This window comes from Piliocolobus tephrosceles, chromosome 2 (assembly GCF_002776525.5).
Source record: "Piliocolobus tephrosceles isolate RC106 chromosome 2, ASM277652v3, whole genome shotgun sequence".
In the NCBI taxonomy this organism is placed as follows: domain Eukaryota; kingdom Metazoa; phylum Chordata; class Mammalia; order Primates; family Cercopithecidae; genus Piliocolobus; species Piliocolobus tephrosceles.
The window spans coordinates 84,272,019-84,404,468 of NC_045435.1; the positions used below are offsets into that span (position 1 = coordinate 84,272,019).

At 51.2% G+C, this 132,450-nt stretch overlaps 5 protein-coding genes, 2 long non-coding RNA genes and 1 pseudogene across 19 annotated transcripts; 3 read left to right on the plus strand and 5 right to left on the minus strand.

Moving 5' to 3' along the window:
• The first annotated feature begins 11,091 nt into the window (after positions 1–11,091).
• Positions 11,092–18,980, plus strand: LOC116418716. Its single transcript, XR_004228850.1, has 3 exons — positions 11,092–11,272; positions 17,016–17,150; positions 18,184–18,980. It is a non-coding gene; the product is annotated as an uncharacterized LOC116418716 (long non-coding RNA).
• Positions 16,872–22,494, minus strand: GLYCTK (glycerate kinase). 4 transcript variants are annotated; one of them, XM_023195513.2, is made up of 5 exons: positions 22,105–22,494; positions 19,452–19,867; positions 19,060–19,211; positions 18,257–18,432; positions 16,872–17,917 (listed from the first exon to the last, which is right to left on the minus strand). In XM_023195513.2, exons 2-5 carry the CDS (start codon positions 19,826–19,828, stop codon positions 17,051–17,053), a joined length of 1,572 nt encoding a protein of 523 aa, XP_023051281.1. In that variant the 5' UTR covers positions 19,829–19,867; positions 22,105–22,494; the 3' UTR covers positions 16,872–17,050. The 4 variants fall into 4 exon arrangements, with proteins under 4 accessions (XP_023051281.1, XP_023051279.1, XP_023051280.1 ...); XM_023195511.2 differs by having other exon boundaries at positions 22,070–22,494; XM_023195512.1 differs by lacking the exon at positions 22,105–22,494 and adding an exon at positions 20,944–21,768.
• Positions 22,165–56,531, plus strand: WDR82 (WD repeat domain 82). 2 transcript variants are annotated; one of them, XM_023195516.3, is made up of 10 exons: positions 22,165–22,380; positions 23,051–23,194; positions 40,409–40,506; positions 44,222–44,288; positions 49,454–49,553; positions 50,427–50,543; positions 51,089–51,244; positions 51,696–51,765; positions 52,284–52,426; positions 53,447–56,531. In XM_023195516.3, exons 1-10 carry the CDS (start codon positions 22,271–22,273, stop codon positions 53,474–53,476), a joined length of 1,035 nt encoding a protein of 344 aa, XP_023051284.1. In that variant the 5' UTR covers positions 22,165–22,270; the 3' UTR covers positions 53,477–56,531. The 2 variants fall into 2 exon arrangements, with proteins under 2 accessions (XP_023051284.1, XP_023051285.1); XM_023195517.3 differs by lacking the exons at positions 22,165–22,380; positions 23,051–23,194 and adding an exon at positions 32,577–33,057 and having other exon boundaries at positions 53,447–56,506.
• A 4,151-nt stretch (positions 56,532–60,682) lies between these two features.
• PPM1M (protein phosphatase, Mg2+/Mn2+ dependent 1M) lies at positions 60,683–65,552 on the minus strand. 5 transcript variants are annotated; one of them, XM_023195522.2, is made up of 10 exons: positions 65,222–65,552; positions 64,452–64,569; positions 64,035–64,289; positions 63,468–63,580; positions 63,019–63,103; positions 62,803–62,921; positions 62,552–62,615; positions 62,191–62,298; positions 61,931–61,983; positions 60,683–61,587 (listed from the first exon to the last, which is right to left on the minus strand). In XM_023195522.2, exons 1-10 carry the CDS (start codon positions 65,443–65,445, stop codon positions 61,443–61,445), a joined length of 1,284 nt encoding a protein of 427 aa, XP_023051290.1. In that variant the 5' UTR covers positions 65,446–65,552; the 3' UTR covers positions 60,683–61,442. The 5 variants fall into 5 exon arrangements, with proteins under 5 accessions (XP_023051290.1, XP_023051289.1, XP_023051292.1 ...); XM_023195521.2 differs by having other exon boundaries at positions 61,931–62,079; XM_023195524.3 differs by having other exon boundaries at positions 61,931–62,079; positions 64,452–64,609; positions 65,222–65,376.
• Positions 65,553–70,408: 4,856 nt separating this feature from the next.
• LOC111528757 lies at positions 70,409–72,453 on the minus strand. The gene is made up of 2 exons (XR_002727158.2): positions 72,225–72,453; positions 70,409–71,332 (listed from the first exon to the last, which is right to left on the minus strand). It is a non-coding gene; the product is annotated as an uncharacterized LOC111528757 (long non-coding RNA).
• Positions 72,399–90,822, plus strand: LOC111528754 (twinfilin-2). 3 transcript variants are annotated; one of them, XM_023195520.3, is made up of 9 exons: positions 72,399–72,660; positions 76,580–76,657; positions 79,556–79,734; positions 80,127–80,222; positions 80,433–80,537; positions 80,669–80,794; positions 81,591–81,741; positions 81,877–81,998; positions 87,589–90,822. In XM_023195520.3, the coding sequence occupies exons 1-9, from the start codon at positions 72,636–72,638 to the stop codon at positions 90,682–90,684; spliced, it is 3,978 nt and encodes a 1,325-aa protein (XP_023051288.2). In that variant the 5' UTR covers positions 72,399–72,635; the 3' UTR covers positions 90,685–90,822. The 3 variants fall into 3 exon arrangements, with proteins under 3 accessions (XP_023051288.2, XP_023051287.1, XP_023051286.2); XM_023195519.3 differs by lacking the exon at positions 87,589–90,822 and adding an exon at positions 82,440–83,026; XM_023195518.2 differs by lacking the exons at positions 72,399–72,660; positions 76,580–76,657; positions 79,556–79,734; ... (3 more) ...; positions 81,591–81,741; positions 81,877–81,998 and adding an exon at positions 82,626–86,103.
• Positions 90,823–98,069: 7,247 nt separating this feature from the next.
• ALAS1 (5'-aminolevulinate synthase 1) lies at positions 98,070–114,865 on the minus strand. Of its 3 annotated transcripts, none has more exons than XM_023195548.2 (11): positions 114,691–114,865; positions 113,470–113,700; positions 110,227–110,454; positions 108,949–109,098; positions 108,047–108,269; positions 106,579–106,763; positions 105,851–106,030; positions 104,210–104,374; positions 100,780–101,048; positions 99,912–100,074; positions 98,070–98,360 (listed from the first exon to the last, which is right to left on the minus strand). In XM_023195548.2, exons 2-11 carry the CDS (start codon positions 113,666–113,668, stop codon positions 98,200–98,202), a joined length of 1,923 nt encoding a protein of 640 aa, XP_023051316.2. In that variant the 5' UTR covers positions 113,669–113,700; positions 114,691–114,865; the 3' UTR covers positions 98,070–98,199. The 3 variants fall into 3 exon arrangements, with proteins under 3 accessions (XP_023051316.2, XP_023051313.2, XP_023051317.2); XM_023195545.2 differs by having other exon boundaries at positions 113,470–113,689; positions 114,691–114,857; XM_023195549.2 differs by having other exon boundaries at positions 113,470–113,689; positions 114,676–114,807.
• Positions 114,866–118,115: 3,250 nt separating this feature from the next.
• Positions 118,116–121,540, minus strand: LOC111528780 (annotated as a pseudogene).
• Positions 121,541–132,450: the final 10,910 nt, after the last annotated feature.

The window sequence follows — 132,450 nt, forward strand, 5'->3', positions numbered from 1 at the left end:
CCCCATGGACACTCTTCTCTGCAATTAGCTCTGCATCTACACTGGATGTGAGTAGGGTGGTAGCAGGATCAGCTACTTGGGGCCAACAGATGGGTACCACTGTTGTACCAGTGGTACAAGGCTGTACCACCGGGCAGCCCAAGCCAGAAGGAGCACAGTGTCCACCTCTGCAGCTATTCATCTTTATTATGGGCTAGGAACCAGTTACTAAGAAATTAGCATGTGGCCAGGTGTGGTGGCTCACACCTGTAATCCCAGCACTCTGGGAAGCCAAGGTAGGAGGACTGTTGAGCCCAGGAGTTTGAGGCCAGCCTAGGCAACATGGCAAGACTCCCATCTCTACAAAAAAATTTTAAAAATTAGCTGGGCATGGTGGCATGTGTATACCTGTAGTCCCAGCTATTTGGGAGGCTAAGGAGGGAGGATCGCTTGAGCCCAGAAGGTCAAGGCTGCAGGGAACCATGATCACGCTACTGCACTCCAGCCTGGGTGACACAGTTAGATCCTGTCTCTGAAAAATACAATAGAAAAGTGAGCATATGCCATGAAGTTTATGCACATTATGTCATTTAATCCTCACACCAATCCTAGAAGGGGGTGGCTATTACTGTTTCCCTTTTTGCAGGTGGGGACACTGAGACTCTGAGAGGTGAAGCTGGCTAGGGAAAAGAAATTGGCAGACTTGCCTGGATAGTAGGGGAGGGTAAGAGGCAGGGCTGAGTCAACTGTTGGAAGAAGACAGTGCAAGACAGATTTGGGCTCAGGATACAACATTTTTATAATGGTCCCAACCAAAGTACTGGGCTGCCCAGATGGCGGGAGCTCCCCGTCATGAGAGGCATGCCAGGGGAAGCTGAATGGGCACCTTTCCTGTCATTTGGACACCTGAATGGAAAGAGAGTACCTATCCAGAGCAAATGAGGCCCTAAGGTGTCAATCCTGGCCCCAGCCCAGTGCTGGAAGGTACAGAGAAGACAGCACCTCCCAGGTAGGGGTTGAAGGACCCAGGGGGCACACCCTTCTGAGAAGTATGCCCCCATTGTCCCATCTCCAGGAGTGGCTTCCACTTTCCAAAATGTGTCTGTCTTAGCGAGAAATTTCAGGACACCTGAGAGAGGCACAAGCAGGAACACAAGGCTGGTTGCAAATTCCCCCAATTTTTCACCCCAGGTACTTTCCTTGTCTCATCCTAGTTCCAGCCTGGGGGGATGTCTCAGAGCCCAACCCCACTCCCAAGGCCCCTCTCTGCAAGGCTGACAGCCTCCTTCTAAACCATCCCTTACACCCAAGCAGAGCAGCAAGCCCCACTGATTCTTCTCCTAAATATCCCTCAAATCTATCCACTCCTTTCTGGATCCACAGATGCAGCCCTGGCCACCTCCTCCCTGGCCTCCCAGTCACCAGCGCCAGTTCATATTCTACCCAGCAGCCCTGTGTAGACCCCTCCACAGCCCACAGTCCTCCCTGATCTGGCCTCACTCTCCCCACTCAGTGCCCTCATGCTGTCCTCCAGCCAGAGGGAAGCCCTTTCAGTTCCTGACACACACCCCGTCCCCCTGTCACCTGCATCACATTCACTGCAGCTTGGACATCTTGCCTCCCAGGCCTGGGTTAAACACCCCTAGGTGCCCACAGCCATGGCAAAATTGTGTGGCCAGAGTCATTAACATGTCTGTCTCCTTGGAGAGACCAAAGGTGCCATGGGGCAGAGTCCAACCTGTCTTACCCAGCCTACATTCCCATCCCCTGGTCCTGCTGCCTGGCACAGAGGAAATGTTCAGTGAACAACAGTTGAATGCATGCAAGCAGGAATGCATGAATGAGAGTGTGACTGAGGCTGAGAGAGCTGTCCCACACAGGCAGGTCCCCAAAGACAGCTGAGTCTAGAAGCCATGATAAAAAGTGGATTGAGGGAGACGTTTGGGGCAGGAGACTAACTGGGCCAACAGGTCCTCTGCGGAGGCCCGGACTTGTGTAGCCCCAACTCCTGCCCTGAATCACAAAGAGGGGACAACTCTAAGATCCATGCACCTGCCAGAAGGGACAGGAATGGGGGATTCAAGCCAAATAGAGAGAGTGAGGCAGATTCCTAGAGGTCTTGCCCACTCCCTCTGGCCCACAGATTCCCTTTCAGCAAAGTCACCGTAAAGTCTTTCCTGGGGACTGTGATGGGGTGTGAGGGAATTGAGCCCAGGCCAAAAGATCAGTCACAGTGCACCTCCCCTACTCAACCAGAGGGGAAGATGCCTCTTTGTGGCTTTGTATACACACACACACACACACACACACAACCTCCCCCATGCAGAGACTGAGCAGGGTGTCCCTGGGCCTGGGAGACCTTGAACCTCCAGTCACCACTCTGTGTGTGGCCCCTGGCTTCCTTGTACCCCTCCCAGCTCAGCGACAGCCTCCTGAACTTCCTGGCGGGCTTCCAGGCCTCGGAGAAAGCCGCTGTCTCTGCCACACCATTACTGTCACCATCACTGCTGCTGCGAAAATGCAATTACAGCAAACAACAGTCGCTGCCTCACTTGAGCCTCACCATCCACACCTGGAACTAATTAACTTAATTAGGCCTTAATGAGCTACACTGGTCGGAATGCCTATTTTTACTCAATTATCCCCTAATGTGCTTGGCATGGAGGAGCACAGGACCCGGAGGATGGCTTTGGCAGTGGCAGTGGCAACCACCTCCTCTCCCTGAAGAAGAGACACTCAGGAGGTGATGCCTGTCTGCCTGGAGTGGGCCCTAAAGAGCTGAGGAGGGGTGAGGCAGGGGCCATGGGCCATGCTGTAAGAACAGCAGCCCACCCAGCTCCAGCCTCCCATCATTCCCACTGCACAGTCTGAGCTGGGGCTGAAGTCACACTTTGCTCAGTTGGGGGTGTAACAGGCATGACCTGGCTGGCTTTTGCATTCATAGACCTCTGACAGGGACGACATGGGCTCAGAGAGTTACTCTTCCAACTGTCTCTAATGGGAAGGCACAGAGAAATGAAGGGCTTGCCTAAGAACACACAGCTAACTGGTGGCAAGGGACATAAATGGCTCCCAGGCCCTTTGAAGGAGCACTTTAAGCCATGATGGGGTCCTGGCCAGGCTAGGCTAGGATAGGCAGAGGATCATTTAGACAGCTGGCCTCCAGGGTCCCTATGGCAGCACCTTCCACCTCCAGCTGGGCCTTGGCTCCTGAAAGCCAAGTTTGCATCATCAACTTCTCTAGCTTTGGGGTGAGGTGAGGTGGTCTTGGTTCACTAGACAGATATGGGGGAGGCTTCAAGAGCAGGGTCCCTCCCTACTGGCCCCTGCCTTGACCCTGCCAGGGCCTCCAGATCAATGGCTCATTTGAATCTCTGGGTTCCTGGGGCTGGAGGGGTAACCTGTCCCTTGTATAAGCACAATGCACCTCTGTGCTAAAGATGGATCAATCTCCGGGGCAACCCCCTCTCTGGAACTCCAGGCTTAAATCTGACAACTGTTTCCTTGGCACCTCCAGCCCTATCTAGCCCCAGGAGTCCCAGTCCTAACACAGACAACCCAGAACCTTTGATTTCCCTCTCCCTGGTCTGCTTTTCCCAGCATCCCCCTCTTCTGAAAATGGTCATGCCACTGGCTCATGTGCTTAAGCCAGAAACTGAAGAACGGCTCTGGACAACCCTCTCTCACACCCTACAGCCAACCCTTCCTGAAGTCCTGTTGGCTTTGCCTCCAGATAACATCCCCAAATACCAGCTTCCCACCACCTCCCAGCAAGCACCCAATCCTGGCCACCATCCTCTCCCATCTCGACAGCATCTCCCTTGGTCTTCATGGAGCCTCCACAATCTGGTCTCCATGAAGCTGTCATAGTGATTTAAGGGAAAAAAAATCACTCCCTAGTTCAAAATCCAATGACTTCCCATGACACTTATAATAATAAAGTTCATAGGCCTTAACCCAACCTACAGAGCCCCACCTGCCTCGCTGGTCCCATCCACCTCCTTTCCCTTCTCCTTGCCCCACTGACGTGGGCTGTCCTTCAGGACCTCACAGGCCTCAGGGCCTCTACACCGCCTACTCCTTCTGCCTTGAATGTTCTTCCCCCTGACCTCTGGATCACTCAGATCCTGGCTTAAACATCACTGCAGCCTTCTCTGGCCCCACACTCTAAAGTCTCCTCCCAGGCCCTAGCCCTGTTAGATTGCTTCCTAGATCACCCTGTTAGAATCTTATGCATGGCACCTGCCAGCATCTGAAAATGCTGTTTCTAGCTCCCTTGAACTTCATCTGTTTTGATCCCTACTGAATCCCCAGCCTAGAACACCATATGCCTGGCACACTGTAGGAACTTTCTGCTAAGTGGGTGTTAGAGGAATGCCTTGACTTTTCCACAAGTGATTGGAGTCCCCAGCCCCTTCCTTGAGCTGCCCAGAGCCCACCCAAATACCTTAGGCCGGAGCATAGTATCCTTGAATCCTACATCCTGGCCCCCAGCCTCTGCTCACATGGTCCCGCCACCTGGAATGCCCTTTTCCTATCATTTGCTAATGGAAACTCTGGCCTGTCCCCAGGCTTCTGACCAGTGAGGGAGTGGGTGGGGACCACCACCTGTTTGAACTAGTGAGCTTGACTTGCTCCTTGGCCTTGGCTCTTCCTGGGATTTCTCTCTGGCTACTCTTTGGAGAGAACTCCCTGGGCCTGTGTCTGTCTGGACTCTGAGGACATGAGCCTCTGGAGGTGCTGGCCTTCATCTCTGCCTGCTCATTGCTCCCCATTCCTGCCCCAGTAGCCAATCCCAAGGTGGCTGGCCTAGAGTCAGCACTTAGCAAACATTTGATGAAAGGAGGGTGGATAGGTATATGGGGTCCCTCAGCTGTGGGTCCCATCTCAGGGCTCAGGATGTGGCCAGGTCTGAGTATGAGCCTAGGCAGCTAGCCCAAGTGAGGAGAGGCTGCCTCCAGCTCTACCCAGTCCCAGGAGGCCCAGTCCTAACACAGACAATTCAGGATCCTCCCACCAGCCAGTGTTCCCCTGACTATGGCTATGCCATTTGTTCCTTGGCCTCAGGCTCCCCTCCTGTGCTGGTCCTCACCTCCTTGGCTTGAAAGGGCCTCTTTCCTGAGGCTGAAAAGTCCAGGGGCACCAGGCCAGATGGCTGGGTGCTCAGGACCTTCTGGCCACAGCCCCCGCCTCCTCTGAGAGGTGAGAGTGGGCTCCTCTCTCCTCCTGGCAGCCCTGGCCTCTGCCAGTGGATCTTCACTGTGTCATCTCACAGATTATGCTCCAGCCTTCATAGAAATAAGGAGGTTTTAGTCTTGTTGTGACTACTGCCTGTGACCAGAGCTGTCCACCAGCCTTCTGTGTGCCCACCCCACCTGTGCCCTGCCTGAGGGGCTAGGCCCCTGGAGACTGCTCTGACTGGCAATTTCCTTTGTCCAGGCTAGACTTTTTCTGCCCTTCTGAACTGGAGAATCTCTGTCTCCCATCTGGAAGGCCTGGGCTCTGGGCGTCATCCCAGACCTTCCCACTCAGCGGCACCCCATCTTACCAGCAGCATTCCCACCTGGCTAGACCCTGCTCTCATCCGAGCCCCTCCCACCCTGGATCCTAGATCTAGAGCCATGCAGTCAGGGCAGGACAGACTTGAGGACGCTCAGTGTGAGGGGAGTCACTGACCTGCAGGTACCAAAGCCGGGGTTTGGGACTTGGCACTGTCCTTTACCGGGTCTTGCTGCCTTGGTTTATCCACCTAAGAGGCAGAGACATCGTTGTCATTTAGCAGGATGTAGGTGACGCCCATGAGATGGAAGCATGAAGTGCGTTGTAAACCTAGCCTTGGTGACTTCACCTGAATTGCTGTTGAGGTGGGAGCAGGGAGTTGTGGGGTTTTAAACACCAGTCTACCCTCTAAGAAGGCTGTGGTTCCAGCACTGCAGGCTGAGCACAGGGATCAAGTGAGATCACAGGGCCCAGGAAATGGGTTCCCTTCTCTGCAGCCAGGGACCTTCATCTGCTTCATTTGTGCAATGGGGCTAACCCAGAAAGGGGCAGGATACAAAGGGAAGGGACAACTCTGAGGACATAATTTGGAAGGAGGGAAGAGGGATGGCAAGTTCCTTGGGTCCCACCTCCTAGGGGGCTCTGGATAGTCCCAGGATGTCTGATGGAGCGTAAACTCTCTCCTTTGACAAGAGGAAACTGAGACCCAAAGGAGAGGGTCAGCCCAGGTCATCCTGCTGGGCCAGAAGTACAGTTGCTGGGGGCTGATACCGGTTCTTACAGCACCTCCTTGAAGGCCCTGGAGCCTCAATTTCCCTACCCTCACAATGGTGGCACTGACTCCCATCTTCCTTTCTTCCCTTCCTTCCCGCAATGCCCCCCACTCAAGAAAGCTGTGAGGTTCGCTGAGGTTCACCGAGGGGAAGGCTGTGGACAGAGTCAGGGCCCTGCCTCCTAGCCTTGCATAAGGTGGAGGAGAGGCTAAGGGAGCCAGGAGCCTGGGGACCACCTCAGTAACTCCAAAGGCAGCCCCACTCCTTCCAAGGGAAAGAGGCCATGGGGCAGGAGACCTCCTTGGGGACAAGGGGGAACATACCCAGGCTTGGGGAGTCTCCAGACACAACAGGCTCCCTCTTGGGATTGGCACTGCCATGACTCTACCACCTTCCTTGCCCTGAGCCCCACTTTCCCCATGAATCCAATGAGGATAACAGGGATCATCCCGGTCCTGTCAGTCTGTGGCCTCCTGGGGCCACCAAGCAGAGCCAACCGGCCAGTGGGTATGAGACGGTGGCTCTTATGAACAGCAAAACCCTAAAGAGAGACAAAACAGCCTGCTGATGGTGGCATTTCAGGCAGAGAACTTGGGGGGTAGAGAAGCCTGCAGTGCTCAGCCCCCCAATCACAGCCACCCCAGCCAAGCCACCACCCCTGCCTTGCCCTGGGGCTAGGGTCAAGGGTGGCAATGTCTGTCAGTGATGTGAGTAGGCTGTCAGGGACTCCATTAGCCCAGGAAAATGCCTTTCTGTCCCCACTTACTCTTCTGTCCTAGGCTATGGGCTGCCTGCAGTCACCTCACACACACAGCAGCCGCCACCACCCACCCATCTCCCTCCCTCTGAGCAGAGGCAGCTGCTAGGCCTCCATGCTGGAACCAAAATTGAATGAGCACTCTCACAATGTCGCCTCCCGCTGACAGCTCCTAATTGCATGTTGAAGCCATGTGATGGAGCCCAAGTTACACTAATTATGTCATTACCCTAATTAAGTAAATACTGTATGTGCTAATTGGCTGAAATCTCTTCAGGGGGATGGGCGCTGGTGTCCCCTGGGCTTCACTTGGGTGGGCTGGAGGTAACAGAGGAAGGTGGGGGCCCACCCCTCCCTGGGGTCACCCAGTGGGCATCAGCGAGGGCCCCTGACCACAGCCCAAGACAGGTGTGCCTGTGCTGCAGGGGAGTATGCAGAAGGCATTGACCAAGTGGTCAGAGACCCAGGTCGAAGGCCTGACTTGACCCCTACAGGCTGGTGGTCTTGAATAAGCCCTTTCTTCTTTTGATGTGGGCCGCCTTGCCGTCCTTCCCCTCAGCCAGCCCAGGGCCTGTGGCCTTTCAGACATACTGGGCACAGGGGCACCAGAGGAGCCCAGTGTTCAGTCATCTATAGATGCCAGTTATGTGCCTGGCCTGGGGTAGCAGCAGGAAGAATGGCTGATGACTGAGCAAAGCCCCAGTTCCTGGGCTTAGCACCCAAGTAAACTAGCCAAAGGACAAACAGGGCTGGCATTCCCAGGAAGGCATATGAGGTGGGAGGCTCTGAAGAGGTCTGAAGGGCTTTCTGAAGAAGGGGGACTTCACTTACAAGGGAGGGAGAATATCACTGCATTAGAACTCAGATCATCTCCAAGATGTGATTTCTAAATAATACCAAACTTTTTTTTTTGAGACAGTCTTACTCTGTTGCCCAGGCTAGAGCGCAGTGGCACAATTGTGGCTCACTGCAGCCTCACTCTCCTGAGCTCTGGTGAGCCTCCCACCCCAGCCTCCCGAGTAGCTGGAACTACAGGTGTGCACCATCACACCCGCATAATTTTTGTTTGTAGAGACAGGGGTCTCACCATGTTCCCCAGGCTGGTCCCAAACTCCTAACCTCAAGCAATCCACTGGCCTCAGCCTCCCAAATTGCTAGGATTACAGGCATGAGCCACCAAGCCTGGCCTAAGCACCAAAATTCTTTTTTTTTTTTTTTTTTTGAGACAGAGTCTCGCCTTGTCACACAAGCTGGAGTGCAGTGGCATGATCTCGGCTCACTGCAAGCTCTGCCTCCTGGGTTCATGCCATTCTCCTGCCTCAGCCTCCCAAGTAGCTAGGACTACAGGTGCACGCCATCACACCCAGCTAATTTTTTGTTGTTGTTGTATTTTTAGTAGAGACGGGGGTTTCATCATGTTAGCCAGGATGGTCTCGATCTCCTGACCTCATGATCTGCCCGTCTTGGCCTCCCAAAATGCTGGGATTACAGGCGTGAGCCACCACGCCACCACACCTGGCCAATACCAAAATTCTTAACCATGACCTTAGGGTGGGAGTTGGGAGGAATGACAACAGCCATCTAGAAGGAAGATCTCCGGATGGGACTCCAACCTACTTGGGGGTACTAGGGGTGCAGCAGAAAGAATGCAGCCCTGTGTCAGGGACCGGTATGTAAGCCTCAGTAGGGCTGGAGCCCCATCATGCCCCTTCTGAGCAGATCAGCACAGACCAGCTGGTCAGGTGGACTCCATCCCTGCCCTGTCTTTCACGGAGCTGTAGGGAGAGTCCCAAAGGCAGGTGGTGGGGCTGGGGCCTCCAACAGCTGGGTCCTCTCACATCACTTAGGGCCCAACAGCACACTGTCTCCCAAGTGTGCCAGGTGCCGCAGCACAGCCATCCCCCTCTCCCAGCTCCACCCCGCCCGCCTGCCTGCCGCCATCTCTACAAACATATGCTGCGGCTCCACACCCGGCAAACACCACATGCTCACTTTGGTGGGCAATGGCTCCCTCCCCGTTTGCTCACTTGCTTCCCAGGACCCCAGGCCCAGTACAGCCCCCTACCCCGACTCAAGCCCTGGGCTGGCTGAACTCCCAGGGTGGCCTTGGCCAGTCCCCAGGTCTCAAGCTCTCAGTAGGTGACATCTGCTCATTCCTTGCCTGTCCCAGGTCTTCATTCATTCTACATAATGTGGTCTGGGCTCCCGTGGGCTGGCTCCAGAGACAGAGACAGACAGGAAGCAATCCTTTCAAACGTCTGCAACGTACTCAAATGAGTAAGAAAGAAAATATGTACACACACACACACACACACACAGAGAGAGAGAGAGAAAGCAAATGGAGCACAATATTCACAGTAGTTGAACATATCCCCAAAGGAGCGCACGTGTGTCTTCTGTACTATTACTATTCTGGCAACTTTTCTGTAAGTTTGAAATCATTTCTAAATAAAAAATAAATAAAGAAGAATAAGGAAAAAAAGAAGGAAGGAAGGAAGGTTCTTTCCTTTCTCCAAGCTCCAGGCTATAGGAAAAGACAGCTGGACGGGTGGCAGCCAGGTCACTGTACCCCTGCTGGGTGGGGCCAGCAGGGATTCCCTGAGGAGGTGATAGGGCTTGGGGAGGCAGTCTAAGGGGCACACACCTCTGACCCTTGTATGCAGGGTGGCACTGAGGGGCTGACTCTCTGGGAGTCTCCCTGTCACAGCTTTAGGCAAGCCCTCACTCCCTCCCCTCCTCCTACTCTCCAAAGAATGTGCTCTGGGAGTCCGAGATAAGAAGGGGAACTTCCCTTGGTCACAAGGTGTGGGAGGGTGGCCGGAACTTCTGTGCCTTTGAGTGTGAGAGGAGGCTGAACTGGCCCGGGGGCTGCGCCTGGTGGGGTGAGAGGGATGGGATGGCCGTACTCAAGGCCATCCTGTCCTCCCTCCCAGCGAACACTCACACAGACTCACCGAGCTGACTTCCCCAGGCAGTGCCCTTGCCTGTCACAGCAGCACTTGGCAGCAGGAGGGCAGCAGCAGGGAAGTGGCTCATTATTTCATCCTTCATTAGCTCGGCATTAGGCAGCCTGAGAATTGTGGGGTGTGGAGTGGGAGCCTCTGGTTCTGTGGTCCCACAGCTCCGGGCCCACCCCTTGCAGCCTCCTTCCCCCCATCCGCTCTCTCTTCCCTGCTTCCCTACCTCTTTCATCCCCACTCCTCTCCTGCCTCTCTGTGCTCCCCACCCTGCCCTCCTCCCTGGGGTGGAGGCAGGGCACACACTCTCCGTAAGCGGGGCTTCCCCTACCCAGTTCTCAGTCACAGGATAGGCCCCTTCAACTATCCCCTCCCTGAAAAGACAGTGACACCAGCATCCTGATGTGTGGTCAATCATGGTGTGTGTCCTGGGTGTTCTGAACTCTCAAATAATGACTGGGACCCCTGCCTGGCCTCACAGCCCATCTCCTCTCCCCTCTACCTCAGGCTGCCACTTTAGAGCCTGAACCGCCCCAGAGTGGATCTGCCCCCCGCCCCCACTCCAGGAGGCTCTGGCTGGGATGCTCAGGGCTGGGGAACCCAGGGGTCAGCAGAAACCGATTCCTCCATTCAGATGCCGTTGTTTCTTCTCACGTCTTTGTAGCCTTGTCACTGGCCGCAGTCCTCCCAGCCAGCCCACCAGCCCAGCCCCTAACCCAACGACTGGCGGGTTTCCCTCCCTGCCAGTCCCCTTCGTGCATGGCCTTCTGCCATTCAAGTCCTCTTGGTCTCCTCTGAATCCAGAGCCTGGCACGGGACAGGGGTGGGACCCCTCTGCCCAGCTCAGTCATCAGCCATTGGCCCCCTGTAACCTGCCTTTCACCCTGCTCTTCTCCTGCCCACGCCCCTCACTTGCCCACCACCTCCTCACCCTGTCCCTGCTCTCCCGCCCCTCTAACAGTCTCCCGGCTCTCAGTCTGGCCCCTCACCTCCCCTGCCCCCTCCCCATTTCCTCTCCCCTCCTCTACTGGCCCTTTAGTCCCTGGGTGTCAGGCTTTCTCTCTCCGAGGGGGGCGGGTGGGCGGGCGGGCGGCAGGCTCGTTGTTCTCCCCTCCCCTCTCCTCTTCGCTCTCATCCTCTCCTTTCTCTCTTCCCCCTCCAGCCTCCACTCCTTCGCCCGCTCACTCACCCTCTCCCTCTCCCGCTGCCCCCCCTTTCTCCCCCACCTCTTTGTTTCAGCTGAGAACCAGCTCCTCGGGACAGTTCCCACACTGCAGTGCCTCTGGTGAGGAGACAGCGCCACTGAGGTGAGCCTTGGGGATCTGGGGACACAGGCACAGGGTGGCCGGAGCCCTGGAGGGCAGGCAGGTGGAGAGAATGGGAAGAATGCTTCTCTGCCCTGGGCAGTGGGAGCAGCAGTGGAGTGCCAGCTTCAAGTCCCCAAGGGGTCAGCAGGAGTGGGGGGCAGAGGTGCGGCCAGTTAGCCGCAAGGGACAAGGCTGGCCGGGAGCTGGCAGGCTCCGTTCCTGCCTGGATGCCTGGCTTCTGTGGGTGGCCCTCAGCTGAGAGAGACCCTCAGGGGGACCTGAGAGGGTGGGCGGGGGCTGGGCTGCTTGGAACAGCCTGCCCCTGAAGGTTTGAGTATATGCCCAGTCCTGGAGTCCAGGGCTCTGACCCTGCCTCTGACTGGGCTGCAGCTATAGGGTTGCTGGGTGCCAGCAGCGGCACCGTCCAGGGGACTGTGACCCTCACAGGTGCCTGTGCTAGCGGGGGGTTGGCGGCTGGCTGGAATGTGCTGGGGCTGCTCCCATTGCCCAGGTGGAGAGTCTGAACGGAGGGAGAGATCTTCCCCCTGCCACAGGCTCACAGGTTTTACTCCAAGCTACTGATCCCCAGACCCATAGAGCCACATGGCAAAGACATGCACTTCTCCCTCCCCTAGGGATCTCTGACCAGCTCCCTGCAGACAGCATCCCTAGAAGAGCTTTGCCTAGAGTTGCAAACAGCAGGGTTTCAACCCAGAGCCTAGATATTCCTGCAGTCAGCTTCCTGGAACTGGGCAGGACAGGAACGGGGGCTCTGTGGATAGGGGTGGGGAGAGCAGGTGGAGACAGAGGCCTGGCTCCAATGAGCCTACAAGTGTGATTTTTGGAGATAACCCAGGGCCACAAGGAGATCTTGAGACTCTAAAGCTGTGCAGGTGGGTGGGAATGATCTGAAGGGGCAGAAGCCAAGTGCCAGGGGCCCCACCCCCTTCTCAGCTGGTGCTGGGGATGGAGAGGCAGGGCTGGATAAGAGGGAAAAATGTATGGCTCACACCATCCCCGGGAGGTGGGCAGGGTGGCTCTGCTGTCTACTAGTGGAGGAAAAGAAAAGGCCAGCCCAGACGTGAGGGGACACCAGGGAAGACCTTCTCAATGGGATGCATTTTGGGGGTCTAGCCTCTGGCTGCCTGGTTGGGGCAGAGCCAAGTCCTACAGCTCCCTGGCTCCCCAAGGAGGCAGTGGTGGACCAAATCATGGTGAGTAGTGGTCCCATGAGGCAGAGTTGCTAAGGGCAGTGGCCCCATAGGATGGGGCAGATGGGGCACTTGTTTCTAGGGGCCAACTGTCTTGCCCTCTTCCCTTGGGTAGAACTTCCTCATCTGAGCAAGGTGACAGCTGCACCTGCTCCCACCCCTGCCCCCCCAGAAACCCCTGGATGGGAGCAATATGTCTAGAGAGGTGGAATCAGAGCTGTGAGCATGAGCTGGTGCCAGGCTGAGTGTCCAACCCCAGCTCACCCTCCTCCAGCCACTACAAACCAGCCTGAGTCAGGAGAAGTGGATAGCAAAGCCTCAGAACTGGTCCTAGCGGTTACTAGGGAGAGGTCTGGCCCACAGCCGTGGGGAGAAAGCCCATCTTTCCTGGACTAGGCACAGCTCATGACAACCCCACAGTCCTACTGCTCACACGGCAGCCTGCCAAGGTCATTGGCTTGCCCATCACCCAGAGTGTGTGTCCCTCACCCCTGCATACCACCTCCCTGCCCTAGCACATCCCAAATCCTCTTACCTAGCTAGGGATTCTGGCGTAGGGTTAAGCCAGTCCTCCCTCACCACAGTCTGGGCCTCCTCATTTCCCTTACACATGACCCAGACCCAGAGGGAGGCAGGTTGCCCCACCCATTTTCCAGAGACACTGGGGGGACTCTCTTCCAGGTGGCTCAGCTCACTCTGACTTCAGGTGATCATCTGTCAACTCCGTGACCTCCCAGGGCACTATACACCCTACTGGCCGTTAAAGACTCAAATACCATTCCCTGCTGGTGCCTGTCTAGTGCCAGAGGCCAGCAGGTTGCTCACTCAGCCTCAGTCAGTGAGCACCAAGGTCCCGCTGGCTCTAACTCTGGTCCTACCATGGAAGAAGGGGGCCTCCCTCAGCCAAGAGCTCCTTGAGATTCCCCTTGGAAGAGGCCAATACTTCAACCTTCTTTCTCTCCCTCCTGAGCTCCCCACTTGCACAGAGCTTTCCCGCATAGATCCACCTGCCACTGATACCTCCCTAAAGAGGCGATAGGGCAAGGATGTTTTCCCCATTAAATAGACGAGAAAACAGGCCTGGAGAAAGGAAGGTGGGAAGGCCAGGACAAGGACTTACCACCTGACTCCTATTTCAGTGCCCTTTCCAAGCCACTTAACTGCCACCCTCATGAGATCCTACATGAGAGTGGGGTCCCTATGCCCACCAAAGTGTCCACTAGCTGCCCAGCCTCTGCCCCCAAAAATCCTCAAAGCCCTGAGGCATTCCCAGAGACAGAGAGGCTCAGTTACTCCCAATAGTGTTTGAGCCAGGGCTTTCGGCCTTGGTTCCAAAGCAGGCATCTAAAGGGTTCCTTGGGCTGGCTAAAGGCTTTGGAGCTGAGGATGCATAGGGGACGTGGGAGAGGGTTCTCAGAGCCTGTAATGCACCTCTCCTATCTGCAACCCCTTCCATCTCCTTGCATGCCCCCACCCCTCACCCTCTGCAGTAAGGATGTTGGCTCTCAGCATTAAAGTCCCAAAACAGCTCCATGACATTATTCCCTGCCAGAATCTTCATGAGGTTTGCCATTGCTGTCAACATGAAGTCAGCTCCCTTGGCCAGGCACACTAGCCTCTGCCAGTCTTTTGGGCCTCTTTGCCCAACTTGCTCTTTGTATCCCCTACACTCTACACCTGTGTGTCTCCACCCTGGGATGGGGCACAGCACAGCTCAGAGACTGGTTGTGGGCTGCACTACACATTCACATGCTTATACATGTATCCATGCACACACACGCGCACGCACACTCACATACACACAGATGTGCATACAGATGCAGACACACATTTATGTAGAAGCCTACCACTCAACTGAGCATGGTTTTCTGACAAATCACACACACAATGGAGCTGTCCCTCTGAGCCAAGAAGAGTCCAACACATCTGTTGTGTGGATCCCTGGAGAGGCCAAGCATGGTTGTGTTGCCATCCCAAGCCCTTGAGGGGCAGTGGGGAAGCAGTAGATCTCCTGGATCTGGCTGAGCCCTTGCTTGGCCCCAGGGTCTCTGAGCCCCAGAGAGTGGCAGAGGATAGTCAAGCAGGTTCCAACTAGGTTCTCATTCTGGTTCTGTAGCCTTTATGTGAGACTATGCAGTCCCAAATAAGCCACCTTTTCTCTCTGTACCTGCAACTATAAATCAAATGGTTGGGACTAGCTGACACTAATGGGCTGCCCAGGCCCACTGCCCCACTGCTCTTGGCTCATGCCAAGTGCAGAGAAGGGAGACGCCTGTGAGGGTTGCTGTAGCCAGCAGGGCCAGACACCCTCCATGGTGGGTCAGGGAAGCTGGGTCAGGGAAGCTTCAGAAAATGAAGATGAGGTGGGCACAAGGGTGGCAGCAGCCGGAAGAGAAAGAAGCCAAGATCAAGGGAGGGGCACTTTAATGATCCAAAATTGACATTTATGGAGCAAGTAATGAGTCCTATGGAAACATTCACTGTGCAGGGTTTATCTCATCTCATCATCCAGACTGCGGCCAGATACATCCTTTCTTATCTCTGGGGTATCTAGTGAACAAATCTAATGGGTTAGGCTCACAGACTATTTGGCCCTATGGGGTCCAATCCAGGCCCTGGCCTCCCAGACCCTACAAACAGAAGTATAGGGAAGGGGTCAATGTAGAGCAGGGGGAATTTCCTGCAAGATCCTATCCATATCCAAAGCCCTCAGCAGGGATGCAGGGAGCCATGTGCCCTGTACTAAGTATCTGTGTGTATACTCACAGATGCATTCCCACTCTTAGTACGTCAACACCAACGTCTGTATGCTCACACACCCACCACACACACACACACTGGGAACGTGGCTGCCAGGCCCTTGGCCCCTGCCCCAGCTCTCCTATCCTGCTTTTCCCTGGAACTTGGCACCCAGTGCCGATACTCATGCTCCCAAGAGCAAGTACTGAGGCAGGAACCGGTTATGTGCAGAGGCTGCCAGAGGAGCACCAGGGTACAGGATCATGTGAGGATCACCATAACCCCAGAGACTGTGACCTTAGTCAGCAGGAACTCCACACCAGTACAGAAGGAAAGGAAGTAGTACCCGTGCATCCCAGTGGGGTGCAAGCTCCCCTTTACCTAAAGGTTCCCAGAGCCCACTTACCATGTTCACCTCCCTCCCAATCCCCAGCCTGCCATGTGTGAGCCAGGCCCCCAGGTCATGAACCATCTGCACGCTAGGCTGTCCAGAGCCCAGGTGGGGAAGGGAAACCCTTCCCAGGGGAAAGTCCCGCCAGCCCCGGCCCAGGGCCCCTCAACACCCTCAGGGAGGAGGGGAGGGCTGGGGTGGAAGAAGTGCCTGTAAGAGCAGCCCCAGGCCTCGCTGTTCTCTATGGCTTTTTATTCCTATGTGATTCTACTGCTCACTCATATAGGGATTGGAGCCGTGGCGCACGGCGGGGAAGGCCAGCGGAGGGCTCTGACACTGAGCAAGGGGGCCCAAAGGGAGGCAGGACAGTGACACCTCCCTCTCTCAACCCAGGCTGCTGGCCAGGCCAAGGCAGCCGTTCCTCTATTCCCACTTGCCTCTTCTCCTGTCAGCGGTCATGGGAAGGGGTGTGGGCCACTGGACCTCATCACTGGCTGGACCCACCATCCCAGTGCTGAGACTCCCACTGAAGGGCTGACATCAGGGTCTGGACTTGGTCCCCAGAGGAGTGGCTGAAGGAACTGGGGATGTTCAGCCTAGGACAAGGGCTGTCACAAGGAAACAGCACTGGGGAGTGGGACAAACTTCAGCTCAACCAGAAGTGCAGTATGTGGCTAACGGCTGTCCAAAGACAGAAGGGACATCCATCTAATGAGGCCTATAAGCTGAGGCTGGAGAGGCCATGGTGACAGTGCCATGGCGGAGTCATGGTTGGGTGGGTGGCTGGTCACCACAGACTGCAGTCTTTAGGCCTGTCCTCCCTGGGGTCTCTGCTCACACACAGCAAAGCTCTCAGGAGCCAGGCTCAACCCTCACACACTCCAGAGAGACAGGCACAGGCACAGGCACCCATTATGTGAGGCACATCCTACATGTACTCAGTCTAGCAGAGGGGCATTAAGAGTCCTGCCAGGACCTGGCACTGTGGCTGCAGCCATACCACACTCCCGTCCCAGCGGCTCCCCAGTGAGGCCTCACTCTGAGGGAAGGTGCACGGAGAACCCATGTCATGGTCCTATTTATTTTCAGACGTTCTCGCTTCACAGAAAGAAACAGGGTGAGGGGCTCAAGAGAGAGGCTGCCCAAGGGAGAAGCACGGGAACACTGAACTGGCCAAGGGGCTTGTCCTTGTCCTCAGGGGTACCTGTTGCCATGCAGAAAGTAGGGGTAGGGGGGAGGCCCCATCTGCTAGTCTGGCTGGAAGGAAACAGACATAGAACAGAGGCCCTGAGTGGGAGGTGACAGCTAACCAAACAGCCAAGGCCAAGGAGAGGAGGGGCCCTAAGGCTTAGTGAAGCCCTAGGGACCAACCTTGCTCTGCCATCTGACCTTGCCCTTGTAGGCCTCCTCTGAACTCTCAAAATGTGACCTATGCCATCACCGAGGCCGCAGGAACAAGAGGTGGGTGTCCATGACATTGGTACCTGTCATTCCTGTGTGCAGCAGGTGTGCCCCACCCTGGAGGCGGCAGAAAAAGGTATGTGAGTCATTGTGGGCTAGGAAGGTGGCCATGTCCAGGCCCTCAGCTGCAGCCTGGCTCGCAAGCTCAGGTGTGACCCAGGCCCCAGCAGCCTCTGTGGGCCCATCCTGCCCATCAGTGCCACCGCTCAAAAACAGCACATCTATTTGCCCCAGCGGCCACCTTCTCAACTCTGCTCCAACACGCAGGGCCAGTTCCTGGTTCCGGCCACCCCTGCCAGAGCCCTGCAGCTGCACTGTGGGCTCGCCACCAGCCAGCAGGCAGACTGGGCCCCTTCCCCGTGCCATGGTCTCCAGAGCCTCCTCCAGCTGCAGGTCTGGGATCTGAAGGTCAGCTGCCAGCTCATGGAGCTGTGCATCTTCCTCCACAGAAGCCCCAGCCATGGATGGGGTGAGGCGGGTTCTAGCCACATGGGCCAGCAGCCCGTAGAACTGGGCCATACTTTTTACATCACCCTGCATGGCTGCACTCAGCACCACAGCCTGGTAGCCCAGTGCCTCAGCCTGCCGCTGGGCCTCAGCTAGCGCCAGCACATTGGAGCCAATGATCACATTCAGGACATGGCCACAAGTGTGTGGCCCATGGGGGTCAGAGTCGGCCCGAGACAGCACAGTCTTCACGGAACGTGGCAGGGCTGCACGGAGGCCGTAGCGATTGACGATATGCAGGCAATCTTGCACACTGTGGGAACTGGCCACAGTGGGGCCGCTGGCAATCACCTCCACAGGGTCCCCCACCACATCTGACAGGATGAGGCTCACCACCTAGGGAAGGGCCACCACACAAGGCTCAGGCCCACTTCCTCCTCCCCTCAGAGCCCATAAGGACAAACTGCTTCTTGGGTATCCACACACCCTTCCCCCAACTCAGTGCATTTCCTTACCCATGGTTAACTCCTCTCACATGGGCTTGCAAAACACCTGGTCATGCAGGCATCTCCTCCCCATCTCTGGCACCCCTCCCATGATGTCACCCAGTCAGCCCCATAGTCTTTCACACCATGCCCCTGCCAATCTGTATGCTGTTCTAGGCTTTCACATCCCTGGCACATGTGGGCCTGGCTCCACCAACCCAAGGCTGCCTGGGGAAGAAGTGACTCATACCTGCGCAGGGTAGGCGGCCTGAGCCAGCCCCCCACCCTTGAGCTGGGACAGGGCCTTCCGAATGGTGTTCAACTCCTGGATGGTGGCTCCACGGGCTGCCAGCAGTCTGGTGAGTGTCTGCTTCTCCTCCAGTGTGACAGGTGGGATGGGGGCAGGCAGCAGAGCTGACCCCCCACCTGCAGAGACAATGAGGGTATCAGGCAGAGGGACTATCCCAAAGCAGGGAACCAGGCAAGCAGGGTGACAAGTCCACATTAGAAAAGGGGGGTTGGAAAGGTGGGATTAGGGTGCCCCCGTGTGGATATGCAATATGTATACAGTCACCACATCCTGGCCACTGGAGGTTGTCCCCTGCCTTGGGGTACCCCAGGTCCCAGGAGGCACTGGAAGAACTAACTACTTAAGAGACTAGAACAGAAGGCAGGGTAGGGGGCACACAATGGAAGATTAAGGAGAAGACTCCTTGAGGTCTGAGAGCCTAGCTCCAGGTGACATCAGTACAGACAACAGCAACAGCAGTGACATTTTCCAAGGACTCTATGGATGTGCCAGGCCCTGCATTAGGTGCTCCCCGTGCACCCTCTCACTGACACCCAAAAGGTCAGGTCAGGGGGAGGACTCCACAGCTCAGGGGAGGCCAGACGACTAGTCCAAGGCAACCCAAGAGTCACCATCCAGGCTCCTCACCATCTCCCTTGCTCCTAACTTCACGCTGTGACCCTGGGGGCTCAGATCTGATTTCTCAAAGACCTGATATTTGGTGCACCCCCCACCAACTGTCTTGGGCCAATGTGGTATTAAACCTGAGATCAGCACGAGCAGCAGGTCATCAGCTGTGAGTCCCTCAGCCAGTTGCCGGATGGCCAGCGCAGCTCGCAGTGCATCGCGGTCTGGGAGGTTGTCCTCCGCACCCTCGAATACCTGGACATGGCTATGTGGCTTCAGCAGCATCTCCCTAGGGAGGGAAAGGTCAGTGTGCAAGAGACGGGGTGGGCTCCTTTCCTCCCACCTGATCTCTCAACTTTACAGGTAAGGGGGGCATGAACAAAGGTGCCCACTGACACGCATCCTGGGGCCAGGCCAGACCCAGGAGAAAAGTGAAGCAGGTGGGGAGAGGAGGCCTGATTCAGCCTGGGTCTGGGCCCAGGTTTCCCGGCAGAAAGACAGTGGGAGGCAGCCCCGCATGGCTCCTTACTGCTTGCCGGCGCGCTCCATGGCAGCACGGATCCCCTTAGGAATGCTGATCACGCCCTGCACAAGATGCTGGCCCAGTAGTTCCTCAGCTGCAGCTGCCATGCCCATCACAGCCTTGCCAAAGCCCACCAGGTAGACGTTTTGCCTCAGCTGAAAGCTCCGGTCCCGCACCTTCAGCTGTCTGCCACCAGGGTCCAAGGATAGTGCCCGGTGCAGCATGGGGCCCGGCAGCACTGCACCCACAGCACTGTCAAACAGCTGCCGGGCCTGCTCTGCCAAGGCCATGCTGCTGGCCAGCCGGGCCACTGAGCCCCACCAGAGGAGTGGATGCAAGGGGGCTCGGGCCAAGCGGGGCAGGACCTGCAGGGCTGCAGCCATGCCTCACTGCTCTCAGCACTGCCTGGCACCCATGGCTGCCTAGAGGGAAAAAGCACAACTGAGGCCCTTTCAAGGCAAAAGACAGGAGGTCCCCCACGGCCACCCCTCTGAGGGCTCAGGGCCAGTGGACCCCACAGCTGCTGCTACAAGAAGGAGCCATCTGATAGCCCCAGGAGACTTCCTGAAGCCCACAGCTGCAGGATCTCACTCATCCTTGGAGACGAGCCCTGCCACCCAGCCATGTCCTCCTCTTCTGCAGACCACATGCCGGCCCTCTGGATACTCTGCCTCAAGTCCAAAGTTCCTATTAGCTGGGCCCTCCTCCTAGGTCATTCCTTTGGCTGTGAGTTAATCATTGACAGAGGGAGTAATTTCTACCAGTGAGCTGCCATCCCACCCCTTTTCCACCCCCTGCACTTCTGAGCTCTTACCCAGGGGCAACGCCCCTTTCTGGCACTCCTTCCTTGCCTCTTTACTACCTCTGCTGCCAGGAGTTTGTTGATTGTCCCACCAACTGACCCCGAGCCCACTGACCTCCAGCCTACTCTACTTCTTTATCTCATGAGGCTGGGATTAGGAGGCTGGGAAGTCAGGGTCTATAGGAGGCTGCAGGTTTATCAGGTCAAGCCCAGAGCATATCCTCAGGCAAGCAATCTGAGAAATCCCAGTATTCAGGCCAGTTCAGCCAGAGGTTTAGTTTCAAATCAGGAGTGAGGGCAAAGTCTGGCTCATGGTGGAACCTTAGGCAAGTCCCCAGGCACCATGTGAGGCCATCTGCCATGAAGCCCAATTGCAGGACAGAAAAGGATGCCCTTCTACCCACATAGCTGGCCAGATCCACCCCTGCCAAGAACACCCCCTCTGGTTCCAAGATAACAAAAACAAGTCCTAGATCACACCACCCACAGTGGTGAGAGCCCAAGGGCTGAAGTAGGCAAAGGCCAGGCTCCCATAACTGAGCCCAGATAGCCATTTTCCCCACTGGGCAGAGTAAAAGCTAACGAAACCTTGGGGTGAAGGTCAGGAAGCTGTAGAGAGATATAGGAACAACAAAGACCCAAAGAGCTCATCTGTACTACATATGTACTATTGCATCTACTTTAATAAATGCCTACCATAAATGCTGCAAGCTGACTTCATCAGCAAGTATGGACTGAGCAGGGTAAGGAGGCTGGGAATTGAGCTTCCAGCTGTATCTACTACAGGTTTTCTGAGTGGTTGGGACACATCCATTTCTCTCACTGGGCCTCATTCACAAAATGAGACACAAGGTGAGATTAACACTACACTCTCCCCTTAACACCCTCAGGCTCTCTGATACTGTCCACTGCACCACAGATCTCAAACACTGGTTTACCCCACACCCAAATGTGGCCGTTACTTCTAGACTCTGACCATTTTGTCTGCCTCGTTCTCAGCTCTCCCGTAAGAAAAGACAGCCATGCCTGACTTCTGTTGTGAAAGGGAACACAGGGGGCATCGTCATGGGGATTCCAAAAATGGGTCCAGTTATGGCCAGGGGGACCCCTGGAGCTTGCCCATTAGGCTTGGAGCTAAAAGCATCTTAGCAACTAAGACAGCCTGTCTTTATAGCCTGGGTGAAATCTGTATCTATTTCCCAGATGGACAAGATCCTAGAAGATCCCAGTCTTGCCACTGGATATGAGCAGAGGACAGGGGACGCTCAATGCCAAGGCTGCCAGAGAAAATACAGGACGTCCTGTTAAATTTGAATTTCAGATAAACAAGTAATTTTTAAAGTATAAATAAGTGCATACAATGTTTAGGACTTAACAATTATTCGTCGTTTATCTTAACTCAAATTTAACTGGGCGGCCGGGTGCAGTGGCTCACGCCTGTAATCCCAGTACTTTCGAAGGCTGAGGCGGGCGCATCACCTGAGGTCAGGAATTCCAGACCAGCCTGACCAACATGGTAAAACCCCGTCTCTACTAAAAATACAAAAATTAGCCAGGTGTGGTGGGCGCCTGTAATCCCAGCTACTCAGGAGACTGAGGCACGCGCATCATTTGAACCGGGGAGGCGGAGGTTGCAGTGAGCCGAGATTGCGCCACCGCACTCCAGCCTGGGTGACAGAGTGAGACTCTGTCTCAAAAAAAAAAAATTAACTGGACGCTTTGCATTTTTATTTGCTAAGTCCTCCAATTCTAACCAAGACATGGTCTCTCCGAAACTCCGGGAGGCTCCAAAGCAAAACACGGAAACAGGAAGACTACTGGCCTTGACTCCTCCCCGCTATTAAAGTGAGCTGGCACCATTTCCGGTTTCCCGCAGTCAGCAGGGGGCTGGAAGTGACGTCATCCTCAGGTAGGGCCTTCGCGAGGCAAATGGCTGCCGTGTAATGCCCGGTGATGCGAGAAAGAAGGGCCTGCTGCCACCAAGACCCGTCGTCGCCCAGCCCAGGGATTGCTTCTGAAGGTCATGCGCGCCCTGCCGGCGCAGACTTATCAGCCCACAGCTCCGGGCTTCGGCGCCCAGCACTGGAGATCGGAAGTACTCGCGGGTGGGCGGAGCGGAATCCGGAAGTGTGGGTGGGTGGAGCGGCGCCGGCGGGTGCGAACTCTGGCTGAAGCTGGGGTCTGGAAAGGGAGAGTTTGGGATATTGACTCCTTGCTGGCCACCAACAGACCTGGAAGGAGTGACCTTCAGTCCTCATTTTCTTAATCTCTACATTGAGGGTAATAATCCCCGCCTCACCAATTGCAGATTTTTTTTTTTTGAGACGAGGGTCTCACTCTGTCGCCCAGACTGGAGTGCAGAGGCGCGGTCTCGGCCCAATGCAACCTCCGCCTCCCGGATTCAAGCGATTCTCATGCCTCAGCCTCCCGAATAGCTGGGATTACAGGCATGTGCCACCACGCCGGGCTAATTTTTGTATTTTTTAGTAGAGACCGGCTTTCGCCATGTTGGCCTCTCTGTTCTCGAACGCCTAACCTCAATCGATCCACCCACCTCAGCCTCCCAAAGTGATGGGATTACACACTTGAGCCGCCACGCCCGGCCTCTCCCTTCCTTTATCTTGTACGATCAGTCAGCGGATACACCCTGAGGACTGGGCTGAGCAAACGAACTGAGAATCACTACTTCCCCACAACTAAACCCTTCTGAAGCCAGATTAAGTAATTCCCGCTCCTCTCCGTGGTTTTTATTCCACAACTTATTAGTGTTCTCCCCTCTCCCACCATGGGCCACCAAATACAGCTCTGGCTTAGCAAGAGTTCCATTCCGCGATCCTCAAGCACATAAGCTTCATGTAAAAGGGAATGACTCTGGACCTTCCTCGCTGTCCCTGCTTTCATGCTGGGCCCACCCTGAGCTGGCTGGATGCCTTCCCACATTCATAAGGTGAGTCCTCATCAGACTCCAAAAACACAAAACAGTTCACTGTTTTTACTGATGTTTTCTTTTTTTTTTTTTTTTTTTTTTTTGAGACGGAGTCTCGCTCTGTTGCCCAGGCTGGAGTACAGTGGCCGGATCTCAGCTCACTGCAAGCTCCGCCTCCCGGGTTTACGCCATTCTCCTGCCTCAGCCTCCCGAGTAGCTGGGACTACAGGCGCCTGCCACCTCGCCCAGCTAGTTTTTTGTATTTTTTAGTAGAGACGGGGTTTCACCGTGTTAGCCAGGATGGTCTCGATCTCCTGACCTCGTGATCCACCCGTCTCGGCCTCCCAAAGTGCTGGGATTACAGGCTTGAGCCACCGCGCCCGGCCTTTACTGATGTTTTCTTATGGAGATAGAGGAGAGAGTTGCATCACAAATCACACACTTAATTTCCTAACAATTTTATTGAAACATGTTTCTTGGCAGGGCCCAGCGTTTCACGCCTGTAATACCAACACTTGGGGGGACCAAGGTGGGCGGATCGCTTGAGCCTAGAAATCCGAGACCAGCCTGAGAACATGGCAAAACTCTTAATCTCTACAAAAAAAAAAAAAAAAAAAAAAAAAAGAGCCGGGTGTGGTGGCATGCTCCTGTAGTCCCAGCTACTCGGGCGGCTGAGGTGGGAGGATCACCTGAGCATGGGAGGTAGAGGCTACAGTGAACCTTGATCACGCCACTGCACTCCAGCCTGGTCCCCTGTCTCAAAAAAAAACCAACCAACAAACAAAAACACATTTCTTTCTCCTATTTTTGAGGTGATGTCTTGTTCTGTCACCCAGGCTGGAGTGCAATGGCACAATGTTGGCTCACTGTCACTGCACTCCAGCCTGGGCACGATCTCGGCTCACTGCAACCTCCGTCTCCCAGATTCAAGCGATTCTCCTGCCTCAGCCTCCCAAATAGCTGGGACTACAGGCACCCGCCACCACGCCCAGCTAATTTTTGTATTTTCAGTAGAGACGGGGGTTTCACCATGTTGGCCAGGCTGGTCTCGAACTCCTGACCTTGTGATCCACCCACCTTGGCCTCCCAAAGTGCTAGGATTACAGGTGTATAAACAATTACAGGCGCCTGGCCTATATAAACAATCTTCACCTTTCCCCACGCTGGGGAACACTAATTGCCACTGCTTGGTGTCTATGTTTCCCTGATGGCTGCCCTCACACTTTATGCTTGAATAAATTCTTTTAACTGGATCTCGAACCTTTTGATGATTTTTAGGTTGACATTAGAAATGTGTTTTTGGGCCAGGCGCAGCGGCTTATGCCTGCAATCTCAGTACTTTGGGAGGTTGAGGCAGGTGGGATCATTTGAGGTCAGGAGTTGGAGACCAGTCTGACCAATATGGTGAAACTCCATCTCTACTAAAAATACAAAAATTAGCTGGGCATGGGCCAGGCGCAGTGGCTCACACCTGTAATCCTACCACTCTGGGAGGCTAAGGCGGGTGGATCACCTGAGGTCAGGAGTTTAAGACCAGCCCGGTCAACATAGCGAAACTCTGTCTCTACTAAAAATACAAAAATTAGCCAGGCATGGTGGTGTATGCCTGTAATTCCAGCTACTGGGGGCGCTGAGGCTGGGAGGCTGAGGCAGGAGGATGGCTTGAACCTGGGAGGGTGCAGTGAACCGAGATTGCGCCACTGCACTCCAGCCTGGGTGACTCCGTCTCCAAAAAAAAAAAAAGGATTGTTTATATAGGCAAAAACGGGTGCTGACCGGAATTACGTTTTCCAAAAAAAGGCTAAAAATACAAGATTTGATTGGTTACCATTTATTATACTCGAAGGAGTTTCTTTAATATTCTATTGTAAAGAGACAACAATCACAAGGGTCTCTATCTCCCACATCGTCTAGTCTAAGTTTGAATGAAGAATAGGGAGCCTGGTTAATGTATAACATTTCAATACAAAGGTCAGGAAGCAGCAGTCATGGATCAGAGAAGAAAAAAAAAAAAAAAAAAAGCAATGCCTGCTCAGTTTCCAAGGTTTAACTTTTCTCCTTCACATTATAAATTGAGAATGTCCTGAAATTTTCTTTTCTTTTCACACCCCCTACCTGCTCCCTTTGGCAGTTGCTACATCTCTCTGTAGGTCTCCAAACCATGCTGTGCTCTTGTCATGAACCTTTCCCCTCCCCTGGCCCCCACTTTCAGCTCTCTCCCTGGATTTTTCTTATATATATATATATATATTTTTTTTTTTTTTTTTTTTTGAGACAGGGTCTCTCTCTGTCACCCAGGTTGGAGTTCAGTGGCATGATCTTGGATCATTGCAACCTCCACCTCCCAGGCTCAAGTGATCCTCCCACCTCAGACTCCCAAGTAGCTGGGACCACAGGCATGCACCACCATACCCAGCTAATTTTTTGTATTTTTTGTAGAGAGATGGTTTTGCCATGTTGCCCAGGCTGGTCTCAAACTTCTGAGCTTAAGCCATCCGCCTGCCTCTGTCTCCCAAATTGCTGGGATTACAGGCGTGACCCACCACACCCATCCTTCTCCCTGGATTTTTCCTTTTAAAATATGAGACTGTGTATTCCTTCTCGTAAATGATTTCCCACCACATCATCAAAACAAAGGCATCCTCAGGTGGAATTACCCTCTTTAATGTGGGAGAGGTTGTAAATACTGAAATTTTTATTGTTTTTCCTTGGTTATAGTCAGCTGTCTTCATCCATCCATGCATTTATTCCTTCCTCAGACATAATTCAAGAATTTCCTGGCCGGGCACGGTGGCTCAAGCCTGTAATCCCAGCATTTGGGAGGCCGAGACGGGCGGATCACGAGGTCAGGAGTTCAAGACCATCCTGGCTAACACGGTGAAACCCCGTCTCTACTAAAAAATACAAAAAGCTAGCCGGGCGAGGTGGCGGGCGCCTGTAGTCCCAGCTACTCGGGAGGCTGAGGCAGGAGAATGGCGTAAACCCAGGAGGCGGAGCTTGCAGTGAGCTGAGATCCGGCCACTGCACTCCAGCCCGGGCGACAGCGAGACTCGGTCTCAAAAAAAAAAAAAAAAGAATTTCCTGAGCGCTTTCTGTGTGGGCCAAATGCTGTAGCTGCTGGGATAGGTAAGAAGTGGTACTTTTAATTTTAATTTTTTTTTTTGAGAGACAAAGTCTCGCACTGTCGACCAGGCTGGAGGACAGTGGTGATTACAGCTCACTGTATCCTCAACCTCCTGGGTTGTAGCGATCCTCCTGCCTCAGCCTCTCAAGTAGCTGGGACTACAGGTGCACACTACCATGCCTGGCTAATTTTTTGTAGAGACAGGGTCTTGCTTTGTTGCCCAAGCTGGTCTCAAACTCCTGGACTCAAGCAGTTCTCTTGCCCCAGCCTCTGAAAGTGCTGGGACTATAGGCATGAGCCACTGTGCCCAGCCTGGGCTTGCAAGGTTGCTCCGTGGGAGGGAAGGTCAGCTGTGTTGGAGGCAGGGTAGAGTGGAGCTGTGTCCTATGTAAGGGCTCTAAAACACCTTAAAGCTGGGAGGCCGAGACGGGCAGATCACTTGAGGTCAGGAGTTCGAGACCAGCCTGCCAACATGGCAAAATCCCGTTTCTACTAAAAATACAAAAAAAAAAAAAAAAAAAAAAAATAGCCGGACGTGGTGTCAGGCACCTGTCATCCCAGCTACTCAGGAGGCTGAGGTGGGAGAATTGCTTGAACCCAGGAGGTGGTGGTTGCAGTAAGCCGAGATCACACCACTGCACTCCAGCCTGGGCCACAAAGTGAGACTCTGTCTAAAAAAATAAATAAATACATAAAATAGGCCGGGCGCGGTGGCTCACACCTGGAATCCCAGCACTTTGGGAGGCTGAGGCGGGCGGATCATGAGGTCAGGAGATCCAGACTATCCTGGCTAACACAGTGAAACCCCATCTCTACTAAAAATACAAAAAAACTAGCCGAGCGTGGTGGCGGGTGCCTTGTAGTCCCAGCTAATGGGGCGCTGAGGCAGGAGAATGGCATGAACCCGGGGGGCGGAGCTTGCAGTGAGCAGAGATCGCGCCACTGCACTCCAGCCTGGGCGACAGAGCGAGACTCCGTCTCAATAAATAAATAAATACATACATACATACATACATACATACATACATACATACATACATACATACCTTAAAGCTATTTTTCTTGGAAGGAGGAGTTGGGGAGAGTAAAACAGCACCAGGAAGCAGTTCAGCTATGACTAGGCAAGTCACACTAAAGCTGTGTATGTTGGATTGTTTGGGAAAGTTTTTAAGGCTTTGGAAACAGTGCTGTAGTTTTAGAGACAGAGGCCTTGGCCCTGAGACTCTAGGCAGGTCCTCCTGGCTCTAAGCAGTCAAAGCTTATCTGGGAAGATTCCATCCTTTCCTTCCAGACTAAGAAGGCATTGTTTACTAACAGTGGTCTTTGTTAAATGTGAATGATTGCTTGTCCTTTGCCCTGGAAACAGAACACAAGCTTTCCAGTGCTGAAGCAGAGTGTGAATCCAGACTTTAGGGCTTACGGGCTAAGTGACCCTGAGAAAGTTAACCTTTCAGAACTTCAGAGTCTTCATCGCAATATATTTCCTGTGCATGTAGAGAGACTCACTGTTGTTGCTGTACTAGTCCTGGGTTGAGCCAGCTTCATGGGTATGACCTGTGCAATCAGGAGGACACTGCACTTGGTTTAATAGTCTGTTGCTGCCATCTTGAGATTCTTAGCAATTTTTTAACAAGGGGCCCCACGAATTGGGTAGTTGGTCCTGCTGCCAGGGAAAGATACCCTCTTTTTATCCAGGCCCCTTGGTCGGAGTCTCAGGACCTCTCTGAGGAAATCCAGTAAAAGTGGACATACATTAATAACTACATTTATTATTTCTAGTAATATTCATGTATATCCCACACGATTTTCCATGCACACACTTATATTTTCTCTAAATAAAAATGGCTTACTTCATCCTTGTAATATTTATTTTCTTTTTTTTCTTTTTCTTTTTGTTTTTGAGACAGAGTCTCACTCTGTCACCCAGGCTGGAGTGCGATCTCAGCTCTGCAACCTCTGCCTCCTGGGTTCAAACAATTCTCCTGCCTCAGCCTCCCGAGTAGCTGGGACTATAGGCGCATACCACCATGCTTGGCTAATTTTTGTATTTTTTGGTGGAGACGTGGTTTCACCGCATTGCCCAAGCTGGTCTTGAACTCCTGACCTCAAGTGATTCACCCACCTTGGCCTCCCAGAGTGCTGGGATTACAGGCGTGAGCCACTGTGCCTGGCCCTTATCTGAGGAATTTAGAAGGGAGCAAAGACCACCTGGTGACCATCCAACAGGCCATCCAGAGGCAAAACTCCTTATCTGGGGAAATTAGAAGTAATTAAACTTCCCTAGTATCTAAAGTGGGGATCTGGTTCCACGCCTCTTTCAACTTTTATAAGTAACTAAAATTTCTAGGCATCTCTGTAATGCCATGCTGAAACTCACTTTACAACCCTAAGCTCCTGCCTGAAGGTCCATAAATGCGCCTAAGGAAGATCCACCAAGGCCCTCAATCCTCTCGCTGGGGTGCCCTGCTGCACTCTTCTGCAGCCTTCTTTCTTTCTAAGAAATGTTCCTTTTTCAAACCTATACTGTTGTCATTAAATTCCTTTTGCCAACCTGTGAGGCGACCACTTCCCGGTGCTGGAGCTCAGACACCTCACCAGGCATTTTGTGTTTCAGTGTTCTGCTTTTCATCTTTGGCAATTAAGCGCATGCACACACACACACACACACACGCAACTGTCCCAAAGAAGAGAGTCATCTGATTCTAGTTATTGCAAGGGCTGTGTAAGCTCACACACACACACGCGCGCAACTGTCCCAAAGAAGAGAATCACCTGATTCTAGTTATTCCAAGGGTTATGTGAGAAGTTAGTCTATCTCTAGAGAAGCCCTGCTGCTGGGCACTGGAGCTCAGAAATTTATCTCAAAGAATTAGAATTCATAAGGAGCTCTCTGTTTTGGAAAGAGGATATATTGTTTAGGACAGTTTCCATTTTCAATTGTGTAGCATGAAACAGAAAAATTTAATAAATGGGCCAGTCAAGTATCTGGAATCCTTTGGATAAATTAATTTATTCAATTAGTCCATACTGAGCTCTGGCTGGGCTCTGGACAAAATGGGAAGCAAAATTACTTTACAACCATATAATAGAATACTATGTAGCCATTCAAAATGATTGTATCGGTATTTATTGACCGGTATCAGTATTTATTGTATCGGTATTTATTTATTGGAATATGTTCATAGTATGGGTAAAGTTATAAACAATATATTATGAACCCATTAAAAATATATTTCAGGGACTAGCTGGGTATGGTAGCTCACGCCTGTAGTCCCAGCACTTTGGGAGGCTGAGGCAGACAGATCACCTGAGGTCAGGAGTTCAAGACCAGCCAGGCCAACATGATAAAACCTCATCTGTACTAAAAATACAAAAATTAGCTGGGCATGGTGGCGGGCACCAATAGAAGGCTGAGGCAGGAGAATCACTTGAACCCACAAGGTGAAGGTTACAGTGAGCTGAGAGCATGCCACTGCACTCTAGCCTGGGTGACAGAGCAGAAAAAATAAATAAATAAATAAATGAAAAAGAAAGGTTCTACATCAAAATGGTAAATTTTATGTTATATATATTTCACTATAATAAAAGATGGTAACAGTGGCTATCTCTGGATCCCATGTTTTTATTATTTGTATTTTTTAGTTTTTTTGCAATGAATATGTGACAAGTAAAATGACTACAAATAAAATGAAATATAAAAAATTAAGTCTGATGCTCTTTTAAAGGCCATCTGATTCACTCCTGACTGTAGCTTTCTCTCCATCTACCCATCCAGATCTGGAGCCGGCTTTCTGGGTCACTTTTTAAAGTCCATCTATTTTTTTTTTTTTTTTTTTTGAGACGGAGTCTTGCTCTGTTGCCCAGTGCAGTGGTGTGATCTTGGCTTACTACAACCTCCGCCTCCTGGGTTCAAGCAATTCTCCTGCCTCAGCCTCCCAAGGAGCTGGGATTACAGGTGCCCACCACCGTGCCCAGCAAATTTTTGTATTTTTAGTAGAGACAGGGTTTCACCATTTTGGCCAGGCTGGTTTCGAACTCCCGACCTTGTGATCCACCCACCTCGGCCCCCCAAAGTGCCACCGCACCTGGCCTAAAGTCCATCCTTTAAGGCAACTATGCTGTTGGGCTGGAAGCCAGGAGAGTCCCACTATAATAGGGCAGGGAGCCAGGCTAGGAATTGGAAACAGTAAGAATGTGAAACAGGATGAGCATTTGAAGACCCTCTTAAAAACAAACAAAAAAAAAGACTGCATTCCAAAAATAATGCAGAAAGGCAAGTCTTGGGAGGAAGGTTTGGTCTTAACGGTGAAATCTGGAAAAGGTATAGGAAGTACAATACTTGAAAGATACCCCGAAAAGATTTCTTTTGGCCGGCAACATTCAGTAGATTACAGCTGTTTCTGTGGTTATTTTTGTAGATTAATATGGACCAAAATACGGCATCATCTTACTGGGCGCGTTCACTTCCCGAGAGTTCCAGAACATGGGCACTCGATCAGTCCTTGTTGCCTTCTAAACTATTCGAAGCAGACTCTGTATCAGCCTTTCTAGCTTCTGAAATAAAGGCACAGGAATTACAGGGAAGCAGAGTGAGTGATCTGGGGCGTGGAGGGTTTTTCTTCCATTGCTGTGCAGTTTGGAAAGTTGCCATCTATTCAAGTTTCACTCAAACCGGCTTTTTCCAGACCCCAGAACAAATTGTAGCCAGAAGCTCTGCTCTTTGTCAGGAGGCAATTATACCCCAGACTTAGCCAGGAACTTGCCCTCTTCCCTTAAAGAACAACTTCTCTTTATGTATAAGGATCCTGGCTCTCCTTTTACCCAGGGGGTTGGGATACAGCCTCTAGTTCTTTCTAGAAAGACCCCAGCTGTTCCAGGGTTTCCATTTTGTTTTTTTACCATTGCAGAGGTCTCTGGATATCACACCTTCCTAATAGCGACTGAAATGTCTCACAGCCTTTCCTCGTTTTTGTTTCTCTTTAGCTAAAGAAAGCAAAAATAAATAATCCCCATCTCCACTGTTGGAAACCCCAGGCTTAAATTTAACCCTTTGAGGAGCTTCACACAAGATAGAGAACTGTGAAGCCACATAGGTTGGCACTGAGTTTAACTCTTTGCCCATAAAGTTAAGGTTAGGAAGCTTGGTTCCTATTTTCTGTTCAAATACTGTTTTCCTTTGTTAGAGATAAACTTCTTTTAAGGCAAAGAATCACTTATATGACAGAACCTTTAGAATAATCCTGTTGACTACAAACAGGATAGTGCAACTCTTCCATATCTTGAATGTGGTGGTGATTGCATGACTGTGTATGGGTGTTAGAACATAAAACTAGCCACTAAAAAGGCTAATTTTTGGAGGGAGACCTCTGCTCTGTCGCCCAGGCTGGAATGCAGTGGCACGACTTCGGCTCACTGCAGCCTCCGCCTTTCTCAATTCTCGTGCCTCAGCCGTGCCATCATGCCCAGCTAATTTTTTATATTTTAGTAGAGAGAGGGTTTTGTCATGTTGGCCAGGCTGGTCTCAAACTCCTGAGCTCAAGCGATCATCCTGCCTCGGCCTCCCAAAGAGGTGGGTCGGAAAGGCGTGAGCCACCGCGCCCGGCCTAAAAAGGCTGATTTTTACTGTACCTAAAGTCTACCTCGATTAAGAACACCAGGCCGGGTGCGGGTGGCGGGCGGACTGCCTGAGGTCAGAAGTTCGAGACCAGCTTGGCCAACATGGTGAAACCCCGTCTCTTCTAAAAATACAAAATTAGCAGGCGTGGTGGCGCGCGCCTGTAATCCCAGTTACACGGGAGGCTGAGGCAGGAGAATCGCTTGAACCCGGGAGACGGAGGTCGTGGTGAGCCGAGATCGCGCAACTGAGCGACAAAGCGAGAGACTCCATCTCAAAAAAAAAAAAAAAAAAAAAAAGTCGAAGCTGTCTAAGCGGGCGCTGCAGTGGACTAGCGGTCAAGCCAGCCCGCGAGCTGCTCACCTGATTCACCCCCAAAACCGGCCTCCAGCGGCGTAGGCGACCCTGCAGTACCCCCTGCCACGCGGCTTGTGGTCGGGGCGCCTGCAGGAGGCGCCAGAGCCTTCGCAGGGGTTGCAATCTCGCGCAAGGGCCCCCAGCTCCCAAGGCACCCGCAACCTTCCGACCCCCGGGGAAGGCCCCGCGCGTCTGGGCCCCTCCCTGCCAGCAGCCAACCCTGCCACTACTACACTCCGCCGCGGCCGCGCTGACGTCACCATCCCCCACCCCGGCCGTCGCGAGGCCATTCCCGCCCCGCCCCCTTTCCCGGCGTGCGCCGCGGCTAAGGCTCCTCGCCCTCAGCTTCTGCCTGTCGCCCGAAAATGGCGGACACAATGAGCCGGCGACGCGCCGGTTGTCCGTGAGGTGGCTGTGAAGACGAACACTCGGCGAGGCTCCGCAGTTCAGGCAGAAGACCCTCGTCCAAGCAGCAGGAAGAGGAGGAGGCGGCCCAACTGTTCGCCGACTTCCCTCTAGCCGCCGGCGCGGCGCCAGCCCCGCCTGGGTTGGCCCCTGGGCAGCCCGCCCGTTCGCCGCCGGGCCCCGCCCCGGTCCTGCGCCGCCGCTGCCTTCCTCAGCCGCCGCCATGAAGCTGACCGATAGCGTGCTGCGGAGCTTCCGTGTCGCTAAGGTGTTCCGCGAAAACTCGGACAAGATTAACTGCTTCGATTTCAGCCCCAATGGGGAGACGGTCATCTCGAGTAGCGACGACGACTCCATCGTGCTCTATGACTGCCAGGAGGGCAAGTGAGTGCGGCGGAGGCCCTGGGCCCAAGTCTCAGTGCCTCCCTCCCTTCGGTGGCCCAGCACTGGTCTCTCGGCCCGCCCTCCGTCCCGACTTTAGCCCCCGGCCTATTTTGCACGCGTTCCTGCCAGGGCCGCCTCCACCCCGCAGCCGTCCAGGAGACCTTTTATTTTTTCTTATTTAAAAAAATTACGATAGTCATTTTATAATAGCATGCTTATTTGTATGTTTTCGGTCTCCTTTGAGCGCTATGCCTCGCTTGCCAAACCCCACCTTGACCTTGACCTTTAAACGCCCGGTTCGCCCACCCTGGGCCCAGCAGGTAGTGTTTTCAGCTCCTTAGGCTGTCAGAGGTGCTGGTCTGCTCCGGCCTCGACGCAGGACTGCAGGGGCTGCTCTCCTGCCTCCTTCGGCAGCGTCAGCTCTCTCTTCTGCCCTCTCCGCTATGACCTCGATTCCGCCCTGGCACTCCGCCCATCCCCTGCCCCTCAGCTTCCCGCGGCCTTTCTGCCGTCAGACAGCGTGGGTTGCAGTTCTTAACTGCCAGGATTTATTTGTTGTGCCTCTTTGAGCCCCCTTGCTTTTTCTTCGTGCTCGTAGCCTTTCTCTTATTCCTTCAAACTCGGTGCCTACGTTCATAAGTGAACTTTTCAGCAACATCTAAAACTTCCTTTTTGCCACACACAAACGAACTTGGTCTTCCCATCCTGACCTGAATGTGAGCTTCCTTTAAAACAAAGCAAGCATCGTAGAACAATTTCAGGTTTCCTTTCATACTTTTCTTTTCTATTACACTTTTTGGTCCACTTTGAATTCCAATTCTGATCATGAAACTTTTATGTTGCCACAAGTCATCTGGAGACCCACCATACCTGCATCTTTTCGCAAAATGTAAGCACAGCACTTTGACTTTTTCCTTGGGGGTCCTTGTCAGCCCCCTCACCGCACGCTTGTGGACTTGCAGCTCCTTGGAGCCAAAACTAGTTTAGATTAAATTTGTTTTACCCTTAGCCACCTTCCCCAAGAAGGCTTGCTGATGTTTGGTTTAATTCGGTGGCCTCTGGTTTTGTCAGACTTGATTTTGTTACCTAGTAACAGATATTATTATTATTTTGAGATCTTGGGTTTTTTCCTACTTTCTCCAGCTGTTCCTTTTGCCCTTTTTTTTTTTTTTTTTTTTTTAACTGGTGTCTTTCTTTTGGAACGTGTCTCTTCATTTGTGAATTTGATTATCTGAAATAATGCTAGTTTGGACTGAGCTATAATGGTATCCCCCCAATTTTTTTCCCACTGGGGCTGTGAGAAAATATGTAACTGGCTCTGGATCTGCCTGCAGTATGTGGCAGAGTGGTCTGCAGTGGTGGTCTTAAGGAAGAGGGAATTGTTAGCTGAACAAATACTTAGTTATTTGAGTCAGTGTTACTTCTTCAGTAGATAGATTTCTGTCCTGGTCTGGTCACTTGAATCAGTTTAGAAGAGGAAGTAACACTTAAAGGTGTGGTAGTAGGGTCCGCATTGTGGGGTCCTGGAGGAGTAATTTGAAGCTAGCTTGCATGAAATGTTTAATGCTTTTGCACAGATTAGAACCTCTTCCCAGAACCTCAGGATGGAGATGTATATCCTCATTTAAAGAAAATGAAGGTTGTGATAGCCTTTCTTTGCTGTTTGTCCCCAAATTTGGCATAATTTCGATTTGGGAAGGATGACCTTGACGGGAAGCCCTGTCTTTTTTTTTTTCCTTATGTTTTTGGGACAGAGTCTCCCTCTGTTGCCCAGGCTGGAGTGCAATGGCGTGATCTTGGCTCACTGCAACCTCCGTCTCCCGGGTTAAAGTGATTCTCCTGCCTCAGCCTCACAAGTAGCTGGGATTGCAGGCGCCTGCCACCACGCGCTGCTAATTTTTGTATTTTTAGTAGAGACGGGTTTCACCATGTTGACCAGGCAGGTCTTGAACTCCTGACCTCAAGTGATCCACTGGCCTCGGCCTCCCAGAGTGCTAGGATTACAGGCATGACGTGCTGCGCCTGGCCAAATCCTGTCTTGTTAAAAGTAAAATGCTAGTTTTGTGACATAAAGCAGTTTATTCACTCACATAGCATTTTTACATAATTACAGACGAACAGAAAGTTACAGCAGTGTTTCAGATAACTCCCATATGATTCAGTAACTGGTTACATTTTCTGCATTTGCTTCATCACTGTAGGTAAATATTTGTATGTACTGTGTGCCTCCCCCCACCCTTAGAGTCGGAGGTATCAAGCCCCTTTAAACACTTCAACATGGATTTTCTTTCTTTCCCTCCCTCCCTCCCTCCTTCCCTCCCTTCCTTCCTTCCTTCCTTTCTTCCTTTCTTTCTTTCTTTCTTTCTCTTTCCTTTTCTTCTCCTTTCTTCTCTTTTCTTTTCTTTTCTTTTTTTTTTTTTTTTGAGATAGAGTCTCGCTTGGCTGCCCAGGCTGAAGTGCAGTGGCGTGATCTTGGCTCACTGCAACCTCCAGCTCCTGGGTTCAAGCGATTCTCCTGCTTCAGCCTCCTGAGTAGCTGGGATTACAGGTGTGCGCCACCAAGCCCGGCTAATTTTTGTATTTTTAGTAGAGACAAGGTTTCACCATGTTGGTCAGGCTGGTTTCGAACTCCTGACCTCGTGATCTGCCCTCCTCGGCCTCCCAAAATGCTGGGATTACAGGCGTGAGCCACCGCACCCAGCTCAACATGGATTTTCTAAGCACAAAGACATTCTTACATAACCAGAGATCCAAATTAGGAAATTTAGTATTGATACAGTACTACAGGGCATGCTCTTTTGAGTTTTCGCTGATCAATTAATTGTGACCTTGTTTCATTATCTGTGGTGAAGGAGTGGCCTGGTAGTTAGGAAAGAACTGGGTTCTAGTTTGGCTTGTGACTAGGTATGTGACATTGGTCAAATTCTCTGGATATTAAACAACCTCTTTAGTTTCCATTCTAGGCAATAATATGACAAAAAGTTTTGTCACTAGTATAGGTCAAACCAACCTCAGAAGAAAAGAAGTATTTCCTTGGAAGACATGGTATTGTTTTTTTTGTTTTTTTTTTTTTTTTTTTGATACGGAGTTTTGCTCTTGTTGCCCAGGCTGGAATGCAATGGCGTGATCTGAGCTCACTGCGACCTCTGCCTCCGGGGTTCAAGCGATTCTCCTGCCTCAGCCTCGTGAGTAGCTGGAATTACAGGCATGCACCACCATGCCTGGCTAATTTTGTATTTTTAGTGGATACAGAGTTTCTCCATGTTGGTCAGGCTGATCTCAAACTCCCAACCTCAGGTGATGCACCGCCTCAGTCTCCCAAAGTGCTGGGATTACAGGCATGAGCCACTGCGCCCAGCCTTTATTTTATTCTATTTTTTTTTGGTTTTTTTTTTTTTTTTTTTTTGAGATAGCCTCACTCTTTCCTAGGCTGGAGTGCAGTGGTGTGATCTTGGCTCACTGCTGCAACCTCTGGCTCCTGGGTTCAAGCAGTTCTTGTGCCTCTGCCTCCCGAGTAGCTGGGATTACAGGCACCCATCACTATGCCCAACTAATTTTTGTATTTTTAGTAGAGATGAGGTTTCGCAGTGTTGGCCGTGTTGGTCTCAATGCCTTACCTCAAGTGATCCACCCACCTCGGCCTCTCAAAGTGCTGTGATTACAGGCGTGAGCTGCTGCACCTGGCCCTTTTTATTTTATTTTTTTTTTAAAGACAAATGTCTTCCCCTGTTGCCCAGGCTGGAGTGCAATAGCATGCTTATAGCTCACTAAAGCCTTCATCTTCCGGGCTCAAGCGATCCTCCCACCTCAGTCTCCAAAGTAGTTGGGCCTACAAGCACTCGCCAACTTACTTGGTTATTTTTATTTTAGTGGAGACAAGGTCTCACCAGGTTGCCCAGGCTGGTCTCAAACTCCCGAGCTCAAGGATCCTCTCACCTCCCAAAGTGCTGGGATTACAGGTGTTAGCTACTGTGACTGGCTGAAGACATAGTATCTTTATTAGATGACCCTAATGTTAGAATTTGGGAGTTTGAAAATGGCTAAAGCAAGATTTTGTATGCTTAGTATTTTCCAGTTTACCGGTCATTTAAATTTCCTTTATAATGGAGTTCACCCGTTGAGTGATATTTCAACTTGGAAGAATATAAAGGATGTTGTTTGTGGTAGGTAAAGCAAATTACTCAAAGCGAAAGGTTAATACTATTTTCCTTGTTGATGCTTGATCACCAGAATTGGTTGGAGGAAGGAAGCTTACCAAAATATTTGAAAAATGCCGTGCATGTACTTTGTAAAACCCACATGGATGCAGTACAATATAATCTTGCTTTCAAATTAGGAAGTGAGTCCAGGTGAGGTGGCTCACACTTGTAATCCCAGCACTTTGGGAGGCCAAGGCAGGCGGATCGCCTGGGTCAGGAGTTCAAAACCAGCCTGGCCAGTGTGGTGAAACCTGTCTCTACAGAAAAGTACAAAAATTAGCTGAGCCTGGTGGCAGGGGCCTGTAATCCCAGCTACTCAGGAGGCCGAGGCAGGGAGGCAGAGGTTGCAGTGAGCCAAGATCGTGTCACTGCACTCTAGCCAGGGTAACAGCGAGACTCTGTCTCAAAAACATAAAAATAATAAAAACCAAATTAGGAAATGAAATGAGGCAATAGATTTCTGTTATTAGGAAAAAAAAATCTCAGGTTAGTGTTTCTGATAAATTTGAGACAAATAGACCAGATCTAAGTGGAACCAGAAGTTTTCCTTATATTATTCCCTTTTAACTTGTCAAGTTAGAGTTGGCTTTTCACGTTCTTTTTTTTTTTTTAAGACAGAATTTCACTCTTGTTGCCCAGGTTGGAGTGCAATGGCACAATCTTGGCTCAATGTAACCTCCACCTCCTGGGTTCCAGTGATTCTCCTACCTCCGCCTCCCAAGTAACTGGGATTACAGGTGCCTGCCACCACACCTGGCTAATTTTTTAAATTTTTAGTAGAGATGGGATTTCACCATGTTAGCCAGGCTGGTCTCAGACTCCTGACCTCAGGTGATCCACCCACCTTGGCTTCCCAACGCGCTGAGATTACAGGTGTGAGCCACTGCGCCCGGCCAGATTCTGTCTTTACTATTGTAAATGGGATGAAATAACTGATGTAAAGTTCTTCCACTGGTAGAAGCAAAGTCAACTATCTAGAGAGTAAGTATACAGCCACACACTCAGATTCCCTCACTGGTTACTACACAGTAACCCACATCAGAACCCCAGACAGTGGACTTGGCGAAGTAGCCTTTGCTGATCTTTTTAGGAGTGAAGTATTATTTCAGTAAAGGTAAGAATGTGGAAAATCTAGTGCATTTGTAGTGAGAAGTCTTTTGGAAATGGGTTTCGTGTAGGGAAACCCTTGGCCTCACTTTAACAAAAATTGAAAGTGCGAATAATTGACTTCTTAAAGACTGCTTGAGTCATGTGATTGTTTTGTATCTAGATTCTGAGAGGATTTTACATTGAGAGGGTCAGCTTTCCTTTTCATAAATTGGAACTCTTGGTTAACATTGGTACAGGATTTATGAAATCCTTCTAAAGACCTAAGTATAGGACATTATGTTAAAGGCTTTCTTGTTTTCTGAATTGGTCATATTGGAGAGTTGTTTTAGCATTTGAATCTGGATTTACATAGATATTTAAGTCTCAAATTTTTCTTTTTCTTTTTCGAGATGGAGTCTCGCTCTGTTGCCCAGGCTGGAGTACAGTGGCGCTATGTCAGCTTACTGCAATCTCTGCCTCCCAGGCTCAAGCAATTCTCCTGCCTCAGCCTCCAGAGTAGCTGGGACTACAGGTGCTTACCACCACGTCCAGCTAATTTTTGTATTTTTAGTAGCGATGGTGCTTTTTAGTAGAGATGGTGCCATGTTGGCCAGGCTGGTCTCAAACTCCTGACCTCAGGTCATCCACCCTCCTCGGCCTCCCAAAGTGCCGGGATTACAGGCGTGAGCCACCGCGCCTGGCCTAACGTTTTTCTAATTTAACCAGTATGTGTTAGAGTTTTTGGTTAAAGGTTCTGTTGAGATCAGTTTTAGCCTTGCTCTTCAAGGTTCTGTAGAGGGAGACATTTAAGGAACTTAAACAAATGGAGATTGGTAACCTCTAGCTTGGAAATATGTGATTTTTTTTTTGTCTGTTTGTTTGTTTTTGAGGTAGAGTCTCACTCTCTTGCAAAGACTGTATTGCAGTGGCACGACTCTTGGCTTACTGCAACCTCTGCCTCCTGGGTTCAAGGAGTTCTCCTGCCTCAGCCTCTTGAGTAGCTGGGATTACAAGTGCCTGCCACCACACCCGGCTAATTTTTGTACTTTTAGTAGAGATGGGGTTTCATCATGTTGGGCCGCTCTCGAACTCCTGACTACAGGTGATCTGCCTGGCTCGGCCTCCCAAAGTGCTGGGATTACAAGTGTGAGCCACCACCTTATGGCCAGAAATGTGTGATTTTACATTAAAGTAAAAACAAAGGAACTATTTAACTGGTTTTGCTAGAGAAAGTTAGGCTTGCCTTCTAAAAGGCTCAGCAAGTGCTTTTGACCTGTAGGATAGGAAGGATGGATGTCTTCTGCAAGAGCAGGTTACATTAGCAAAGGCAAGCAGTTTTGCATCTGGTTTCAGTTCCTCTTTGTTGTAAGTTAGGATTTGTTTTGTGTGCTTTTCTCCCCAAGTAGATGTACAGCCAGGCATCACTTAGATGGTGATCATTACGTGAGTTTTTGTTGCACAGTGTCATAGAGTGTATTTACACAAACCTGATGGTATAGCCTGTACACACCTAGGCTGTGTGGTATGGCCCATTGCTCCTAGGCTGCAAACCTGTACAGCATGTTACAGTACTGAATACTGTAGGCAATTATAATATAGCATTAAGTGTTTGTGTATCTAAACATAGAAAAGGTACAGTAAAACAGTATAAGGAATTTTAAAAATGATACATCTGTTGTAGAGGGCAGCTCCATTATCATCTTACGAGACCGTTATCCTATGTGCTGTCTGTTGTTAATAAAAATGTCATCACATGGCACATGACTATTTTTTCTCAAAGCTTACTTTTGAACATTGTAGTAAAGACTGAATTGAATCCCCAGATTTACTTTTACTTCCTACCTAACCTTGCCATTAGGTGTTCTAAGGTGGAAAGCTTCTTCAGATGGCTGTTGCTTGAGGGTTGTTTTTTCCCTTTTGGAAGAAATTGTTTCTTTCCAGTGTTAGAACTTACCAAAAATCCTCACCTTTGCTACATCATTCAAGTGCTTCTCTTTATGTGGAGATCCCAGATTTTGATGATGGAGAATGTTTATGACTTTCTCTTTCTATTTTCTTATCAGACCAAAGAGAACCCTGTACAGTAAGAAATATGGCGTGGACCTCATCAGATACACTCATGCAGCAAACACAGTTGTTTACAGCTCTAACAAAATAGATGGTAAGCAAGCCTTCTTTTTAGGAAGTTAAGGTCGTGGTTTCCTTTGTTAAATAGTTCGTGGAATCTTTGTGACTACTTCTGCTTTGACTATAGTTACTTTAGTTTAAATATTTTCATATAATGTTAGTAATGTTAATTACATTGTTTTGACTGAAGGAATGCTGGAAGCAAGCCATTAGTACTTTTGAAGGACTTGAGACTGAGTATGAAAAGTCTCCAATTTAGAGAGGGGAGTGGAAAAAGGAAGCAACTAATTGTATGTATGATTTGTACTTCCTTAAACTTAAAAGAACACTTTTAAAGCCGGGCGTGGTGGCTCACGCCTGTAATCCCAACACTTTAGGAGGCCGAGGTGGGCAGATCACTCGAGGTCAGGAGTTCAAGACCAGCCTGGCCAATATGGTGAAACCTTGTCTCTACTAAAAATACAAAAGTTAGCCGGGCACAGTGCTGTGCGCCTATAATTCCAGCTACTCGGGAGGCTGAAGGTGGAGAATCGCGTGAACCCGGGAGGTGGAGGTTGTGGTGAGCAAAGATCGCGCCACTGCACTCCAGCCTGGGCAACAGAGCGAGATTCTATCTCCAAAAAGAACACTTTTAGAACAAATAAAAGGAAAGAACACTTGACACACAGCAAGTGATAAACAACAGGACTTTTTCTTTCAAAATGATAGAGATTTGAGAAAAGTTTCACAAATGCTCGAACTATGATAGTTTAAGGGAAGTTAGAACAGTTTTGGTATTTTCCCAACCTTAGTCACCTCTGATTCCAGGAATGTTTTTTGATCTAAAGAGTAAAGAGTTACTCTTAGAAATTGAACTTGTGAGTTTCTTTCTATTATAAACAATCTCTGTTTTTACCTGCATTTCTCTAGATAAGTCCTAAGAGATTGTCTTGGTAACTGAACTGTAACACTTATTTTCATGTTAGGATTCTTTAATTTTTTTATTTTTGTTTATGTTTTATCTATTTTGTTTTGTTTTGTTTTTTCGAGACAGAGTCTCACTCTGTTGCCTAGGCTGGATGGAGTGCAGTGGCGCGATCTCAGCTCGCTGCAACCTCCACCTCCCAGGTTCAAGTAATTTTCCTGCCTTAGCCTCCCAAGTAGCTGGGAGTACAGGTGCGTGCCACCATGTCCAGCTAATTTTTTGTATTTTTAGTAGAGACAGGGTTTCACCATGTTAGCCAGGATGGGTCTCGATCTCCTGACCTCATGAGCCACCATGCCCGGCCTATTCTTTATTCTTTTGAGACCGAGTCCTGTTCTTGTTGCCCAGGCTGGAGTGTAATGGTGTAGTCTCGACTCACTGCAACCTCAGCCTCCTGGGTTCAAGCGATGCTCCTGCCTCAGCCTCCCAAGTAGCTGGTATTACAGGCGCCCACCAACACGCCCGGCTAATTTTTGTATTTTTAGTAGAGTTGAGACTTCACCATGTTAGCCAGGTTGGTCTCGAACTCCTGACCTCAAGTGATCTGCCTGCCTCAGCCTCCCAAAGTGCTGGGATTACAGGTGTGAACCACCACGTCCGGCCAGGATTCTGTTTTCAAACTTATTTCAGTGGTTTATTGACGATCATCTCACATTTTGCAGTAAGGATTTTTTTAGGCCAGGCATAGTGGCTCATGCCTGTAATCCCAGCACTTATGGAGGCCTTGGAGAGTGGATCACTTGAGCCCAGAAGTTTGAGATAAGCCTGGGCAATGTGGGGAAACCCTGTCTCTACAAAAAATACAAAAATTAGCCAGGTGTGATGGGATGTGCCTGTAGTCCCAGCCACTTGTGAGGCTGAGGTGGGAGGATTGCTTGAGCTCTGGAGGTCTAGGGTGTCGTGAACCGTGATCACACCACTGCATTCCAGCCTGGGTGACAGAGCGAGGCTCCATCTCAAAAAAACAAAAAAGATTTTTCTAATGTCATTCCACAAGGATGGCTTATACTGCTATTTTGGCTGTACCTATCTCAGAGCAGATTCAGTGGACGTCTTTTTTTTTTTTTTTAGTTTCTTTTTTTTTAAATGAGACTCTTCTGCCTGTACTTGATTTTTAGTAAGTATATCATTTCTACTTTCCATACCTGTATTTCAGAAGTGGTTTTCTAAGGAAGCAGCATAGTTAATGATTTTGGACAAGAATGTAAAACCTTACGATCCTGAGGAAACGTGTCTGTGTGATCATCTGAATGACTGGTTTATTTCTTCTGTTGGGCTGTTTTTCTGAGTGATTAAATGAGGATTCTCCAAATGTGGTGCGAGATGAGGCAAATGTGTGGCACTTGTAGCTTTGCTGCCAGGCCTCTGCTGTGAGGATGTTCCCTTTCCTGTCTCAAGTGCATCCTGAAGAGTTCCTCCAGCGCTCCGTTTCCTTTTGCCTGATTCCAGGCTGAGGTAGTAGTTTGTACAGTTTGAGGGTCTATGATACCACCCGGTACAGGAGATAACTGTACAGGCCACTGCCTTGCCAGGAACAGCGCGCCAGCTGCCAAGTGGGGCTGAGAGGATGGCGTCGCCCTGCTCATCTCTGGGAAACCAGGTAATGGGAAGGAAGTCTTTTTCTTCTTAGGGCAGGTGAGTCATTGTTAGCAGTAGAATAACTAGAAATACTTCGTAATTGTCATTCAATAAGTTTGAAGATGTTTTCAAAGAAAATTGTGTAGTGTTCAAGCTATGGAATATACAAATATCCCTATTCCCCCTCCCAAGTTAAATGCCCTCTTATTAGAAAGCACCCCTGTGAAGCCCTGGGATGACTCAATGCTTTCAACCCCTTTATTCCTATGTTCTGTTTGCCTTCAGAATGTTCTTTCCATGCTTTTCTTTCTGCATTTTGGTACCATTTTCCCTTAGCTGTTTCTCAACAATTTTTCCTTATTCCTAGTCTTTTTAAGGGGATAATACTTTCCTCTTTTGCAGTTTTATTCTTTATGGCACTTCATTTCTCTACCACTACCATCTTTTTTGTTTGTTTACTCTTTCAGATAGAATCATTTGGTTAAGAGTGTTTGTCTTATTTTTCCCCCAAGCACAAATCTCTGATTGTTCCTTTCTTTAATATTGTTAAAATCTCACTGCTATTACTCATTGGTATAAGGATTTGGTTTTTTTAATGTCTTAAGATCTTTTTAACCCAGATCTTGACATCACTTCTCTGACCTTTTGTTTATTTTCATTGTAATTTGTGTATCCAATTGAAGAATGTTAAATAGGTTGAGGGTGGGTCAACACACTGATAGATAACTCTAGACAATAATTGCTGCTAGGGTTCAACCTGATCTTCAGTTTAACTGCCATGGCTGCTCACCTCTTTAAGTCTGTTTGCTCAACAGCCACGTATTTTTCTTTAAGGTTTGCCATTCTGTGGACACTAGACCAATATCTAAAATTATTATGTGTGCTTTACTCGTTTTGTTTTTTGGCCAGGGTATATTTGCAGGGTGCGAGTTGCATTGTTATTATGAAGAAGCCAAATTGGTAATAAAATGTGTTTTCAAACATTGCCTTCTATGCCATCAACTTAAGAACGTTGCTTTTGAGTTAGGTGAAATCTACATGCCCACTCTTCAGCTGCAGAGTAGAATTATTCACCATTATTTATTCATGCCTTGCTTGGGATATAGAAGACAAGGGATTATTTGACCTTGTCTTTTCAAGATGAAAATGCAAAGTAAGTTTATTTTAAACAGTATGATATCATCATACCTTGTTTGTCTTTTTACAGATACTATTCGTTACTTGTCCTTGCATGACAACAAATACATCAGATACTTTCCTGGACATAGCAAAAGGTAAGACCCATGTATTATAGAAGCAGATAGTTCTTTTATCCCTGAGGTTACCCAGAGAATAGAAGGCTAGAGAGAGCTTATTAGTGAACTGAAGCTACTTCCTCACTACTGTTTGGCATTCTTCATCTTCTCTTAAATAGTCAACTGTTGATTTACTAATGTTATAGAAGTGCGGGGGTAGGTGTTCAGAGATATCTCAGTTGAAATATAACTAGGCCCAGTGCAGTGGCTCACACTTGTAATCCCAGCACTTTGGGAGGCTGAGGCAGGCGAATCACTTGAGGTAGGGAGTTTGAAACCAGCCTGCCAACATGGCAAAACCCCATCTCTACTAAAAATACAAAAATTAGCTGGGTATGGTGACAGGCACCTGCTATCCCAGCTACTTGGGAGGCTGAGGCAAGATAATCGCTTGAACCTAGGAGGCGGAGGTTGCAGTGAGCCGAGATCGCACCACTGCACTACAGCTTGGGTGACAGAGGGAGACTCTGTCTCATATACCTATATCTATATATATGTATTTCTAGTTATATATATATAATACATATATAATGTGGGTTATATATAATTTTATGTAAAATTTTATATAATTATATATAATTACATATGTATATATATATATGTACGGTAACGCAGGATGGTTTTGATTGGTATGGAGCCCTGACAGAAGATAGCCTGAGAGCCTCCTGTTAGGAGTTGCACTTCCAGGCCGGGCATGGTGGCGTAATCCCAGCTCTTGAGGGAAGATTGCTTGAGTGCAGGAGTTTGAAACCAGTCTAGGCAATATAGTGAAACCCTGTCTCTACAAAAAATACAAAAATTAACCAGGAGTGGTGGTGTGCGCCTGGAATTCCTACTACTTGGGAGGCTCAGGCATGAGAATTGCTTGAACCCGCGAGACAGAGGCTGCAGTGAACCAAGGTGGCGCCACTGCACTCCATCCAGCCTGGGTGACAGAGCAAGACCCTGTCCCAAAAAAAGAAAAAAAAATGTTGCACTTCCAGTTGGGCAGGCCATTTGTGTTGCTGAAATAAGAAGGCAGCCAGTGGTAACTATAGTTTCAGACAAAGGATGGCTCATGGTAAGTAGATGTTTTTGCTTGTTTGTATTCAAATTAATGTTCACAAATGTACTATTTGTAATTTAGAGTTGATGCAGCTGTTTCAAATGCTTTCCAATCCTCCCAATTATTCAACCTCTTGACTTCCTGATTTTTTTTTTTTTTTTTTTTTTTTTTTGAGACAGAATCTCGCTCTGTCACCCAGGCTGGAGTGCAGTGGCGCAATCTCTGCTCACTGCAAGCTCCGCCTCCTGGGTTCACGCCATTCTCCTGCCTCAGCCTCCCAAGTAGCTGGGACCATAGGCACCCACCACCAAGCCCAGCTAATTTTTTGTATTTTTAGTAGAGATGGGGTTTCACCGTGGTAGCCAGGATGGTCTTAATCTCCTGACCTCGTGATCTGCCTGCCTCAGCCTCCCAAAGTACTGGGATTACAGAGGTGAGCCACCGCACCCGGCTGACCTCCTGATTCTTGATAGATGACTTTGTCCCTCCTTTTATGAGAAAATCAAGGCTGAACAAAATGAGTTCTTTCAACTGGGCGAAGTGGTTCAGGCCTGTAATCGGCACTTTGGGAGGCTGAGGTGAGAGGATCACTTGAGTCTGGGAGGTCGAGGCTGCAGTGAGCCATGATTGTGCCACTGTACTCCAGCCTGGGTGACAAAGCAAGACCCTGTCTCCAAAAAAAAAGAGTTCTTTTAAACATCTATCCCTTCCACCTAAATTCCTCTCTTCCTTGGAATCCTTTCCTTGAGAAAGCTGTGGTCTTTCTTTCATAAAACAAACCTTCCTCTTTCTGCTTGCTTCCATCTCCTTAATCAGCTTTTCCTTTGCTGCCTACAAATTTACTTGGTCTTTCTTATCTTAAGTCTACTTATTGACCCTATCACCCACTCCTTTTCACTATCAAACTTGAAAGAATAATCTGCACATTCCCATCTCTACCTCCTCACACATATTCACTGTTGAAATCTTTTTTGCACTAGTCCCAGAATCATCTGTGGGGCTTTATCCAAACCTTTGTCCTTCATTCCCTGCTGCCTCTAGTTAAAACCCACTGCTTTGGGCTTTTCTTGGTGCTTAACCTCTCAGTAAAACTTACTTTCCCATGGCAAGTGACTTTTCCCATGTCAGTTCTGTTCTTGTAGTTCTTAGCCTCTGTTTTGACTCTAAAATAAATACTCTATCCGCTTTCTTGTGATTTTCTATCTCCATCGCTGATTTCATTCACCTTCATTCAGGTAGCTTCCCAAATCAGTATTTTTAGCTCATATCTGTTATGAATTTCAGACCCACCTTCCATCTACAGGTTTTGTTTGTTTTTTTGTTTTGTTTTGTTTTTTGAGATGGAACCTTGCTCTGTCACCCAGGCTGGAGTACAATGGCATGATCTTAGCTCACTGCAACCTCCGCCTCCTGAGTTCAAATGATCCTCCTGCCTCAGCTTCCCGAGTAGCTGGGATTACAGGTGCGCACCATCATGCTCGGCTAATTTTTGTGTTTTTGTAGAGACAGGGTTTCACCATGTTGGCCAGGCTGGTCTCAAACTCCTGACCTCAGGTGATCCGCCCGCCTCGGCCTCCCAAAGTGCTAGGATTATGGGCAGGGCGCCCAGCACCACCTACATGTTTTATACACATCTTTGTAGCTGTCTCTTCTGTCCAATACTCTTTCCAATACTCAGGTCCAGTAGTCTGTCCGTCATTGTTACATTCTTTGGGCCAGCTTCTCTCTATCTTCCTCATATTTCTTCATCTCTGTCTCTTCCAATTCTGGCTCAAAGCATCTGTTGTCAGTGCACTCTTTTTCCCTTGCCATGATATTCAGTGAGTTGTTAAACTATTTAGTTTTCCCTAGGTTTAACCTCATGTATTACTTTCTTCTGTGTTCTCTCCTTTGCTTCTGCCCTGGCTCACATACCCTGTAAGGTAAATTATTGTTAGCTCCTAATTAATCATCCCATCTCTTACCATCCTGCTTCAGCATCCTGGATTGCAGTTTGATTGCTTCACCATCTCCCTTAATGGTTCTCTACATTTTCCTTGCTCCTTCCTCTTGTAGTCAGGTTCTGCCCCTTCTGGCTCTGACCCATTTTTCCCAGCATTTTCTCCTACCGTTCCCATTAAGGTGAACTCTCGGCTACTTCTTGAACATGGGCTTCGTGCCTTCCTGTCTGGCACCTGTCAGAAAGGTGTCTCCCTTCGAAATCCTTTCCACCTCAGATGTTGTATCTTTCCAGAAGCCATCTCTGGTTCTCTTGGAGTCATGTGGACTGAATAGTTAAAATTCCTTACGCTCGGGGTCTGTCTTCTCCATGTGTTCCCTGTACTTCTCAGCATAAGAGTCTTGTACCTCCTCTGAGCTCTTGGGCTGAATGCCATGGCATATAAAAATTACATGTCCACAATGTGTTCTGCTCATTCTGGTTTTTGTTTTTTAAACGGTGTCTTGCTCTGTTGCCCAGGCTGGAATGCAGTGGTATGATCTCGGCTCACTGCAACCTCCATCTCTGGGATTCAAGCGATTCTCCCGCCTCAGCCTCTTGAGTAGCTGGGATTACAGGTGCACGCCACCAGGCCTGGCTAATTTTTGTATTTTTAGTAGAGATGGGATTTCACCATGTTGGCGAAGATGGTCTCAAACTTCTGACCTCAGGTGATCCGCCCACCTTGGCCTCCCAAAGTGCTGAGATTATAGGCATGAGCCACCGCACTCGGCCTGCTCATTCTGTTTTATTACCTCCTCAGCATTCCCAGGAAATTTTGGCTTTTAACAATATCTTTTAAAATTTTAAGTTGAGGAGCTGGTGCAGGTGTTAGTAGAGTTACATTGGAAGAAAATGTTTTTAAGTGAGTGCCTCTTGATGGTATAACCACAAAAAAAGGGATCAAATTAGGAATACAGTTGCTGTTAGCGTAGGCTTGTGGTTCTCTAGGTGTGATGCCCAAAACAGCAGCCTCACCCATCACCTGGGGCTAGTTAGAAACTCAGATTCACAGACGCCAAGTCAGGCCTACTGGATTAGAGGCTCTGGGAGTAGATCCTAGCAATCTGTTTTAACCCACCCTCCAGGTGATGCTGATGCCACTTAGGTTTGAGAACATCTGTGTAGTCCTCACACATCTTGATAAAGAATCATGTTTTTTTATGTTTTTTTAAATTGAGATACAGTCTACATACCATAAATGTTTCCTTTAAAAATGTACAATTTAGTGGTTTTCACTATATTTGCAGAGTTGGACAACTATCACCATTGTCTAACTTCAGAACATTTTTATCACTCCAAAGAGAAACTCTGCACTCATTAGTAATCACTGCCCCAGCCCCTACCAACCACTGATTTACTTCTGTCTCTATAGATTTGCCTATTCTAGACATTTTGTGTAAATGGATCAGTTAATATCTGATCTTTTGTTTCTGGCTTCTCAAGGTTCCTCCATGTTGTCACATGAAGCAGTACTTTATTACTTTTTATTGCCAAATAATATTCCAGTGTATAGATATAGCACATTTGTTTGTCCAGCCATTAGTTAATGGACATTTGGGTTATTTCTACTTTTTGGCTATTATGAGTAATGCAGCTCTGAACATATGTGTACATTTTTGTGTGGACATATATTTTCAGTTATCTTGGGTAAATACCTAGGAGTGGAATTTCTGGGTCACATGGTAACCCTGTTTCTTTGGAAAAACTTTTCCAGAGCAACTGTACCATTTTTACATTTCCATTAGCAATGTGTGAGGGTTCCAATTTCTCTGCGTCCTCACCAACACTTGTCTCTCTTTTTATAGCTATGCTGGAGGGTGTGGAGTAGTATCTCATTGTGGTTTTGATTTGCATTGGAATCATATATTTTTATTTTGTAGCTTTAATTTTTTTTTTTTCATTATACTAGTTGTCTTTGTTCCAGATATGGTTGTGGTATGTGTGTTTTAGTGTGCTTCTTAAAATGGCAATTTCAGGAGAACAGGTGTATATATATATATATATATGTGTGTGTGTGTATATATGTATATATATATATGTAGGCAGAGTGATTTAGAATTCACATCCAATTTTTGCTAATATTTTGCATCAACTCCTATTTATCTCAATGTATTGCAGGGTGGTGGCCTTGTCCATGTCACCTGTGGATGACACTTTCATTTCTGGGTCTCTTGATAAGACCATTCGACTCTGGGATCTCCGGTCTCCTAACTGCCAGGTAATGGTACCTCACAGTTATGCTTTTTGAGCATTTTCTATGGTAGGCCCTATAATGAACTCTACCTCTCAAAGAAGGGAGAAAACAGTGGTTCCATTCTGGGATCCCAGGGTCTTTTTAAATTTTGGAGAAAATCTGTTTTCTTAGTTGGTAGCTGCTAAGCAAATACCCTAATCTAGTGCAGATTGCATTGTACTCTGTGGCTTAATCGTTGTGGAGTTTTTGTTGTTGTTTTGTTTTTGTTTTTGTTTTGAGACAGGGTTTTGCACTTGTTGCCCAGTTTGGAATGCAATGGTGCGATCTCGGCTCACCGCAACCTCCACCTCCAGGGTTCAAGTGATTCTTCTACCTCAGCCTCCCAAGTAGCTGGGCTTACAGGCATGCACCACCATGTCCGGCTAATTTTGTATTTTTAGTAGAGACGGGGTTTCTCCATGTTGGTCAGGCTGGTCTCCCGACCTCAGGTGATCCGCCCACCTTGGCCTCCCAGAGTTCTGGAATTGTAGGTGTGAGCCACTGTGCCCAGCCGGCTTAATGTTTTTAAAAGTGTTCCTAGAGCTTTTAGCTTCAAGGGATTTATTTTTATTTGAATTCTGTGTCTGTAATATTGTGCAGTTAGAGTTGATCAGAAATTGTTGTCTGGAGACCTGTTTTTTAAAAGCTTCATTTTAGTTTTATGTTTGCTTTTTCTGTTCTGTAGGTAGGCTGATATCTGTTTGTATGCCTTTCTTAGTTTTAATTGGGAAAAGTAAATTATATAGTGGTAGGGTCCTGGATTCATTTTTTTTCCCCATTGTACTAGCAGTCTTTGGTTGTTCCAGGTGTGGTTGTGGTATGTGTGTTTTAGTGTATTTCGTATTTCTTTTCTCTTAGGGCCTCATGCATCTGCAGGGGAAGCCAGTTTGTTCTTTTGATCCAGAAGGGTTAATTTTCGCTGCAGGTGTCAACTCTGAAATGGTCAAACTTTATGACCTTCGTTCTTTTGACAAGGTAAATCTTTGAATCTTTGAGCTATCTTAATATTATGGTGAAGTAGACATGTAACTGCTTTTTTTTTTTTTTTTTTTGAGACAAGAGTTTTGCTTTTGTTGTCCAGGCTGGAGTGCAGTGGTGCAGTCTCGGCTCACTGCAGCCTCTGCCTCCCAAGTTCAAGTGATTCTCCTACCTCAGCCTCCCAAGTAGCTGGGATTACACATGCCCACCACCACGCCTGGCTAATTTTTTGTATTTAGTAGAGACGGGGTTTCACCATGTTTGTCGGGCTGCTCTCAAACTCCTCACCTCTGGTGATCCACCCACCTCAGCCTCCCAAAGTGCTGGGATTACAGGCGTGAGCCACCACGCCTTGCCCTGTAAGAGCATTTTCTACAAAAAGAAAAATATGGTAGATATTAAGAGAGTGGCAGAGAAGTAGCTCATTCTCTGCTTTCCTTAGTCAAAAAGGGATCTAAAGGAATAGGATGGGAATTGGCTCTAGCAGAAGAAATTGTTAATATGCCTTGGGCCTGGGGCTACTATTTTTTTATCTTTTGCAGGGGCCATTTGCTACCTTTAAGATGCAGTATGATCGAACTTGTGAGTGGACAGGACTTAAATTCAGCAATGATGGCAAGCTCATCCTCATTTCCACCAACGGCAGCTTCATTCGTCTCATTGATGCATTCAAAGGAGGGGTGATGCACACGTTTGGGGTGAGCTGATGGCCTTCGACCATGGCTGTTTCCATGCTCATACTTCCTATGCTAAGAATTATGTTAGCTGGTTGGTGGAGACCAACAGTTACTCTTGACTTACTCATGAAGGCATGCACTTGTATTTTCTTCCTGCTCATTGAACTTACCTCCCTTGGATTCTGTAGACATTCATTTCTCACCAAGTGACCCAAGTTTGGTATTTAGATATAAAATAATGTCCTAACAGTAAAGTTTTCTTGCCCCCTTGAGTATACCTTGAATACAGAGTTGAAGGTGGGAGTGGATTGTCAAGGATGGCAACCACATTTGGAAGCTGGGTGGTGTAGTACATGACAAGGAAAGGGTTTCATGGAAAGGAAGGTGATGCATGTGCTAAGTCAGTGTTTGTAGGCAGTCGTTTTTATCAATGGCTCTGTAACAACAAAAGAACTGCTCTGTTTTGTTTTAGGGTTATGCCAATAGTAAAGCTGTCACACTGGAGGCTTCATTTACTCCAGACTCTCAGTTTATTATGATTGGTGAGTTTCCTTTATCCCCTGTGGGGGTTATTTCTCTGGTACTATGCATTTTTTTTGTTTAAATTATTAACTGAGACATTATTATCTATTTGATAGATGTTCTCAGATTTCTGTATAGCACATTATGCCAAAGACATAGTGTCTTTTAACTGCCCTGACTGGACCAAAATTTGAGTTAAACTCTATAAGCACTACCTTATTATTAATACTAATGTCCTGGTGTAACCCTGCATTCAGTCATCTTAGTGGCTGCTTGTCGGTAGGGTAATGGTATTCGGCCCCTTTTTTAGATGAGAAAACTGAAGTCAGAGGGGAAGTGATATGCCTGTGAACAAATAGCTAGGGTCAAGATCAGTTTCCAAAGTGTTCTTCCTTCACTGCCTCCCGTCCCTCTCAATTTTGCGTGAGGGATGGGTCCTAAAGCTTGGCCTATCCTCAGACCTCAATCCATGTCTCATTTCCAGTTGTCTTTGCATTGTGTCTTGAGCTGTTACATTTTCCTTGAATATCCTCTTTAGGTTCAGAGGATGGCAAGATCCATGTCTGGAATGGAGAGAGCGGTATAAAAGTAGCTGTGTTGGATGGTAAACACACAGGCCCGATTACCTGTTTGCAATTCAACCCCAAGTTCATGACTTTTGCCAGCGCGTGTTCCAACATGGTATGTGAACAGTAAGAGGTGTCGGCCACTCAGGGACCCTTTCCAATTGAGGTGGTGGGTGCCTCAACAAGCACAGCAAGCTGTGTTCTACATACGTAGATTACAAGCATCCAAGTACATGTTTCTCAACTGGTGGTTTCCCTATTTCACCTCCTATTATTTGACCTCTGGCTGGGCTGGTTTTGTCTTTCATTTTTATTTTTCTTCCTAGAGGTGGTCAGGAATCACCTTTGAGCTCCAAGGAGATCATAGGCCAGTTTTTGCTCTGGACCCTAATTTTAGGTCCAAACTACCTGGGCTATGCTTGGCAATTTTTTTGCTCCTTAAAATACTCTGAACTGGCCTATTGTGGTTTCAGTTTTCCATTCCTGTTGGTTTATGCCAGATTCCCAGAAATTTCTACAGTTGGTCATAACTCACCACTTAGAATTAACTCCAGGCCATTGTCTCTTCCTAGATAATACTAACAGAATAAAGGATCAGTGAGTCTCAGCTCCGGTTTTCCCTTGTGATCTCCTAAACCTACCTGGGTATTCGGGGATGAGACATTTCATTACTAGCCTACCCAGAACACATTGCCCCCTTGCTTTTTTTTTTTTTTTAACCAAGAAAAAAAATGTTAGAAGAAATACAGCAAAACCATCTGGTTCCTTATTTTTTACAGCCCAGGAAGGAGAGGACCTGTTGGAGGTAACCTGGTGGATTAGCAATGAAGCCAGGTTACCTATTCACCCACCTCCCAGGCAGCACTCCTTGTTTTATATTCCTTTAAAAAAAAAAAAAGGGTCTGCTCTGGTGGAAGGTGTTCAGTGATTATTGGAGAAAAACAGAACCAGTTTACTTTCACATAGAGGGAAGAGTGTTTCTGTCTCCTTAGAGCATCAGGGTTGGTTGGTCAGGAGGGAGGACCACCAGAGCCATTGGGGTTGGGCACATTTTTGCTGTGGGGTGGGATGTGAATAACCCTCAGCAGTGAGGAGATGCTTGGTTTTTTAAAGTTGATTTATGTTCTCCTTCTAGGCCTTTTGGTTGCCCACCATTGATGACTGACCCTGATGCTGCTCGGCTATTTCTGTACAGTGAGGGTGGCCAGCAGGAATATACTCAGGGGACTGAGATAATAGTGGGATTGGATCATTTGACTGGGCTGGAGAACATACTTTTACATGGCCTTCCCATGGAGGTGCTATACATCTGCTCAAAAGAAAATAATTACTTTGATAAGCGTCTTCCAAAGGACTCTTGGTGCAACAGACTCAATTGGAACTCAGCTTTTCTAGCGATCACTGTACCAAGCTCTGCTAGAGAGCGACCGGACTCAGGATTTGGTATAGTGGGGCTCTCAGGCATCTTCAATTTGAATGTACGTTCTGCTGAGGAGCCAGTGAAGTCATCAGTTCCGCACATCCCTTCTCCTACCCCCCAACTGCATGGGAAGTCACAGTCCTGGTTTTGAAATGCTCGGGCAGCTCAGCCGCTTGCCTTCACCCTGCATGTCTTGTTACTGGGTCTCCCTATGTACTTGTGGCATTATCCACAACCATCATGTTTCTTAGGTGCCAAACATTTACAGAAACATTTTCATATATCTTGGGGTCAGAGAGAGGGACAGATACAGAAGGAAGCCATGCAGTTAGTTTCTGCAGTTAGTCGTGTGAGGCTAGGTGGTCGGGCAGGCCTCAGGCTGTCGATGTTGGGTGGGAAAAGACCCAGGGGCCGGAAAGGGGAGGGTAGCGGGAGGGTAGCAGGTGAGTTCCTAGAGCTGGAAGGTTTAGCAGCAGCCTGGTGCAGTGCCCTGTCATCAAGACAAACCCACAGTCCTCCTGGTGCTTACCAAGCTCGGTTTGTACAAAAGCAAGGTGGGAGTCTATTTTTGTACATGAGATACATCACGCTTTCCTGTGGGCCAGGATTGTGAAGTGAGTCTGAGTTGTTTACACTGAAGCCTTCCCTGCCCACCACAAATTGTGTACATAGTCTTCAGATGATACCACCCCTTTCCCCGGCTCCCAACTAAGAGCTGGTTCTAGGCCTGTGTTATATGTCATATTTAGCCTTTTTATATATGACCTTTGATTTCTGTTGTTTGTATTTTAGCACAGTGTATGCACCTTCATTTAAATACATCTGTGTGCATACAGATATGCATATATGTGTGTGCGTATGCATATATCTCTCATCTGTAGTTTCTGAGAGTTCTGCTGAAGCAGATGGAGTCCTGTAGCCCAGGAGACACATTGCATCCCTGCTAATAGTGTTTGCCACAAGTATTAGTGAATCTTCCTTATTAATGTTTTCATTTTGGAAGACTGAAGCAAAGCTTATAGTTTTTGCTGTTTCCATGGCAGCTAAGTGAGGGTCTTGGGATGACTCACTGTGTTCCTTAAGCTGCACTTTGGGGCCATCTCTGCAGTATTAGCCCCCTTTTTGCTTGGTGGTACTCTTGTCTGTTCCTGTGTGTGTGTGATAGTCACTCTTGCATGGCTTCCATGTCTGTCTGGTTTGTGGCATTTGGGGATGAGGTGCTGGAGCCAGAGCATTTTCAGTTTGAGGCCTCGTTGCCAATGATAGATCACTCCCGTTGACCTGGTATGTCTGCTTGCTTGCTGCTTTTCCTTGCTTTCTCTTGGAAGAGGAAGGGACTCTGGTCAGGCCCAGGCTGAGTGAGATGAGCTGCAGCTGGCTCATGGCCTTCTTAGAGCAGAGAGAGTGGTCTGTCATTTTACTAAGTTCCTAAACAAACATACAGGCAACACTCCTTGCAGATCCAGAAACTGAGGCACAGTAGGGTTATGACTTGCTTAAGAATACGTAGCTGCTAGGGAGTAAATCAGGGCATCACAACTTCTGTTTAGCGGGCAGGAATAGGCTGTGAATTGCTAGCACTGTTTTTTTTAAGCAACTACTTTTTGACTTGTTCCTCCAACGGAAAGTGCAAGAGGCGTACGTACACCTTTCCCAAATGTAGACTAGAATCTGCAGGATGCCACCCACTGTATAGCTCTGTTTTCCCAGAGAGGAAGAACTTTTAGAAACCAAATGATCTTGTTATTGCCCACCTCTGGCTTTTCAGGGTAGAAAATTCATGATGGGAATGATTGTTACGAGAATGGTTGGAACCGTGGGTTAACAGGAAAGGCTACGTAACTTCACATATCTGCAGCCAGAGCAGCCACCAAGCATGACTTACTCAGCAGCAGGAAAATGATTGTATTTGAATTCCTGTGTGTCCAAAACTGAGGCACCATGTTCTTTGAAAACATGCCACCTCAAGGCCGAGCACAGTGGCTCACGCCTGTAATCCCAGCACTTTGGGAGGCCAAGGCGGGAGGATCACCGGAGGTCGGGAGTTCGAGACCAGCCTGACCAACATGGAGAAACCCCATCTCTACTAAAAACACAAAATTAGCCGGGTGTGGTGGCACATGCCTGTAATGACAGCTACCCGGGAGGCTGAGGCAGGAGAATCGCTTGAACCCGGGAGGTGGAGGTTGCAGTGAGTTGAGATCGTGTCATTGCACTCCGGCCTGGGCAACAAGAGCAAAACGCTGTCTCAAAAACAAACAAAACATGCCACCTCATGGCTTGTATTGTTGGGCCCTGTGGTTGCAAAGCTGCCTCCTGAGTTAAGGAGGAAAGGGAAAAGATACAGCTGGAAGTGAGTGGAAGAGATGCTGAGGGCTGGGGCTGCACAGATGCTCTCAGCAGAGCTAGAGGTGCTCAAGCCCTACTGGGGATGGGTGGGGAGTGGGGCAGTGGCATTTGCTACCTGAGGAATCAGGGCCAAAGCCACTGATGTTTATTTGACAGCAACACTGCACTGGGTACTTAAAGAAATACTTAAAGAAATTATTTCCCGTTGCAATTATAATTACTGCTTATTAAGGAAATTTTGGGAATTTTAGAAAGAATCAAGTTTGCCACCCAAATGCTACCACTGTTAATCTTTTGGTGTTAAATGTTCCCCCTAGACATTTCTGTGCATAGATTTTTGGTGTGTTTACATAGTCATTTTTCTACTGTATATACAATTTTATGTCCCTTTTGTACTTAACATAAAAACATTTTTTCTATGTTACAGTCTTAAACAGAATTTTATGGCTGCTTTCTCTTCGATTTGAGTTTCTGTAGCATTGTTTTCCTGGTCCCAGAGCTGGAGGGAGGCTTGGGTTTTCTCGTGTTAGTTCCCCTGGCTCACACTGCAGCTTGCTGTAATGCTGTGTGGATGGATTGCTGGGCTCTCTGGGACTGCCTCTGACTGCCCCTTGGTAACTTAAGATTTATGGGCTGGTGGGAGGAACCCCTAGAACCAACCTTCAACCCCAGGCTGTAATAGCCATAGAGCCAGAAATGACTGACTGGGAAAGACAAGCCTGAGCCAGCCTGAGTCTTTGGAGACTGTCTGGCACTTATCTCAGGCTGCCTTGCATCCCCTACTGTTTACCTCAACCCTTTACCAGATTGACAACCTCTAGTTGGAATATGTTTTGTCCTGCTAGGCCCTGGCTTCAGGAGGGCAAGGATATTGGAGTCTCTCTGAGGCCCCGGCACGCAGTCTGGCAGAAGGCAATTGCTTTGGTAACCCATCAGGCTGCTGCTCTAGCTCGGCATCCTCAGAGCTGTAGAACCTGCTTCCTGCTCTTGCTTCACCCTTTCTGGACCAGCGAAGAAAACCTCGGGCCTGCTACATTTTCACATTGCTCATGGGACTCTGTGGCAGTGGCGGAGGGAACATCCTAACTTGTGTGTGACAGGCCATGCATAGGCTTCTCTGACACAGACTGTACAAAGGAAGAGACCCACTCCTGGCCTGATGGGAGGACTGCTGCCATGTTCAGCTCTGCTGGGAGACATGAACAAGTAGGTGAGCATGGCTGCCTTTACAGCATCGACTCCAGTCTCTGGCCTGCTTGCAACTGAAAGACCCACTTCACCCACTCCCCAGGCTTCAGCCTTGTGATGTGAGGAACAACAGCAGGCCGGGTGGCAAGCTAGGCAAGCAGGCTGTGGGGACGAGCTGGCTCAGCAGTTGATGTGGGTAACAGAAGCAGGCACAGGATGCTGCCCACACTTTTTTCTTTTCTTTTTTTTTTTTTTTTTGCCCAGGCGGAGTGGTGAGGTAGTGGGGGCTGTGGTGAGGAAAGAGGAAGTGACACTCCTACAGGCTGGTAGGACAGCACTCAAGCTGCCTGGTTAGGGGAGTCCTGGTGAGACTACCATAGGGCCCAGCTGTGGACAGGTTCAGCCCTGAAGTCCTGCACTGTGGAATACAGCAGCGGGAAATGTCTGATGCAGTTTTTTGAGTCTTCTCTGGAGAACGTGTAGGAAATGAAATCTACAGAGTTAATGGGTAGGAAACGGGGTCTGGGGCCAGGTGCAGTGGCTCATGCCTGTAATTCCAGCACTTTGGGAGACCAAGATGGGGGGATCACTTGAGGTCAGGAGTTTGAGACCAGCCTGGCCAAGATGATGAAACCCCATCTCTACTAAAAATACTAGGTGTGGTGGTGTGTGCGTGTAATCCCAGCTATTCAGGAGGCTGAGGCAGGAGAACCATTTGAACCCAGGAGGCTAGAGGTTGCAGTGAACCGAGATTGCACCATTGCACTCCAGCCTGGCTGACAGGAGTGAAACTCTGTCTCCAAAAAAAAAGCCGGCGGGGGGCTGGTGGGTTCTGAGAGCCTCTCAGTTGAGTTAATTATACAGGTTTTACCATTGGCTCTGCGACCTGTTGGATATTCTTTTTGGCTGCAATTTTGGGCTGTCAGTTGCCTGGTAAGATAATTCACATAAATTATAAAGTAGAAGTAAATCAGGGAAGGGTCAAGTAAAGCTGAGGTCATGAAGGTGGTTGCCTTGTAATTCAACAGATACTTCATGAGCACTTGAGCTTTGGTACGTTCTAGTTGACAGCATAGTTGTTTTTGAGACAGAGTTTCACTCGTTGCCCAGGCTGGAGTACAATGGTGCGATCTTGGCTCACCGCAACCTCCGCCTCCCGGGTTCAAGCGATTCTCCTGCCTCAGCCTCCTGAGTAGTTGGGATTACAGACATGCGCCACCACACCTGGCGAATTTTGTATTTTTAGTAGAGACAGGGTTTCAACATGTTGGTCAGGCTGATCTCAAACTCCCGACCTCAGGTGATCTGCCTGCGTCAGCCTCCCAAAGTGCTGGGATGACAGGCGTGAGCCAGCATGCCTGGCCCCATTTGTGTGTGTGTGTGTGTGTGTGTGTGTGTGTGTGTGTGTGTGTGTGTGTGTGTGTGTTTTAAGATAGCCTCACTGTGTTGCCCAGGCTGGAGTGGAGTGGCACAATTTCCGCTCACTACAGCTTCCACCTCCTGGGTTGAGGTGATCTTCCCACCTCAGCCTCCCGAGTAGCTAGGACCACAGGCATATATCACAATGCCCAGCTAATTTTTTGTATTTTTTATAGAGATGGGGTTTCACCATGTTGTTCAAGATGATCTCAGACTCCTGAGCTCAAGTGATCTGCCTGCCTCAGCCTCCCAAAGTCCTGGGATTACAGGCATGAGCCACTGTGCCTGGCCAAGCCGACAGCACACTCTTTTTTGGATTAGATGAACTAAGCTGCTTATTAAACAGCAAGCCCTAAGGCCCTGACTTTATCCAGCTAATTCTAGCTTTATAGACATTTGCATTCAAAAGTAAGTGAAAAAGTTACAGTGTACATCTGTAATTCCAGCTACGGGCTGGGAGGACTGCTTGAACCCAGCAGTTTGCGACTAGCCTGGGCAAAATAGACCCTGTCTCATTACTTTTTATTTTTATTTTTTTGAGAGAGTCTCGCCGTGTCGCCCAGGCTGGAGTGCAGTGGCACAATCTCAGCTCACTGCAACCTCCACCTCCCGGGTTCAAACGATTCTTCTGCCTCAGCCTTCTGAGCAGCTGGGACTACAGGCGCACATGACCACGTCCAGCTAATTTTTGGATTTTCAGTAGAGACAGGGTTTCACCGTATCGGCCAGGCTGGTCTCAAACTGACCTCGTGATTGGCCTGCTTCGGCCTCCCAAAGTGCTGGGATTACAGGTTTGAGTCACCATGCCTGGCCTTTTTTTTTTTTTTTTTTTAAGTGAAAAGACCACCCTTCCAATATCTCAAACCCAGAGCCTACAAGTAAGTACATGGTGGCGCATGCCTGTAATCCTAGAGAAGCTGAGGTGGGATTATCACTTACATCCAGTTTGAGCCAGTCTGGGCAACAGACCCTGTCTCTACAAAAAAATAAAAAGTTAGCGGGGTGTGGTGGTGCATACCTGTGGTCCCAGCTACTCGGAATGCTGAGGTGGGAGGATCACTTGAGCCCAGGAGGTCAAAACTGCAGTGATCACACCACTGCACTCCAGCCTGGGTGACGGAGTGAGACCCTGTCTCCTCCCTTGCCCCACCAAAAAAAACCTAGTGTGGTGGCTCATACCTGTAACCCCAGCACTTTGGGAGGCTGAGGCAGGTGGATCATTTGGAGTCAGGCGTTCAAGACCAGCCTGGCCAACATGGTGAAACCCCGTCTCTACTAAAAATACAAAAATTAGCTGGGTGTGATGGCACATGCCTGCAGTCCCAGCTACTTGAGAAGCTGAGGCAGGAGAATGACTTGAACCCGGGAGGTGGAGGTTGGAGGTTGCATTGAGCCCAGACGTGCCCACTGCACTCCACCCTGGGTGACATAGCGAGACTCCATCTCAAAAGGAAAAAAAAGTGATGGTAGAGACTTCTGTTTCCTGGCCAAAAATTTTCTCACTGGGGCTCACCCAGGCTGAGAACTAGGGAAACTGCAAAGAAAACATAGTCCTGATTATGTGCGGGCTTACAAGGTGGAGCTAAAACTAATCCACTGAATCCACTGGAAGGTAACAAGAAATAGCAATAGGTATCCTTTTTTTTTTTTTTTTTTTTTTTCCTTTTTTGAGACGGAGTCTTGCTCTGTCACCCAGGCTGGAGTGCAGTGGCGCGATCTCCGCTCGCTGCAAGCTCCACCTCCTCCCGGGTTCACGCCATTCTCCTGCCTCAGCCTCTGGAGTACCACGGACTATAGGCGGCCACCACCACGCCTGGCTAATTTTTTGTATTTTTAGTAGATACAGGGTTTCACCGTGTTAGCCAGGATGGCCTTGATCTCCTGACCTTGAAGTCTGCCTCCCAAAGTGCTGGGATTACAGGCGTGAGCCACCATACCCGGCCAACAATAGGTATCCTTAATCCAAGCTGTACAGCAATTCACGATTCACAAGTCTCTTCTGTAGAAAACATTTAATAATAGGGAGGTGACGGAACAACAAAGCAAAGGCAGTGTTGGGGCATCAGACCAGGGCAGGGCTGGAACTAGGGAGAAGCAACCAGTTAGGAGGCAGGCTACTACTCACCCAGCCAACTCCAAGAGTTCCTCTAGTCCCTTGTGCTTTACCCCAGACTTTAGCCCCAGAGCCTATTCCTCATCTCCAGCAAAGAACAGCAGGGCAGGACCTGAGTTGGTCTCTTTTCAGGGGCTGTCTTGAAGATGGCTGTTTTGGCAGACATGAGGCTGCCCAAAGGTTTCTAAAAGCCACCCTGCGTGGCCTTTGGGGGTTGTTGAATGCATGCCCTGACATCCATGAATTGGAGACCTGGATCTAAACATGGGTTAGCTGCCCATCCTGGCATCTTTGGCTAATACCCTTAGCCTGGGTGCCCCTATCTGAGAATGATACTTTGGGCTGTTGAAGATCCTGTCTGAGGAGCCTCACATGGGTTTCCTAGTTAACTTGTGAAGTCACTCTGCCAGAGGTTATCACCGCAAAAGGCAGGACCTGGAGGGCTAGGCTCTCCATACCCTTCCAGCTCTGACTGCCTGGCATAAATGTTCCTCTTGAGATGGATGTGTGTTGAGGTGCATAGTGAGAGCACTGGGCTGTGGCTAGGGAAAGGGCAGGCAGGATTTGCTCTTGGTCACACTGGAGGGATGCCCAGACCACACCCCGGCACTGGAGCAGTTCTGGGATACGGTGTCTGAATCCTCAGTGGCCACTGCTCTCTTGGCCCTGACTGTGCAAGGGAATCACGAACACAGAGACGTCATCGTAGGACACCTGCCCTTCCTCTGTGGGACTGTCTTCCTTTCCCTGTGTGCTGTGTATCAGCATCTGGGCCAGCTTCAAGAACCTGTGAAGACCATCCTGCAGATAGACTTTGGGGCAGAGCAAAGGGGCAAGGCCAGCCCTCAGGAGAACTCACTGCACAAGGCTGGACATGGGGACCCAAGCAATGCAGTCTGACTGGGGACCAAGCAAGCAGCAAGCCTGGAAGGGCCATGGGCTGAACCACAAGAGGCTACATCCAGGGATTTTTGGAACCCTAGTCTCCCCTCCTCCTCCAAGAAGCTTGAGACAGCCCTGATCCTGGCCAGCTGCCAGCTCATTGTCATTGCTGTCTTCTCAGCCATAACTACTTGGGCTTGCTGCTGGCACCAACCCAGGCCCAGGCAGGTCCCCAGCAGCTACAGTACCTGTGTGGGTCCTCTTGGTTCCCAGGGAGGAAGCTCCGCACCAGCCATGCCACCTGCTCATTGGACAGGACATCCCAGAGTCCATCAGTCGCCATGACAACCACATCATCCTCCTGTAGCTCCAGCTGGCCCACATCCAGCACAGTCACCTACAAGTTAAGCCTGAGGATCTTGCACACTCCCTTCCTGACTCCCAACAGCTTCACTGTCTGCCTTTCTGGGCAAATGGAAGCTGGGTTGGACAGCGTTGCCCCCCTTACCTGTGGGACAGAGAGCAAGAAAGGCTTGAGCTGGATGTTTGTGTCTAGGACTCTGAGCTGATGGTCTCCCAGGCCCCGGGAGACAGCCAGTGTTCCTAGTAACCGAGCCTGAGGGAAAGTGAGGTGTGAGGCGATGGCAAATGGCTCCAGCAAATGCACAAGTACCAGGCCCTAGCACTGCAGAGCACACAGAGATGGACTGTGGCCCTTGGAAGCCTTAGACTGAGAGAAAATTCCTGGTCTCAGAGCAAATCCCAGGCCACCAGCCACAGCTACCAGCAAGAGGCAAAGAAAGGAGCTCCCACCTCTGCAGAGGACAATGAAGAGGGATTCTTGGGGTTGGGGGGTGCCAGGCACTGACCTGCCTACCCTGTCCGTGGATCAGTGGGTACTTGAGATCCGATTTCTCCACACGTTTGTAGCTCCTACCAGAAGCAGAGCCAGCATCAATGCAAGCCCTGTGCCCCATCTCATCTTTCCCCAACTCAGGGCCCAGCTATCACACCCTCACAGTGCCTACCCTGCCAAGGTAGAGGGGGGCTGCCCCAGGCCATACAGCTGGGCCTGGATCCCAGGGGTCTCCCTTCCCACCTGTCCACCATCCCCACTCACCAACCACTCATGTGGTGATCCCTGAACAAAACCTTCTGTCCCAAGTCATCCCCCTTCAGCCGCCGAGGGAACTCCAGTCGGGTGAACTCGCCAGCCAGAAGCTCAGGGTAGACAAAGGCCTGGGGTGGGGAGGCTGCACTCAGGTCATACTCACTCTTGTGGCCCTGGACCCAGGAGTTGGGGCTTCACAGCCTCCATGCTGCCAAGGGCACCTACCAGCTGCTGGATCCGCTGCCGCTCAGTCTCTGGGGTGAACTCGAAGCTCAGTGGCCGTATCTCATCTCTTCGCACCAAGATGGCCCTGGATTGAGGAGAGAAGGGAGAGGTCTAGGAGGGGGGCTCCACCCTCACCCATGGCCACCCTCCTACCAGTCCTTCTTCCAACCACCAGGACCCAGCTCTGCCCATGATGATTCCTTAAAGCCCTCCATGACTACCTAAGACCTGCAAGGGTGAAGGCTTAGCCCTTTAGCGGGGCCCCTGAGGTCCCCGCCCTCCCCAGCAGCTACTATCCACCCTCACACTCAACACATACCAAATACACACACAGTTCAGCCAGTCAATCCTTCCTACTATCCCTCCACTTCCAGCCACCTTTGCTTGTCCCCATTGCTGCTTGTGCTCTCCCCATCCCACCCTTGCCCACCCTCCAAGGGGTGACTCACCTGCTATCCCCAGCATTGGCCACATACAGCTTTCCCTGCAAGGACACAGCCACCAGGGCTGTGCAGCCGCCCACCTGGCCTGAGGCCTCCAGCTCCCGCCCGATCACCTCGTCCTGGGGCAAACCGAGGCCACCTTAGCTGCTGCCTGTTCTGCCACCATACTACTTTGTCTCTCGATCCCCACCCTACCCGACAGTTCACTTCCACTAGCAGGCCTGACAGTCCCAGCCCAAAGTCCAGCCATGCCTCCAAGATCCCTGCAGTCAGGAGATTTAGACAAGGGAAGTGCTACTCAAAATAGGAAGAGAAACCAGCCCCTGCACCAAGAACCAAAAGGGTATTCAATTAGATGACGCAGGTAAAAGCACTTAGCACACACTAGGCACTGGATAAAATGAATGGGGTTATGCTGATAGTAATGGCTGTTAGTAACAACCCAACCAACCCAATCTCCTCCTCCCAATTCAAGGATCTGGTGTGATGACCATGGGTATACAGAGATGCCATTTCCCGAGATCCCTAGGGCAAAATCTCCACTTCTTTCCCAGCCAAAAGCCACACACTCACACATTCCTGAAAGGCACTCTCCAATGCCCCGATCACCAAGTCTTCTGCCCTGATGCCCTTTTCCTCCACAAACTGAGGGTCACTGGAGCAGATGCAGCGGCCATTAAGGTGCATGGGGGGCTGAGTGGCCACCAAGCCCTCTACCACGGCCTCCAGCTGCTGGCGCAAGCAGGAGTGCAGGGTGTTGGCAGCCAAGATGGCTGCTGCAGGACCGCCGTGCCCATCGAACAGTGCCCAGTAATGGCCTGTCAGGAACTGCACAGGAAGGGCTCAGTGTTAGCCTCTGCCTGACTTCCCCAGTTGTCCCCTGACCCAACCTGAACTAGAACATGGGGCAGCAGGGTAAGAACCTCAGCCTGCAGGTCGTGGCCCCAGCCTGTAGGAGGGATTCCAGTCAAGAACTCAGGCTGCACTCACCTCCTCTGGGCACAGGGGCAGCCACTCTTCTTCAGCCCCAAATTCACATCTCCGGATGCACAGCTTCCCACAGGCGGCTTGATCCTCATTGAATTCAGATTTCTCTGCATTGATAATCCTGAGGCCAGGAAATGGTAAGCGACCCTCCAGGGACACACCTATGTCCCCATGGGCACCGGGACCCAAGTGAGCACAGGGAGAGAACCCCTCCCTCTGGGGCAACAGCTCCCCAGTGCTGTCCCTAACACACACTTAAGACAACCACGATGTAAGTTTCCTAACTTCAGTGGCCTCATGGTTAGGGTAAAAGTCAGGGCCCAGCTCCTCTGGAGCCTACCTGGTGACCCTGGGCTAGAAGGTAAGGGTATGTTGCCATTCCTGTCCCCTGCCCTGTCGCAGCCCAAAGCCCCATCCCATACAGCGCAGGTCATACCCAGGGTGAGATGGTGGGGGTAGGGGGCGAGGGGAAATCTCCAAAGTCCCGAATGCTGGAACTCTACCGAGTCTCTGGGCCTCATCTTGGAAGCCCCTAGGCTGCAGGTCCTTCCCGACCTCCTGTCTTCTCTGAAGGGGAGGTCGGAATCTCAAGGAAAACGCAGGGTCGGGATGATGGGGATGTTGTCAGGATTCCGAGGTGAGGGCAAGAAGGGGCTGCCCACAGGTGGGTGGGGGCTGTCACTCACTCAGCTCCTCCCGCTTTCTAGGCCGGCGCAGGACCCGAGGCGGGCTCCGGCCCGGGCCCGAGCCGGGGGTCGGGGAGGGGCACTCACTCGGCGTAGCCTGCATTCCAGGGCAGCGTGCGTCCTCGCGCGGGACTGCGCACCGGCCGGGAGTCTGGGCGGCGCGAGGCGTCGGCCGCCCCGGGGCTGGAACTGGAGCCGCGCAGGAAGCGGGGCCGTCGGTAGGGCAGGGGACTGGCACGCGGCCCGGGCGGCCGCGGCGCGGGGAGCGGCTCCCCAGGCAGGAAGCGGCGCCGGAACCAGCCGGCTGACATGGCGCGGCGGCAGGCGGCTGCCCGCGTAGCGCTGGGCGCTAGGGCTGGACAGCCCGCGGGAGGAGGAAGTGGGTCGGGGGCGGGGCCGGGGGGGGGGGGGGGCGCGGGGGGGGGGGGGGGCCGGGGGCGCGCGGAGGGGAGGCGACGCCCTCCAGTCCCGACTTCCGCCCGGGAGCGCGTTCGCGGCTGGCTGGCTGACTCCAGGGGTCAACCCTCGCGACCGCCCGAAGAAGCCCACGCCGGCATCAGCCCCATTTGACAAGCAGGAAAACCGAGGCCCAGAGAAGCGAAATGGCCTGCCCAGCGTCTCACAGTAGCCAGGGAGGACAGTTCACCCACGCTTGTGGGGCACTGGTGGTTGAGAGGAAAAGCCCCCCACACTCGGCGGGGCCAGCGTCGCGCAAAGCCTCGGATCTCCTCCTGCTGGGTGGGGACGTGACGCAAGGGGAAGTGGGGACAGGATGAGCTGGGAGGTGTCAGACCCGCACAATGAGTAAGTGTCTCCGAGCACAGGTTCCTTCAGGCGGCCTCGAATCCTCTCCACCCCCGCCTGCCACCCTCCACCCCAGACGGGCTTAGTGGTCACCTTGGCTTTACCCGTCCTGAGAGGCTGCTGCCACCCTCGAGGACAGTCTTCCAAATGGCTGTCCCTGCATTCAACATGTCCTCGCAGAATAGACAGCAGGATCCTTACTGGACTGTGAGTGAGTGACGGACAAGAGAAATCTGTGTGAGTGTAAAGGGCAATCCGTGGTCCCCCAAAGGCTCCTGCTGGTCCGAGTTCAGACCTGGGACGGAGGGAAGTGAAAGGAATCATCTTGCGGTCTTTCAGCCACTGGCTAGCTGTCACCAGGGGGTCAGCAGCAGTGTCTTGTTCACATCTTCGAGTTAACAAAGCACTTTGTCACGCTTTTTTTTTTTTTTTTTTTTTTGAGGCGGAGTCTCGCTCTGTCGCCCAGGCTGGAGTGCAGTGGCCAGATCTCAGCTCACTGCAAGCTCCGCCTCCCGGGTTCACGCCATTCTCCTGCCTCAGCCTCCCGAGTAGCTGGGACTACAGGCGCCCGCCACCTCGCCTGGCTAGCTTTTTGTATTTTTTAGTAGAGACGGGGGTTTCACCGGGTTAGCCAGGATGGTCTCCATCTCCCAAAGTGATGGGATTACAGGCTTGAGCCACCGCGCCCCGCCTTTGTCACCCATTTGTCACTCAAATCCAACTCCCTGTGCAAAAGTGTAACTTTGGCCGGACGCAGTGGCTCACGCCTGTAATCCCAACGCTCTGGGAGGCCGAGACGGGCAGATCATTTGAGGTCAGGAGTTCGAGACCAGCCTGGCCAACACGGTGAAACCCTGTCTCTACTAAAAATGCAAAGATTAGTTGGGTGTGGTGGTGTGCGCCTGTAATCCCAGCTACTCAGAAGGCTGGGGCACAAGAATCGCTTGAACCCGGGAGGCAGAAGTTGCAGTGAGCCAAGATGGGTCACTGCACTCCAGCCAGGGCGATAGAGTGAGACTCAGTCTCAAAAAAAAAAAAAAAGAAAAGAAAAAAAAGTGTTACTTTATATGGCCGATTCTGAGGCCCATGGAGGGGAAGTCTTGGACACCCAGGGCTGTGCTATTTCCATTACGACAATGCAGCTGACTCAATCCTCACCCCCAAGGCACTTCTCTTCCCCTTTCCTCCTCCAGGAAGCCAGGGCTTGCTAATTGAAAGTGGCTAAGGCTCCACAGCCCAGTGCCCCCATATGAGCTATATGAGGAGTCTACCTTCACCTCCACTCCCTAGCCCAGGCAGACGCTCAGTAGGCCCCACTTCCTCCCAGCAGCTAGCCCTGCCCCAGTGGGAGTTCCTGGGGCCCAAGAAGGAAGGTTCTTAGGGCAGGGAGCTATGCCCAACACCCACTCCCTCCGATGACTCAGTTCCAGAGCAGGCTGGGGGCTGATTGACTGAACCCACAGTGTGTGCTGGGCCCACACTGGCCACAGGAACACAGTACTAATGGAGACAAGTCAGGCCTCTGCCCACCGAGCCCCCTGCAGTGATGATAGCAGTTCTGGTGGATGCTGCTTCATCCAGCTGGCAAGGGGATAGGGGCCACCTCAGAGAAAGTTTCCCAAAGGACCTCTGAGCTGAGAACTGTCACTGTGACAGAACAGAAATGTACCAGGGTGGGGCAGGCCCAATTCAGTCTATGGGGCCACTTCCTTACCCTCACCAGTTGATGCCTCAGAGGATTTTAAAGTCTAATATTGGACAAAACAAAGCACATACACACTATTCCCCAACCCACCCCTGGGTGGGGGAAAGCCTTGTCCTAAAGTATTTTCACAGAAGCTCTGGGCAACCAGATGTCATAGGCAGTCTGTTGCACAGCTTAGCCATTTTCTATTTTCAGAGCCATGTGGAACCACACGGCAATCCCATCCTCTCTGTTCCAAGGTGGCCTGAGTGTTCCTTCAGTGCTACCAGGCTCTTCTGACTTTCAGGGCTCCTGAGCGCCTCACTCTTGCCTGGATCTTAAGCCTATGTCTCCTGGTTTACTCCCTCATTTTGCTGAAGTACATCCTTCAACAACTTTCCAAGAAAGGGTGACTGGGAGGTACTTTCCCGAGAGAGATTATTTATCTATCTTTTTCTGTGAATGGTCTGTTTGTATCCTTTGCCACACTTTCTACTAGGCCATTCGTCTTTTTCTGTTTTTTCTTCTTCTTCTTTTTTCTTTTGATACGGAGTTTCACTCTTGTTGTCCAGGCTGGAGTGCAATGGCATGATCTTGGCTCCCCGCAACCTCCACCTCCCAGATTCAAGCAATTCTCCTGCCTCAGCCTCCTGAGTAGCTGGGATTACAGGCATGTGCCACCACACCTGGCTGCCACTGGTCTTTTTCTTATTGGCTTATGAGAGTTCTTTATATATTAGAGAAATCAGCTCTTTATTTTGAAATGAGTTACAAGTATGCTGTTTGTAACAAGTTACAGTGTGTTATTTGTGTTTTGGCTGTGATGGTGGCTTTTTCCATATAGACTTCATTTTTAATCCAAATGGATTATTGATCTTTTCATAAATGAAAATAAAAATGTCAGGACCCCCAAATTTGTTATGCTAAAGGGAGAGTTAAGCTTGGAGACCAAGTCACACACACTGGCATTCCTTTTTTTTTTGAGATGGAGTCTTTCTCTTCTGTCACCCAGGCTGGAGTATAGTGGCATGATCTCAGCTCACTGCAACCTCCGCCTCCCGGGTTCAAGCAATTCTCCTGCCTCAGCCCCCCCAGTAGCTGGGATTACAGGCACCCGCCACCATGCCCGGCTAATTTTTGTATTTTTAGTAGAGACAGGGTTTCGCCATATTGGTCACGCTGGTCTCGAACTCCTGACCTCAGGTGATCCACCTGCCTCAGCCTCCCAAAGTGCTGGGATTACAGGCATGCTAGGATTACAGGTGTGAGCCACCACACCCGGCCTCTTTTTTAATTTTTTAAAAAATTTTATTCCGGCAACACTTCATTCTATGCTGTAGAACTAATGTTCTCCAAAACTGTCATTCTTTTCCCAAATGGATACCTGTTACCTTGCAACCTTGTGTCAAAATATTATGCATTAACCAGATCTCCATAAAAAGGCACAAAGCCTCACGTATCTCCAGGTGACTGCACTCACAAATTGCTCATCAGTAAATTCTTTGCCAGTCCCTAAAACTTTCAAGATGTATATCCTCCTATAAAACAAGCACATGTCAATTGCAACTTTAGGTCTGCAACTTAAACCTAACTCCTAAAACCAAAGTCTGTTAAATTTCACACTGACAATGTCAATTACAAGTTTATCTGCCCAGGTGCAGAACAAGGATAGGATGAGATCAATCATTCCTCCACCTACCCTGAGACCTCTGCATAATTGGCTCTTCTGTTACTCCCTGTTCTTCCAGTGCTCAACCTATCTTCCATATAGCCCAGATTTACGGGACACTAATTAAGAGTGTCACAAAAACATAACCATTTGCCTCACTGTCTTCTCCCCTTTATTAAAGAAATGTACAAATATTGAGCCTCCTGAAAACTTCTTGGGAGAGCACAGGCCACAGATGTTTCTGTGACTTGTGTTGCTTTCCTGGGCATGCTCAAACTCTGGCTCAATAAACCTCGACTGATTGACGCTCTTGCCTCAGTCTCTTATTTGGGTTAAGATTTTCTTTTTTTTTCTATAGACTAATTTTGGAAGTGAAAGATTTTCTTTGATGGTTTCTGTGTTTGGTGACACAGAAGTTTCCTCCACTCCAAGATTCTACAAACTGCTCCCTTTGTTTCTTCAGTATTTTTAAATTCTTTTAGAGAGGGTCTCTCTCTGTCACCCAAACTGGAATGCAGTGGTATGATCAAGGCTCACTGCAGCCCTGAACTCCTGGGCTCAGGTGATCCTCCTGCCTTAGCCTCCCCAAGTAGCTGGGACTACAAACATGTGTGACTGTGCCTGGCTAATACATATCTATCTTTTAATCTATCTGTCTATAGATACGTATATGTAGAGATGGGGTCTTGCCATGTTGACCAGTCTGGTCTTGAATTCCTGGCCTCCAGCAGTCCTCCTGCCTTAGCCGAGTAACTGGGACTGCAGATGTACATCACCATGCCTGGCTAATTTAAAAATAATTTTTTTTGGTAGAGATGGAGTCTCACCATATTGTTGCCCAGGCTGGTCTTAAACTCCTAGGCCCAAGAGATCCTCCCACCCTAGCCTCCCAAAGTGTTGGGATTACAGGCATGAGCCACTGCACCTGGCCCCCAACTTCTCGAATAAAGGAAACTATGATTCTTGGGCACACTCACTACCATGTGCCATTGATCAAATTACTTCACCTCTCCAAACCTCAGTCTTTAAGACTGAAACAGTAACACCTACTTCAGGGGCTGTCATGAGGATTAAATAAATGTGCCCAGCAGGTAGTAAGTGTACAAAACAAAGCCTCTAATGGTTCATTCATACATTTGCTTATTTTGCAATTATTGGCCACCTGCCAATGCTGGGCACTGTTCTAGGCACAGAGGATACAGCAAGGGCAAACACCTAACACTGGTGGAGGGAAGACAATAAACAAATACATAAAGGTATGTGCTAGGTAGTGATAAAAGCAAAGAATGACCCATGGAGAGGGTCAGCTGGGTAGACCACACAGTACCCTACCTTGTCACAGTTCATCCAGTGAGGGACACTTTTACAGGGCACATGACCTTAATCTTTTTCACTAATCTTGGTTAATTCGTTTCCAGGAGGTCAAGTCTCTTGTGGTTCTGTGGAATCACCAGCTGCTCCTGTGGATGTGGCTTGGTCTGAGCTGATGTAACAAGTGGCTCTGTGTTGCTGGCACTATTTGGCTGTAGCAGGGTTCAGTGTGGGAGGCCTTGCCTGTGAACTGTTCCAGATGGCAAGCTGCAGGGCTGCATAGCACTCCATTTTCCACTGTGAGTGCTTGCAGGGACAGTGATTAGCTGATGACACAGGCCCAGTCCTCAGGGTGAGCACAGGAAGATGAATAAGAAAACCCTTCAATTCTGTGTATGCTGGGTTCTCTGGGGATGAGAAACTCAGGGGTTGGGGGGCACAGAGGAGGCCTCAATGCAGGCTAGTGAGGGTGGGGAGCAAGACAGTAAATGGAGCTGAAGCTGGGGCCAGATGCCAGGTAGGCCACACACTTCATCATCACGTCTCTTAGCAATCCCAGCCCAAAAAGCTGGCCTCCTTTCCAATCTTCCCAGCCAAAGTCCCTGGACAAGCTGATTGGACCAGCCAGAGTCAGATGCTCATCCCTGACTCATCACAGTGGCCTGGAAGATGCCACATGTCGACTGGATGGTAGCAGCAGGCAGGTACTGGTACCAGTAAGGCAAGGCTGCTGGATATAGACACAGAAGGTCATTAGGACATGGGAAGTTCCTCAGACTCACCAGGCTCTGGCCCTCTTTCAACCTCTGAGCCTTTGCACATGCAGTGCTCTCTTCTCAGAAAGCCTTTCTGGCTGGGACTAGTGGCTCACGCCTGTAATCCCAGCACTTTAGGAGAAATGGTTGAGCCCCGGAGCTCCAGACCAGCCTGGACCACATAGGGTGACCCTCTTTTTTAATAATAATATATATATGTGTGTTTTTAAAAAAACCTTTCGATCGGGCGCGGTGGCTCACACCTGTAATCCCAACGCTTTGGGAGGCCGAGGCGGGCAGACCACCTGTGGTCAGGAGTTTGAGATCGACCTGACCAACACGGAGAAACCCCGTCTCTACTAGAAACACAAAATTAGCCAGGCATGGTGGCGCATGCCTGTAATCCTAGCCACTCGGGAAGCTGAGGCAGGAGAATCGCTTGAACCCGGGAGGCGGAGGTTGCAGTGAGCCGAGATCGCGCCATTGCACTCCAGCCTGGGCAACAAGAGCAAAACTCCGTCTCAAAAAAAAAGAAAGAAAGAAAACTTTTCCCTCCACTCCGCTGGGCTGTTTCATTCTCCCCTCTAGGTTTCCAATCTTCGCCTTCTCCTGGCAGCTCCTCACATTGTCTCGACGGCCTCTTACCACCATCTAGCGGGTGAGGCGGGCCTGGGCTCTCACCGTGAGGGCAAAGCCTAGCGGCCATGACCACACCGAGGTGCCCAGGACCCCACGGGAGGCGCTCAAGAAACGGCCCCTGGGGAAGAGCTGGCACACGCACGCACGCGCGAACGCCCATCCACAAGCAGACCCCTTCCTGGGTGCAAACCCGGGTACGCTGGGACCCGCTCCTATTCGGAAACCCACCTGGCTTGGGGGGCACAGATCGGGCGCGCGCGCACGATCCGCCCCACCCACAGACCACCGTGATCAGGGCGCACACACACGCGCGTCCTCCCACGCACCCTCCGTCACACGCAGGCCCCCTCTCCTGCCACAGGGGAACGCGCTGGCGTGCCCACGGCGTATCAATCAGCCTTAGACCCACCCGGACCTAGGCGCAGGCTAGGCGCACGCGCGGCTCCGAGTCCCCGCCTCCCGGCCGCGCCTGTCGGGGGCGGGGCGCCGCTGGGGGCGGGTCCTGCGGCACCGCCCGGGAAGCTGCGCGAGGCTCGACAGCCTCCGCCACATCCTTCTCCTCTCTTGGTCCAGCGAGCGGAGGCGGGCCAGGGTCAAGCGGAGGGCTTCGACGGCGCGGACGGAGCGAAGCGCCGAGCCATGGCGCACCAGACGGGCATCCACGGTGAGGGCGGATGGCGGGCCGGCAGGGGGCCTGGGTCTCGGCTCTCGGAAGCGCCCCCTCCCCGGCTCTCGGCCCCTCCCTCCACCCCGCACCAGCCGGGAGAAGCTTCCTGTTCTCTTTTGCAGCCGTGGGTCGCCTGGGGTGGGCACATCTGGGGGAGTATGGACGTGGTATGCATAGCTGGGAGTGGGTGTACATATACGTACACAGCTGGGGTGGAAGTATCTGTGTGCCTACCTGGAGATGAATGTGGCTGTGTGTGCCCATCTGTATATTTTTGTTCCTTTCCTGTAGTGGGTGTACACGCATGTGCACCCGTCTTCCGTGTACAGTCCTGCGTGTGGACCTCTTGATGTGACTCGCTTGTGCACATCTAAGGGTCATTCATGCATGGCACTAGTGGGTTTGTTTGAATGGACACTATAGGTTGCATAGGACCTTCTTTAGACATCAGTGTTTCATGGCAGTGTGCGCATGTATGTGGGTGTCTGTGTGTGTGCATAGTTGGAGCGCATCTCAGTGTGCATTTGTTGCCAAGGATGCATATACCGCATGTGTCTGTATGACTTGAATGGGTTTGTGTATGTGTGTAAGGAGGGGGCCCTGACCTTTGCTCCTCCCAGGACACTCACTCTCCCCAGGCTGGGGAAAACCCAGAACAGAGACTGCTAAATGGGATGGAGAAAGCTGCCTATCTGACCTTGACCTCTGACCTCCCTCCCATTTTCCGTTGTGACCTTCTGAGCCTGTCTCAGTCTGGTTGGAAGATCCCAGCTCCAGGCTGCAGACAGGGAAGAGGTCCAGATATGGGGGGTGTGGGGGAGAGTCCTGGCCCTAAATAATCCAGGCCAGCTCCCACCCCCGCCCCCCCATCCCTAGGAAGCTTCACCATCCCCTAGCATGAAACCCCCCCTCCCCAGGGGTCCCAGTTTCCTTCTTGGACGGGCTGTGAGAGAAGCAATGGCCAGGAGCCAGGTGCCCTGACTCTACCTGGGGCTCAGTGTCCTCATCTGTCACTGACCTGGGAGGGCTGCCTGGCCTGTGGGGAAGGCCCAGGCTGTTTGCCCAGACAGCCTGGCTGGTTTGGCCATCAGCCACCCCTCCCACCACACTAGGATCCCGTGCTTAGGGCTGCCACCATCGACCTGCCTGACCACCTGAATCCTGGTGCGGTTGTGGCCACTTGGTGGCTGGGCTGCCCTGAGAAGATTTCCCTGGCCCTGCGAAGGCAGGGGCCTGGGTCAGGGCCAGGCCTCCCAGATGGGCCAGCCTTTCTCCAGGAGGAGCTGGCAGGCGGGCTTCATGACTCAGCCCCACAGGAGGGAACTGCCTCGTGGCCAGCTTCTTCCTTCCCCTTTGTCTGGTCATAGCTGCTGCCTCCCGGCCTCCAGCCCTGGTGGAGGAGATCCCAGGAAGTTAGCCACCCCATACCCCTTCCCTGCTGCCTCACTCCCTCATTACCCATAGAGAGACAGGCCCACTGAGGGGGTCACTGGGGACTGGACAGCCCCCAGTCCTCCTTCTGCCTGTGAGCAGCCCACTCCTTCCCATTTCTGGCTGGGGGAGTTGGCAGGAGAGATCACCCTGGAGGACCAAGTGCCAGCCCTGTCCTGACCATAGATGTGGATCTGCTGACCTCAGAGCAGGGCAGGAAAGGGACCTGTAACGTGAGGCTCACTGGAGTCGGAGGGAGGGTGTTCATGAATCATTGATAATAGAGGCTCAGGTGTCCCAGGCCTGGTCTCTGGATTATTGATGGCGGCTGGGCAGGCATTGGGGCTGGGGTGGCCAGGGAGGTGCGCCTTCCCCTGCTGGGGTGTCAGTTTGCCCTGGTAACACTAGAAGGGGCCTGTCGGCCTGTCCTTCAGGGGAGCTTCTTGGCCTCCCTTCCGGGAAGGTCTGGGCAGGTAGAAGAGGCAGCTCAGCACAGTCAGCTTGCTGTTATTATCATAATAAAAGATTAATTGTTATTAGTAGAGACCACCATTGCCGAGCCCTTTCTCCCATTTACTCCTCACCACAGCCCTGCCAAGTTTGGGGCTATTATCTCCATTTTATACACTGAAGTTCAGAGAGGTCAGGGGTCACACAGCTAAGGGAGAGGTGGAGGCCCGGAGGCCAGGCTTGGGGCCTCAGGGACCTGCTTGGGATGTGCCAATGGAAAGTTCTGTCCTGGCCCAGTGGGACGGTGTCCACCTGCCTGCAGTTCCATGCCATGTTTCTCTGAACCCTAAGGGTCTGCTGAGCTCAGCTGGGCCCCAGCCCACCCAGTGGCCTTGGAGGGTGGTACATAGCCTGAGGTCTCAGATTAACAGTCACTCTGCAAGGGGGGCACCTGAGGACATGACCAGAGTTTGTTTTCCTAAAGGCCCCCCCGCCCCTGAGTTGCCCAGTCCTGGCCCTAAAAATATTCTCTGACCTCAGGCCTCCAGCTGTGTTCCTGATGGAATTCCCCTGACCCCTGGGCAGCCTCAAGGTCACTCTGGCCAAGCCCTGCTCACCCAGGGACCCAAGCAGGGCCCTTCCCCGCATGGTCCGTGGTGGTTTCCCTGTCCACTAGTAGATCCACCACTTATGGCTCCCTGGCTCTCACCATGGTCCTCATCTCTGCCCTGGGGTCCTTGGTCACTCACTGGCTCTTACCTTCCAGCCCTACAGCCCAGTGACCAAGATGGAGTCTCTCTCTGTCTCTCTTTTTTTTTTTTTTTTTTTTTTTTTTTCCTGAGGTGGAGTTTCACTCTTGTTGGCCAGGCTGGAGTGCCGTGGTGTGATCTCAGCTCACTGTAACCTCTGCCTCCCGGGTTCAAGCGATTCTCCTGCCTCAGCCTCCCAAGTAGCTGGGATTACAGGCGCAAGCCACCATGCGCGGCTAATTTTTGTATTTTTGATAGAGACAGGGTTTCACCATGCTGGCCAGGCTGGTCTTGAACTCCTGACTTCAGGTGATCCGCCCACCTTGGCCTCCCAAATTGCTGGGATTACAGGCACGAGCCACCGCACCTGACCAAGATGGAGTCGCTTAGTGAGTTTCCGGGGGCCACTCCTCCTGCAAGCTGCCCCAACTGCCTGAGGGTTAAAGGCGTGTTGTCCCCCCACCCCCCACAGGGCTGTGTCTGGGCTGGCTGTGGTTCCTCAGGGTCTCAGGGTTAGACAGCCTGACTTGAGGGCTGGGACTGGGGCTGCACACATGGGTGTCATGCGTGTCCATGTGCTTCTGTATACACTTTGATACATCCAGTTGCCTGCACACACGAATCAGCCAAGCTCTGCACTTGCCTGCCTGAGTGCGTGTTAGCAAGCTGGGGACTATATCTCTTTGTGTTTGTGTATCTAAATGTGTGTGTCCATTTGTGTTTGAGCAACTGAGTGTGTGTTCATGTAAGAGGGTGTTTGAATTTCTGCTCCTCTGTCACACATCCATGTCATGTGTTACATTCACACATGCTGGATTGAGCTCTGTGTGTGTGTGTGTATGTGTGCATGTGAATGGGCATAGTGGTCATTACACAGTGGGGGCATTTGTCTGTGTTCCTTTGTCTGTGTATATGACCATGCTGAGTGTGTCCAGGCCAGCCCAGAGCTCGGCCATCCTGGGGGGCAGGGGGCAGATGGAGGCTATTCACTGTGGCTGGCCTGGCTTATGCCAGAGCCTGCCCATCTTCTGATGAGCTGTCCCATCCCTGCCCACCCCGCCCCATCACCAGACCTATCCCAGCCAGCAGGCCACTCGCCTGCCACCTCTGCTGGCTAAATTTGGGAGCTTGTGTTCAGTGGCTGTCTCAGGTTCCCAGTCACATGGGGGGCTGTATTTAACCTGGTTCCCAGCTCAGCCACCAGACCCTGTGGGACAGAGCGGGCCCCATACTTGTCTCTGTCCACTCTGCCCACTCATCCCCCACCATGTTTCTTGTTCTTATAGCCACAGAAGAGCTGAAGGAATTCTTTGCCAAGGCACGGGCTGGCTCTGTGCGGCTCATCAAGGTTGTGATTGAGGACGGTGAGTGCCCCCCACAGGCCAGGGTATAGGCTTGGGGTGGACTCTGCTGCCTCTGTGGGTGGGGGAAGGTGGATGTTGGCCCCTGGCCTGCCAGGGACAATTTCCCCCTCTGGAAATGAGTGTGAGGCCATCCTGACAAAGGAGAGCCTCACAGGGCAGCGTCAGAGGTGAGTGCAATTGTCACCTCTGTTATGCAGAGCGGGAAGCCAAAGCTGGGGTCAGCAAACAGAGCCCTGTCCTGGGGTCCTGCCACCTCCGAGAGGCTGCATGGGTATTCACATGGGCCTGGTCAGAATGCTGAGCTGGGCTGGGCAGAGGGGCAGGGGATAAGTGAATCCAGCACCGCCCCTTGTGGTTGGTGCCACCCACCCCTATCTGTGGCCTGGCCTGGCTCAGCTGCTGGCCGAGGGGAGATCTAAGGAGATCCTGCACCCTTCTTTTGGAAGTGCTCCCATGATGGGGAGAAGGGACGAGTGTCTGGCTCATCTGAGAGCAGGATGAGAGGGTTCTAGGCTTGGCTGGGTCTTGGCCTGGCCCCTGAGAATCTGGGAGCTGTATAGAGGGCAGTGCTGGGGATGCTGGGACTTGAGCTGAGGCCTGAAGTGGGGAGGGTTTGGCGAGGCAGAGGATTAAACTGAGGAGGATTGGGAGGTCAGAGGACAGAGAACATTTTTTCCCCTTTCCTCCTTGCCAAGGGACTGCCCCTTTGGGTGAGGGGTAGAGACTTTGGGACTGGTGTAGGCCAGGCTCCCCAGAGGTCCTCCCAGCTCTCCTCAGTAGCCGTTCAGCAGCAGGCACTTTGGATGGCTGCCCGAATGGGCCTGGTGCTCAGCTGACTTGTCTTACGTTGAGTTGGCTCAAAGCAGGGTCTGCCATTCCAAGTTTTAGGGACTCGGTCGTGCTTTGCCCAGGGACTCCAAATTCTGATGCCCTCAGAGACTGGGCAGGGGTCACTATGGCAGGATATTGGTGATGGCCTCCTGGAGTGGCAGGCCACAGCCACCCCACGCTTAAAGAGGCAGTTGCACTCTTGACCCCAGTCCTCAGCCCTCCCTGTTGCCTCCCAGACAAGATGTCCCTGCAGATTTTTTTTTTTTTTTTTTTTTTTTGAGATGGAGTCTCGCTCTGTCGCCTAGGCTGTAGTGCAGTGGCCGGATCTCAGCTCACTGCAAGCTCTGCCTCCCGGATTTGCACCATTCTCCTGCTTCAGCCTCCCGAGTAGCTGGGACTACAGGTGCCCGCCACCATGCCCGACTGATTTTTTTGTATTTTTAGTAGAGACGGGGTTTCACCATGGTCTCCATCTCCTGACCTCGTGATCCGCCCGCCTCAGCCTCCCAAAGTGCTGGGATTACAGGCTTGAGCCACCGCGCCCGGCCGTCCCTGCAGATTTTAAGCAGGAGGAATCTCTGGATTGACTTCTATCTCAGTTCTGCATGACAGTCTCTGGGGTACCTGGGAGTGCCCAGGAGGGTCCAGGCCCCCGATGGGCAGCCACTGTCCTTCTCCAACTGAGGGTGGCCCCAGTGTGGCCAGAGGCTTGATTTTTCTAGAGAGGCTGAGAATTCTACTTCTTATGTAAAAGTTTCCAGTTTAAAAATGTTAGCAACAAATTCAGCAATGTAGACAGTGCTGTGGGGGCCAACACAGGCCATGACTATTCAAAGTCACTGTGACTGTGATCCTGTCTGAGTTCTGGGTGGGCAGGTGAGGAGGCCGAGGCCTCAGAGGGCCTGGCCTGTTGGGGTGTCCAGGCATCGGGGCCCCTGCCCCCATCAGGAGAGCCTGGTAGACTGACACCAGGACCCCCAGCCAGGCTGCCTGCCCCTTTGCCCCAGTTATTGCTCCAGGCTAGACCTGTGTATGCCCAGGCTGGTGTCTGGTGCCCAGATGAGGTCCCAGCCTACAAGTGCAGCTCGATGCACCATTCAGCCAAGGAGCTGGCAGGCCTGTAGGGCCTAGGCACTTAGATGGTAGCTGCTTTGGATCTGTAACATTTTCAAAAGGACTGCAGCTGGCAGGTAGCCGCAGGATGTCTGGTTATGCAGGGTCTGGTAGGAGCCCCTGCTCCTCCTTCCCAGAGGCTTTTGCCCCTGCAGGTCCCTGTGGCCTGGGGCTGTGATCTGCCCCTCAGCACATTTGTCCTGAGGGGGTCTGCTGCAGTTCTTCTGCTGGAGCCCCAGGGGAGGAGGCGAGCAGGAGGCAGTTTCGTGGAGACTGTGGGCTGAGCAGCTGTGCGGTGGGGTGGGGTAGGGAGCACCCAGGGGTGTGGTGTCCGTGAGGGGCTGACAGCTGTGTGTCTTTTTTTTTTTGAGATGGAGTCTCGCTCTGTCGCCCAGGCTGGAGTGCAGTGGCCAGATCTCAGCTCACTGCAAGCTCCGCCTCCTGGGTTTACGCCATTCTCCTGCCTCAGCCTCCTGAGTAGCTGGGACTACAGGCACCCGCCACCTCGCCCGGCTAGTTTTTTGTATTTTTTTAGTAGAGACGGGGATTCACCATGTTAGCCAGGATGGTCTCGATCTCCTGACCTCGTGATCCGCCCGCCTCGGCCTCCCGAAGTGCTGGGACTACAGGCTTGAGCCACCGCGCCCGGCCCGCTGTGTGTCTTTGTGTGGCTGTTTGTGTTGGTGATCTGCGCGCGTGTATGTGGCGGCGGGGGGCCGGTATGCATGCGCTGGGGATGTGCAGGGGGGCAGCCCCCAGGTGGCAGCTTTGTGCCCTCCCTTGCTCACTCATTCAGCCACACAGCCTCACACTTCTGGGACCTGGGGGCTCCAGGGAAGGTGAGGGGCAGCCAGCAGCTCTGAGCCAGCTGGGCAGCCACGGCGAGGCTGGAGGTCCGCAGCGGGAGGCGTGGTGGGAGCTGGGAGCGGCTGCTCACCCGGCCTCTGCCCCCAGAGCAGCTCGTGCTGGGTGCCTCGCAGGAACCGGTGGGCCGCTGGGACCAGGACTATGACAGGGCTGTGCTGCCACTGCTGGACGCCCAGCAGCCCTGCTACCTGCTCTACCGCCTCGACTCACAGAATGCTCAGGGCTTCGAATGGCTCTTCCTTGCCTGGTCGCCTGATAACTCCCCTGTGAGTCCTGGGCCAGTGGGGAGTGAGGAGGGGAGCTGGGGCCGAACTGGACAACAAGGCCTTGCCCTGGGGGATCTAAGAGGGGACACAGGCCTGCCCCTGGAGGGCGGGGGAAGAGCTGTCAGGCCCTGCCCTAGGGAGTCTGAGAGAGGGTCAAGGCCCTGTGCCTGCAGCCTGGGTACCTCGAGCTCTCCAGGCATCAGCCTGGCTCCAGAGGTGGTGGTCAGGCTGGTCAAGGGCTCCCCCTGCTGGTGGGAGCACCTGCTGCGTCTTGGCCCTCTGCCGGGTGTGCCAGCACAATGAGCCTACCGGGTCGCTCCAGAGGGTCCTGTCTGTTCCGGGAGAGGGAGCCCTGCCCAGAGGCCTCTCATGGTTTGGTCCTTGCCCTTCAGGTGCGGCTGAAGATGCTGTATGCGGCCACACGGGCCACAGTGAAAAAGGAGTTTGGAGGTGGCCACATCAAGGATGAGCTCTTCGGGACTGTGAAGGTAGCCCTAAGCCAGGACTTACCGGGACACGGTCCTGGGCCCACAGAGAAGTCACTGTGCAGGGTCAAAGAGCAAGCCAGTGCCAGCCTTGGGAGGAAGATGGGGGCGCTGGGGGAGTTCAAGGGCTGCAAGCGGGGGTGCTTGGTGGGCTTCCTCTAGCCCACCCCCAGGTGCCCATTTATGGCTCTGCATTCACCCCCACCCCCGCAGGACGACCTCTCTTTTGCTGGGTACCAGAAACACCTGTCATCCTGTGCAGCACCTGCCCCACTGACCTCAGCCGAGAGAGAGCTCCAGCAGATCCGCATCAACGAGGTGGGTTGGGTAGCAGAGGCCCCAGCCTCGAGCCCTCAGGGTCACATTGGCCCCATGGCAGCCTGTGCTGCCTGGGAGCCACACCCTGCTTGGGCCGGTGAGGGCCTCCCTCACCATTCCCCTACCCACAGGTGAAGACAGAGATCAGTGTGGAAAGCAAGCACCAGACCCTGCAGGGCCTCGCCTTCCCCCTGCAGCCTGAGGCCCAACGGGCACTCCAGCAGCTCAAGCAGAAGATGGTCAACTACATCCAGCTGGTGGGTGCCTGCTCCCTACCCTGGCACATGCTGCTGCCACCCCTACTCCTGCCCGTTCAAATGTGCTGATGTGCATGGAGTGCCCACCCCATCGGCCTACAGCCTGTCCCCTTCAGCTCGTCCATGTGCTCATGGGACCACAGGGTCCACCCCGCCCCTCCCTGATCCCTACCTATTCCGCCTCAGGCACAGCCACTGTGTGCACATAGATGCGCTCAGGTCCCTTGTCCCCCAGGCCCTGCTCATACACAGGTACACCTGTGAGCACACTGCCCCGTTCTGCCCTCCACACATACCCCTGGGGTCACACTGACCCCTCAGTCCCGAGCCCCTTTCTGTCCCAGATTGCCTCTGTTGTCTCCTTGACCACCCCGTTTCCCTAGGCAGCGTCCTTCTGCCCTGGCCGTTCTGGCTGCCCCTTTCAAGCAAAACAGCTCCTCCCTTCCAGGGTGCTTCCACCAGAGGCCTTGTCTCTGAGGATGGGCTGGCCCGGTGGCAGTATCTCCCTGAAGTTGAGACCCTCCACACCATCCTGTCCCAGGAGTCACTACCGTTTACTACCCTTGGGAGTTCCCTCTATAGCACAACCTTCAAAGGGGCAGAGTTGGAGCTGGGCCCAGGACTGGCCTCTTCAGAGGGACCCCCATAGAGCGATGGCCATTGCAGGGGAGTCTTGGGAGAGGGAGGTCACATCAGGCTCCTGCCACCAGCTAATCCTATTTGAGGGCTTCTTGGGGAGAAGGGCCTGGGCCCGCCCCGACCTGGTGCTCTCCCATCTTCCCTTGGCCCTGGGCAGAAGCTGGACCTAGAACGGGAAACCATTGAGCTGGTGCACACAGAGCCCACGGATGTGGCCCATCTGCCCTCCCGGGTGCCCCGAGATGCTGCCCGCTACCACTTCTTCCTCTACAAGCACACCCATGAGGGCGACCCCCTTGAGTCTGTAGGTGAGTGGCCATGGCAGGGCCGCCAAGCCTGTGGCTGGGTGGAAGCAGGGCTGGTCTGCAGTGGGGCAGGCCCGCTCTGAGTGTGAAGGTCAGCAGGTTTCCCAGGCTTCCCAGGCTCACCTCCTGCTCCTACAGTGTTCATCTACTCCATGCCGGGGTACAAGTGCAGCATCAAAGAGCGCATGCTCTACTCCAGCTGCAAGAGCCGCCTTCTCGACTCCGTGGAGCAGGACTTCCATCTGGAGATCGCCAAGAAAGTAGGCCCCTCCCCAGGCCCTGTCACCCCAATCTCCATGTGACGCCCTGGGGTCCTGAGATGACGGCAGAGCAGGAATCATTGCTGCCATGTTGATCGCAGGGCATCTGAGGCCCAAGGGGTGACACGCATGGCCCAAAGCTGCCCAGCTGATTGGTGGCTCAGAAAAGTCCAAGTCCTGGCCACGTGTCATGTCCTTTCCCTGGGCCTGGAGACAGGGAGGAAGTGACCCCAGCAAGCAGAGTCCAAGGCATGCAGGGCAGCAGGCCCGAAGCTCTTGTTCTCCTGGGGGTGGCATTCCAGGTGGGGATTCAAGGGGAGACCCCAGGAGACCCCAGGGCTAGGATGTGAGATCAAGGGGTACCCCAGAGGTGGGGGCCACCAGGGGTGGTATGTGTCAGAGCCCCTCCCATTGGGGTGACCACAGCCTTGCCCCATGCAGATTGAGATTGGCGATGGGGCAGAGCTGACGGCGGAGTTCCTCTACGACGAGGTGCACCCCAAGCAACATGCCTTCAAGCAGGCCTTCGCCAAGCCCAAGGGCCCAGGGGGCAAGCGGGGCCATAAGCGCCTCATCCGCGGCCCGGGCGAAAATGGGGATGACAGCTAGGAGACTGGAACAGGGCCAGCCATATGTGGACTGTGGGGCTGCCCGCCTTCCACTCCCTGCCACCGTCCTCCTTCCTGGGCTCCAGGAAAGTGTTTCCAGGAGGGCAGGAGGGCTGGCGGCTGAACGCATTTGCAGCGTCCGAGGGCCACCGGGCTGGCATTTTGTGACCCTTCCCTGTTGCTGTCCCTGCATCTCATGTGTGTTCCCAGGGTGTTCGGGAACCCTGCCTGGCTTAAGGGGGCTGGGTCAGGGGCCTGGATGAACCTGGCCTCCCGGGGAGCTGAGACTAGGGTCCCAGCACAGCCCAGAAACCTTGGGCCACAAGAGGTGGGGTCGGTCAGGGCTGGGGCAGGGGTCACTGCAGTTTGGGATGGTTGAATGCTGTATTTTCTAAAGAATAAAATATTTTTAAATCAAGACTTGTGCTTGGCCCTGAGAGACCACCTCTGGCCCTGGGAATTGGGCAGTCTTGTGCATGTCCTTTCCCAGTAGGGGAGAGGGGACTGCCGGCCTGCGAGGTGGAGCCCCAGCACTCCGCCGCCAGGTGTGTGGGAGAGGCTGTGCCTGTGAGGGGGCGCACAGCCTCACTCGGGTCTCCCAGTTAACAGGAGCCCTGCTTGAGAGGCAGGCGCGCCTCCGCTGTGACATGAGGGATCTGTGTATGGTCATTTGCTGTGGCTGCTGTAACAGATTACCACCAACTTAGTAGCTTACAAGAAACCCAAGTGTATTTTCTTACAGTTTCTTACAGGCTGGAAGACTGAGATGGGTCTCACAGGGCCAAAGCTGAGGTGTTGGCAGGGCTGACTCTGTCTGGGCCCCTCAGGAGAACCCATCTCCTGGCCTTTTCTGGCTGTATTCCTTGGCTTGGGGCCCCTTCCTCCACTTTCAAAGCCAGCGGTGACATCTCTGATTCTGCTTCCCTCGGCCTCTGGGCTCCTGTGACCTTTTGTAGTCGGATCTCCCTCTGTGTCCGTTTCATAAGGGATATTGTAATTGCATTCACCTTCCCCGCCCCCACCACCTACCCTCTTCAAGATGGGTAACTTAATCACATCTGTGAAGTCCTTTTGCCATACTCTATGTGGGGCTTTGGGGTCCTGTGTTTGCAGGTTTGGGGAATTAGGACAAGGATCTCTGAGAGGGATTTTATGCAGCCTTCCACATGGGATAAGGGCTCATCCCCGAAGGCTTCCCAGCCTCCCTGGGCTGAGGCCAGGACAGGTTTTTCTGTGGACATTGGTATCGGTGTCTCCAAGCCGAGTATGTCCATGCGCGTGGGTCTGTACGTGTGTGTACAGACCCCTCTGTCAGCTTACTGGCCTCTTTGGTTTTCTGCCTCCAAGGGAGGCAGGGCTGCTGCTGAGTATGGGGGTCTGGGTCCCTGGTCCAAGGGACTCTGGGAAAGTCTCATGCTTGGGGCTCTACAGGAGCCCGAGCTTTGGTGTATGCCTCTGAGAGGTGGATGGAGGGAGTGAATGCAGCTGCCTCCCCAGGCAGGCAGGAGTGGAAGCATGGGGTTGATGCCTGCAGCCCAGCTGCTGAGTGGGCACTGCTCTCCCTCCTGGCTCAGGGCAACGTTCCATCCCTGGCGCCTTTCTGAGCCCCTGCTCAAGCCCTTAGAATTGTAGAGAGGAGAGCCAGACCCTAGCTAGGATCCAGAGGAGGCTTATCCTTGCCCAGCCTAAACACCGGCTCCCAGGTGGGCAGGAAGACGATGCCATCGCCCCCTGCTGCTGAACTAGCTGGATGCCTGGCACTTTGGAGCCTGCCTGTCATGATGCCCACCCAGAGTGGGCCTGCGGGGAGCAGGCTGGCAGATGTACAGCCTTGCCTCCTCCCAGCAGCAACCTCATTTGTTCATTCATTCTTTCATTCGTTCATTCAGCCTTCACTCAGAAACGCCCTATCCGTGCCTGCCCAGAGCTGACTGCTGGATACACATAATTCAGCAGATATCAAACACTTGCTATGTGCTGGGCACTGCACTGGATCCTGGGGATGCAAATGAAAGATTACGACCCTCATGAAGCTGACATTCCAGCAGAAGAATAAGACAATATACAATAAACCATGAAAGATCAGTGATCTGGTGTGCTAGCCGTTAAAAAATGCTAGGACAAAGAGAAACAGAGCAGGCAAAGGAGCTTAGGAGTGCCAGATCTGGGGTGGGAGGTTTCTAAGAAGGCTGGATGGCCCTGTTGAGAGGGTGACATGGGAGCAGAGACATACAATGGAGGCGAAGGAGGGGTCATGTGAGACTTGGGAGAGTTTCCAGGCAGAGGGAACAGCACATCCCAAGACCCTGAGGCAGGAGGGTGCCCAGGGGCTACTCAGTCAACTGCAAGCAGGCCAGTGAGCCTGGAGAGCACTCAGGGGAACAGCAGAAGGTAGGTCCCATAGGGCCTTGTTGGCCATTTGTGGACTGTGCCTTTGACTCCAGAGTCAGCCAGGGAGGGGTCTGAACAGAGAAGGGACCCAGAGTTACTTAGGTTCCTGTAGGGGCTGAATGTGACCAGCCCTTGGAGGGTGGAGAGCAGGGCAGGACAGCCAGAAGGGCGGTGGCGTGGGTCTAGGAGAGCGGATGGAGGCTGGTGGACATGGGGGCGGTGGGCTGCGGGCACACCCTTCAGCATGGTGGACCCAGCAGGACTTGCTGAGGGGCCCGGGGTCAACCAAGGCTTTGGGCCCGAGGAATCTGAGTCCTGTCACCTAGGTCAGAAGGAGTGTGGGAAGAACTGATGGGGAGGACTGGCTGGGGGCCCCACTGGGCCAGCGCACACCTGGCCCCTAGGAGCCCCATCTGGAGTGACGTGATGTGTGCTCTGATGGGGCCCCAGGGGCTCTGAGAATGCGGAGGAGGAGGTCTTGTTTCCGGAAGAGGTTGCAAGGCTGTGGTGAAGGCAGGTGCAACCCAGCCTCCCGCTCAAGCTACACCCTGGCCCTCCACACACGAGGCCCTGCAGAACTCTGGAGATGGTGCCCTCAAGGGCAGGAAAGGACAAGTCGGGAGCCACTGTCCTGAGGGCACAGCTGTGGTGTGGGAGCCAAGACCTGAGGGTGGAAGAGTCCTCTTAGAATGGGGAGTGCCCAGCAAGGTGTACCGCTACTGGTGCTACCCCAAATTCCCATCTCTCCCTGCTCTCCGCCTGGGCTCTGGGCATTAGCTCCTCCCTGGGCTTGGTAGAGGACAGATGTGAGGCCCTCGTGGGATGTTGGCTGTCTGAGAGGGGAGTGGAAAGAGGAAGGGGTGAAGGAGCTGTCTGCCATTTGACTATGCAAATGGCCTTGGACTCATGGGACCCTGTCCTCCTCACCATGGGCAGGGTGGAGTGGAGGGGGAGCTATTAGGCTGGTATAAAAGTCTTACTTCCTCTATTCTCTGAGCCGCTTCTGCCCCCGTGGGAAGGGACCTCGAGTGTGAAGCATCCTTCCCTGCAGCTGCTGTCCAGTCTGCCCGTCAGACACTCTGGAGAAGCCCCTGCTCCCCAGCATGGTAGGACAACAGCTGTCGGTCCCCTGGGGAAAGGGATATCCTGGGAAGGGGTGAGGAAAGAGGTGGGCTTGGCAGCTGCAAGCAACAGTGACGCGTTGTCACCCACATGGCCCTGGGGACACTCACTGAATCCTGAAGACATCAGAGCTGAAGCCCTCTTCTTTTTTTTTTTTTTTTTTTTTTTTTTTGAGGCGGAGTCTCGCTCTGTCGCCCGGGCTGGAGTGCAGTGGCCGGATCTCAGCTCACTGCAAGCTCTGCCTCCCGGGTTTATGCCATTCTCCTGCCTCAGCCTCCGGAGTAGCTGGGACTACAGGCGCCCGCCACCTCGCCCGGCTAGTTTTTGTATTTTTAGTAGAGACGGGGTTTCACCGTGTTAGCCAGGATGGTCTCGATCTCCTGACCTCGTGATCCGCCCGTCTCGGCCTCCCAAAGTGCTGGGATTACAGGCTTGAGCCACCGCGCCCGGCCCGGAGTTTCACTCTTGTTGCCCAGGTTGGAGTGTAGTGGCTTGATCTCGGCTCACTGCAGTCTCCACCTCCCGGGTTCAAGGGATTCTCCTGCCTCAGCCTCCCAAGTAGCTGGGATTACAGGCTTGCACCACCATACCCAGCTAAATTCTGTATTTTTAGTAGAGCCAGGGTTTCTCCATGTTGGTCAGGCTGGTCTTAAACTCTCGACCTCAGGTGATCCGCCCACTTCAGCCTCCCACAGTGCTGGGATTACAGGTGTGAGCCACTGCGCCTGGCCACTGAAGCCCTCTTCTGAGCAATGATACCCAAACCCACAGAGGGGACGAGGAGGCTGAGGCAGTGACAGAGCTGGGTCTGGAGCCTGGGTTTGGGTCTCACTGGGACTACAGCTTAGGCTGGCTTTGTCTGGCACTTTGCTGGCCACCCCTCCTTCCATTTGTTCTGACACATAGGGCAAGGGCTCTCGGGCTAGGTGAGACGGGCAGAGAGTGATGGAGCTGTGCAGTGCCCACTGGCCAGGGTCCCTGGGAGGCAGCCGGCCCAGGCCAGAGTGGGAGACTCTCATGCCTGCCTGGATCTTGGCTGAAGGGAAAGGAAGGGGTTGTGGGGAGGCTGGTGGGGGGCAGAGAGCGGATTTCAGGGCAGCTGGAGAGGAGGGAGCCAGCTGCCACCTTGCTCAGGAGCAGGAAGGGAAAGTCGGGGAGAGACCGCGGGTGCCATGGGCCACCTTGCCTGGCCTTGTATAACCAGGGATTGGTTATGGTGAAAGCTCCAGATCATAAGTCTGGATTCTAGGTCTCAGTCCTGGTTCTGAGGCCTAATTCTGAGTCCAAGATGGTCTGAGACCGAGTTCAGGCTCCCTACAAGCCATGGAGGTTGGGAATGGGGCTTGGCAGCCAGGGAAGAACTTCTGCAGGTAGGGCTTGGGGAGAGGGGTTGGAAGATGCCCAGGAAGTGGAGTGGGTGGAGGTGGAGCTGGGGGCCGACCACTCACACAGCCCTCCCACCCCCACAGGGTTTCTGCTGCAGCGCCCTGCACCCTCTGTCTCTCCTGGTGCAGGCCATGGTACTGGCCACGACCCTGGCCCTGGGTACCTTGCCTGCCTTCCTACCCTGTGAGCTCCAGCCCCACGGCCTGGTGAACTGCAACTGGCTGTTCCTGACGTCTGTGCCCCACTTCTCCGCGGCAGCACCCCGTGGCAATGTCACCAGCCTTTCCTTGTCCTCCAACCGCATCCACCACCTCCATGATTCTGACTTTGCCCACCTGCCCAGCCTGCGGCGTCTCAACCTCAAGTGGAACTGCCCGCCGGTTGGCCTCAGCCCCATGCACTTCCCCTGCCACATGACCATTGAGCCCAGCACCTTCTTGGCTGTGCCCACCCTGGAAGAGCTAAACCTGAGCTACAATAGCATCACGACTGTGCCTGCGCTGCCCAAATCCCTCATATCCCTGTCCCTCAGCCACACCAACATCCTGGTGCTAGGCTCTGACAGCTTCGCCAGCCTGCATAGCCTGCGCTTCCTATTCATGGATGGCAATTGTTATTATAAGAACCCCTGCAGGCAGGAACTGGAGGTGGCCCCAGGTGCCCTCCTTGGCCTGGGCAACCTCACCCACCTGTCACTCAAGTACAACAACCTCACTGTGGTGCCCCGCAACCTGCCTTCCAGCCTGGAGTATCTGCTGTTGTCCTACAACCGCATCATCAAACTGGCACCTGAGGACCTGGCCAATCTGACCGCCCTGCGTGTGCTCGATGTGGGCGGAAATTGCCGCCGCTGCGACCACGCTCCCAACCCCTGCATGGAGTGCCCTCGTCACTTCCCCCAGCTACATCCCGACACCTTCAGCCACCTGAGCCGTCTTGAAGGCCTGGTGTTGAAGGACAGTTCTCTCTCCTGGTTGAATGCCAGTTGGTTCCGTGGGCTTGGAAACCTCCGAGTGCTGGACCTGAGTGAGAACTTCCTCTACAAATGCATCACCAAAACCAAGGCCTTCCAGGGCCTAACACAGCTGCGCAAGCTCAACCTGTCCTTCAATTACCACAAGAGGGTGTCCTTTGCCCACCTGTCTCTGGCCCCCTCCTTCGGGAGCCTGGTCGCACTGAAGGAGCTGGACATGCACGGCATCTTCTTCCGCTCACTCGATGAGACCACGCTCCGGCCACTGGCCCGCCTGCCCGTGCTCCAGACTCTGCGTCTGCAGATGAACTTCATCAGCCAGGCCCAGCTTGGCATCTTCAGGGCCTTTCCTGGCCTGCGCTATGTGGACCTGTCAGACAACCGCATCAGCGGAGCTTCAGAGCTGACAGCCACCATGCAGGAGGTGGATGGAGGGGAGAAGTTCTGGCTGCAGCCTGGGGACCTTGCTCCAGCCCCAGTGGACACTCCCAGCTCTGAAGACTTCAGGCCCAACTGCAGCACCCTCAACTTCACGTTGGATCTATCACGGAACAACCTGGTGACCGTGCAGCCGGAGATGTTTGCCCAGCTCTCACACCTGCAGTGCCTGCGCCTGAGCCACAACTGCATCTCGCAGGCAGTCAATGGCTCCCAGTTCCTGCCGCTGACCAGTCTGCAGGTGCTGGACCTGTCCCACAATAAGCTGGACCTGTACCACGAGCACTCGTTCACGGAGCTACCACGACTGGAGGCCCTGGACCTCAGCTACAACAGCCAGCCCTTTGGCATGCAGGGCGTGGGCCACAACTTCAGCTTCGTGGCCCACCTGCGCACCCTGCGCCACCTCAGCCTGGCCCACAACAACATCCACAGCCAAGTGTCCCAGCAGCTCTGCAGCACGTCGCTGCGGGCCCTGGACTTCAGCGGCAATGCGCTGGGCCGTATGTGGGCCGAGGGAGACCTCTATCTGCACTTCTTCCAAGGCCTGAGCGGATTGATCTGGCTGGACTTGTCCCAGAATCGCCTGCACACCCTCCTGCCCCACACCCTGGGCAAACTCCCCAAGAGCCTGCAAGTGCTGCGTCTCCGTGACAATTACTTGGCCTTCTTTAGGTGGAGGAGCCTCATCCACCTACCCAAACTGGAAGTCCTCGACCTGGCGGGAAACCAACTGAAGGCCCTGACCAATGGCAGCCTGCCCGCTGGCACCCGGCTCCGGAGGCTGGACGTCAGCTGCAACAGCATCAGCTTCGTGGCCCCCGGCTTCTTTTCCAACGCCAAGGAGCTTCGAGAGCTCAACCTCAGTGCCAATGCCCTCAAGACAGTGGACCCCTCCTGGTTTGGGCCCCTGGCGAGTGCCCTGCAAATACTAGATGTCAGCGCCAACCCTCTGCACTGTGCCTGTGGGGCGGCCTTTATAGACTTCCTGCTGGAGGTGCAGGCTGCCGTGCCTGGTCTGCCCAGCCGGGTGAAGTGTGGCAGTCCAGGCCAGCTCCAGGGCCTCAGCATCTTTGCGCAGGACCTGCGCCTCTGCCTGGACGAGGCCCTCTCCTGGGACTGTTTCGCCCTCTCGCTGCTGGCTGTGGCTCTGGGCCTGGGTGTGCCCATGCTGCATCACCTCTGTGGCTGGGACCTCTGGTACTGCTTCCACCTGTGCCTGGCCTGGCTTCCCTGGCGGGGGCGGCAAAGTGGGCAAGGTGAGGATGCCCTGCCCTACGATGCCTTCGTGGTCTTTGACAAGACACAGAGCGCAGTGGCAGACTGGGTGTACAATGAGCTTCGGGGGCAGCTGGAGGAGCGCCGTGGGCGCTGGGCACTCCGCCTGTGCCTGGAGGAGCGCGACTGGTTGCCTGGCAAGACCCTCTTTGAGAACTTGTGGGCCTCGGTCTATGGCAGCCGCAAGACGCTGTTTGTGCTGGCCCACACGGACCGGGTCAGTGGCCTCTTGCGTGCCAGCTTCCTGCTGGCCCAGCAGCGCCTGCTGGAGGACCGCAAGGACGTCGTGGTGCTGGTGATCCTGAGCCCCGATGGCCGCCGCTCCCGCTACGTGCGGCTGCGCCAGCGCCTCTGCCGCCAGAGTGTCCTCCTCTGGCCCCACCAGCCCAGCGGTCAGCGCAGCTTCTGGGCCCAGCTGGGCATGGCCCTGACCAGAGACAACCACCACTTCTATAACCGGAACTTCTGCCAGGGACCCACGGCCGAATAGCCCTGAGCTGGAATCCTGCACGGCGCCACCTCCACGCTCACCTCACCTCTGCCTGCCTGGCTCTGACCCTCCCCTGCTTGCCTCCCTCACCCCACACCAGGCACAGAGCAGGCGCTCAATAAATGCTGCCGAAGGCTAGATGGCTAATCTTGAGCTCACTGGAGGCATGGACAGGAGGAGGGAAGGGAGAATTCTCCAGGCCTCCGCGAAGCAGCTTAGGGAAAATTGCCATAAAGACAGGACAGAGGTCTTCAGGGGAGGAAGCTGCTAAGCTCAGTTCTCTGGGGAGTCTGATGATGGTCTTTGGATGTGGTTTTGGTCCTTCCCAGAGAGCAGGGGCCCCTTTTAGCCCCGCCCAGAATGCCCAGCCCTACCTTTCCCATGCAGAGCCGGGCAGCCCCTGACAGACTTGGCAGCACCCCCTTGTTGATGGATCTCAGGTATTTGTCTCCCTCACCTACTGGACTGGAATGCCTTGAGGGCAGAGAAACTGCAGGCTTGGTTCCTTTCTGGCACTCAGCAAAGTCTTGAGCGGCAGCAGCTCTGGGGACTGTTCATTCCAAAATGGAAAGGGAGAATGAATTGCAGCAAGGGTGGAGGGGTGATTGTGCCCTTTGGTGGCCATGCCTGTGCCAGGCGGAGAAGGCTGGTTCAGGGTGGGGAGAGGAAGGCCTGTGGGTCATCCTTGCAGCAGGGAGCTGGGAGCCACAGACAGGAGAATCCACTCCTTTCTCTTTCCATCTACAGGTACTTGCTGGGTCTCTCCATTCTGATATTAAAGGGATACCTAGGCAAGTCACCTCCCTCCCTCCCTCCCCCCTTCTTTCCTCTCTCCCTCCCCCCTTCCTTCCTCTCTCCCTCCCCCCTCCCTCCCTCCCTCCCTTCCTTCCTTCCTTCCTCTCTCTCTGTCTCTTTTTTCTTTCTGAGACAAGGTCTCACTCTCTCACCCAGGCTGGATTGCAGTGGCATGAACACTGCAACCTTGACCTCCTGGGCTCAAGCGATTCTCCCACCTCAGCCTCCTGAGTAGCTAGGACCACAGGGGTGCACCACCATACTCAGCTAATGTTTTATTTTTTTGTAGAAACAGGGTCTCAGTATGTTGCCCAGGCTGGTCTCAAACTCCTGGATGCAAGTGATCCTCCCGCCTCAGCCCCACAAAATGCTGGGATTATAGGCATGAGCCACCAAGACTGGCCTTTTTTTTTTTTTTTTTTTGAAGCCACTGTCTTGCTCTGTCACCCAGGCTGGAATGCAGTGCAATGGTGGGATCACGGCTCACTGCAGCTGCAACCTTCTGGGCCCAGGTGTTCCACCTCGCCCTTCCATGTAGCTGAGACTACAGGCATGTGTCACCACACCCAGCTAATTTTTATATTTTTAGTAGAGACGGGGTTTCACCATGTTGCCAAGGCTGGTCTTAAGCTCCTGGGCTCAAGCAATCCCCCGGCCTCGGCCTCCCGAAGTGCTGGGATTACAGGTATGAGCCTCTATATTTGATAGTGTACATTTCAGGATAGAGCTGGGAGCCCTGATGACCAGTGTTTGGAGAGGTCAGGGTCTGTCCTCAGCAGGGTCTCCTCCACACTCTGTGTGGAGCCATGAGGAGCATCAGGCCTGGAGCCCCTGAGGGGCCTTCTCTTGGACGGGCAGCCTACACCATTACCGCAGCCAAACCTGCCCTTTGAGGAGCAGGGGAGAAATATGCAGGCTGACAGATCAGAGCTGGAGCCCAGTTGGGCCGGCCCAGGCCGGTTTGAGATCTGCTCGTCCACTCAGGGCCTCTGGAGGGGAGAGCTGGAGCTGGCAGCAGACAGCTAACTTGGTGGGCTGGTCATAGGCGGCCCTTGGAGGCTTGCTTTTGCCCCACTCCCCAGGACATGGCTGTGGGGAAGTGTAGGCTGCCGTCCTCTTTCTGACTTGGGTACAGGGGCTCCTGTAGTGGGCTGGAGTTCCCTGTTGTCTGCTCATCTGAAAGAAGGAAGGTCTCTGACCTACCAATCGGAAGCCCCGTGCCCCACGTGGGCTCTGACCCAACCTGTCATCCTTCCTTGGCTGCCTGCAGAGAAAAGAAAACAACAGTCCTTTTCCCCAGGCTGGAGTCTAGGGGAGTCCCCTGTTGAGTGGCTCTGAGACTATTCTGGCCACAATCAGGGGCAGGGACAGGGAGCTGGAAACAGAGTCCCATTCAGGGAACTGTATTTTGCATGCGAGAGGCAAGGCAAACCTGCCTCTCTTGGGATTGCCAGGCCTACCCTCCGGCAGTTCCTGGTGGACCTTCCATCTCCCCACCCCCCGCCCACCTTCACAGTCCTGATGCTTTTGGGGCTGGAGATTCAGGAGAGCATTTGGAGAGGAAGCACACGGGCCATGGTGGGGGGCTGTTGGGCTCGGCTCAAGTGAGTCGGGGGGGTCTGTGGCACTTGGCTCTGTGCTGTCTACATGATCAGAGAAGCCAAGCACCACTATCTGAGGTCCTTCAGGAAGTGGTTGGAGCTGGACCAGAGTGGGGCTGGGTAGAAGGCAGCGCCCTCTGTACTGTAATCAGGAAGGGTGCTCAGAGATGGCTTCAGGCTCTCCTCCATGCAGCAGCCATCCTTGCCCATCAGCATGGCCAGGAAAGAGACAGGACTCAGACCAGATTGCCTGGGCTTGCCTGCCAGTTCTGCCATTTGGGTTGTCTCGGGCAGATGACCTCCCCTTCTGGAGCCTCAGCTTGCTTGTTCTATAAATGGGAACGAGCAGCGCTACTCTGCAGGACGTTGGAGGGATTCGTATAATATGGTAAAGGTCTGAACACTGAGCAGGGCCTCAGTTATTATTAGGTGATGGGATTTACACGCAAGACCCTCAACTGATGCGGCTTCAGTGTTTCTGTCTCCACCCAATGATCCTCTGGGCCAGGGACCCCTCCCAGAGCACTGACAGGGTTCAGATATGGTTGTATCAGAGGCACATGAGGCTGGGGCAACAGCTTTCTATGGGAGCAGGACCAGGGCAGAGAGTGCTCCCTAAGACGAGAAAGTAAAGGAGCAGGCAGGAGACTCAGGCAACCTGATAGGAGGAAAACTTCAAGGTGAGGAATGTCTGTTCACTAAGATTTCAAATACAGTTTGCCCTTTTCCCTTTAGGACGCCTTATTTAATGCCGTCAGCTTCTAAATATCCTTAGAGAACTTTCATGACATCATAGTTTCACGTGAGAGTTGCTTGCAAAAGCCAAACTTCCTTTTTTTTTTTTTTTTTTTTTTTAAAAGGGGTTTCCGCTCTGTTGCCCAGGCTGGAATGCAGTGGTGTGATCTTGGCTCACTGCAACCTCCGCCTCCTGGGTTCAAGTGATTCTCCTGCCTCAGCCTGCCAAGTAGCTGGGATAAAAGTATGCACCACCACTCCTGACTAATTTATTGTATTTTTAGTAGAGATGGGGTTTCATCATGTTGCCCAGGCTGGTTTCGAACTCCTGACCTCAAGTGATCCACCTGCTTTGGCCTCCCAGAATTTTAGGATTACAGGCTTGAGCCATGGAGCCCGGCCCAAACCCCCATTTTTAAGCAGTTCACGAATCCCGCCTACTTCCTGCAGGTCACCTGGTCCTTTGTTCTCATAACCCCAAGAAGCAGGGAGGGGCACATGTGCCTGAGTGCCTTGCTTCTGGGTCTTACAAAGGAGGAGTGGATTTTCCTAAGCATTCAGGTAGCAACATTACCCCAGCTGGAGGAAAACAATCCCATTTGAAGGAAGGGAGGTGATGGGGTCCTGGGCGTGGAAATGAGAGGGACCATAGAAAGCCCTGAAAGCTCCTGCGAAGCAGCAGAGCCGGGAATGCTGAGCGAGGCCCTTTTCCTGAGCAGGAAGGAACCGAATCATGATTCGGTGGTGATGTGGTTGCCATCAAGCCCTGTAGCCTGACTAGGTGTATGGTTTTATCTGATGGGACTGTGACTCAGCGGAGCTCCGAGGGTGTGTGCCCCAGGCCCACTGCCAGCTTCCTGGCAGCCAGCCCAACTCTGTCCAGAGAGGAGAAAACACAGCTGCCGTTTCTAGAGCTATGAGAAGGGAGGCGAGGTCAAAGGACTCTGCTCAACTCCAGCTGCTTGGTTTTGCTTCAACTCTCTGTCTTTCTAGTGAACTTGACCTGTTGCCATTGGGTTTCTTTTTCATTCATTCAGTACACATGTTTAGCACCCACTATGTATCAGGCACCGTGCTGGACTTTGAGGACATGGAAGTGAGAAGACAGGCACCTGTCGTCAGGCAGATGACATTACAACAGGGCAAATGGCCAGCAGGGGGAAAAGTCATTGTGGGTGGTGACCAGAGCTCTGAAGGGCATCATGTCAGAGACCAAGCAATGGTGAGACTGCAAGACAGTCTGCCTTAGCCGGCATGCTCAATGGGGGTCTCCTTGGGGACCCTTGTCTGAGTGAAGAGAGGCAGCCACACCATGATCCAGGGGAGAAGCATCCTGGCAGAGAAAGAATGGCTTACACCAGGGCCTGGAAGTTGCACAGAACCTAGGTATTTGAGGCCCATAGTGAACAAACGAGGGTAGGATGGGAGATGGGTCTGGAGAACTGGATGGGACCTTGATCCCAACTTTGCCAGCCTGTGTGAGGAGTTTAGGGTTTTGAGATGGAGTCTCACTCTTATCACCCAGGCTGGAGTGCAGTGCTATGATCTTGGCTCACTGCAACCTCCGCCTCCTGGGCTCAAGCAATTCTCCTGCCTCAGCCTCCTGAGTAGCTGGGATTACAGGTGCGTGCCACCACGCCTGGCTAATTTTTTGTATTTTTAGTAGAGACAGGGTTTCACCATGTTGGCCAGGCTGGTCTCAAACTCCTGACCTCAAGTGATTCACCCGCCTTGCCCTCCCAAAGTGCTGGGATTACTTACAGGCGTGAGCTACTGTGCCTGGCCTAGGGTTTTTGAGTCAGGGTCTTGCTCTCCCAGGCGGGAGTGCAGTGGTGCAGTCTCAGCTCACTGCAGCCTCGACTCCCCGAGCTCTAAACGATCCTCCCACCTCAGCCTCCCGAGCAGCTGGACTACAGGTGTGCACCACCACACCTGGCTAATTTTTAAATTATTTGTAGAGATGGGATTTCCCATTGTTGCCCAGGCTACTCTCACAAACTCCTGGGCTCAACCAATTCTCCCACCTCAGCCTCCCAAAGTGCTGGGATTACAGGTATCAGCCACCATGCCCAGCCTGAATTAATCTGAGTGTGACTGGAAGACCCAGGAAAGTTTTCTGCCGGGTAGGGACATGATCTGATTTTATTTTTATTTTTAAATTTTATTTTATTTTTTCTGAGACGGAGTCTCGCTCTGTCGCCCAGGCTGGAGTGCAGTGGTCGGATCTCAGCTCACTGCAAGCTCCGCCTCCCGGGTTCGCGCCATTCTCCTGCCTCAGCCTCCCGAGTAGCTGGGACTACAGGCGCCCGCCACCTCACCCGGCTAATTTTTTGTATTTTTAGTAGAGACGGGGTTTCACCGTGTTAGCCAGGATGGTCTCAATCTCCTGACCTTGTGATCCGCCCGTCTCGGCCTCCCAAAGTGCTCGGATTACAGTGATTTTATTTTTAAAATATCTTTCAGGCTGCTCTTGGGGTGAGTCGGGCAGATGCCATATGGAGGCATGACGAGGATGGTGGCAGAGGAGGGGATGAGATGTGACCTGGCCTGAGATTCACTTCAGAGGTGGAACTTGCTAGTAGAGGACTTGCCAGTAGTGTGCATGGGAGGGAAAGGGTTGATTTCCCACAGGAGAGGTCTGGTGTTTGGGCAGATAAGGCAAGGAGAAGACCAGACAAGGAGGGGCAGCAGACCCGGGGTGTCCTCCGTGCCTGTGTGGTTGGAGGTGCCTGTTTGACACCCAGGCATAGATGGCAGTGCACAGATGCAGCTTAAAGCCCAGGGCTGGGCCAGGTGCGGTGGCTCAAGCCTGTAATCCCAGCACTTTAGGAGGCCGAGACGGGCGGATCACAAGGTCAGGAGATCGAGACCATCCTGGCTAACATGGTGAAACCCCATCTCTACTAAGAAATACAAAAAAACTAGCCGGGCGAGGTGGCAGAGGCCTGTAGTCCCAGCTACTCAGGAGGCTGAAGTAGGAGAATGGCGTAAACCCGGGAGGCAGAGCTTGCAGTGAGCCGAGATCCGGCTACTGCACTCCAGCCTGGGTGACAGAGCGAGACTCCGTCTCAAAAAAAAAAAAAAGCCCAGGGCTGGGTGGGGAGTTGAGTACAGTTAAGAGACCAGCCTGGTGGGGCCATCAACATTCACAGGAAGACCCAGCCAAATGGAGCAAGGACCAGCTCATGAGGTAGGGGGAAAACAATCAGCAGAGGTTAGTGGCACAGCTTAGAGGAGAAGCTTCAAAAAGGCCAAGGACAACCACTGCAAGTATCACTGAGATCCAATAAAGGAAGACAGAACTGGCCACTGGACTTGGCAAGATGAGAGACAGATGTGAGAAATGAGCAGCCTTCCTAGAGAACAGGGATGAAAGGGTGACTGCCCAGAATAGGGGCAGCACAGAGAGGCGGGGGAGCAAGAAGAGGTTCTAGACAGAAGCAGCTTATTTTTCAGAAGGGGGACAAAGCCTCTGCTGGCCAAGGAGAATGAACCAGCAGAGGGGGAGAAATTCTGCAGCAAAGAGATGGTTGTAGGACTGTGCAAGAAGCAACAGGACCTGAAATACAAATGGAGAGAGGCAGGGTGAGGAACACAAACCCCTCCGCTTTTGCTGGATGGGACACAACTACAGGCGCAGGAAGCTGACAGGCTGGAGGATGGGGTGGTGACAGACAAGCCAGTCTTCTGATGCCCAGACTTTCACAGGGAAAAATGGGGTCAAGGCAGTAGCTAAAAGGGAAAGTCAGGGGGAGGCAGCTGTAGCAGGACTGCGAGGCAGCACTGTCCACTGAAGATATGAAGTGAGAAGTTTAAAGTGAAACCGGCCGCCAAGGTGGTGTCACCCTTTCAAAACTGTTCAGTTGCTGGGTGCAGCTGGGTCAGCCACTGGATACTGTAGGCATTAAGGAGGTAGCAGGGTTCAAGCTGTGGGAGGTTCTGCCTCTCCTGCTCTGAAGCCATTACCAGAGCTCCAGTACTTTATTCAGTTTATTCATTCCTAGAATACAGACTGAACTTAAAGGGATGATGACAATTATTATTTTTTATTTTAGAGGCAGTCTTGCTCTGTCACCCAGGCTGGAGTGCAGTGGAGCAATCATGGCTCACTGCAGCTTTAAACTCCTGGCCTCAAGTGATCTTCTTGCTTTGGCCTCCCAAGTGTTGTGATTACAGGTGTGAGCCACTGTGTCCAGTCAATGAAGAATTTTATTCAGTAGCCAATAGCAGAAAGAGCCACCACTTAAACAAGAATTTATTTCCAGGACTATGTTTTTACTATAGATTAAAATTTAATATAACTTAATTCACATATAAAGACAACTCTGAAGACTATCTGGATATGATAATGGCCTGGGGTTAAGTGGAATAATGGAGGTCACGCTCAGGCCTGAGCAGATACCAACTTGCTCAAGCCTGAGAAATAGGACTTCTCTCTTTCACTCATCACTTCAAAATGCAGTGGCCTCCTGCAGAAGTTGCACTCAGCTGAGGAATGCGGCTTCAGTTCCAGCCCCACTTGCTTCCACGTGACCAGCAGATTCTCTGAGGAGAAACGGTTTTTAAATATTAAAGAGAGTAATATACACAAAAGAAATGAATACATTTGTCCACATAAACACTCATACACAAATGTTCACAGCAGCATTAGTCATAATAGTTAACAAGAGAAACAACCAAATGTCCACCAATAGATGGATAAACAAAATGTGGTAAATCTGTACAATGGAAGGTTATTTGATAACAGAAAGAAATGAAGTGCTGATGAATGCTACAGCGTGGATGAGCCTTGCAGACATGATGCTGGAAGAAGACAGACACAAAGGAGCACACGCCATATACTTCCACTTAGACACAAGGTCCAGAAAAGGCAAATCCACAGAGACAGAAAGACTCGTGGTTGACAGGGGCTGGGGATGGGAAAAGAGGAGTGACTCCTAATGGGCAGCGGCTTCTGAGGCGACGAAAATGTTCTAGAATCAGATAGAAGTGATGGTTGCATAACACTGGGAGTGTATTTAAAAATCATGGACTTGGATACTTTAAAGGGTGAATTTTATGGTATGTGAGTTATATCTCTATTGAGATAAGGCTTTTATAAAAATTTTAAGGCTTTCATAAAAATAAATAAAGAGAAAAATAAAACCCGGAGTTGGGCTTGATTTCACAGACCTGTAGGGAAGAAGCTGCTCCAACACTGCCACATGACAGTTTAAACCCAGCATTTCCAATAGAACAGAGAGCCCATGAGGAAGCTGAGCCATGCTGGGCGGGCTTGGGAGGGCAATGTACCTTTGAGGCAGAGCTGATCTGTGGCTAACAGCCCCCTTCTGTCTCTGCTTTAGGTTGGACATGGGTGGGGCAGTATAGAACCACGGGGCAGTTGAAAATGTTGAGCAATTCCTCTTATCAGAGGAGATTACGTGTGGGGTTATTCAAGGATTATACAACGTCATGGAGTAGAGGGCAGTGGCGAAGATAAATGTGAGCTGGACTCCGGGGGGCCAGCAGGGACTCAAGCCCTCAGAGGCCTCTTCTCCCTGCAAGTCATTACCGTGTATCCTTCAGCCATGTAGACAAGGGGGCACCGGGAACACTGAGCAGATTCTTAGGCTCCCTCAGAGCTCCCAAAATGACTCTCCACCCTCTTGATGTGAATCAGACAATAAATATCTTTTAGGGTTTTGAACCATTTGAGGGCATGCTTAGTTACTGGGAAAAAGAAGAAATAGGCACTGTGGCTCACGCCTGTAATCCCAGCACTTTGGGAGACCGAGGCAGGCAGATCATGAGGTCAGGAGATCGAGACCATCCTGGCTAACATGATGAAACCCCATCTCTACCAAAAATACAAAAAATTAGCCAGGCGTAGTGGCAGGCGCCTGTATTCCTAGCTACTCAGGAGGCTGAGGCAGGAGAATGGCGTGAACCCGGGAGGAGGAGCTTGCAGTGAGCCAAGATCACGCCACTGCACTCCAGCCTGGGCAACAGAGCGAGACTCCGTCTCAAAAAAAAAAAAAAAAAACCTAAAAAAAGAAGAAACAAATCTGAATGCCTCTGAAAGGCTTCAATTATAAACACTGCAAAGGTACTCACCAAGGAAGTAGTTCATCATCTGGGGTGTGTGGTGAGGGGTAGGGGCGATCCGTAGGAGCTCTTCTCCCCGGGGCACGGTAGGGTAATTGATTGCTTGCACATAGATGTTATGTCTGCTCATTAGTTCATCACAGACTTCCGTGTTTTTAGCAGCATCTGCAACCTAAGTTCAATGAGAGCAGAAGGTAAGGTCACAACAGCAAGGACCACCTCTTAGCAGAGATTCTAATGAACACAGTCCCCACAACACTCACGCTCAAGACCAGACTGTAGCAACATATGCAAGCTTGGGGGAGAGGGAAAGCGCTGCCCAAACACCTGTCATTTAAAAGGAGCCAGTGTTGTTTTGTGAAGACCAGAGAACCAAAACCTTATTAAAGAGAAATACATTTTTAATGAGAAAACACTGGTTCCATTCGTACCAGCAGACTCTCATACCCAGGATGTATAATCTAGATTCGGTTATACTAGCTGTATTCATTACACTAATTCAACTGTGACATCAACAGTGCTACCATTTGTAGTGGGAAGAGCAAAACCTATTTTGAAATTTACTAAGTAGAAAGCCATACTTCAAAGCTGGCCAAGCTCAGGCTTCTGGAGCTTTTCAGATACAAGCTCTGTGTTTCCCCTGTTAAGGTCAGTGCTCTGGAGAGGGAACTTCTGCCCCAGCCTGCTGGGTTCAAAGGCTTTCTTCTCATGGTGAAGTCAGCCAATGGCGGAAACATGACAGAGGGTGGCTGGCTACAACCCCTCCCTGGCAGTCACCCCACTCAAGCCCAACTTCAGGAAGGTATGAAGCAGAACATCCGTACATCATGTGTAGAGGCACAGCCCACAGCAAGTCCAATCAGAGACAGGCCATTACCCGCACAGGGATGATGTGGCTGGGGCAGTGGACAACAGGGAGGCCGGCATCCATTAGCATCTGTCTCATGAGCTTGACGTTGCGCTGGTGCTGGCGGCGAAGCACCCGTCCCTCAGCGCTCTTCAGGATCCGCACAGACTCCAGGGCTCCAGCCAGCAGCATGGGTGGCAGAGAGGTGGTGAAGATGAAGCCAGCAGCATAGGACCGTACCGTGTCAATCAGAGAACTCGTGCTGGCGATGTACCCTCCAACACAGCCAAAGGCTTTGCCTGGGAGGAAACAGCTTCATCAATTACAGCAACAGCCTCTAAATGGACACAGCAAGGTGTTGCAGAGCCTCAAAGCACTGACTTTTCTCCTTATCTTCTTAATTTGTTTCCGGACTGATTGGTGTAGTCATGCACCACATTAATGATGTCTCAGTCAATGATGACCACATATATAATGGTCGTCCCATAAGATTATAATACTGTATTTTTACTGTACCTTTTCTATGTTTAGGTATGTTTAGATACACAAATACCATGGTGTTGCCTACAGTATTCAATACAGTAACATAATGTACAGGTTTGCAGCCTAGGAGCAACAGGCCATACCACAAAGCCTAGGTGTGCAGTAGGCTATACCATCTAGGTTTATGTAAGTACACTCTATGGTGTTTGCACAATGATGAAATTGCCTAGTGATGCAAGTCTCAGAACGCATCTCCCATCATTACACAACGCATGACTATAAAAGGATATCTAATCATCCTTTGTTTTTTAGAGACAGGGTCTTGCTCTGTCACCCAGGCTGGAGTGCAGTGGCATGATCATAGCCCTCTGCAGCCTCAACCTCCTGGGCTCAAGTATTCCTTCCACCTCAGCCTCCCAAGTAGCTGGTACAGGTGTACACCACCATGCCTGGCTAATTTTTTAAATTTTTATTTTGTGTAGAGAGGAGTCCATGCTTCATTGCCCAGGGCTGGTCTCAAACTCCTGGGCAAGATCCTCCTGTCTCAGCCTCCCAAAGTGCTGGGATTACAGGTGTGAGCTATTGTGCCTGGCTACTCATTTTTAAAAGGGTAAAAAACCTAAGGAAGGTTACAAAAGGGTCTTGCCCAAAGTCATATGGCCAAGTTGGTGTCTAACCGGGATCAAAATGCAGGTCTTCCAATCAGACCTGACACCTCAGTGGGTCCCAGTGTGCCCAAATACCCTGCTGCTGCCTCCCTTCCCACCATCTTATTCTCCTTTCCCTTTCTCACCCAGGCTTGCTGCTCTGACAACCAGCACAGCTCCACTCCCCATGTCTGCACTGCATGTGCTCTTTGGAACAAGACTGGCTCTGCAATGCTTGCACCATCTTCCCACCACGAACATTATCCCAGAGGCTGGAATTTTACCCAGCTAAGGCGTTAACTGTTTTGGTGTGACTGGTGTTATTTCCTACTTAATTAAGAACAAAACTCTGGACAATTAATGCATTTGCTAGACAAATATGAAAACTCAGAACCTGTTAGGATTTAGGGCCAGACTTGGTTTTCAATTCTCACTGAGTCCTTTTGTATAATCTGCATCTCAAGTTTCAGGATTAAAAACTCCAGAAGAGGCCAGGTGCCGTGGCTCACACCTGTAGTCCCAGCACTTTGGGAGGCCAAGGTACACAAATCACTTGAGCTCAGGAGTTAGAGACCAGCCTGGCCAACATGGTGAAACCCCATTTCTACTAAAAATACAAAAATTACCCAGGCATGCTAGTGCAAACCTGTAGTCTCAGTTATTTGGGAGGTTGAGGTGGGAGGATCACTTGAGCCCAGGAGGTGGAGGCTGCAGTGAGCTGTGATCAAACCTGGGCGACAGAGTGAGAGCCTATCTCAAAAAACACAAAGAACTCCAGAAGGGTCTTCATAGATCTTAACATCACATTCTATAATTAATGTTTCTGCTAAAACCACATGCAAAGCTGAGTTGGTTCAATCTCCTATGGTACAAAGTTTCTCTCTCCAGCCTTTTCCATCTCACAATGACCATACCTTCAAAGAGCCCACATCAGGAGACATCATTAAAAGAAAAGAGCTTCTGGCTCGGCGCAGTGGCTCACACCTGTAGTCCCAGCACTTTGGGAGGCTGAGGCGGGCGGATCACAAGGTCAGGAGATCGAGACCATCCTGGCTAACACAGTGAAACCCCGTCTCTACTAAAAATACAAAAAATTAGCCGGGCGCAGTGGCAGGTGCCTGTAGTCCCAGCTACTTGGGAGGCTGAGGCAGGAGAATGGTGTGAACCCGGGAGGCGGAGCTTGCAGTGAGCTGAGATCGCACCACTGCACTCCAGCCTGGGCGATAGAGTGAGACTCCGTCTCAAAAAAAAAAAAAAAGAAAAATAAGAAAGAAAAAAGAAAAGAGCTTCTTGAATTAGGACACATGATTAGGTGCTTTTCTCCTGGTAGAGGTTCTGCCCTTCGAACTCCCAGGCTCGCTGGGTCGGCACTAGGTTCTCACACCCCTTGACAGTGCTGAAGCACACTTTTTAAAGAGCCTGCCCTTCCTTTACCAAGCACAGGCTATAAACTGGTATTTTAGCTAACTGCTAGATGGGTTTCCAACTGCCTTACCAACTGCACTTTTGAAAGCTGCACTGCATGTGCTCTTTGGAACAAGACTGGCTCTGCAGTGCTTGTACCATCTTCCCACTGTGAACATTGTCCCAGAGTCTGGAATTTTACCCAGCTAAGGCTGGGTGAAAAAAAAAAAAACTTCAAATTTATATAATTTTCATCTTTTTAGGGTTCTCATAGGTTCTCAGAGGGAATGTCTATAGTAACTGTTTGCATATAACTTATTTACCTTCTCCACAAAACTTTTGATTTAGGTCCTACTATTTTCTCCATTATATTGATGATGAAACTGAGGTATAGAAAGGTTAACTACCAACCCAAGGTCACACAATTAGTGAGGCGGCAGGACTCCAAAGTCTAGCTCCCACCTACCACAAGACATAGCCTCTGTATGAGGAAGAGCAGAGGAAAACCAGGATGAATTGGAATGTTCCCATGTGGCAGGCACGGAGCTCAGCACTTCACAACACCTGAACCTAACAAGTGCTCCAGGAGAAAATACTAGAATTCTTTTTTCTTTTTAATTAAGAACAACCTGAGGCACAGAGAGTACAGGCTCTTGCCATGGCATGTGGCTAGACCCACAACTCTGTCCGAAATGAATTCAGATGGCAATAAATGGCCTATCTGTTGTGTTAGGCTGTGGGGTTTACTTTGATTCTAAGAGCCATGCCTCCATGACCCAAGGAATTCCACTAAGCTGAGCCAAAAGAGTGGCCCAGGCTTCATATGCTGCCAGACTGTCTCCTCACCTGCTCCCAGTTAGACTAGTTAGTCCTTGGCCTTATTAGGATAATGGAATTTTAGTGTATGTAATGCAATGTATACATACCAAGTGTTCCAGAAATGATGTCCATTTTTGGCATGACTCCATCCCGATCCCCAATCCCTCCTCCTCGAGCCCCATACAGCCCCACTGCGTGGACCTCATCCACGAAGGTGATTGCTCCAAACTCATGGGCCACATCACACAGCTCTTCCAGTGGGCACACTGCCCCTGAGGAAAGATCAGAGACTGCTCTGAAGAGCTTGCCACTTCAGAAATTTCTGTTTTGGTTAGAGTCAGAACAATGCAAACTTATATTCTAAGATATCATTTTTAATATTGGAAAGAAAATGAACTTCCTCCAATTTCTAGGTTACCTGGGGTCCCAGAGCCTAGTGAAAGTCAGAATAGAAAATTCACTTTCACCCAAATCTATTAAAAAAAGTCCACCGATTACAAAATCCTGGCAGAATGCAATACCACACAGCAATAAAAAAAGAACGAAGGCCGGGCGCGGTGGCTCAAGCCTGTAATCCCAGCACTTTGGGAGGCCGAGACGGGCGGATCACGAGGTCAGGAGATCGAGACCATCCTGGCTAACACGGTGAAACCCCGTCTCTACTAAAAATACAAAAAACTAGCCGGGCGAGGTGGCGGGCGCCTGTAGTCCCAGCTACTCCGGAGGCTGAGGCAGGAGAATGGCATAAACCCGGGAGGCGGAGCTTGCAGTGAGCTGAGATCTGGCCACTGCACTCCAGCTCGGGCGACAGAGCAAGACTCCGTCTCAAAAAAAAAAAGAACGAGACCATGTCCTTTACAGCAATATGGATGGAACTAGAGGCCATTCTAAGTGAATTAATACAGGAACGGAAAAACCAAATATCGTTCTCACTTATAAGTGGAAGCTAAACATTGAGAACACATGGACACAAAGAAGGGAACAACAGACACCGGGGGCCTACTTGAGGGTGGAGGGTGGGAGGAGGGTGAGATCAAAAACTACCTATTGGGTACTATGCTTATTACCTGGGTGATGGAATAATTTGTACACCAACCCCCTGTGACACATAATTTACCCATATAATAAACCCGCACATGTACCCACTGAACCTAAAAGTTGGAAGAAAAAAACAAAAATCCTGGCAGAAAGGAAAAGAAAATTAAAAAATACAACAAGCCGGGCATGGTGGCTCACACCTGTAATCCCAGCACTTTGGGAGGCCGAGGCGGGTGGATCACGAGGTCAGGAGATCAAGACCATCTTGACTAACATGGTGAAACCCCATCTCTACTAAAAATACAAAAAATTAGCCGGGCGTGTTCCAGCTACTCAGGAGGCTGAGGTAGGAGAATGGTGTGAACCCAGGAGGCAGAGCTTGCAGTGAGCCGAGATGGCGCCACTGCATTCCGGCCTGGGTGACAGAGCGAGACTCATCTCAAAAAAAAAAAAATTAGCCAGGCATGGTGGCGGGCGCCTATAGTCCCAGCTACTCAGGAGGCTGAGGCAGGAGAATGGTGTGAACCCGGGAGGTGGCGCTTGCAGTGAGTTGAGACTGCACCACTGCACTCCAGCCTGGGTAACAGAGCGAGATTCTGTCTCAAAAGAAAAAAAAGAAAATTAAAAAACACAACAAAACACCATACTTTTAAAGAGTTGAGGCCTAGTTTTTCATCTCAGATTTCAGAGGAACTTCTGTCCACACTTACCATCCATTGAATGAACAGTTTCAAATGCCACAATCTTGGGGACTGAAGGGTCAGATCTTTGTAGCAGTTCTCTGAGATGGCTGACATCATTGTGGCGGAAGATGTACTTTGGCACTCGGCTGTTTCGAATCCCTTGGATCATGGAGGCATGGTTCCCAGAATCAGAGTAAATCTCACAGCCTAAGATAACAAAAATGCTATTTATTGCCATGTGCATCAAAGACAAATTATTTCCTAGAGAGAGATGACAGACTTTTCCTTGGAAATGATGCTTTGAAAATGCCTATTAGGAAAAAGACACTGTGTGCCAGTTTCTTCCTGGCAAAATAACTAGTTAGTGCTTCCCCTGTGAGAAGGTCCAAAGGTGTAGAATAACCTTGTGGCAAGCAATTAATCTGCTCTTAAATCTGGCTGCCTCACTCCAAACTCAATCAAGAGCTAACTAAACGATTAAGAGACTTCTCCAAAGGATCATCTTAGAATACAAAACACATTTGAGGCAATTAGCTCAAGGACAAGATGTTTCAAGTTTTAATTTTCACTGGTATCATGTTCTCCTGGAACCCATAATGTACAGTTAGCATTTCATGCTTGACCCCAGAACAAATGCCCAGATAGGATTATGATTTTCAATTGAGAGGTTCTGGTAAGCCTTCTTTGTTGCCAGTTTTCTTGTTATTACTAAGAAACCCAAAAAACTCTAAGGCACCCATGCCAGGCTTCCTTACCTGGCATCATCTTAGCCAGGGTGAAGAGGGTTGAGTCATTGGCCACAAAGCACGAGGAAAACAAGAGTGCAGCATCTTTCCCATGGAGGTCTGCCAGCTCCCGCTCTAAGTCCACATGGAATTTACTAGTTCCAGAAATATTTCTAGTACCACCTGCCCCAGCACCATGTTGTTTCAAAGTGTCCCTGTTTAAAAAAACAAACAAACAAAACCAGAAAATACAGTTCATGGTTCTAAACACTATATGAATTTTTTCCTCTTTCTAGGATCCAGGAGACTCAAACATGTTGATGTAGCAACTCTCTCACTGTGAAACCTGGGGTCAGAAATTTCAACTGATTTCATCTTCAGACTAGGTGGGAGAAGATGTCAACGCTAGGGTGATGACACCTCCAGGAATCATCAAGAACAAGTGTTCATTTAACAATCAGTGAGTGCTTGGTATTAGCTGAGTTTCTTGTCTAAGAAACTAAGGTTTATTTTCTCTGAGAAACATTATTCTTTCCAATAACATGTTATCTTTTTTTTTTTTTTTTTTTTTGAGACGGAGTCTCGCTCTGTCACCCAGGCTGGAGTGCTGTGGCCGGATCTCAGCTCACTGCAAGCTCCGCCTCCCGGGTTTACGCCATTCTCCTGCCTCAGCCTCCCCAGTAGCTGGGACTACAGGCACTGCCACCTCGCCCGGCTAGTTTTTTGTAGTTTTTAGTAGAGACGGGGTTTCACCGTGTTAGCCAGGATGGTCTCGATCTCCTGACCTCGTGATCCGCCCGTCTCAGCCTCCCAAAGTGCTGGGATTACAGGCTTGAGCCACCGCGCCCGGCTCCAATAACATGTTATCTTAAGAAAAACCAAACTCTAGAGGGACATCCTGGATGGTGGTTACCCTCTGCAAGCCAGTCACGTAATGTTAGGATATATCACTATCATTAAACCTCAAACTGGTTTAATTAAACCTCAAACCTCTTTAGCAAGCCTTTGGAGAATCCGGCAAGCAACTCTCTCAAGCATCCCTAGGATGGTAAGCCTCCTGAAGGACGAGTAATGGGATCTACATCCTTTTTAACATGTCTTTTGAAGTAGCTTTTTCTCTAGCGCTGCTAGATTCGTATTTCTCCTCTCACAGCCACAACCAAGGATGTCTCTGTGCAAGACTGCCTGGTGTTAAAGGCACACTCACTTGTAGAGTGGTAGAAAGTGGACTGACGTGTAGTCATTGAGCCTATAAGCTTGAACCCTCACAAGCTAAGGGGCTCCAGCAGCTACCTGCATATTAGAGTTCCTTTAAAAATAGTCTATAGATATTTTTCAGAAGCTAAGAATAGTATTTTGCTGTGGCACGCATTCAGCTACTGAATGTTCCCTCCATAAAGATCCAACCCCTATACATCATCAAGGTATGTATAACCCCTATACATACATTGGCTTGCCTAATAACACCAGTAATATTTGAAAGCCAAGGGCTACTTACATAACTGCCCCACACACCCGTGGGTGGCGACTCATTCCTAGGTAGTCATTACTGCACCAGACTGACACCTGCTTTTTGGTGATGAGGGAGTCTGAATAGTCATCTGCCATCGGGAAGATGTGTGCTCGCCGGTTCACAGTTTTAAAAACTCGATAGGTGTGGTCATTCTTTTTCTCATCAATTTTTTTCTCAAAGAAACGATCATACTGAAAAGTGGAAACAGCTGAAAATCAAACAGAAGACAGGAGAGAATGACGGTTGTGAAACACAGCTGCATTTTGGCGAAAGGCAACAAGTCTCAGCTTGGCCAATGAAGGAGATCCTGGGCAGGTTATTTGATGTCCTCATCTTGTAAGTAAATAAGACTGTATATCAAGTGTTTGGCCCAGTGCCATGTGTAGATGGTAGGTATTAAAGGACAGAAGGCAGGCTACCAACAGCACCTGTAGTCACCACAACCAAAAGCACCTGCTCACACAAGCAAGGGATATGCCTTTCAAGCCTCAACTCACCATACATTTTTTGTTCTTCCTAGAGACAGAGTCTCTCTGTCATTCAGACTGGAGTACAATAGCGTGATCATAGCTCACTGAACCTTGAAGTCCTGGGCTTAAGCAATCTTCCTACCTTAGCCTCCTGAGTAGCTGGGACTATAGGTGTGAGCCATCATGTCTGGCTAATTTAAAAAATTGTTTTTGTAGAGATAGTGTCTTGCTATGTTGCCAAGGCTTGTCTCAAACTCCTGGCCTCAAGTGATCTTCTCCCGCCTCAGCCTCCCAAAGTGCTGGAATTACAGGTATGGGCCACTGTGCTCAGCCTCACTATGCAATTTTATATTTAATCTAATGTACATTTAAATTATAAATTATCTCCTACATCAGGCAAATAACAGTAAGACTTACATTTTGGCAAGTTATCTTGAAGAAGATGAGACACTCTTTCTGGTCTTTGCTTTTGCATGATGTCCTGGAAGTTCTTCAGCAGTCCACTGGGATCCCCTCCATCGGTTTTCACACTAACCACACTGGGGCTTGCTGAGGTTTCAGCAACCTCTGGAACAAAAGTAACAAGAAACAAATGGGACCAACTTTCTATTCTGAGTTCACAATATCTTCCAGACATACTGTCAAAAATGGTTTATTGCCTAGTTCACAAAAAAAGGCCAAGCATAACCAAAGTTAGCTGTAACTGAGTGTACAAAGCATCTCTTCTATTTTAGTTACTGTAATGGCAGACCCACGGTGTTGTTTTCAGAGCTACTGGCCAGCTTTAATGAACAATAAAGTCCAAAGCTTTCTCTGCTGATTGGCATGTCTTATTCACTCCACAACATCCCCACCCCAATCCTAATCTCAATTTTCTGTTTTTTTCTTTTTTTGAGACAGAGTCCCATTCTGTCACCCAGGCTGGAGAGCAGTGGCACGATCTCGACTCATTGCAACCTCTGCCTCCTGGGTTCAAGTGATCCTCCCTCCTCAACCTCCTGAGTAGATGGGACTATAGGCATGTGCCATCATGCCCAGCTAATCTTTGTATTTTTGGTAGGGAGGCAGTTTCACCATGTTGGCCTGGCTGGTCTTAAACTCCTGGCCTCAAGCGATCCACCTGCCTAGGCCTTCCAAAGTGCTGGGATTATAGGTGTGAGCCACTGGGCCTGGTCCTAATCTCAATTTTCTTCATAGAAAACAATTTTGGCCATATGCATAATTTCTGGTGGTTAGGCTTCTGGGGAGCCTTGAATGCTCTGCAGATGTAGCCACAGCTATATATTGTGGAGTTAAGGTTGCAATTAAATGACCATCAGTAAGACACCCAGCTTGGGAGCCCTAGGACCAGCACTTACTGCAGTAAAATCATTGTTTTCTATCTTTATCCCACCAGATGATGGGAAAGACCAAAGGGACAAAAGGCAGCTGGTAGCAGCTCAAGACTGCAGGTTATTTTCAGAAATTAAGTAATTACTATAAAAGCTGGTCACATCCTACACACACACCAGAAAGTTCCACTTTTGCAATACAGTCCCTTGACTGTCTATCTTGAAGACCTTCCTCTCTGGCCCTAAAAGAGGAAGGTGTTTCCATAAATACTGCCCTAATGATAGCTCATACACAAATCTGAGGGCCCAAAAGAACTAAAAGGACCTCTTCACTACCACTAATGGTTCACGACTCATCTCTTACCTTTCCTCACGGCATTCATTTCCTGCACATCCTCCTGAAGCTCAAGACTGGCTTTGCAGAAGACACTGCTGCCTCTCTGATTCATCTGTGCTGCCAGGAAAGGGCATTTGCTTGCAGTGCCCTGGCTTGTGGCAGGCAAGGGGTGTCCAGACGGAAGTTGCGTGTCATCTGGACTCTGCTGGGATCCATCAGGAGCCTGTTGGACCTTGGCTTGGGCAGTTTTGTCTTCTGAGGGAGGAAATGGAAAAAGTGAAGCATCAGATCTGGCTGCACAGTGTGTAAGAAAACCACTTATTTCTTTCTTTTATTGCCTCAAAGATAAACTTAATACTTACTCACTCTACCCCACCATCCAGACAGAAGTTGTTTTTTTTTTTTAAGATGGAGTCTTGCTCTGTCCCCCAGATTGGAGTGCAGTGGCACAATCTTGGCTCACTACAACCTCCGCCTCCTGGGTTCAAGTGATTCTCGTGCCTCAGCCTCCCAAGTAGCTGGGATTACAGGTGTGCACCACCATGCCTGGCTAATTTTTGTATTTTTAGTAGAGATGGGGTTCCACCACGTTGGCCAGGCTGGTCTTGAACCCCTGACCTCAGGTTATCCACCCGCCTTGGCTTCCCAAAGTGCTGGGATTATAGGTGTGAGCCACTGCACTCAGCCACAAGCTTGTTTTTATTAGGTTCTGCTAATCTCTCTAGTTTTTCATCTGCTTCACAAGAAACAATGCTCATGTGAAGAGCTGACTGGCACATTCCAGTTACCTCTTAAACCCATAGTATTTCTCCTCATAAATTCAACAAACTACCATTTTCTAGTTGTAGACAACCTGGAATCCTTGAGTTGGATCATTTCCAGTACTTTCTACCCCAACTACATTTCAGCTTATTTCATGAGAGGACACACCCTGTAAGGTAACTGGAAGTATTCACACACATTTTTTAATCTGCTAACATTTTCTTTTCCTTTTTTTTTTTTTAAACAGGATCTCACTCTGTCAACCAGGCTAGGGTGCAGTGGTGCAATCACAGCTAACCACAGCTTTGACCTCCAGGCTCAAGTGATCCTGTCACCTCAGCCCTCCAAGTAGCTTGGACTGCAGGTGTTCTACTGTGTCCAGCCAATTTTTTTTTTTTTTAACTTTTTGTAGATATGGAGTCTAGTTATGTGGCCCTAGCTTCTATCAAACTCCTAGGCTCAAGCAGTCCTCCTGCCTCAGCCTCCCAAAGTGCTGGAATTACAGTCACGAGCCACCACATCCTGCTTCTGCTAACATTTTTTAAACAGATTCTTGACCAAGAGGCTTGCTTTTGCTTAACATAAAAGCTATTGGTTTTTCTCTAAACAAAAGAAATTAGGCTAAACCTTAGGTCTTTAGATTGCTAATACAGTAAGAAAAAAATAGGGGTATATCACATTCACATACCTCATCTACTTTCTCATCTAAATTCATCAAAGTCTGCTGACTTCACACAGTTGGCTGGTAATTATCCTTCTAGTTACAGTGACTTCCCTCTCCCCTTGAGCAAATTCATTGACCTTCTTTCTAGAAAAGTCTTTTTTCATCATTCTGGAATACTCCTGTGAGTCACTGGCTAGCCTTTCCTATAACTTGGGTAAGGTGTCTCAATACAGTTTTCATTAAAATCTTCTATAAAAGAAAGCCAAACAAATTATTTTGAAGTTAACTTCATTTATTATAAAAGTAATACATATTCATTAAAGTCTAGATAAAGAAAAAAAACCTATCATTTAGAACATAACCATTGCAAGCATTTTGGTAAAAAAGACATAACTAACTCTTGAAAATAAACCCTATAAAGGATTAAATCCTTCCTGCTTAAAGAAAAACAAAAATTCTTTTCTTACAAGCCCACACCCAGAGAACACGCCTAAGAAAAACCTGTAAAATACTCTCTAGGATTAAGTGGAACCTGAAGAGCCTTGTTCTCTCCTAGCAGAACCAGAGCAAACTAAATTCAACTCCGGTCTCTTTGTTGAAAACAACAACAACAAATGTATATACAAATAAAGATACATGGCATGATCTCAGCTCACTGCAACCTCTACCTCCTGGTTTCCAGCAATTCTTATGCCTCAGCCTCCCAAGTAGCTGGGATTTCAGGTGTATACCACCATGTCCAGCTGATTTTTGTATTTTTTGTAGCGATGGGGTTTTGCTATGTGGCCAGGCTGGTCTTGAACTCCTGGCCTCACGTGATCCAACCGCCTCGGCCTCCCAAAGCGCTCGGATTATAGGAGTGAGCCACTGCATACAGCCAAGATAAATTTGTTTTTAAAACCATGAATACTGTACAGTTTCATTTATATGAGGTACCTCGAATAGTCAAATTCATAGAGACAGAAAGCAGAATGGTGGTTGCCAGGGGTTGGGGAGAGAGGAATGGTGAGTTACTGGTTGATGGGTATAGAATTTCAGTTTGGGAAGACAAAAAAAGTTCTGGAGATGGATGGTGGTGATGGTCACACAACAATATGAATGTACCACTGAATTGTACATTTTTAAATGCTTAAAATGGTAATTTTTCTTGGGCATTTTACCACAATAAAACAAAAACTTTTAAGGAAAAAAACAAGTCACTACTTTAAAAAGCCAAAGGGGCCGGGCACGGTGGCTCATGCCTGTAATTCCAGCACTCTGGGAGGCTGAGACAGGTGGATCAGGTCAGGAGTTCAGGACAAGCCTGACCAACAAGGTGAAACCCTACCAAAAGTACAAAAATTATCCCGGTGTGGTGGTGCATGCCTGTAATTCCAGGTATTTGGGAGGCTGAGGCAGGAGAATCACTTGAACCTGGGAGGTGGAGGTTGCAGTAAGCTGACATTGCATCACTGCACTCCAACCTGGGGAACAGAGCAGGACACTGTCTCAAAAAAGAAAAACTAAATAAATAAAAAGCTGAAGGCCAAATGTTTAATGAGGGAAATTAGAACACTCCAATTTAATATTTATGTGAACGAGGCACTGAGGAAACACTAAAATCCCAACAGACACTAACATGCAATCCAAAAACCTGCAATGTGCAACACTGGCCACTGTTTCACCTTTAAAGATGGAAAAGCTAAAAGTGCCTACCCTTGGGGCAAAAATCATATGAGATAATCTGTGCTCAGAGCAGCCCTTTGTGAGTGACTGTGGCCCTCACCACCACTGTGGGGACTGCTTCTAGTCTACCAATGAGTACACACACCCGTACCTGCTCCTTCATTGTCAGTGACACTTACTCTCACTGGCCGGAGAGGTTTCTTTGATCTGTTGGTAGTGTACTGCTGCAGTGGACAATGCCCGAGGGGCTGGCTTGGCCCCAACTTCCATCATCTTGGGGCAGTTTTGGGCATAGAACAACAGAGATTTGCCTGCTTTCTGCAGAAAGGCCTGGGGGACTCGGGATAAGAATGGGCAGCGGCGAACAACAGTCTCCATGTTCAAGAAGTATGCTGGCTCCTGTGGAAAGACTGATGATGAGTGACATCAACAGCTGTTAATAATCAGGCAAATATCACCACAAGCTCACTGGATTCAGGTGTCACCTGCAGTTTACATAAAGGGTACCCTGGAATACTAACACTTCTCCCTCAAAAATGCCTAAGGACAGCACTGATGTGAGACTCAGCTAAGGAATGGTGACCACATTTTACACGGGTCACCAACTTCTTCATTCCCCAGCTCTACACAAAGGCACCTACAAAGCAACTTCACCAAATGAAGTAAATACTGACAGTACATAGCCAAGGGGGCAGAAGGATGAAGGACAAGTCAAAAACAGGTTTGGGAGGCCAGAGGTTTCTTAGGGAGATGCACAGTGCAGATAAGACATCTTGGCTTACATCTAGGTGGAGAAGGGATGTTAGGGAAGAAGCCACTCATCTAACCAGACAGGGAAGACTATTAGGGATCCTGACTTTCTCCTGGTCCCCGCATCCCAGAAAGCACTCCTAAACCCGAGGAAGGAGTCCAGCATGGCCCCAAGTCCCTGAAGCAACGATTCCTCCGCGGTGGTGTCCCCACAGCGGGAAGAACTGGGCATAACTGAGAAAGGAGGGGCACAAACGAGGGTAGGGGTATGAGGACCAGCGCCTTGGGACTCACTGGGGACGCGCAGGGGTTATAAAGTTGAGGGAGTTGAGTCTGGAGAAAGAAGGCAGTACTCGGGCAGTAGGGGTCAGAGATGACCCGCGGTCGAGGTCTCGAGAATGACGGGAGGGGTATGAGAAGGGAATTCTAAAGCGGCGGGTTCAACCGGGAATAGCTGGAAGGGGCCGAAAGGGGGAAACTGAGGCGGCTGTCTAGGCAAAAGATCTGGAGGATAAACGCTGACCTCAAGGCGGCGGATGACTGGGACAGTGGGGGATGGGGTCCCAGCGCCCCGGGGGAGAGGTGCCCCGGCTGGCAGGACACGCGGGGGCTTCCCCGACCGGCGCCACACCTACCGCGCGGGCGCTCACCTGCGCTGGGGACTCTGCGGAGACGGCGGCGAAGGACGGGGGCACGCAAGCCGAGAAGTCCAAACGAACCGTTCGTTGCCCTTGTTCGGGAGCAGCCTCAGGCCGCGATCGCCGGCGCCTTAATATACAGCAGGAGTGACCGCTGCGCATGCGCCGTGGGCGCTGCCTTCTTCCGCGCAGGCGCGCCGTGTCGCCCTCGGCAAGCTGGGCGGGCGGGGCAGAGAAGCCCACTTCTTTGGCTCTGCGGGTATCCGTGCCGCCGGGAATTCCCCGGCTCGCCTGCCGGGAGGAGGAAGGGCCAGACGGTGAGCGGACGAGGTCTTTTTTCCCCGACCTCATCCTGCACTCTCGTGCTGCCTCCCCACCAACTACCCTGGGCTTCAGAACCCTACGCCCCGATTTTGGGGTATAAAATGGCAAGGTCGAGGCGGCTAGGGCCAAGTTAGGGGCTACAGGGTTGTTAAGATGGGTGTCTTGGACCTGGAGGAAGAAGGAGATCCAAGGGGTTCTGGGCCGAGGTGTTAAGCAGGATCCATCCCATCTGCGGCTTGTTTTGGAAACTGTGAACAAGGGCTTCCCGAAGGAGGTGGAGTTGATTGTATCCCCTACAGATGGAGTGGTCCTGACAGGATGCGGAAGAAGCGGGACACTGAGCTGTGGCACTTTCCGGTCTAAGATGATCCAGAGGAGGCAGAGGAACAGGGCTGGATGGAAACCATCCATTCCACAGCTCTGAGCACCTGGGGCGGAGGGGGAGGCACAGGGCCTGACAATAGTTAGCATGTAACAAATATTAGCCACTATTTTTATTTTCCATCCGGGGTTGTCTGAAGCCCCTTGCTGGCCACCCTGGGCACCAGCAGGGTGGCTTAGGCCTCCATCCCAAAGGTCAGCGTTGGGCCATACCTCCATTGAGTTTCTCTGGCACAACACATGAAGTGTAGGGCTTGGCAAACCCCTCTGGGGAATGCCTGTCCGGCTTCCTTGCTCCACACCCTTCCCAGCCTGGCTTGGACTGAGTTGGGCTGGGCCTGTGCCAGGCTCAGAGGTACTCTCCATTCTTGAGGAAAGGGCCGTTGAGAGTATTCCTTTCCCAGCTAAGCATTAACAAGAGGGATAAAGTCCAGAATGATGGTGACCAGGGTGTGTCCAGGTACTTTGCATTTCCCTCTCTGAGCATCCAGCTGGCTGCAAGGCAGGTGAGGCGAGTCTGCACCTTCAGAGGAGGCACCTGGGTTCAGAGTGGCAGTGGGACCTGTCCAGGATGCGTGCTTTGGTCTGAGAGCTCAAGACCCAGTTCTGTGCCATTCTGCCAAGGGATCCTGGGCAGTGCCCATCACCCAGAGAAGATGAGAGAGAAAAGGTCAGCACTTGGACCCAAGTGCAGCTGTAAGTGGGAACAGAATAAGGATGGTATTGAGTGCTTTGCTCATCTTTGGGCCTTGCTTTCCTTAGCTGGGCAATAGGATCATAACCCCTGAAATGCCTGCCTCACAGGGTTGTTTTTTGTTTTTTGTTTTGTTGTTGTTTTGTTTGTTTGAGACAGAGTCTCCCTCTGTTGCCCAGACTAGAGTGCAGTGGCACAATCTCGGCTCACTGCAACCTCTGCCTCTCAGGTTCAAGCGATTCTTCTGCCTCAGCCTCCCAAGCAGCTGGGATTACACCACCATGCCCAGCTAATTTTTGTATTTTTAGTAGAGATGGGGTTTCACCCCCATGTTGGCCGGGCTGGTCATGAACTCCTGACCTCAGGTGATCACCTTCAGCCTCCCAAAGTGTTGGGATTATAGGCATGAGACACTGTGCCCAGCCCTCACAGGGTTTTTTTGGGGGGTGATAAGAGGCAAAGCCAAAGCAGAAAGAACTGGATAATGGAGTTGGGCATGGGTTTCAAATCCAGCTGTGAATCTTACTTGGCCATAGACTTGGGCAGGCCACAACCTCTTCAAGGCTTGGTTTCCTGATCTGTAAAGCTCTCCCAGCCCTGCCACTTGTGGCTGGCGGGAGGGTCAGGTGAAGTCCTGTATTTCAGAGGCTTATTGTTTAAACTGGCAAGTCCCTAGCCCTCTGGGAGTTTCCTGTTTAATATAGAGAAAGATTGGGAAACAAGGCCGACTCACATGGAAAGTGAAATAGGGTGTTGTAAGCAACTCCAGATGGAGGAGGAGGAGGCTATTACTCCAACAGGCACTGAAAGAGGAGGATCTCAACCACGAGGAAGGCTTCCAGAAGAGAAGCAGGTGCTAGCAGGAAGGGTGGATCTACATGTGACTGGGAGACTGTGGGTGAAGGCTTGGATGGAAAAGGCTCAGCCCTGTGGGGGTGGCGGTTGGGGGATCAGCATGAGTCAACCCAAATAGCTGGGCAACGGGAATACGGTCAGAACCTGGCACCAAGAGGTCAGATCAGAAAGGCCCTAAATGAGCCACAGCGTTTTCCAGCATCAGGGCCCAAAGAACCAACCCCAGGGTATGGTCAAAATGCAGATTCCTGGGTCACATTCCTTTGATTTTGACCCAGAAATCTGCATTTTAACCAGCCCACCTTTCTGGTGAGGTAAGGGTGAGGTATCTTGGGATATGTTGCTTGAGTGGTTCAAGGTTTGAGGCCTTGAAGGGCAAGGCATAAGCCATAAGTTCTAGTCCTAACTCTGAGATCTTGAGCAAATCACGTCATACCCTAAGTCTTAGTTTTTGTGTCTGTGAAATGAGAAAGACCCCACCTACCTCAGTGATGAGTCTGGGTGGGCCCTATTCTGCTCCCATTGTGATCTTTCTGGGCCTCTTCTTCCCGCCTCTGCCCCCTCCTCCTCTTCTTTCTTTTCTTCTTCTCCTTCTTCTCCTGTCACTCCTCCCTTGTCATTCCCTCCTTCCCCATCTTCTTTTCCCTTTCTCTCCCTCTGCCCTCCTTCCCTCCTTTTCCCTCCTCCCTCCCTCCCTCCCTTCCTTCTCAGAGCCACAGTATAAACTCATCTCATCACTTGCTCTGGCCCTGGGCAGCTGGAACTGAGGCAAGGTCAGGCCCCATCCTAGGGATGGCGCTGGGGCCTTTTTTCCCTCCCACCCAGTCTGCATCATGGTCTTCGTCACCATCATTATCACCGTCAGGGGCTGCTGCACATAGTACCATCCAATGGTCAAGGCAAAAGGAAAATGTCAACCCCAGCCCCCAGAATTCACCCTTTTTATTCTGGGCCCCAGGAACTATTTTTATTTCCCCCCCTTAAATAGCTGTTTATTAGCAGTGTGCTGGAAAGGGTGACGGAGTTAGCATTCATGGACAATACCACACACCACCGTCATGAGGGAGGCAAGAGCGCAGGCAAGCCAGCCTGGAGCCCTGAGGAGGAGTCCCCCTCTTCAAGAGAGTGTGGGAGGGGGCAGGGCCCGGAGTGTTGGGGGGCAGCCTGAGAACACCTCCACATACTAGGCGTGGTTAAAGATGAAGAGGGACTCATTGACAGCAGCCCCGGCCTGACCGCTTGGAATGTACTTTCCTTGACAGGTGAGGCTATTGGCCAGGGCTCACTTGACTTACTCCTTCTGCACAGCCTTCAGGTTCTTCTTCCTGCCCCAGGCCTTCAGGGCAGAGGCCTGCAGGGCTCAGCTGTAGGAGAAGGTCAGGGCCCAGGGCTTCAGGAGGGGGCACTTGTTAATGGCATTGAGGTTGATGGACACCTCCTTGCTCTGGCTTCCAGATAGGAAGGTGATCCCAGGGACAGCAGGGGACACTGTGCAGTGTAGCGCTTAGTTTTTGTGTCTGTGAAATGAGAATGACCCCACCTGCCTCAGTGATGAGTCTGGGTGGGCCCTGTTCTGGCCCAGTTGTGATCCTTCTAGGCCACTTATTCCCTAGAGTAAGTGGCCTAGAGTGTAGCGCTTGTGATAGTTGCCATGGCAATCTCCTTGTGAGAAAACTTCTGGATGCAGGCTTGGCCTGGGGTGACCATATTGGACTTCAGCAAGGTGCCTTCCAGGTACATGTGGTGGTCACTCAGAGCCTTGTAGACAGCAGCCACACCTTGGTTACATACTGGCAGTACTTCAAGTCATGGTCCCCACTGGGGAGGATCTCAGCCTCCACGATGAGCACAGTGCCATTCTGCTGGCAGATGCTGACATAGCGGACCAGGACATTGACACACTGCCATTTTCTTTTATTTTCTTTCTTTTTTCTTTTTTTGAAACGGTGTCTCAGTCTGTCACCCAGGCTGGAGTGCAGTGGTGCAATCTCAGCTCATGTAACCTCCGCCTCCCAGGTTCAAATGATTCTCCTGCCTCAGCCTCCTGAGTAGCTGGGATTACAGGTGTGTGCCACCATGCCCAGCTCATTTTTGTGTTTTTAGTAGAGGAGGACATTTCACCATGTTGGCCAGGCTGGTCTCGAACTCCCGACCTCAAGCGATCCGCCTACCTTGGCCTCCCAAAGTGCTGGTGTTACAGACGTGAGCCACTGCGCCCAGCTGATGTTGGCATTTTCAATGATGGCGAGGGCTGAGGGGGTGTGTTTCCCAATCTTCAGCACATGATGCCACTTGGCAAAGTGGGTTCCATACTTCTTGTCTGGGGCAGAGCGCTCAGACAGCCCATCCAGCCCTTGGGTGGTGGTCTCGCCATTTGCCCTTGCCAGGGATAGCACCCCCTTTTCTACCTTGATGCCCTCAACACTGCCCTTGGATTTGATAACTTGGGGGAAGGGACACCTATCATCCACCTTTTGGTACAGCATCTCATGGAAGAGGATGACGACCTCAATGCAGGGTTCATGCAGTTGTCAGCTGTCAGTCGCAGCTGGTGGTAGAAGCACCAGTTCTCCTCGGTATTCTTGGTGCCAATGGACTGCAGCCACTTGGCAACGCTCCCAGTGGACTCATCTGCAGCCGGGATGCTCTTGCCCAGAGCCACGATGTGATGAGTGATGTCAGACAGCTCCTTCTTCTGCTCTGGGGTCAGCAATGGATATTCGTAGGGCACAGTACTGGTGTTAGCAAGTTCCTGGTACAGGAGAGGGGTGGGTTTGCAGGATGTGGTGGTGGAGGGTGGCAGGCTGGCGAGTGGACTCAGGGAGAGAAAGCAGCACTCGTCACCAGGACCCGATCTCCCAGAAACTATTTTTAGCAGCACCCCTCCAAGAAGGTGAGGTAGCTCAGTCTGAGCAAACCTGCTGCTTTCTTCTGGGCCTCAGTTGCCACATCTATCAGCCAGGCAAGAAATCCTGCATCCTTCTCAAGGAGAACCCAGGTGGACATAGGACTCCTCCAACTTGTGCTGCTGCTGCTCCTTGGGGTGTCAGTGCCCTTCTATGCAGTGGTAGATGGGGGCCAGCCTCACACAGTGGGTAGAGGATCTGGAAACAGCTCAGCTATGCCCTGAACAGTTGGAGGCATGAGCTCCAGTTTACAGTGATGGGGCCCAGGAGCCACCATGTGAGATGGAATTTCGGGGTTGGCAGAGCAAAAGGGTTCTGAGGTCTCTGGCGCTGGCCTTGTCCTAACCCTGTCTTTGGAATCCCATTAGACTGTGGTTGCAGAGCAGGTGAGCTCTGGTTTGCAAGAAGAGAGAGAGGGGCTGGAGTGGAGCAAAGCCAATAAATGCTTCAGGAGGCAGGTCTGGAGTGAGGGGGCTTTGCAGGGAGCAACAGCCCCCATCCTAGAGAGCAGAAAATGTCCCAGAGGACCCATGAACCCAGCCCTCCAGCCTAGCAGCCACAAACTGTGGCCCAGATAAATGCTGGGTGGCCCTCGTTGCTCTTGCCTTTTTTTTTTTTTTTTTTTTTTTTTGAGACAGAGTCTCGCTCTGTCGCCTGGACTGGAATGCAGTGGCGCAATCTCGGCTCACTACAAGCTCCGCCTCCTGGGTTCACACCATCCTCCTGCCTCAGCCTCCCAAGTAGCTGGGACTACAGGCGCCCACCACCACGCCCGGCTAATTTTTTGTATTTTTAGTAGAGACGGGGTTTCACTGTATTAGCCAGGATGTTCTCGATCTCCTGACCTTGTGATCTGCCCGCCTCTGCCTCCCAAATTCTCGGCCTGGGATTACAGGCATGAACCACTGCGCCTGACGTTCTTGTTTTGTAATAAAATGTTAATTCATTGTCAACATTTAACCAGCAGGAGATTTCTCAAGCCTCAGATGTTCAGCTTCTTTTGAGGAATCAGCAGACCTGGAGCGCCTGGGCTGGCCCAGGCAGGGTGTGCTCTCTCCAATTCTCTATCAGCCCTCCCTTCAGTGTGTCCCCAACCCTGAGGGATGTAATGTCCAAGCAGCAACACCTTCCTGGCCTTGTAGGCACCAGTGTGTGTTCCCAGCCCTAAGCCATTTTACAGCCAGGGAGACTAAGACTCAGAGAGGGGAGAGGACTTGCTCGAGGTCACACAGAAAGTGATGTTTGGGCTGCAGGGAGACCCAGATGTCCTGATTTCTATGTCTCCCACACTGCACTCACAGCCTCTGGAGGAGGGTCTGGGGTCAGTGGCTAGGGGAAGGATCAGGCTAGCTATTAGTGGCTCCCTGGAAGGGACTGGCCCAGAGGTGGATTCCTCCATGCTTGTCATCATCCCCCCAAGCCCTTGCATGCAGATCAGGCAGATTAGGGCCCCTAATGGGGCAGAGGCAGGCACAGGCTGAGCCCTCTCCTCTGGCCAGCTGTGCCTGCCCCTGCCTCATCACTTTCAAGGGGCACTGGTCTACCTGATCCACTGCAGGGGCTTGGGCAGATGAGGATGCACAGTGTGGGGAAAGCTCCCTCCCTGTCCTTCTGAGCTGCTGGGCAGACACACATCAGCAAAGAAGCTGTAGCAGGCTGTGACCAGTGTGGACAAGGGTGCTGGATTGGAGAACGGCGGCATGGGAAGGGGGACCCACCTCAGGGCTGCACCCTGGTGTCAAGGAGATGATACCTGGGACAGAGCGACCAGGCTGAGGGGCTCTCAGTGAAGGCTAGAGGGAGCCTGATGTGGAGAAGGAGCATGGAGGAAGACAGAGAGGCTGGAGTCAAGAGAGCAGGGAGAGGGAGGGGTGTGTGGTAGAGCCAGGCCGGGAGACGTTAGAATCCTGCCATCATCAACAGTACAATTATCCACCAATTCAGGGACCTTATTTCTCTCTGGCCCTGTTGGCATTTAAAGGCCTACCCGCACCCCTTCTTCCCAGGCACAAGGGAGCTGGAACAAAGGGGAGCAGGAGTGAGAAGAGAGTGAACGTGGATCAGCTAGGCAGGGCCAGTAAGGAGAAGGCCAGGGAGCATGCGAATCTGCTGAGCAAAGATGGCAGCAGCAGCCGCTGTGTGCAAATGTTTGACCTGGCTCTGTGATTATGTGCACAACCCCAGAACCCCCGCACGGCCACCCTATAGATGTCAGTACAATTATTAACCCATACAAGGGACAGGGGCTGAGAATATTAAAGTTGCCCAAGGTCATGCAGCCAGCAAGTGGGGAGTGTGGTTGACCTCCTGGCACTTCTGGCTTCTGGTCCAGCACTCCACCCTGTGGGGGCGGGGTGAAGAAGATGGGAAGAATGAGGCTGGGGCAGCTTCAAGGGTCTCAGGTCTCAGGGGAGGCGTTTTTCTATTTCTGGATGACAGGACCAGTTTGGGCAGGCAGATGGGAGCACTTAGCCAAGGAGGCTGGCCAAGGCTCTGGCCAGCCGCCGGCCACCCAACTCAGGAGAGGTTGCCCACTTCCAGGAACTTCTGGGCAGCCAGCCACAGCCTCAGAAGGCAGGACTCCTTCCAGACCCCACACACTGGTAGATACTGCTCACTCTCTCCCCTGCACCTGGCCAGCTGTTCTGGGCCCAGTTGCACAGCACCCAGGGCCCACAGCCTGGCAGAGGCCTCCCTCCCTCCTTGGAGGTTCCTAGAAGGAAGAAAGGGGGCCCTTCTGGAAACAGGAAAGGGTTTGCTGTCACCCTAAAACCCATCTCCAATGGTGGGGAACAGCAGCCCCCTCCTCCCTGTCTCCTCTCCCTGCTCCCACAGTCAGCTCCTTATTGAATGATCTGTATTAACGGTAGTAGTAATAACAGTCACTACCAAATTGAATTGTGTCTCTACGGTAGTGTGGTACCAGGCACTGTGTGTTTCAACTCTCACAGGCCCCCTGTGAAGCAGCTACCTGCAGCCCCATTCTCAGAGTGTGGAGGCAGTGCGCTGCCTGGGTTCGACACCCTGCTCCATCCTCTGTGTGCTCTATGTTCTTAAGCAGTTGGCACAGCCTCTCCGAGCTTGAATTTCCTCATGTACAGAAAGGGAGTCGTATTTTCTGTACTGGCTAAATGCTGTGTGTCAACTTGGCAAGGCTATGGTGCCCATTGTTTGATTAAATACTAGTCTAGGCCAGGCGTGGTGGCTCATGCCTATAATCCTAGCACTTTGGGAGGCCGAGGCCCTGGCCAACATGGTGAAACCCTGTCTCTACTAAAAATACAAAAATTAGGTGGGCATGGTGGCATACACCTGTAATCCAAGCTACTCTGGAGGCTGAGGCAGGAGGATCACTTGAACCCGGGAAGCAGAGGTTGAAGTGAGCCAAGATCAAGCCACTGCACTGCAGCCTCGGCAACAGTGAAACTCCATCTCAAAAATAACAACCAACAACGACAAAAACAAAACAAAACAAAACAAAAACCTAGTCTAGATATTACTGAGAAAGTATTTTGTACATGTAATTAATATCTAAAACTGTTGGCTTTAAGTAAAGGAGATTATCACCAGTAATATGGGCCTCAATCAATCAACCGAAGGCCTTCAGAGCAAAAACCAAGGTTTCCTGGAAAAGGAGAAGTTCTGCCGCAAGATGTAATATAGAGATATTGTCTGAGCTTCAAGCCAGCCAGCCTTCCCTACCGAGTTCCAGTTTATCAGCCTCCACAGTCATGTGAACCAATTCCTTAAAATCCATCTCTCTCTCTCTCTCCTATTGCTTCTGTTTATCTGGAGAACCTTCACAAGGGTTTCCACTCACAAGGTCGATGAGACGCTGTTGCTGTGATTGGTGGAGGCACCTGTTCCTGGAAACAGCATGCAGGTAATATTAGCTGTGGGCTACAGATGAGGGAACTGAGCCTTGGGAAGGTGACTTGTCCAGAGTTTCAGAGCAGGAGTCAGGATGTAAGCTGGGCCTGCCTACCTGCAGCTGCACCTCAATCACTGGGTCTTCACCTTGTCATCCACTTCCTTGTCAAGACCCTGGGACCAAGCTACCCAAGGGGCTACTGGTGGCACCCTCTCTCCAGGACTTGCCTTTGAATTTAATCAAAACCCTCAGGCCCTGGTATGGGAAGTGAGACCAGAGGCCGTTGAGTCCCCACTGACACTGAGTTAACGGATTCTTGTGCAAGACTAGCAGGCTTGTGATGCCAACACCAATGTTCACCTGCCTTAGAATTGCCATGGCCTTGATGGGGCCTTTGGAGTTGAGAGTGAAATCAGCAAAGGAGAGCTAAGTAACAACCCCTTACCTTGGGGAAGGCTTCTCAGCCCTGCTCCTCACTCTGTAGACCTAATAAGCCTTAGCTTTTGCAGCATAGACCTGGGGTCAGCAGTGCAGAGGCCCGTAGGGTCCAGACAGGTGAGGACAGTGGGTACCCTGGACCCCTGGGCTGAAGGACAGACACATTTCAGCTCTGGCTCCTGGTGTGTCCAGAGCTGCTGCTTGCATTTCTGGAAGAGACTCATATCCAGATTTTTTTTTTTTAAGAGACATGGTCTCTTGCCGGGCGCAGTGGCTCACACCTGTAATCCCAGCACTTTGGGAGGCCGAGGCGGACAGATCACGAGGTCAGGAGATCGAGACCATCCTGGCTAACACGGTGAAACCCCGTCTCTACTAAAACTACAAAAAATTAGGGCGTGGTGCTGCGCGCCTGTAGTCCCAGCTACTCGGGGGCTGAGGCAGGAGAATGGCGTGAACCCGGGAGGCGGAGCTTGCAGTGAGCCGAGATCACACCACTGCACTCCAGCCTGGGCGACAGAGTGAGACTCCGTCTCAAAAAAAAAAAAAAAAAAAGAGACATGGTCTCACTCTCTCCCCCAGGATGGAGTGCAGTAATACAATCATGGCTCACTGCAGCCTCAACCTCCTGAACTCAAGTGATCCTCTAGACTCAGCCTCCTGAGTGGGACCCAGATGTTCACCACCATGCCTGGCTAATTTTTAATTTTTTTGTAGAGATGGTGTCTTATTATGTTGCCAGGCCCTGGCCTCAGGTGATCCTCCCACCTTGGCCTCCCAAAGTGCTGGAATTACAGGTGTGAGCCACTAGGCCTGGCCTAATCACATACAGACTTTTATATGAGCACTTTGAATTTTCATTTTTTTAAATAACAAAAGCTTATTTATTTGAATAGATATTTGCATATGATAATGTCAATAGTGTGACACAGTAAACAAAGAGATTTCCCTTATCCAGGTCTCTTTCCATACACAACCGATACTCCTGAGTTCTCATAGGTCCTTTCAGAAAGATTCTACTTATTCATTCAATATTTATCAGTTGATCACCTGAACATATAAAAAATTTTTTCTTGTTTGCTCTTTGCTTTTTGTGTTTAATACTACACCTTGAAGAGGGCTGCATCCTTTTGACAGCCGCATAATATTCCACCCTGCTGATGCACCATGATTCACTTGTCTAGCCCCTTACTGTTCATTTGCTAGTTTCCAGTGGGTTACTTCAATCAGTGTCCTTGAACATGTTTCCTCATGTGGGGTGAGGACTTACTTCTGTGGGGTATTTAGAAACAAAACACTGCCTAGCCAACATGGTGAAACTCTGACTCTACTAAAAGTACAAAAATTAGCTGGGCGTGATGGTAGGTGCCTGTAATCCCAGCTACTCAGGAGGCTGAGGCAGGAGAACTGCTTGAACCTGGGTGACGGAAGTTGCAGTGAGCCGAGATCACGCCATTGCACTCCAGCCTGGGTGACAGAGTGAAACTCCTCTGTCTCAAAAAAATTACTGTACAATAAAAAGAAAGAAAGAAAAGAAAATAAAAAGAAAGAAAGAAAACCACTAGGTCAAACATCAGAATCTTTTTTTTTTTGAGATGGAATATCACTCGGAATATCACTCTGTCACCCAGCCTGGAGTGAAGTGGTGTGATCTCGGCTCACTGCAAGCTCCGCCTCCCAGGCTCACACCATTTTCCTGTCTCAGCCTCCCGAGTAGCTGGGACTACAGGCACCCACCACCATGCCCAGCTAATTTTTTTTTTTTTTTGTATTTTTAGTAGAGACAGGGTTTCACCATGTTAGCCAGGATGGTCTTGATCTCCTGACCTCATGATTCTCCTATCTCGGCCTTGCAAAGTCCTGGGATTACAGGCGTGAGCCACCGCGCCCAGCCAGGTCAGAATCTTTTATTCCAACTTGATGGTTTTTTTCTCTCCTCTTGAATTGTGTGTGTTCTTGTGAGTGGCCTCAGATCCTTGATGGAATGAGGCAGCTTCCAGGAAATGGATCAATAGGCTTTTTTTATTCAGCAAATACTTACTGTATACCTACTGTTTGCCTAGTGTTGAACTAGGTTCCAGGATGGCAGCTGTGAACAAGGTAGATGTAGTCCCTATTCTCACGGAGTGGACACGCTGGTGGGGGAGACAGATGTCCAGAAGGACGCAGCATCCAGACACATAATCTTGTGAGGGTGAGAGCTCACGTGGTGCTCAGAGTGACAAGGACAGTGGCTGCTCTGTTTGGAAGCTTAGAGAGGCCTCTCTGAGGAAAGGATGTTCAGGGTGAGTCCTGAAGGAGAAGAAGCCAAGCTGGCGATGATTTGGGGTGGAGCAGGCCAGGAGCTGACCAGCACCCCAGGCCGGGGGATCTAGTGCCACACTGTTGGTCACCCCCAGCTTTGGCCACTATGCTTTGGAATATGGGAGGGTTGGAAATATCACCCATCCATGCCCAGTGCCAAGGAAGTGCTAGATAGATCTAATTATGATTATTATTATCGTGACTGAAATGTGAGCGAGGAGGCATGGCAGAGAAGTTGCAGGGACTTGGGGAGCCTTGGAAGCTGGGCTCCAGGCCCCCTTGGGAGGGGGCAGTGCAGAGGAACTGGAAGGCCATAGTCCTCCAAGCCCTCAGGGAACTCACATTATCTGGTGTAGCTGGTGGGAAGCGGGCATGGGGCAGTTAAGGCAATCTGGGCCCAAATGAGGGGGCTCTGAGAACCAGCCAAGGGATGGTTCTTGTTCTGTAGGCTTTGGGGTTAGAGGACAGCTCTGAAGCCTTGGGACTCAACCCCAGCTCATTAGGTGCCAGACCCAGCCTGGGGTTGGGGGAAGGCAGCCATAGTGTTTACCCAACCTCCAGAGCCCATGCAGCTTGACGCAGTGGCCTGGTTGTGACACCCCTCAGTGCTTCCCCCCAGCTAACGGCCATGAGCCCACTCAGGCTCCAGGTTCCTCTTTGCTGAGCTACTCACACCAGGGTCCATTGGGACTCTGCCTTCATTTCTCTGACCTGGGGAGTTGGAGAAATTGAGCAGGGCTGGTGGCTCACAAGAGGTACCCAATGAGCATTTGTTGAACGAATGAATGAACATACGAATAAATGCATGAATGAATGGAGTGGGTAAATAAACGAGGATTATCTGTGAACTATGTGCAAGTGAGTGTGTGTGGGTGAGCCCTTAGGCCCCAGAGATAGGGCCATTTGTGGGCCCAGAGATGGGGCCATTTGTGGGCAGGTTGTGTCAGCAAAGAGGTGAGTGTGGAAAGCTAGGGTCAGATGGCTGGTCAGCAGATGGCCTGGAGAGGGCCAGGGGAAATAGAGCGAGGCCATTTGCTAGCACCCAGTTGAGTGTCTTCAGGAGCCTTCCTTGGGGAGATCTGTAAGTGCCCATGTCCCGACACTCTGCCACCCCACTGCTACCCATGCATATACAAGCTCCCCTGGGCCCTCCTCAGTGTCTATGTCATCCTCCCCAGTGGCTCTCTCTAAACTCACCCTGGGATAGGCCACCTCTGATCTCAGGCTGGTCTGTGGATGGTGTGGTCAGGAGTCAACTGAAGCCCCTTGAAGCTGAGCCGGAGTGGAGGCTGCAGTCAGACCCTCGTTTCCCCTCCTGGTCCCTCTCCCTCTCTCTTCCTTGACCACCACCTCAGAAGATGACCATAGCTGTACAGCAGAAGGGCTCTCACTCTATATTTGTGTAACCACATTTAGAAAATAGTTTTCCACAACCTGCTTGTGTCTCAGCAGACAGAAAACTGCTGGCCACTCTGAAGTGACATTTCAAGTTTGGAAGTTCTTAGGGCCTAGTGTCTGGCAGCATGGTCTGCCGGTCACATTCCTAGGTGCACACCCTGAATATCTCTCAAATACATGCATAATCCCAGGCCCACAGGTGCCCAGAGTCACAAACAGCCTTTCACACATGGCCACATGGCCAACTGCTCTGGTCATAGGGACAGCAGCACCTTGTGACAGGTAGATACATGGTGTAGTCACAGTGTGCCCCGGGGCTGTGACCTTGTCACAGAGGCACACATGTGCAGCCATGGTGTGCCATGATTGTGACGTCATCATATATGGGGTCATAATGGGGTCACATACATGGGGTGACACAGGTCACACAAGCCTGTGCAGGGCCACAGGCTTGCTCTGCTTCACCCCTCATGTCCACCTCCCTACCGCAAGTGCAGCCTGGCTCCCTGGGATCATGATCCCTTCCGCTGCGCTCATTCCTGATGAAGTCAGGACTATCATGAACCCCTTACTGGCCCTCCCTCTGCCTGCCTCCTCTGTGGCCATCCTGCTCAGGTCTGTCCTGATGGCTCTGTACACCCTGAGAACTATTAAACTGACCAGAGCGTTGACCAGGGAGATCCCAAGGGCATGAGAGCCAAACTGTATGACCCTAACAGTCCTGTCTCGTTTCTTCACCTATTTTTTTAATGTTAATGATATATAATAGCTGTACATATTCTCCACCTGTTAATACAGGCATAGACCTGGTGGTTTCAAGGCTCTTCTGGCACCCATGATGGGGAAAGCTGTGATTCTGTGGCCCCTCTGGCATTTCCCGGACCTTCAGGCTTCTGAGTCTACTTGAACTTCATGCCCTGGTGCCTCTCGCTAATGAATGGGCCTCCACTGACATTTCCTTGGGAAGAAAGGAGAGCTCAGTTGTTCTTGAAGCTTCAAAGGGGCCCCTGAGGCAGGCCTGATGCCTGGCTGTGTGCAAGGACCAAAGAAGTGGTTGCCCAGCCTAGAGGCAAGTGCTAGCTGGACTGACCTCCTGGGACCCACTTATCTAGGTCCCAGATAAGTGGGACCCAGATAACACATCATCTGGGCTGAGTGGGTGGCTCTCAGGGGAAAAAAAAAAAAAAAAAACCTTCTAGGGAAGCCGCCTCGTGACTTGGCCCTGAGCTCAGGCAGGGTGGGGACCCTAAGCACCAGAGAGGTCATTGTTCCGTGAAAGCCAAGGCAGCAGCCCCTCCCTCTTCCCCTTGTTATGCTTGGAACCTCCAGACCATTGGACTCCCAGGGCAGCCCAGGGAGTCAGTGTATGAGGGGCTGAAGTCAAGTCCTTCCAGAGCTTGGGGAAAAGTCAGTTGGTTTATAAATCACCTGAGTTTCATCAGGGTCACAATGGGGGAGCTTCATGCATTTTTCAAAGGGCAGTTGTTGGGTGGGCACTCTGTGCTGGGTGCAGTATAGGAGCTCGGAGAAATAAACCAAAATGTACCTGAAGTGGCATTTTGCAGTGTGGCCTGTGTTCATGAAGTGGTCTCTGGAAAAAATATTCCATAGTCAAGTAAATTAAGAAAAGGTATTATATAATTCACCTGGCCTGAGCAAAGGTGACCTGGTTTCTTTTTTGTGGGATTTGGAGAAACTTTAGAAGGCTGTGTGTTTAGGCCGGGCTTGGTGGCTCAAGCCTGTAATCCCAGCTGTTTGGGAGGCCGAGGTGGGTGGATCACCTAAGGTCAGGAGTTCAAGACCAGCCTGGCCAACATGGTGAAACCCATCTCCACTAAAAACACAAAAACTAGCCAAGCATGCGATGGCGAGCACCTGTAATCCCAGCTATTCAGGAGGCTGAGGCAGGATAATTGCTTGAACCTGGGAGGCAGAGGTTGCAGTGAGCCAAGATGGTGCCACTGCTCTCCAGTCTGGGTGACAAAGCAAGACTCGATCTCAAGGAAAAAAAAGGCTGTGTGTTGAGAGAACTTAGGGGTGTGGGTGCAGGAGCCTCATTTCCCACATGCAGCTGACCATAGAACTCATTCTGCTCACAGCAGCTATCTGGTGGGGTCTGGTGGGGTTAGAGTTCTCCAGGAGTCCTGGAGCAAGGTTGCTGGAGGGGAATAAGTCATCCCTGGAGAGCTCCTATGACACCATCTCTGTGCCCTGCCCCTGGTGTCCTGATTTAGCAGGGCGCCTGAGAATCTGCATTTCTACAAGTTCTCAGGTGCTGCTGTCGGACCACACTTGGAAAACCACTAATCTATCTCAGAGCAGCCAGAGTGATCTTTTAAAAGCTAAGCTGTGTGAAGTTCCTTCTCTGCTCAAAGCCTCCCCAGGGTTCACTGTCACTCAAGGTAGAAGCCAAGTTCTTATAGGAGTCAACAAGGCCCACTGACCTCATTGACATTCACCCACAACTCACAGTTGAAGACGTTCACCCACAACTTCTGTGCCTTAAACCCACCCTGCAAATCCTGAAGAGCACCTCAGGCCTTTGCTCCCTTCTGCCCGTAATGTTCCTGCCCCAGATGTTGGTGGGGCAACCTCTTCCCATCCCCCAATTCTTCCACCCCTACTCTTGTACTCCTGCCTGCCCTGGCAAGGCAGACTGTTGGTCACATTCATAGATGCACACCCTGAATATCTCTCAGATATACACATAATCCCGGGCCCACAGGTGCCCAATGTCACAAACACCTAAGCAGCTGGGCTCTCACACAGGAGGACACAGAGGGGGCTTTCTGGTCCCATATACATCTGCCACCTTGGGAAAGGGTTGAGAGGGAGCTGAGGTGTCCAGGCTGGAGCACAGGGGAGTGACCCTGTGGGCAGCTGTGTGCTCTGTCACTGGTTCCATGAACCTTATCAGTGCTGCCCTTGTCCTAACCCTGGAGCACTCTGTGTTCTTGATGTATCTGCACAGAGGTCATGGCAGTACAGATGAACTTAGCTCACCCAGCTGCCCACAGTGACCCTGATAAGCTCACAAGGCATCCTGTGGCAGAAACCAGAAGGTTCTGTGTTGGGCAGGAACTAGGGCCAAGCCTGTCTTCTCCACCCCAACCTCCATTGGCCCTGACCTGGCTTGGGGATGACCCCGGTGGGTAGCTGGGGGGAAAAGGTTTAGCTTAGGCCTGCCTGACTGCCAGATGCATGGGTGTTATGGAGAGGGAATGGGGGAATGTCAGACCTGGCTCTGACCTACTTCTCTGTTCAGTGGGGAATGGCTGCCTATAATCTTCACTGGGGTCCCTGGGGCCTGTCTGATTCTATATCCTGACCCCTCTGCCCTGTGAGTGGGTGTGCTGGTGGCACACAGAGTCTGCCACCCCATCGAGGCAAGGCTGCAGGTCTGAGTAGCCTTAGGTGCAGAGGTTGTCTGCAAATTTGCACATGATGTCAAGGGTGGCCTTGCTCAACATTCCCAAGGAATTTTCTGACGAGCAAAGCTTTGACTCTGGCAGCTCTTCTGCCCAGGAAGCTGACGTTATGCCCTGAGCTCAGCTCTGCTGAGCAGGTGAGCACAGGCTGAGGCCCCTGAGTCCCCTGTCCTGGCCCTCCTGGGTGGATTCCATGGGTGGTCCTTTGCCTCCTGTGCATGTGTGAGTATGTGGACACATGCAGGGAAAGTCTGCCAGCCTGAGTTCCCTCAGCCTCCCCTAACCTGCCCTTCTTTTCAAAGCTACCATTTATTGAGAGTTTACTATGTTCTAGGCCTGCGGTTAAATCCTTATAGCAACCCTATGCCCTACAGTTGTTATAAAGATATATTCAAATCCAAACACCCAGTACTTGTGAATATGACCTTATTTGGAAATAGGTGCCTTGCAGATGTTATTAAATTAGAAAGAGTTTTTCCATTTGTGTCCTCTCTGATTTCCTTGAGCAGTGGTTTGTAGTTCTCCTTGAAGAGGTCCTTCACATCCGTTGCTAGCTGTATTCCTAGATATTTTATTCTCTTTGTAGCAATTGCAAATGGAAGTTCACTGATGATTTGGCTCTCTGTTCATCTATTATTGGTGTATAGGAATGCTTGTGATTTTTGCACATTGATTTTGTATCCTGAGACTTTGCTGAAGTTGCTTAAGGAGATTTGGGGCTGAGATGGTGGGGTTTTCTAAATATACAATCATGGCATTTGCAAAGAGACAATTTGACTTCCTGTTTTCCTATTTGAATACCCTTTATTTCTTTATCTTGGCTGATTGCCCTGGCCAGAACTTCCAATACTGTGTTGAATAGGAGTGGTGAGAGAGGGCATCCTTGTCCTGTGCTGGTTTTCAAAGGGAATGCTTCCAGCTTTTGCCCATTCAGTATGATATTGGCTGTGGGTTTGTCATAAATAGCTCTTATTATTTTGAGATACCATCAATACCTAGTTTATTGAGAATTTTCAGCATGAAAGGGTGTTGAATTTTATCGAAGGCCTTTTCTGCATCTGTTGAGATAATCACGTGGTTTTTGTCATTGGTTCTGTTTATGTGATGGATTACATTTATTGATTTGCGTATGTTGAACCAGCCTTGCATCCCAGGGATGAAGCTGACTTGATC

What these genes read in the sequence shown, in the direction of transcription:
- ALAS1 (XM_023195545.2), bottom strand. Translation starts at nt 114,840, where the DNA reads ATGCGCAGCGGTCACTCCTGCTGTATATTAAGGCGCCGGCGATCGCGG. An exon ending in CGGGTGTGTGGGGCAGTTAT is followed by an intron (nt 106,764 to 108,046) that starts GTAAGTAGCCCT and finishes TTTTTTAAACAG; the next exon opens with GGACACTTTGAAACAACATG. An exon ending in CATCATTTCTGGAACACTTG is followed by an intron (nt 101,049 to 104,209) that starts GTATGTATACAT and finishes GTTTCCTCCCAG; the next exon opens with GCAAAGCCTTTGGCTGTGTT.
- WDR82 (XM_023195516.3), top strand. Translation starts at nt 22,271, where the DNA reads ATGCGCGCCCTGCCGGCGCAGACTTATCAGCCCACAGCTCCGGGCTTC. An exon ending in CAGCTCTAACAAAATAGATG is followed by an intron (nt 40,507 to 44,221) that starts GTAAGCAAGCCT and finishes GTCTTTTTACAG; the next exon opens with ATACTATTCGTTACTTGTCC. An exon ending in CTCTCAGTTTATTATGATTG is followed by an intron (nt 51,766 to 52,283) that starts GTGAGTTTCCTT and finishes TATCCTCTTTAG; the next exon opens with GTTCAGAGGATGGCAAGATC.
- LOC111528754 (XM_023195520.3), top strand. Translation starts at nt 72,636, where the DNA reads ATGGCGCACCAGACGGGCATCCACG. An exon ending in GGTCGCCTGATAACTCCCCT is followed by an intron (nt 79,735 to 80,126) that starts GTGAGTCCTGGG and finishes CTTGCCCTTCAG; the next exon opens with GTGCGGCTGAAGATGCTGTA. An exon ending in CGACCCCCTTGAGTCTGTAG is followed by an intron (nt 81,742 to 81,876) that starts GTGAGTGGCCAT and finishes CTGCTCCTACAG; the next exon opens with TGTTCATCTACTCCATGCCG.
- PPM1M (XM_023195521.2), bottom strand. Translation starts at nt 65,445, where the DNA reads ATGTCAGCCGGCTGGTTCCGGCGCCGCTTCCTGCCTGGGGAGCCGCTC. An exon ending in GCCAATGCTGGGGATAGCAG is followed by an intron (nt 63,104 to 63,467) that starts GTGAGTCACCCC and finishes TCCTCAATCCAG; the next exon opens with GGCCATCTTGGTGCGAAGAG. An exon ending in AACCAAGAGGACCCACACAG is followed by an intron (nt 61,588 to 61,930) that starts GTACTGTAGCTG and finishes TGGTCTTCACAG; the next exon opens with GTTCTTGAAGCTGGCCCAGA.
- GLYCTK (XM_023195513.2), bottom strand. Translation starts at nt 19,828, where the DNA reads ATGGCTGCAGCCCTGCAGGTCCTGCCCCGCTTGGCCCGAGCCCCCTTG. An exon ending in GCTGCTCGTGCTGATCTCAG is followed by an intron (nt 18,433 to 19,059) that starts GTTTAATACCAC and finishes TTGTCTCTGCAG; the next exon opens with GTGGGGGGTCAGCTCTGCTG. An exon ending in AGGCCGCCTACCCTGCGCAG is followed by an intron (nt 17,918 to 18,256) that starts GTATGAGTCACT and finishes GCCCTTCCCTAG; the next exon opens with GTGGTGAGCCTCATCCTGTC.